This window comes from Falco rusticolus, chromosome 9, assembly GCF_015220075.1.
Source record: "Falco rusticolus isolate bFalRus1 chromosome 9, bFalRus1.pri, whole genome shotgun sequence".
Classification (NCBI taxonomy): Eukaryota; Metazoa; Chordata; class Aves; order Falconiformes; family Falconidae; genus Falco; species Falco rusticolus.
The window spans coordinates 31,260,007-31,404,185 of record NC_051195.1 but is presented as its reverse complement, the minus strand read 5'-3'; the positions used below and the strand labels follow the sequence as shown (position 1 = coordinate 31,404,185).

General features: G+C 43.5%; 3 protein-coding genes across 6 annotated transcripts; 1 reads left to right on the top strand and 2 right to left on the bottom strand.

Moving 5' to 3' along the window:
• Window positions 1-30,198: 30,198 nt before the first annotated feature.
• CFAP58 (cilia and flagella associated protein 58) lies at window positions 30,199-90,828 on the bottom strand. Its single transcript, XM_037400985.1, has 18 exons — window positions 90,759-90,828; window positions 88,699-88,980; window positions 83,571-83,719; window positions 81,605-81,761; window positions 79,375-79,569; window positions 77,032-77,169; window positions 74,732-74,891; window positions 72,913-72,995; window positions 71,542-71,733; window positions 66,787-66,948; window positions 64,079-64,225; window positions 60,457-60,597; window positions 59,923-60,146; window positions 57,820-57,931; window positions 55,371-55,475; window positions 37,792-37,911; window positions 36,136-36,296; window positions 30,199-30,476 (listed from the first exon to the last, which is right to left on the bottom strand). The coding sequence occupies exons 1-18, from the start codon at window positions 90,765-90,767 to the stop codon at window positions 30,353-30,355; spliced, it is 2,661 nt and encodes an 886-aa protein (XP_037256882.1). The 5' UTR covers window positions 90,768-90,828; the 3' UTR covers window positions 30,199-30,352.
• Window positions 90,829-98,731: 7,903 nt separating this feature from the next.
• Window positions 98,732-124,269, top strand: LOC119153197 (inositol 1,4,5-trisphosphate receptor interacting protein). Of its 4 annotated transcripts, none has more exons than XM_037399289.1 (3): window positions 98,732-98,904; window positions 103,659-103,765; window positions 118,107-124,269. In XM_037399289.1, the coding sequence occupies exon 3, from the start codon at window positions 118,120-118,122 to the stop codon at window positions 119,767-119,769; it is 1,650 nt and encodes a 549-aa protein (XP_037255186.1). In that variant the 5' UTR covers window positions 98,732-98,904; window positions 103,659-103,765; window positions 118,107-118,119; the 3' UTR covers window positions 119,770-124,269. The 4 variants fall into 4 exon arrangements, with proteins under 4 accessions (XP_037255186.1, XP_037255187.1, XP_037255188.1 ...); XM_037399290.1 differs by lacking the exon at window positions 98,732-98,904 and adding an exon at window positions 99,062-99,121; XM_037399291.1 differs by lacking the exon at window positions 98,732-98,904 and adding an exon at window positions 99,208-99,324.
• Window positions 124,270-134,230: 9,961 nt separating this feature from the next.
• Window positions 134,231-142,261, bottom strand: LOC119153198 (glutathione S-transferase omega-1-like). Its single transcript, XM_037399294.1, has 6 exons — window positions 142,130-142,261; window positions 141,905-142,013; window positions 140,033-140,255; window positions 138,641-138,742; window positions 136,410-136,516; window positions 134,231-134,775 (listed from the first exon to the last, which is right to left on the bottom strand). Exons 1-6 carry the CDS (start codon window positions 142,161-142,163, stop codon window positions 134,622-134,624), a joined length of 729 nt encoding a protein of 242 aa, XP_037255191.1. The 5' UTR covers window positions 142,164-142,261; the 3' UTR covers window positions 134,231-134,621.
• Window positions 142,262-144,179: the final 1,918 nt, after the last annotated feature.

Genomic DNA, 144,179 nt, shown 5'->3' with positions numbered 1-144,179 from the left:
ACTTTTACATGCTGCTGGGTGTCTTACGTGTGCAGCTGGTTTACCTAAACTTTCAACCCAAGCTTGTAGAGCGGTATGAACACAACCATGGCACTCACAACAACAATCCATTACAAAGAGGATGGAGTCAGTTTATGCAGGGAGGTAAGCTTCTTGCACAAGGAAGATACATGTCCACTCCCAAACCAGCAAGCCAGACAGTGAGGAATTAAGAGTTACTTTCACCATGTCTGGGCAAACCATCCCCCTGCTGCCTGCAGACTACTCAGCCTCACACGAGTTAAATATCTTACTTTCCACCCCCACTTTTTCTGTTGCAAATCAAGGGTATTAACCTCTATCTGTTTTCCTGAATTTTGTTCTAGGTTCTCATATAATTTTTTTTTGTTTTGAAGAGACATTAACCAGGTGGAAAGGAGAGGAAAACAGAGGGAGAACCGACAGTTTGCCTTTGATTTTTATGACTACAGAGTCTGCCCAGATAATCTGGGGCTTTAATACACAGATTCTTTCTTTTATGAAGGGTCTGAAAAGGTGGCACTTTTATCAATTACTGAAATATGTAATCTTCAGGTCTACTTTGCTACTGCAGAGTCTGTTTCATCTTCAGGCTCCTCTTTTAGGCAATTTAGCATTTCATCTGGGAATCTAGAAACCATTTGGAGCAATTTAAGTCAAACTTTCAAATATTTATTACAAGATAGGTTCAGTGGTAGGCACAAGAATGTAAAATACACATTCAGAGCCTCCTGTGTAACTCATCTCAGAACTGGAGGAAGGCGGGGGCGCAGGGAAGGAATCTGTATTTCTAATTTAATCAAAGGCAAGTACCTAAGCATTCACTATGGTCCTTTCCAGAAGTTCTCATTCTTTGGATGTTGCAGCTGTTTGTTTGCCAAGTGGTTTGAACAGCTTAATCATTGTTTAGTGTAAAAGGAAGTAATTGATTTTTGAAGTTACATTAACTGAGACATTGCACAGCATTGAGAAAATTGCTTAAATTTTCAAGAACATCTTTTTAAATACAGTTTGCCTTTTTCAGCAAAGTAGATCTGGGTCTCTGCCCACTTTCAGACAATGAAATTCTGGCTCTCAGCAAGCTTCTTTATATGCAAATGTGACTTGGTTTCAGCTTAGATATAGCTGGTGTTTTAAATCAAACTGATCCTGCACAAGAAAAGTTAGGTGACCCTCAAGGCCCCTTCCAGCTCTATTCTGTACAATTCTGGAATATATACTCGGGTTGTTTCTCCTCCCACCACCCCCTCCTCAAATACTACAGTCAATCTAGAGAGCTGCCAAGCAGCAGACAAGAATTTGGCATTTGGGACTCACAGCTCCATCAGATATGTGGCTTCACACCCTCAAGTCACACCAGGCTATGTGTACTGCTTTGAGCGTGCAGGCAAGCCACCAGAGGCTATGGGACAAGGGACAGGCTGGCATGCTTTATGGATTTGGGGCACTAAAGAGAAAAGGAGCAGCGAAAGTGATGCCAACTGGCAGGGATAAAGCTGAAGAGCTCCATTTCCCAGGCCACACAACTTCACTGCCTGAGCTGAGACTTTTTCTTTCAGCAGTCATGGACCGTACCATTTCCCTCCTGTGCCTCCTAAAATAGTGTCAGTGGTAGAATCAGCTGAGGCAGACAGAAAACAACCATTTCTCCCTGGCAGACTGCAAAACCCATCTAACTCCCAGGAGCAATGCCCAAGCTTCACACCTCTGTGGTCTCTTATGCTACAGAGCCAGCTCTGCTTTCCCAGCACAGAGCCCGTCTCCTGTTACACTCCTTTGCCACAGGTTTTGGGACTCTTACCACCCACCCCAACCCCTGACCCAAACCTCACAGGGAAGCACAATGATCAAAATGGCAAGAAAAGACTCACCCTCACTGCATTAACCATGCAGTGAACAAAAAAGTCCAACAAAGGAACAGTGGGAAAACCTCAGATAGCCTCAAAGTCCCCCTTGGAGAAGCCCACAGCACCCAGCTGTCCAGATGTGCTCACTTCTACAAATCCAGACATGTCGAGAGTAATTCCTGAAGTACCACTTCTCATGTCACACTTCAAATCTTCCACTTCAGGACCAGAAGATTAGAGCACATTAAAAAAATTATAAAAGACATCATGCTAATACCAAGCTCTTAAACGGTGCTTTTCAGCCATAGATCAAGGTACTTTACACAGAATAGCTCAAAGAAAGTTATAACAAGGTCCAGGGTTGTGTGAATAGTCAATGGAGAAATCTCAAAGTGCTGTGTAGAGATGCTTATGCTGTGGGATCAGCACTCACACTGGAAAATTTCAGTTCTCTTTCCCAGTTCACGATTCCCAACTTCCACATTGCGCATTCAAAAGCAGGTGGTGCAACATCCAACGGAAACTTTCTTTCCAGATGTTCACCCTCCTCACAATCTGCCCCACTGCCACATGTGGCTTTAATAGCCAAAAAACAAAAAGATGACATGAGTTGGCCATTGCCTGCTGGGTTGCCATCACAAAGTCCTCCTTTCTCATTAATCAGGCTTTTCCTCCGTGCCACCGCCAACCAGAGCAAAACCAGTACATTAAAGAGATGCAGAGTATGACTTTCTTCTCACAGAAGAGCTCGAACTAACAGGACTGCCTCATATCCCTCACAGCTGAGAAAACACGTATGGCAAGTCAGAGCAAGGTTTCCCTTCCGGCATCCTTTCAGCAGTGCCCTTACACTCTTCTCGGCCAAAACACGCCTCTTGGGTCCAGGGGAAAGGCTTTCCATGTATCCCAGCTCATAACATCCACTGGGGCTGGGGACATAAAGATACAAGGACAAATCACTGTACTGGTGAAATCGGGGTGTGCTTGCCTGTCCCCACACCCCACAGCTCTGCAAGGCCTTGGCAATGGGCATCCAGAAGTCCTGAGGTTTGTGTGCAGCCAAAGCCATTTGTCCACAGAGCCAAAAACAGAACAAGGAAAGAGAAAAGCATTTAAATGCATGGAAAGTGAACCGTGTACTTCAGCTCTCCCTGCTCAGGATCTGTTCAATCTGAGCCTCCAGACCTCCTTCACAGGTACAAAGGAGTCAGGTTCTCCTCTGGCCAACAGCAGCCAAAATCTCGTCTGGAGCTGAGCCTCAGCACAACATCCTTGGACCAGCCAGCGGCTGACACCATCACACAGCTCCATCCCAGAAGATAAGTCTGAGGTGGGAAACACCATTCACTTGTCTGCTTTAGTATTGTTGCCTTTTTATCCGCTGCCTTAGCTTTTGTCTGGGGCTGGGCTCCCCTCGCTCCACGCCTTGGTAACAGGGTTGCTTTTATGGCCAGACCTAAACGATTGCTGCGCATACAGCAACACCAAGGAGAGTTTGGTCAATCAACAACATTTACCTGATGCCATGCTCTCTTTTGGCATGAACGTGAGTTCAAAACAGTTTCCAGCTGCCAAGAAACCAGTTGTGGTGGTTATAGGAGATGCAGAGGGGAAAAATACAGGTACTCTCTACAGGCACATGCGCTGATTACAAAGATTTCCATCCCATGGCCATGTTGTTGCCTGCCAGCTCTCCTGCCTGTACAATACTTCCAGCAGGGAGATCTATGCGGTTTTCCTTAGTCCAATTGATGAAAAATCAGCCTGAGGAGTCTCAAGCTCATTTTGTGGCTGCATTTGCTCAGGCTGGCAGACTTTCTATGCAGCAGATAAGAGAGCGCTCAGGTGAGCCCTTCCATCAGCAGGGCAGAGGCAGCTGCATCCCTCTGAAGGACAGATAATGGGATGGGTAGCATCTACCACCCAGACTAGCAGATGTAACAAAGACATTTCCCTACCCAGAGGGCACTTTAAACTCTTTAAGCTTGAAAAATAGTGACTCAGGCCCTCCTCAGACCACTGGCTGCAATGAAACCCATCCACTCCCTGCTCCCTGTGCCACCAAGCCCCTCCACAGCCCCGTGCAGACCTACGTCAGCAACTTGCTTTCCCCACCAGCAACTACCACCTGAGGACACTTCTTATGCCATCTGGTGCCACATCCCAGCTTCTGATGACCATTTTGGGCCAGAGCAGGGTGGCTAACGTAGAATCACCAGGGTCTCCCCTTTGAGAACACTGGCTCTGTGGCTACCCCTTACCCCTCAGAGCACACCATTGCAGAGGCCAGACAAGCAGAACAGCCATTCTGCTTGCTCTCCTCAATGCCACCTGTAAGAGTCTCCCCTCTCCTACTCAGCTGTTATAGCACCACCTGGCCACCAGAAGAGCCATCTACAAAAGGTTCACACTACTGCTTCAGGTTTTTTCTGCTCCAGAAGCACAGAAAGATGCTGTGAGATGGTAGCTGCCTCGATACCGCACTGCAGCGCTGAACCCAAGTCTGCTGCAACAGCAAGTCAACATGGGTCAAATCACTTGAGTTCCCCATGTCTCATCCAACAATCTGTCAAATCAGGTTGATATCTCACTAGGTTACGGTGAGACTTAGTTAATTATTTTAATGCACTTTGAGATTTCCAGATATTTGTTAAATACACACACACAGGCAGAACTTCAGTAATTATGTGAGTGCCTTGACTGAGTATGTCAAGAAGTCTCTAGCAACAGGCAGGTGGCTATCAAGTAGGAAAGTACCAAACGCATCTGTGGGCAGATGGCAAAGCCCCCCATCCTCACAGGTACCTATCCTGTATTTGGGAAGTACCCTACCCATCCAGTCAGTGACTGTCTGGCCTACAAGCAAAAGCATCCCCTATCAATGCAGCAAGAGGATGCTCCAGCATAATCAAAATTAAGCAATTATGTTGTGCAACAGCTAATTCACTTTGATGTGCATATCTAAATAATTATTGCAGGTGTATGCAAAACAGGTTCTAGTTTAATGGGCTCCCTATTTTGTTTGGTTTTGGCCAGAATGATTGCCTATGAAGAAAAATCAGAGAGCTTTAGGCAGTTGTTATTGTTAAAAAACACAGTTTGCAGGGAGAAAGGAATTTGCAGTGGGGAAAAGAAGTCTCATTTGAATAACAAAACAATTTTTGTTGATTTTGTTGTTGTTTATGAGCTATTTAAGCCATGGGGTGGGTAGAAAAGGGGAAATAAGAAGAATTTATCTGTCAAACTTATTTTAAACAGATAGTACCAATGATAAAAATCCCATTTTAAGTTTGAGCAATGAGTAGCACATCATACAGTTTCTAGGAAGGAAATTAAAATAAAAGAGAACTTAATGAACCATGAAAATATTGTAAAAAGTGGTATGTATTTTTTAAAATAAACACAAGTAACATTTCATCTCCATTTAAGCACTCAAATCTCAATTTCTCAGCCAAACTCACCACCATTGCTGTTAGAAAGGTTTGGAAAACACAATGACATTTAGCTTCCTCTCTTCAAGTCACAGGGAGCCGTGTTTCCAATGCACAGCTTGAAGCACATGAGACCCCCCTCTGACCCCAGCAAACCTCATCCTCTCTTGCTCTGCTTAGTTTGTAGAGGCTGAGAGTTGTGCCAAAGACTCAGTCCTTGCTCCAACCGGCTCTGCAGCTCACAAATAGAATGAGAAATAGCAACCTGCTGTCGCAAGCAGCCAGGTTGGAGATGCACAGAGAAAAGGAGGCAGCATGAACCAGCGGTGGCCACAGAACAGCAGCTGCCCTCACAGCACAACAACTTGCAGAGCAGAGACCTCTGTGATTAGGACATTTGTAATGTAACTGAGATATCTGTGAACAAATAATGCTCAGACACTGTGCACATGACATCTCAGATCAGTTTTCAACTCTACCATGAATCTCTGTTGCTTGAAGTCTGTCTTGGTCCTTCACTTCAACCATTGCTTTCTGCTTCACCATAAGAGCTCATTTGTCATTTCTACTTACTGCACATAGAATAGTTTTGACACCAGCTCTATTTCCATCTTTTGGCTCCATATAAGAAAATCCACACTCTAACAGGCCAGCATTCATAGCAGGCAATGAGCTAGGCACCCAAAGGTCACAGGTATCACACCTGAGAAGCTCCTGTATTAAACCTGTTTCTCATAACCAAGCAAGGAAGAGACCAGAGTCACCTCCATCACTTGCACGTGCAGCCAGCCATGGAAGTCAACAGTAAAAAAGAATGAGGCAAAAACCCACAGATGTTGAGATATTTTCATGGAAACTTACATGCATGGAAACCTTCAGAATTCATAGAATCGTTTAGGTTGCAAAAGACCTCTGAGATCATCAAGTCCAAGGACTGCCAAGCCCACCACTACACCATGTCCCCAAGCAGCATATCTATGTGGGTTTTTACAACATTTTCACGAATAGTGATTCCACCACCTCCTTGGGCAGCCTGTTGCAGTGCTTGACCACCTTTTCCATGAAGAAATTTTTCCTGATATCTAATCTAAACCTCCCCTGGCATAACTTGAAGCTGCTTCCTCTTGTCCTGTCACTTGTTGCCTGGGAGAAGAGACCGACCCCCACCTGCCTGCAACCCCCTGTCAGGGAGCTGTGGAGAGCAGCAAGGTCCCCCCTGAGCCTCCTCCTGGCCAGGCTGAACAGCCCCAGTTCCCTCAGCCGCTCCTCATCAGCCTTGTGCTCCAGCCCCTTCCCCAGCTCCGTTGCCCGTCTCTGGACATGCTCCAGCACCTCTGTGTCCCCCTGGAAGTGAGGGGCCCAAAGCTGAACACGGTGTTCCAGGTGCGGCCTCACCAGTGCCCAGTACAGGGGGACGGGCACTGCCCTGGTCCTGCTGGCCACACTGTCTCTGATACAGGCCAGGATGCTGTTGGCCTTCTTGGCCACCTGGGCACTGCTGGCTCACATTCAGAAGTTTGTCACTGTTTCAGAAAAATAAGATGTCCCTTTTATACTCTGAGGAGTTAGTCATGCTTGCTTTTGCGTTTTGGGGTTTTGTGTGGTTCAATTCTATCAGTTTAAAGAAAACCACAAACAAGATTTATCACAGACTTTTCACAGGATACGTTCGCAACATTTAAATTACAAAGACCTATCATTCTTCATTCTTGACAGGCATCTTCAACAAGTTTTGATTTAGAAATTTAAAAGGATAATTCTTTATCTAAAATGGGAAAAATAGATTTCAGGTAACTGCTTTGCAAGTGGTAACATGTTATAAATGGATCAGTGTTTGCTTCCAAAGAAATACCCACAGATATTCCTAATTAGCAGTAAGCTAATTACTACAAAGCCTCCCGTGTTGAGCAGTGACATGCTAAATCACCCTCACTTACAATTTCTAGAGCTTCAGAACAGCCAGAACTGGGAAGAAGGAGCAGCAAGGGGAGTCACCGCCCGCTCACCTTGGAACGAGCTGCTGCTCCCACCTCACCAGGAGGCCAGTCCTGGTGGGCCCCTCGCACCCTCCATCCCCTGCCAGCCTTCCCTCCCAGCCACCTCCGTCCCCTCATTCTCACTGCTTGTGCTATCACAGATCTTTTCTCCCATTTACCCACTTCTGTTTTCACTGTCTCAGTTCGAGCTGCTATGAGCCTGGGTATTCCCAACAGCACAAGCTGGCCAGAGCCTTTCTTTAAAGGCTTTTCTAGACCGCCCATCAGTGAGCACAAGCTCCCCGCAATTAGACAAGGGTATTGTTTCTTGCACATAGGTGCGTGTTACAGCCAGGGAAAAAAGAAGAAACAGAGCATTTAGTGCGGAATATTTGAAAGTTTGCTGTTTTGCTTTTTTCTAAAGACTAACAGAAGCTCCCAAAGAAGCAATCAAGTGAACAAAAAATAAACCCATTTTGTTTCCATTTTCAAAAGCTGAGTTATTTCAGGATATCCCCATCAAACCCTATCCTAATCTTCACAACCTGGAAGAGCAAAAATGAGGTAAAGAAAAAGGCAAGAAATGAACCTGGAAAAGGTGGAAAAGTCAAATAGTTTTAATCTCAACATTTGCAATGCAATTTTGTTATTTAAATAGAAACAAATCGCTTTTGACTTTGTTAAAATATAGCAGGAAGTTTCGGTGGAGATGAGAACCGCATCATGACAGTTTCTCTTCCCTGCTCAAAATCAGGCTCAGCATTTCTCCCTCTTGCCATCGTTTGGCTCTTGAACCACTAAGCTCAGGGGAGCACCGACCATGCAGCTGGCTCTGCAGGAGTTTCCTGACTCATAACTGCTCCCGGATATAAAGCAGGATTATTAGGAGGTTGCCTAAATTGCAGATTTTCTGGGGAATCCCAGATTCCCCAAATCACCATCATATGACACAGACAATGGCAGAGGAGAGACCTTCCCCGCGGTGGGCAGGTGCCCCCCTTGGGCTGATCCAGCCCCATGGAGCTGGAGCACCCCAAGACCCCTGTTTCTCACAGCCATGTCTGGGCATCTATCTCTGGCCCAGCTGTAGCACTCGAGGCTGTTGTAGAGATGGGAACTGCAAAGTGAGCTGCCCAGGAGGCTGATTCAGAGAAAGAGCTTAATTTATCCTCTCTGAATCACCCTGCAGAGGAGATGGCTGCTCTCTGACTACAAAAAGAACTGGAAAGATTAGCAGAAAGTTTGCTTCTCTGAATCCCCATCCCCAGTGTCACACACAGTCTGCTTCAGGGCTTAATCCACATGGCTCAAGTCTTAAACTGTTGCCGCAAGCACTATCAAGCAAACAAAACAAAAATAGCTGGGACAGAGCAGAGAGCAGCAGGAACCACTTTTGCTACAGCACTATGCACTACCTGACTTAAAGCATCATTAAAAGCAGCTCTCAGTGCCTCCCAGGACTCATCTGCACTCCCAGGCCAGGGGAGCCCAGGGCTGCATTGGAAATTCAGGGACAAGCTCAGCGGTGGCATGGACACGCAGCAGCCACAAAGCTTTCAGAGACAGGGAGCAACCCAGCAGCCTACCAGTCACCTCTGTGTCCACTTAAAAACCCATAGAAAGTCAGGGCTCATTGGTTTTGCTGTTTTGTATAAAGGATCCTGAGGCGTTATTAAATCACAGAGAGAAACTTAGAGGCGGGGGGGGGGGGGGGAGGTTCCCAGACTCCAGCTCTCTGATGTGAGGTCAGCCTCTCACCTCCAGAACATTTTCTTGCCAAAGAAAAAAAAAAAAAAAGCTTGATAAGGGGGTTAATAGCTGGGACATGGACTCAGGAGAGCTCTCTGCGTTTCCATTTTTTTCTGGAAATCTACCAAGAGGTTTCCTCAGGTTAATAGGCTTCAGGAACGGGGTTTGCATGCTCACACTGTCTGTGGGTCAGTCTGCCTGCACTCCCCTTTCCTTTTATCCTCCTTCACAACCTTTTAAGCTTGACAGTCAGTTTTGAACAAAACTGATGAAGGAAGTCAGCTCTCTGTCCTCCCCAGAGCCGTGCAGTTATGACTGTGGCTGCCCGTGCCTCACAAAACCTGTGCGCTTCTACCGGAGGCACATCCAGAGAGAAAGGGACCTTGTTCCTTAGTGATGGGCTGGTCAGTCCTCTCAACCCCTATGCGTTTCTATGGGCCAAGAAACTGCCACAGGGATGCTCAGGGCTGATGTGGGGACCACAGCCCTCTCCTCTGCCCAGGGGCACAAGCATGAGCAAGGAGAAACCCAGGAGCTACTGTCAGCACCCTGTAGGGAGCCAGATTTCTCCACTCATAACAGCGTTTGCCCACACATAACACTGAGCGGTGGATCGGGGCTCTGCTGTGCAATGAAAGCACAAGGCAGTCTCTGAGGCTGCGTTGTCTCTGACTGGGTTAGCCCAGGGTTTTACTGATCTGAGCTGCACTTGTTGGGTCTGATCCACTGCTGCAACTCCAAACGTGGGAATTAATGTAACCCTGATTTCTTTTCAGAGAGCCCCCTCCACGCCTTCTGCCTGCGTGCGCTCCTGTAATGCTACACTGAGGCACGATGGGCAGCTGCTGCCATCACCATAACACCAGTGAACTAAAACTCCATTTAGAAGCTGCACCACATGCTCCACCTCATTACCTGAAAGAATCCTGTGCATCATCTTGTTTTTAACCAGCTTTGCTTCTTGCAAATGATTGGAAGTGTAAAGCAATCTGAAAAAGTGAATGTTTTGCAGATTATATACTGCTCATCACAGAATGTTACAGCTCCTAAATTATTAATAGTAAAAAATGAGGTGTCCCAGAGCTGTTCATTTCTGGGTAGGGAGAGTGGGAGGGGGATGAGAAGAAAGGATTGTGTTATTACAGGTTATTTTTATCTAATGTTCCTATGCTTCTGTCATTAGCTAATTGATGACACAGCCTGTTTAATATTATGTCTGCCTTTGGTATTTATAGCTCACCAATTACTGTAGTATCTAGGTGCTACTAACAAGCTGCTCTCAGATGAATTCGGATGCTCATGGCTGGACTCTTTGGTGCAAGGATGCACAACTCCCTTCAAGCCCGCTGTTTTACACTAGCTGAGAATTTGTCGTCTAGCCCACTTAATCATGTGTGGCGATGCTGGATCCCAGTTCCTCCAGTACTGGGATGCAGCAGCAGTAGGGACAATGCACCATTTGCACAGTGCAACAGCAGCTGCCCTCAGACACCTCCGATTTCTCCTGCACTTGCCACCAGGATCCAGGTCCTCTCAACCCAGGATCCAGGGCCAGGTCTGCAGTGGGACACCAAGTGTCATCACTGCCTTCAGTGGGGCTGGGAGCAACTCAAACCAAACTTTCAGATATGTGATGCAAGCACCAATTCCCTGAAAAGAAAGAGAGAAGAAGGGCCAATTTCCAGGCAACTGTCCAGTCAAATATCTCTCAAATACCAACGAACTCTGTAGCTGAGCACAGCACTGAGCAGCGATATCAGGAGTTGGCTGTGGTCTTGCACTCGTGGCAGGTGGCACTGACCTATGGGCAATGCTGCTCAGTGAGAGAAGAGCAACCCCTGAATGTCAAAACTGCTCTCAGCTGTGAGACAGACACCAAACAGCTCAGTTAGACCTTCGTCCAGAACTTCTCATTCCTACAGTACATTACCAGGACAAAAATATGCCTCAGTACATATTAATTTCTCTTTCCACCCCCTACCCTACAGCTTCCATCTGATGATGACAAATGCACAGATCCAAGGACACCGTGTTCACAAAGAGCTTGTTGTTTGAGACTCAGGTCCCTTGGGCTGCCAGCCATCAGCAGGTCCTGTCGGTCTGTGGGACTAAGCAGAGCTCAGCGCAGGGATTTAGCAATTCAAGACCCACCAGGAACAAGCCTCGGACAAGAGCTGGTCTGCTTCCAAGTGCTATAGGTGGCATGCGCAGGAGTGTTTAACTACAGTAAAGTGGCAATTTTCTGCTAATTGTAAACAACATTGGTGCCTGTGTATTTCATTCCTGCCTTTACTGAGTAAACCTGAGAAGTAATGAAACCTGGGGAGAACATTTGAACTTTTATTGTACAGGGTAAATGCTCTATAACATTAACAAATCAAAAAACATTACTTCCCGAATAGCAAAATGCCAGGCCATTTAGATTAGCCATGCTCAGATTCCCGCTGTGATCAGTGTGTAATTGTCCACCAGCAAAGAACAATCTCTCAAAATTAGTGCTTGTCACAGAGCTCCAGACTGCCTAGAGCTGCACTTAACGGGGCTTATAGCCAAAATGCACAGAAATCTGCTTTTAACACCAAAATCAAAGAATAGCCTTTCCGGTGGCATTCTCTCTGAAGCTGCCCCCTGCCTTCTTTTCGCTGTCCTTCACAAGGAAATCTAGTTTGGCCTTAAAAAGCATCTTTGTTTTATGAAAATTGGCACTTCGCAATGCAGCTGCGCATGACCCACTGATTGTTCCCACCACAAGACCCAGGGGGACTCCAGGAACAGATGTATCCTGCTTCAGCACTACATTACAATGGACACATGCAAAAGAGAAGTCATGAGACAGAACCAAGGGTCAATGACAGCTGAAGGGGACGTCCCTGTCCCACCACCAAGCGAGTTCCTCAAGGCACCCGCAGTTACAGTGGTTGGTCCAGCCAAAGCATCCTCCATTGGAAGCAAACACCCCAGCACCAGGGCATTATTAGCTGCCCAGCTCCTTCTCGTCCATTTCTATCCAGAAATTGTCACAGAGCTGAGAGCACCTTGCCATTGCAAGTTTTGCTAAAATAATTTTCAGTTTCAACAAGTCGGCATACTCTGCTATAAAGCATTTAGCTAGAAAACTCCCAGCCCGTCGTAATAGCATTCAACATTTTGATGAAATTTCTTTTTCATTCATAAAGACTGTCTGCATTTTTAAGTTAGAAGGTGACTGCGAAAAGTTTCTATGCCTCCAAGACTGCATTCTTCAGCAGCAGCTCCTCAACAGGAAAAACAATAGCCTTAATTTTAAAAAGAGAAGGGGAAGGGCTGCAGAAACATCAATGGGGAAGATTAGGTGGGCTGGGGAGAAAAACATCACAGTTAGCTCCCGTCTGCACCCAAAAGCTTTCTGCAGGCTCTTCCAGGTAAGCCAGTAATGAAGCAACACAGTCAGACTGCTTGGAGAAAACAGCTTTGTCCTTCTTCATACCCCAGCACACAGCTTAGTGGTGGAGCCTCATCTCCAGAGTTTGCCCATGTTTTCAGGTTACCCTGATTCACACTCCATTTTCCCTGGCTCCTGTTTTATTTCAAGCTTCCACAGTCTCTGAGTGCACAAACACCTGGAGGACTGTCCAGAAGCTTACAAGCCACCCACAAATACCCAGAATAAAGTCATCTCTAGCAATCAGATAGAGACATTTTGCTTTCTTCAGTCAGTTGCAGAGGGAAGCAGAGGAGTGGTTCTGCATTCTCTGCACAGAAACAACAGTTACCAGCCGAGGCATCTGCACAACAGATCAAAACAGTGGTTTGAACAGCTGAACGGCCTCTACCCAGACAGGTATTTCAGGTGAACGAAATCAAAGTAAAGAGCAAGGTCCTACAGAACTTATGAAATTCTCTGCTTTAGCAGCTCGGTCTTAATCTGCCAACAGCTCCCCTACAAGATACATAAGAGAATAAAGTTCGAAGATGATGGGAGCCCTCTCGAGTTTGCTCTCCTCACAGGCAGATAAAGAAGGGCTCAGCCCTCCATGCACTCAGGGCTGAGCATAGCACAAGTGAGCTCAGAGCACGTCCACTGTACTATGTGGCAACGGGGAGCAGCTCCCGAGCCAGACAGTGAAATGAAAAGCAGCTGCTGCACAGAGAGCAGCTATTTTCTTTCCCAGCACGTGGCCTTCCTCAGCCATTCCTTGCCTGCCATGCTCACAGCACCCAGGCTCCCTGTGATGAGTCCTGTCACATCTTTAACATCAAAAGCAGTACCGCAGGCTCCGATCCTGCTAGAGCAGCAGGATCAGCACCTGCCTTGAGCCTGGAGACAGGCAGATCTGCTGTGGCATCAGTCCCCTCTGTTCGTGCATGGTGTCACCGGCTGGAAAAAAAAAATGGAGCATCTGAGGACAGCACGAGTTGGGCCTGTCTGTCTCTTTTTTCTGCTGCAGTCCCAGGGCTCAGGCTCAGCAACCCTCCACGAGCCACCTGCACAGAAGGCACAGTGAGGGACTGAGCATCACCTGTGTCGCAGCCTTTCTGCCATGCTGGGCAAAGAGAGATCATGCCAGGGCTCCAGTAACCCGTTCACCCAGTGTGCACACAGCAGCTTCAGCATAAAGCTCGTGATCTCTCTGGGCTGAGGGTGCCTTGTTTAGAAAGCACTATTCATCACCTCTATCCAAGCCCTACTTCCAGGTGGACATACAGGGCAGGACACGAGACAGGACAGTCCAGCTGCACCAGGTCAGGAGGAGAGGGAAAAAGGACAGAACAGAGCACTGCAGGTTCTACTTCACTCTGACATGGGTTAAGCCAGTCCCTTGAGCTAAACAGGCATTCGGAAGGGCTGGACGGGGACATGCTGACACACCTTGGCACTGTTTGATAGAGGATGGAGAACAGCTCCCCCGTGGGCTGTACAAAAGCCGCTCCCCACCATTTGCCTTAGATTCTGGGCTTGGACTGACTCAGACACAACGCCCACCCCTGACACCACAACACCCTCATTCCCTGATCTTTGGCCACCATCCTCTGCTCTGGAGTTTATGCTGGTGCAAGTCAGCAGAGCTGCACTGACAGCAGTGCCGAGCATCCTGCCCTGTCTACATCCCAGGCAAACCAGTACAGTGACTGGAACCTGAGCTAGCTAAATGGCCAAGCTATTTCTCCAGATGAATAGTCTTTAAATATGTCACATTAGACTGCCACAGCCTCCATGGCTGGTGAGGTATTTGCTGTCTCACCTCATTGGAAGTCAGGAAAACGGAGCAGCTGTGTGAGGTGTCCCATTACTTACACAGTTTGTACTGAACCCGCAGTACCTCACAGGAAGGCAGCCAAGATGTCACCCTTCCGTTTCAACAGTCCTGCCCCTTATCATCATTTAAGAGTCTGAAGCATTAAAAAAGAAATCCTTTACAAAGACAGGAAAGTGTCCATTACTGCACTATGCAAATTCACTGTTTCCACTACAGGAGCCCTGAACACATACATAAAGTTTTAAAGGTGCCCTTTGGCTATAAAAGAGATTTTGCCCAGAGTTATGTCAGCAGCAGGAGACACGTCCAATTCCTTGCACAGATCTTCCATCCTGGGAATGCTTTGGGCTGGGGCAGAAGAGGTTAACTCCCTGTTAAATTCATTACACCACAGAAGCTGGAGGAGACAGGGCTGTAGCAGCCAAAGCTCAGAGGATATTCAGTGCAGTGGCTGGGCGTCCAGCGCAGGGAGACAAGTCTGGGTTATGGGACGGGAGGGCCAGCAAGGCTGCAGGAATGCAGCTCTGGAGAGGTCAGTCCCTTGCCCACACTGGGGCTCTCTGGGGATGCTGGGGCAGCAGGCACCTGGGGCTGGGAGATGCTAAGTGCAGTGACCCAAACCTTTCTAATTTACCTGGGTGCAGTTTGCCCCACTTTCAGCTGGTGAGCTTGGGAGGTAAGAGCAGGGCCAGAGAGAAGCCTGCGCTTGAGATTTCCAAAGATGTCTGATGCAAACTTCAAACATACACATCACCTGGTCTGCATTTCATCCACCAGGAGGGGAAAAAAATAAATAAATTCAAGAGGCTTTCAGAAACCTCACAAGAAACAGCTTCTGTAGGGACCAAATGACAGAGAAATGGCACAGGACTGCTGGTGATGGACGAAGGTGGACCCTAGGGCCAGGGCTGGTCTCCATCAGCAGGGCTGCAGCAGAGCCAGGTAGCATAACCAAGTCATGCCTTCACTGCAAATCAGAAAACTGTGGGGAGGCAGAGTAACTTGCGGCTACAAGGACTCAGGTCCTGCCTGATGCTGTTCACATAACACATGCTGGAGAGGAGCATGGCAAAAAGCCTCAACCCACCTCATACAGGAGCATCTCCTTCAGTCAGCTCCTCCTGCACCCTCAGACTCACACAGGCTTTGACACCTCCACATTTTACAGTGGCCCAGGCTGTCCAGCCCAGCAGTACCCCGTGCCCTGGCCAGCAGGAAAGCCGGGTTTGTAACCCATTGCATTTGCAAAGCACAGCATACACACAACTGCCTGGGGCTGCAAAAGGGCACAAGAGCCCTGGAGAAGGCTACGGAGGTGATTATCTGGCAACAAGCACCATGGGCAAGGGAATAAATCAGGTGGAAAGCCTCCTGACCCAAATCTCTGTTGACCAGCCAGGCCTGCCGCTTCATTTTGGACTTCAGGATTTGGTTTCTGAACACTTTTCACTGGGCTTCAAGCAAGCCTTCTTACTAGCTGTTGGGTTGTTCTCATCAGTTTTAAGGCAGAGATAAAGTCCCTCCTCCCTAAGCCAAATTCCAGTTACGTATCAGAAAAGGAATGTGCTGAGCTCCTGCTGCTAAAATTCATCACATTTGGTACAGGCACCTCGCAGAAAGCCTGGCACCAGGCAGCCACGGTCCTACACGTAGCCTGAGAACAGGTGGGGACCCCTCACTCATACAGCATCTCTGGGACATCCTTGCTGCATGGGAGATGGCACAGCAATGGGAAGCAAAGAAGAAGGAGGTGGGGGACCGTGCCCACAGCCCCTCTGTACACAGTCCATTACTGAGACAAGATACAAATATTTTGCCCATCTGCTTTAAACCCGGTGCTAGGCTGACCTTGGGTCAAGCACCCAAATCAAGGCTGGAAGACCACAACCCCTCCAGGCTGATGGTGTTACCAGCATACCCCACAAACACCAGGAAATCTTGACAGCAGAATAACACTAGCCTTGCTATCCTGCCTTTTAAATACGTGCTGTAAGCTACCCATACGTCCATCACCAACATTATTATCTTTTAAGCATTTGTGCCATTTGCTGCAGTCCTCCACAATAAATCAGGCTGCAGTATCACTGTCAAATCATAAGGGAAGATCGTTTTATACAGTAAAGCAGTGCTTTAAAACTGCTTATGGCTGCTGTATTAAAAAAATAAGAAAAACCTGCCCATAGTTCCAAAACAGTAATGACTTTGCCTTTAAAAATGAATTTGATATTAAACAAATTTTATAGCCCCAGAGGGGATAATTGCAAAAATGTAACAAAATAAAATAAAATTAGGAAGAAGAGTAGAAAATATACCTTCAGCTCTAATTCAGAGCAGCTTTCCCATACCGAACAAGCAGCAGCACTGAGCAGCAGCACATTGTCACAGCTGTGCTGTTTCCCTTGCGCTCTTAACACCAGTTTTGGTTAAATTAATAAATAGTGACATTTAAAGCAAGTGTGTTCTGTGCCCCTGCCCAAGCAGCTGGGGAGGAAGAGTCCTGTCAGCAGCAACATGGTGCAGTCATTTCTCATTTGAGTGTACAGTGGTCCTGGGTGCCTTGAAGTCCCCAGTTGTCATCGCTCACCCACACACAAGAACCAGGGAGATACACACCCCAGAGCTAGGGAGAAGCCTGCCCTGTCACAGCAGCTCTCATGCAGGGCAGTTTAGGACAACTCCTAATATCTCTCCAATGATAGACAGTGATGCTGTTTCCTTCAAGGATCAAGTTCTCTGTTATTTCCCATCCCATCCCATAATATCTGGTTACATGTAGGGCCTATCTTGAATGAAGGAGAGAGGACCCTCTAGGAGAGAATCCCAGTGTTTGCATATCAGTAATAAAGACAAGTGGTGCAAAAGAGCCAACTTGTTCCTACCTGCAGAGGCCTCCAAAGCAATGAATCTGCCCTGAGATAGCAGAGCAGATCCAGGAAGGTCCCATCACCCACACGACTCCTCTGCAGGACCAGAGGCCTCCTGGCACAGAGAGGGAACCAGGACACAGCGACAAAGGGCCATACAGGATGGAGGTATCTAGTGTCCATGGAAATCCTGAAAGTTGGAGCCCTCGGTCAGAGCCTGGTGCTCTTAGAGAGAAGATCTTAGAGATCCTCTTCTCATCCAACTCAAAAGGCTGAGTACTTGCAGCTCATCTGGATACTTCAGACTTGTTCGCGGCCACAGAAAGTCTGCCCTGGTGGCTCGGGCACTGCCCATGACCCTTTGTACGTTCCTTTTAGCCTGTGCTCTCCTGAGCATAATTTTAAAATTTTGAGACCATAAGGTCCTTGCCAAGTGAGGCTACCTCTTGGCTCTACATTTGGATGGTACATCGCAAATCAGATAAGGCTTTGCAGCCCCAGCACAAAAAGAAGATGCCCCCCTCTTTGCACTAGACCTGCTGCATACTTTTTTCCTCCCTTCTTCTTCTCCCCCAGCAGAGATCACAGATCATTTTTCCTGTGCAGATTACGATCATTACACTCACACATTGCACTATAAAAGAGGAGCCCAGTTTTGTACTGGAAATGCTCTTAACCAATTCCTCAGGGACTGGCAGCTTGCACCAAACCTTTAATAACAGCCCTGTAAGAGTTATTACAAGGCCTGTGGTTAGCAAAGATGGAAAGACTCTGGCATTACATGAGCAGGGCTGCAGGCTCTATGTTTGCAGGCATCAGCCCGGGACACTTGAGGTGGGACACCAGGAAAGGAGCAGCACAGGGTGGCTGCAAGAAGACCAGACCCCGCTTTTGAACAAAACTCAGCCCACAACAGGCATGTCACACCCTGAGCACGGGTACTCCTCCTGCCCAGGGGAGGACTTACAGGGCTACACCTGCCACCACTTGTTCTTATAGCACACCCCGGCCAATGCTGCTGTCAAATTCCGTTACCGCACAGGTACAGACATAGCTTTTCCTACCTAAGGGCAGTTTTACAAAGTGCAATAAGCCTGCGAATAATGCCGGAACAGTCATATGGCACCAGGTGCCTGTCCACCCAGAAATGGCAACAGCCTCCAGCAAACAAAGGTCAGTCCTCGCCCCTGTGGTTGCAGCTGAGCAGCTCAGGACCTGGTATAATGGTGACAGCATCCATCACACAGGCAGAACCCTGCCAAGGCCACCGCCAGTGGCTCCAGAGAGGAGCAGCAACTCTAGCAGCATCCCAGCAGACCCCAGCTTACACCAAGGCAATGCTAACACCATTGTCATGTCCAGGAGCCTGTCCTCCTGAGGCACACGTGGCGGGATAAACAGCTGGCACCGAGCTGTGTCACCGGCACAATCCTGCCTTTTCTCCAGTGGCCCTGGAGAAGCAGCAAGTGAGCAGAGCAACAGAACGCCTTACAGAAACACGATGGCGAGGCGCTATGGAAGTGCAAAGAGAGGCTGCAGGGGGCAGGGAGAGCAGAACATTATTACAGCAGTGTTCAGAGGAAGAGTTTGTGAAGTTGTCAGGAAGGAAACTTTGGGGATTTGGGACAAAGGAAGTTGTTAAGATTATGCAAATGTTCCTCATGGGTCGCCCAGGAGTCCCTGGCTTTGCATTCCAAATTCTTCTGGCTCTTCATTAGTCTATCTCTATCCCCTACCCACTGAGCAAGCCAAAATGTCATCCTCTTGTCAAAAGATACCACATATCACAGAGGAAACACGTTCCCTCTCCATGCTCACTCTCTGTGCCAGAAAAACTGACCACACCTGTCCTTCTTGTTCATTATTTTAATTTCCCCAATTGACACCATTTGGATTCAGGCTTTGGCTGTTTTTTTGTTGTTTTCCATTGTTGCTTCTGCACAGCCTGGCACCATGCACTCCCTCCACCCTCTCAACACCGGCAAACACAGTGGGCCATAAGAACACCTTCCTGCCAAAACCACACAGAAACTTCTCCCGTGTGGTGCTCCCCAGACAAGGCAACGGGCATAGCTTGAAGAACAAAACCCTGAACTCCCCCACAAAATAATTCAAAACCTTCAGTGGATTTCAGTACTGCAGGGCTTGGCCCTGGGCCAGCACAAAACCACAAGCTGAGTTATTAGTGCTTCTGTGGAGCGAGATGTGACCGACATGCACCCAAAGAGGGGGATCCGAGAGATCTTCCCATCCCATGGGGACCAGGGCAGCTTCACACCCACTGCGGCAAGTGAGGCCCTTTCCCGGCACCGCCAGTTTGCAGAGCTCTTTGGCCTGGAGGCAAAATGGGCACGGAGGAGAAGTCCTTTTGGAGGATGGGCAGCTTCTGCCAGCGCTGAACTCTGCAAGCAGAGCAGGGAAGCCCAGGAACCTGGGGGAAAAGGCACTTTGGCACCTGATCTGGACAGTACATTAAGTTTAAAGGAGGGAGATGGCATAAATGGGCTGTAAATGCCCCACAGTGATTACGTACAGCGCCAGCCCTGACCTGTGGTTACAACCCCGTGATCCAGCCAGCTGTGCTTAGCACCGCAGCTCTCGCTAAACTCTTGTCCAGTTCTGGGAGCAGTTTACCTGGAAAACAACTTGTGCTTCTCTGATCACCATGTCTTTCACTTTTACATTTCTTCTTTCTCTGCCTTTGTTTTTTTAACAAGCATCAAACTCTTTGGAAGTCCTAATGTTGGCTTAGGCTCCCAGCCCTTCCCACCCTCCATGCTGCCCTTCTCCTCAAGGGGCTTTCAGTCTGTCCTGTTCTAAAAATAATTCAAGAGAAATTACAGCAGAGTTATACTCCATCTGTCTCTGAAAATGGTCTTTGTGCTCATATTATTTGCCAGCAACACTCCATCACCACAATTACCACTGCTATTTTATCTCTCTCTGCCTGTAATGCTGACGAGGGAGCAGCAGACAGTGCTGGTGTTTAAGCTGAATAAGTCACTTAAATACATTTATACCCCCAGATCACTACATACAGCATAAATCTAACCATCTATCATGCACCAACTTGATACGAATACTCACCACAGTATCAGGCAAAGCAATCACAAGAAAAATGCAGGATGATTTGAGCTGCAGCTGCCTGTAAGTCTTTGACAAGGGTATTACATGAAAAAATTCAAAAAAGGGATGAAGCCATCTCACCTAGACATGGATTTTGCTGTGCTGACTCCACAGGGAAAGCAGCGACTTGAAAAACTTCTTGGTAGATTTGCAGCTATGCTTGTAATATCCTAATCCAGCAAGGAATTGCCCAAGGCTCAGAGTTGGAACTGGGTTCTTTTCATGAGCAAATCAAAGAGGAAAAATGCCTGAGGCCAGGATGCTTGGTATGGGGGACCTGGCTCAGGTCCTGGCTGCAAAGCACCTCCCAGCTGCCCTCCCCATCTCTGCTCCACTGCCCCATCTGTGTGCCAGGGCTGGAATGTCTGTCCCCATCACTGCTGTGCCAAGCAGCAGTTAAGAATTGGGAGGAGCTTGGAATCTGACACAAAGGTCCTGCACACCTTATACACTTCTCTGAGGGACTCCGCCATTGACTTGACTGGGAAGAAATCACCTTGTGCTTCCAGCTGCCTGAGACACTATGCAGGTATTTCTCTCAAGCAGCGTTGTTATAATGTGGTTGGCATTGGCCCTGTTCCCTGTAGTATTCATCTGGAACGTGCTAAGAGAAAGATGAAATACTGTTACAGACATCACCATGTCTGGAGCCAGATGTGTTCTGTGAAATCCACCACCTACCACACCACCACTGAACCAGAGGACAGCATGGTGGGCAAGTATCCCCAGGTACCCCGAGGGGCAGATAAGCTCAGCAGAGCTCAAGTACTTTGCAACGTCCAGGTGAACAACTTGGTGGCCACGTCACGGTTGTGATCCTAGGCAAGAGCCATTCTCCAAGCAGGCAATTAACCCGACACTTTTATCCCCGGTTCCTTTCTTCAGCCTCAGCATGTGCCCAGGGCCATGGTCTGGAAGCTTTACACGGTAACACGCTTTTGCCTTGCAGGTTCTTGGAGGGGAGACTGATGAAGGTACCACACACTCAAATTAGGGACAACAGCTTCTCATCCACCCCAAGGATTTCTGCTCCTAACACTTGCCTGCTCCCTGAGAAACATTTTGTCCACAGCACATAAATATATGGACTGTGCTTTAAGTGGCAGCATTCCCCACTGGAAACCATTCAGCAAACCCAGTCTTACCATTTTTCCGAGAGTCCAATAAAACCCATGGAAGGGTTGATTTTTCCCCGTAGGATTGCCAGCTCTCCCATCAGGCAGTGTCCTGAGGCCAGCCACCCTGCGTGACCCCAGCCCTGGGGGAACCCTTTCCCACTTGCACTTTGTGGCACGTTTAACTAAACCCCCCTGGCTGCTCAACACACCCAGCCTCTCCGGGGAGCTGGGGGAAGGAGGAGAGGGGTGCCCTGCAGTGAGGGCTGGCAGCCCTGCCCAGCTCACCTGGGAGGATGTGTCCATGCGTGTACCAGGCTGTGGGCAGAGGTGATGGGAGGGAATCAGGCAGGTCACAGCGTCAGGAGAGCAGGAGAAAGCTGTTTGGTCTGATGCCAGGAGGCAGGGCTGTAACACAAGCCCCAGTACTCCTCTGTGCTGTGCTCAGGTGAATTTAGCTCAAGATTTGGCACTAGAAGCCTTGGGTTCCCATCCTCAGCTCCAGAAAAAAGAAACCACACACACACACACACCCCTCCGTGACTTCTCTTGCCCTTGGTACCCATAGACCACCAAAGGCAGCACATGGCCACCAATTCCTGCTTCTCTTCTTTCCTCAGATTCAGCTTCAACCCAGGAGGTGCAGTTGCCTGGACAAAAGCAGAGGCCAGGCCCCGTGGTACAGCAGCGAGCATCGCCACTTTTCCCCCAGGTAGACCCCAGGCTCTTTGGGTGCATCAGCTTAAGGGCTGGAGGCAGCCAAGGGCAAAGCAGGTGCAGCCATAGAACACAGGATGGTGCTGAGGAAACCACAACTGCCAGCACGTAGAATAAAAGAGAATGAAGAAAGCAAGGGCCCAGCTGCAAAACTTTATCAAAGCCCAGCAGAAATCTGCACACTGTCACCAAAGGAAATAGGCAGGGGCAAAGCACCAAGCATCAGAGGGCTTGGGCAGTATGCCACCAACTTCCACTAAAGTAGATAAGAAAGAAGAAGAAAAAAAAAAATCAGTTATCCCTCAGCCTGAAGTAAATTACAAGATGCATCCCTCAAGAGCACAAGGTGAAGCTCCTGATCAGACAAGAGATCTTTGTGCGTAATTCCCCTTGATATCGCCCAATTTGAATTTTAGTCCTTGTGAAGGGTGCATGACTGACAGCTCTGGAAGCCACAGGCATGTATCCCCATGCAAGAGGAGCAGAACGCACAGCCCCAGGCACGAGCATCCCTGCACCAGCTCGGCTGCTGCCCAGAGCCACAGGGAGAAGTTGCACATCTGGGGAAAGAGGACAGAGCTCATCCCCTGCTCTGTCTAGCCCTCACGCACCCCAACAGAACTGGGCACATGGGGGGCAGCTGGTGCCTTGTGGGGACAGTCATCTGCCCCATTTTAGACAGGTGAAAATCAGGTTTGTCATCAGAAGTGTGAGATCTCTGAGGGCTGAGAATCACATCCTTCTGACAGCTCCCCGCACCACGAGAGCTGGGTGGGAACTGCAGAGGTGGGAGTGTGTATTCAAATATTGGCCCAGTACTAAAGAAGCAGTCTTGAATATCCGCCCTCCTTCAACACCCCTCCACTGCAGGACCCAGCATGGGTTCTACCAACAGCTAAACCCACCGGAAACCCCACCACCACCAGAGCACCCATACTTGTTAAACAGAAGCACCTCATTTCTGATTACAAACCCCAACTCGGAGCATTAGGCTGCACGTCCCATATTACTGACCATGGGACAGCAATTGGCCCAGGAATGGTTTGCGTGCCATCAACATTCAATATCACTGGTAAAAGTCAGAGGAAAAAAAAAATAACATCAAATTCAGATCCAGTAAGTACACATCATACTAAAAGAGGGAATTGTGCCTGATTAGATGCAAATGGAAATACGCTAAACCCTCAGCTAATGTACTCAAGCAGAGATCTGTTGACTTCTGTAACCAAAGTTCACTTAATTGCTCACTTCTTCCAGTTAATACACATAGCTCTAACCTGTCTGCTGTGCCACATACCAATTAAAGCAATCATTTCTGCAACAGTGACAACAGGATCCACTCGAAAACCAAACCACAATGAAGGTTGCTTTAAGGAATTTTGAGAGTAACTTTGGCAAGAAAAGCTGCCTGTTGAAGCTGCTCCACATTCCGGACTGGTGCAAGCATCAGGACTTAGCAAATAGCTCACCACTAAGCAAAAAAAGCAATGCAAGGCTGTTAAAGAAGGCTGGTCTGAGACATTTCAGGTCTGCCTGTCTTTTTCCTCTACAGCAGCTGAATCAAGCAAGGGACTTGGTAATTTTGGAAGACCTGTGTGCATTCAGTTAAAACAAAACTCCAGTGATGAGTTTTCCTAACCTGCCAAGAGGGAATACATCTGAACGATAACACAGAAATTGCAGGGGATGAGGTAGCTCAAACAGGGATTTGGAAGAGAGAACATTTATTACCCAGCCAGCCCCCAGAGTTCACCCTGCCCGTCAGCCACACGCCTCTGCATCCTTCAGCAAAGGGGGCTGCAAAGAGGCACAGCTTTTGCAGAGCAAAATCGAGCAGTTCTGGGGATGCTCACAAATTTGTGAGCTGCCACCCTTCAGGTGAGATACAGTAACTGAGCATGTATTTGCTCATAGTCTGCCCTGATTGCAGGGTAAAACAGGCTTATTTAAACTGCTGCTTCAGGCACCTTTTCATTGGAAGTGACAAAGAGGGTTTAGGCAAATGCATTTTACTCTGCAATTGGGGCCAGCTAAGAACGTACCTGTGGTCGATTCCTGCAGCTCAGCTGCTACAGGGTAGCTTCTGGCATGATCACTTGAGATCACATGAATGTCAAAGCAGTCCTAGAAAACTGTGCTTTCCCACAGGAACTGGGCACAGCACTTGAATTTCTTTTATTTTATTTTTTAAACATTATGTGTGTTTTATCCAGAAATACTCTGTGCTTCAAATAAAGTTTCAGGATGTTCCTGGGGAGGGGAATCAGAAGCACATGTTGACCAGTTTCTTTACATTTTCTGTTAATCACCTGCATTCCAGTGCTGATCCCAAACACACCACTCCCTTACTATTTTTGCTTTTAGCACCCTACAGCTCTCAATGGTGCTGAGCTGTCAGTGTGTTTTGCCACTCTACAAGCATACCTTTTTTTATGCAGGGACTCAGAAAATTAAGAGGGATCAACAGAAGTTGCAAATACATACTTCACTTGAAGTGCATTCAAACCCCATGTAGAGATTCTCATTTCAGATTAAAATGGCTTTAAATTGCTGCTTAGTCTTCTGCCAAGAAAGAGCCCTGAGAAATGGTTCTTGCTGTGAGGGACTGTGAAGTTTAAGTAGTCAAGACTGGCTGAAAGCATAGTTGTTATATCCACTTCACACCTGAGCAGATTAAAGTTCCCACCACCAGAAAGAAAGGCTCCTGGCCACCTTGGAGGGAAACTCAGATCTGCCAAGATCCAGCCTGTAAAAATAACATCCTCCAAAACAACCTTTGCACCCTTTTATCCTCTCTGGATATTAGGTAAGCTGAAGAGCTAAAAACCAAAAAAAAACCCCACCTGGGATTCACAGAAAGGGAGCAAGACTGCCATTAACGACAGCACAGAATGTGCAACCAGGAAATTCACAGTTAGGAGAAAGCTCTGCCCAGCCACAGCAAGGTCAGCCTGGCCAGCCTTTCATCATCCCTGAAGGATGCAGTACCTCCTTGTAAACCATGGGATCTCCTTGAAAGCACTCAGGATATAAGACAAGAAGGATCCCAAAGAGAAATAAACCATAAATACATCCTGGTTAAGAAACAGTTCTACAGTTTGCCCATGACTTACAAATTTGGGCTCATTGTTGCTCTCTCAGAGGAGCACTGCAGGAGAGATGAGCACTGTGCCAGGTAGCAAGGCAGCAGAGAAACCAGGAACCCCAGCAGCAACAACAGCAAGAGCTATCAGGTACACAAACACGCCGAGAACACCAATTCCTTTTGAAAACCAGGTTAAAACCATCCCTGTGGAAGCACCCCTCAACACCACCAAAGCTTTGGCCAACAGCAGCCAGCCTGCAGAAGGCCAACACTAATGGCGTGGACCCCAGCCCTGTGATTAGACGCAACAACCTAAGGAATTCAATTCCTCCTCTTCAATAACACCCCATTTACCCTAAAAACCAATGCCTCTGCCCCTCCTGGGCATCCTGCTTGTGACCACTCACTGCCCGGCTAGCGCACAGCAGGGACACCCACCTCCCGAGCTGCATCACCAGGCAGCCGCAGCGTTGTTCTTACCCTGGGCAGGGGGGGGCGGGGCTACATTACAACAGCTGCTGAGTATACGGAGACCCCCACTCAGCCTCTTCACATCGGGGTGCACTGAGGGCAAGGCTGCACCTTCACCTCCAGACTGCCTCATGCCTGCAGCTGCCTGCAAGGACCAGCTGGTGAAGGCAGAGCAGACCCCAGGAGAGAGCTCAGCACCCTGCACTCGCCAGCCGAGACACAGCAAAGGGCAGGGGAGGATCTCAGCAGTTTTGGAGCCTGTTCCAGCCCCAGAGCTGCATCCCACCACCCTACTCATACTGACTTGTCCGAGTGGCTCTGTACACCTGCGGCAAGGTATATAAACCCACTGAGGTCAGCAGAGGGATTAAAAAGTATATGGGTTCAATAAACCTACATAGGCCTCCATTCCAGGGGAGGAGGAAGCTGAAGGGTAAGGCCGAGCAGAGGAGCAGGCAGCTGCTTTGACCTCAGCCACCTGCAGCATGTCCTGCGGGTCCTGCCCTGCCTCCTCACACCCGTGTGAGGGTGACACGGGCAGAGCTTCACCTCCTCCGTGGAAAATGAGGCTCCTCAAGCAAAACCACAGGATAAGCTCCTGACATTTTACTGTACGCTGCACAGCGTTAAGTAGCTGATCTGTGTGAGGCTGCTTGAAAAGCACCCAAGTAGGGAACAGAAAGAGCATCAAAAACAAACTCCTGCTTTTAGAAACACACTAAAAATACACTCTGCTAGAGGAGATGGCACAACAGCAAAACCACCTGCTAGGAAAATAATGCTCAATTGCTGAAGTGCCTAAATTCAAATGTACATGATTTAGTTACTCTAATTTTGGTAAAGATAGTAAGGATGGGACAAATTTCAGGAAAAGTCATTAACACTTCAGTGATGGCAGGCACTGGTTTTGCTGCCCAGCCTCCTTCTGACTCTGCTGCTAACTTTACCCTCTAGTAACTTCACATGGGTGACAGAGAGTAAGTCGAGGAGCTATTTCTCTCCACTCTTCCTCGAAACTTCTTTAGGGCACAACAGTTTTACCCTAATGCAAGGATAGGAAAAAAGCAACCCGAGACCTGGCACTGTGGACTCACATGGTTACTGGCAACCCACCTGCAGGCAGTGCTCTGGGACCCCCAGCTGAACACCTCCTCTGCAGGATCTGGGTGGGGGGAAACCTTTCCTCTTGCTCGCCTGGGCTTTCAACACCCACAGCACTGTTTCCTGTGCAGTCCGTTCCTCTCCATCCCAAAGCAGCTTGCTCTGGGAACAGTACTGGGAAAGTGGTACTAAAGCTGTCCTGCTGTCAGGGTGCAGCAAGGGCCAGCTGCTCCCCAAAGGCCAGGAAGCTCCTCTGCAGGGCTGAGCTTGTTAAACGGTGCCCCTGAGCCCAGGTGGAGCTGATCAGCACCATTAAGGCCCATTAGTGCTCCAGGGCCCAGCACCACCTGCTTTGCTCGCAGCAAAGCTTCTGCTTTGTGGTGCTGCTGAAAGCCTGTGGGTGCCAAGCACCTGGGCTTTGCTTCTGCCTCCCTGGCCTGCCCTGGTGCCTGCAGCTCTCAACACAACCAAGCCTGAGCTGGGACCTGTTTTCCGCTGCTGTTGGCTCAAAGGGTGCAGCAGGACATGTTAATAGGAGTGTAGTGTGTGCTCCTGCTGCTCTGAATTCATGAAGTTAGTATGAATTTAGGGCTGGATTCCTGTGCCATGTCTTTGGTAGCTGACAGGTGATCTCAGAAGAGTTGCGCTCCTTCCTTTGAGCTTGGTAGTTTGGTGTATGGTGTTTTGTGTCATGCTTATACAATACGCTGCAAACAGACCTGCCAGACAAGATCAGAGCTTAAGTTAGATGTGAAGCTACTTAAAATGTTATCTGCATATTGCCAGTGCTCTGAAAATGACCAATATTACATCTTTTGCTTACTGAAAAAGACTCCAGGAGAGATTTACTGTGCAAGCTACTACAGCTCCAATCCAAACCAATTAAAGTGAAGAAGGATTTCCTCTAACTTAAGTGCCATGGATCATAGCCCTTCACCTCCATCTTTTCACATGTCTTTACAGGAACAAGAAGTTAAAGATATGCTTGCTACTTCTAGGCTTACATCTTGCACAGACTGGAATTCAATTAACATTTTTCTGCAACAAAACTTCGAGAAGCACTTCAGAGCTGCTGCTCACAATGCAGAAGCTACTGAACAAATGATACTCTCATTAACGCTCTGCCTTTCCCTGCTGTGCAAGCCAAATCCTTGAACACTAAAAGCACCTCAGCATCAGCTGGGTTCACAGACATCCAGAGCAATTTTTCAAGCTCCCTGACTTTTATAGACCAGGGGGAAGGGATTTGGTGTACTTTAATCCATTCTATTATGTGAACTCAGAAATGGTTTTCACTCTCTAGCACTATAAATTAAGCTGGCTGCAGTTATTCTATTCCTGATTATGCTGAAAGTTACTGGCAATAATTTGACAACTATATTTTCTTGCCCTTTTTTCTTTTCTTCTTTTCCCAATTAACCTGTGAATTTAGTTTCCATGGTAGTAAGTAAATAATGCAATAAAACTGGAGATAGTAGCCAACACATTCACATCTGGATGCCTGAAATTGTGGATGAACACAGTAAAAGCTCCTATATTTTGCAGGAGGAATTTACTGCGTTCACTTCCCAGCCCTTCAGACCGGAAGACCAAGTTGTATGAGAAAATCACATTTGTTTGCACTCCTCTGTTTTTTCAATCTAGAAGACTAATCACGTTTTAAATGTAAGTGAATTCACCTTTGCGAGTCATTAGACAAATACTATCCCACCCCTTTTAGAGACTGGAAAATTCAGGTCGGGAATCATTTAGGGATGGAGCTTCTTACCCTAAAAATAGTCCAATCTGTGCAATACGAGCTACTATTAAATACATCTAAATATGGAAAATAATCTGTTTTATTAGTGTATTCATAGAAATTTATGCCATTAGGAACAGATTCCATCCACTTGGCTCCCCTTCCTTTGCTCTGACCGTTGTGTCACCTTGTCTCCTAAACCCTGATACCAAACAGAGAGGAGGATGTACACAGACTTGGATTACCTCTGGATAAGTTAGGGGGACACTGTACAGCTCAGAGTGTCATAAATAAGTTGCTTCTCTACAGTGCGATGGTATTCTGGGAGTCTAACTATGCCTCTTATTCATGTGAATTAATAAATGTGACACTGATGATTTATTTCAGTACAAATTACTTCCCAGTATCAGTAAGCATAGCAGAGTCCTGCTCCAGGCTGGATACTGAGGATTTTAGCAAATACTGGCTTTTAAAAGCTTCAGTAAAACCTACCTGGGATCCCATCAAACTCAAGTGCCCATGTCAGTTTTCTCAATTATTCTAACGATAAGGACATGTCAGGTACACAAAAGACACAATTCAGACAGCATGACTGCTCTAAAATGATAACTTTAGCATAATGCACTTGACAGTGAAAAAGCAGTAATAGCTATTTTGGGAACAAAAGAAAAATACAATGGATCTGATGACTAAGTGTTCCGGTCCCCAATGTAAAAGCAAAGTAGATCCCTGTCGTATTTAACTTGATTCCTTTGAATTAAACACTTCCATTAAAAGTTTCCCACAGAAGCTTTAATATTTAATTATGTATTCCACCAAAGGAAAGAACAAAATCTTTGCAAAAGGTTTTTTTGTGCATGTGAAATATTTATCAGCATATCTCTTTGGACAAGTATTTTTATCCCCCAGGCTGGGAAAAAGCTTCCATGTACAAATCAGTTTCAAAACATTTTATTTTACAGCTTGAAAGTTTTCTATACTTCAGCACCTCATGCCGTGACTTTGTTATTTTACTTGTTAATGAATGGTAATTAAATCTCTTTTGGCTGAAAAGGTTGGAGGGCTCCTGCTGTATTACAAAAACAATTTCTGAAAGTTACAAAAATGCCCAAGTGTCTAGAAATTAAAGAGTAAAGTTTGCCATGTTTTGAGTCCAAGTTTGAATTGCTTGGAAGGATTTATGCGGGAGAACAGCATGTCCCAGTCAGTGTGTACAGTCTCCCCAGTTGAAGAGACATAATTATGTCACTTGTCGTCTACCAGAGTAAACAGAATTGCATTCTTAATAATGTACATCGTGGCCACAAACTTCCTTGATCTTACTAACAACTGCAGCAAACACTGCATAAACCCTATTAGACACTACCTGCACAAAGAACTGCTACATGTGTACATCTAAGTAAAGACTTGTTAATTTTGCATTTGCTCAGTAGGGCTTGAAACATCAGCCTATTAATTTTTCTTCTTTTCTGTTTTCCCATTTCTTTCAGGTGCTTTGAGTCAGAAGATAAGTGGAGCGAGTGCTTACAACAAAGGTAGATAAAGGGGAAATAACTACATCACATTAAGGCATTTTGTGGTGTTACAGTGCTAAATAAAGACACAGTGCTGAAGAAGAAATACCTGCATGGTCTTCACTATTCAGTTACACCAGGGCAGGCTTCTGCTGGAATCATATAGGCAGACTGGGTCCACAGCTCATAAACCAAAACTACATCAATTCTACTATAAAATCCCTTTATTTTCCAAAAGAAAGACAGTGATTACAGAGGGAAAGTTGATTCTAAATTTCTTTTAAACTTACAGTTTCTAAAACAACCCAGGACAGAGTTTAGTAATAAACTGGGAATGGGAATGTGAATGTGATGAGTCCATTCTTATGCTGTAATTTTGGGAAAGAGTCCTTTGAAAGGAAAGCCCTCTACACTGAAGAGACGAACATCAGACCGGTGGCGTGGAAACACAGGCTCCACAGCAGTCAGGAGTCGCTCCTCCTTCTCCCTTTAAATAGAAACAAAGAAAAGGAAAAAAAATATTTAATTCTGCAGTCCAATGATGTTTACAAAGTAAGGAAATCTGTGTCCTCCAAAGTTCTTTGATGCAACCATGTATCTAGAGACCATTGAAAAATTGTTGATTAAAGCCTGTTAGGCTAAACTGCCAAGACTAGGTGTCTGTTTGGATCTAATTACAAGCCTACTGATGGTTTTTTTTGAATTATTAAAAATTAGAAATAAATGAGTTCTCTTTGTGCTACTCCCCAAAATGGTCAGAGCATCTCATTAGAGCAAGTTTGTACATGAGTTCCATGACTTCAGATTCTAATCACCGTCCCATTCTAGCAAGTATATGCTTGTTTTCAAACAGCTACATTCATCAAAGGCACAATGGGGAGATATTTTTTCTTTGTCAAATTTCAATGAATAAATAGTGTTACCTGTCTTCACATTTTAACAAAGTTCTAGTGATAATTACCCTGCTTGTGATATTTGCAGAAAACTAACAGTGTGCTGTGGGTGCACTGATAGCCCCAGGAAGTTGCTCCATCTGAGGATCAAGGAAGGCTAAAATTTCATGGCCTTAAGAGAAGGGAACAAGGTTTAGCTGGTTCCACTCTTAGGAGGTTGGAGAGGTAAGCACAGCAGAACAAATATGAAGGGCAGTATTTCATACTCACTGTGATACACCTGGAGCTTTCAGAGAAAGTTCCCGAGATATTTAAAATTAAACCAGTAATTCATAAAGGTACACTTGGTTATCGTAACAGCATATGTCTCAAGCCTTTACAAAGAAGGTCACTGCCATTACTTTTATTTTACAGTCATTGAGACTGAGACACAAACATCAGTGCAACCATGCTTTTGCAAAATCTAGCCTTGCCATTTTAGAACCCTTTCTCAGTCCCCAGTAAGGAAAAAAGCCTCACTTCCTAGAATTAACGCTTTTCTCTCTGTCCCTTAATAACTGTGTCAGGAGAGGAGGTAGTTCAGAGAAACCCTGTAAGGTGACTAGTTATGCTTCCTCTTCCAAATTTAACCTGTATGGACATGGAAGAATAGGCAAAAGATGGCACAGATGAACTTAACCATAAAACCCACTTACACCTCTTCTCAATTGTATCAATGTAGCACTCATGGATGTGCCAGCTGACAGCACTAAAAACTAACATGCTATATTTAGATGGCTCATCCTATCTCAGTATTGGGCTTCCAACTCCGGAGAGAGAAAATGATGCAGAGTCCATGCTCATTCTTTCTTCATGCTCCCATGCAGACAGCCAACAGATGTACTCATCAGTATGGAAAATTCTATGCAGCTGAATACTGTAATATATTATGCAGAATTAATGTGCAAGCAGCCACGTGCAAAAGCTCCCAGTTACTACTGACATCCCTCAGCGCAGTTATTTACATATATAGGACTGCAGGATCAGGTCTCTGGTGTGGATTTAAGCTCCATCTTTCTCACTGATTCTTATCAAGATCAAACTGGAACCTGAGTGCTAGAAGCAACAAGAAAAAGTAGTGAAGCAGAAAGGGTGCAAGAAGCAGGAAAGAATGGGAAGAGTAAGAAAAAGAAAGCCTAAGATATCTGGGAAAGACAACATTCAGAATCAGAGAGCAGAAAAAGAGGATTTCAAATTCACAACCAAAATCTTAAACATTGGATTTTCAGCTTGAAACAAAACAAAGCTAAATTCTTGTTGTCACTCATTATATTCCTTCAGCATCCCATGGAAAGCTGCATTGGTTCAGTATCAAGACTTTAAATCACAAACCAGAACTGTCTTGTGCAAATCAATAAAAGCTTTAGATTATACCTTTGTGTGAGGTTGTCTGAGAGTATCAATTCTCTTTCATACCAGGGTAGTCAATAATACTATTAATGCTATTGTCCTAACAGGATCCTCTTTTTATTAGCAAAACCAGCCACATTTATTTCAGACATGATGTTAACATTAGCCAGCATGATAGAGATCAAGTCAGAGGTTTTGTGTCATCTGAGATTTAGAGCAACCTGAGATTGTACAAATCAAATGGGCCCTGGTTCTTTGGCTAGCATCTACACACCATCAGTGCCTGCCCAGCCCTGCCCAAGGCAGCAATGATGTGGAATGGCTGTATGTCAGGGGTGGAATCTCCTTGGGGAAGGATCTGGCTGCACAACACACTCACTCTGTTGCAGAAAGCAAGACATGTCATGCACAATTGGCAGTTTGGAGAAGGAAGGCTGCACAAGGTTGTTTCCTTCGCACCGCTGCTGGGCAACGCAAAGTACAGCCTAGAGATCACAGAAGCTGCAGTTATCCAGAACTGATATGCCCAGTTATGTCTTGGAGTGGGCATATCCTTCAAAGCAGGATGTAGTCTAACAGGTTTGACTGGGGAACAAAACAATGAGGGACAAAGGAGAGCAGAGCCCAGCAGGTGGCCACCGCTTGACTGCCACAAAGACAAGAGAAGTGCAAGTCAGGGCTGGCAGCACAGTGCTGGTAGAGTCTGAGCCTGAGGTGGGAGTAATGAGATGCTATCATCCTGCAGAAGCGCCGCTAGCAGCATCTGAACTTAGCTCCAAAACACAGATGTCACAAAGGTACGGTGCTCATCCAGCTACAGCCATGCCTGCCCACAACCACCACTTGACAAGCTGCACTAACAGCAGATACCCATCCCGAACCTATAAACAGTGTACTGAGTACAGCACTAATTGACCTGCAACACAAAATTCCATTCACCGTGTATGATTAACAAACCCAAGTTCAGTCACCATCCCTTTGCACAATATTCTCGTTAAAGCAGTTATGATGCTAGCAACTTGGATTTTTTCAACAGTTATGACAGGAATTAATTCTAGATCCAATATAACAACAAAACATGGGTGAATTTCTTCTCATCTGATGAAAAAAAAAGAAACATGATGCCAGGGTCTGAAATGGAAACATTAAAACTATTGTGAAGAGGATACTTAGCTGCTGGAAATGGATTATCAGGCATTATGGTAGCCTCACATATTGATCCTAAAGCTCCAGGAAGACCATTAGCACTGCACAATTGTTGCTAATTCCAAACATTAAGGTAACATTATGCAATTTCAGGTGGACAAAAGTCACTCTTTATCACTGACTGTTTTGCTAATTTAGTCATCAAAACTGTTCGCTGGCTGAAATACAATTAAGGAAGAAATAGATACAGGCAGCTTTGAATTATATACAGCAATGTAGCAAATCATTGGCTTTAGTGTGTGAGGAAGGGACAGGCTGAGGATGGAAAGGAGTCAAAAGACAAAAGGTATACACAGAAAAACTCAGGAACAGATTGTGTCATCTGACCACAGAAATCTAAAAATCTTCTCCTTAAAAGTAAAATTCAGTAACTCCATTTTCAGAAGTGACTCATAGTTTTGGTGTCCTAGTTTGGAGATCCATTATCAGAATAGTCTCATCTCTCAGACTCTGCAAATTAGGTCACGTTAACGGGCCAGAAATTGGGCAACTGAGATCCTAGTTGTTTTCTTTTAATCAAGAGGAGCAGCTGGATGCTCAGTTGTGGACTGAGAGTAGCAGGGAGATGCCATCAAACTGCTACGGGTTAAGGATAGACAACTACCTACAGGAAAGCTCTTAGGCTTCATCAAAAGATAAAGACATCTGACAAAGCCAGACTGAGCATTGCTCGCTTTCCTCCATCTGGATGTAGAAAGGGAACAAGAAGTGTATGGGGAATGCTCTTCCCTGCAATATCTGCCTCCAGAAGGTGACAGTCATCAGTCACAACTACCACATTTTGGAAACAACAATGGCATCATTCTTACACCAGGATTACATAGTTGCCACTTGCAGAAAGGTGGGGACAACAATGTCAGATGCTGTTTCACTGTAATTATAATTTGTAAAATGCATTGAGGTCCTCATAGTGTTGGAGGATCTCTCATAATATTTGAAAAGCCATGGCAGTCAGATGAAGTCCCTGGTGACTGGAATAAAGGAAAACATTGCACCCTTTCTTAAAAAGAGTACAAAGGAGGACCCTGGGAACTACCATCCTGTCAGCCTCTACCTCTGTGCCTGTGAAGATCATAGAACAGATCTTCCTAGAAGCTATGCTAAGGCACATGGAGGACAGGGAGGTGATTCAAGAAAGGCAGTATGGCTTCACCAAGGGCAAGTCTTGCCTGACCAATCTAGTGGCTTTCTATGATGGAGTGCCTACATCACTGAACAAGGAAAGAGCTACAGATGTCATCTCTCTGGACTTCCGTAAGGACTTTGACACAGTCCCCCGTAACATCCTTCTCTCTAAATTGGAGAGACAGGGACTGTTTGATGGATGGGTGCATCCAGAGGATAGTGGTCAACAGCTCAATGTTCAGATCAGTGATGAGTGGTGCTCCTCAGGGGTCCATATTGGGACCAGTACTGTTTAGTATCTTCATCAATGACACAGACAGCGGGATTGCGTGCACTCTCAGCAAGTTGCAGACAACACCAAGCTGAGCTGTGTGGTTGACATGCCTGAGGGATGGGATGCCATCCAGAGGGACCTAGACAAGCTCAAGAAGTGGGCCCACATGAACCTCATGAGGTTCAACAAGGCCAAGTGCAAGGTCCTGCACCTGGGTTGGGGCAATGCCCAGTACCAATAAAGGCTGGGGGATGAATGGACTGAAAGCAGCCCTGAGGAGAAGGACTTAGGGGTACTGGTGGTTGAAAAGCTGGACATGGCCCAGCAATGTGCACTCACAGCCCAGAAATCCAACCATATCCTGGGCTGCATCAAAAGAAGCGTGACCAGCAGGTTGGGGGAGGTGACTCTCCCCCTCTAGTCTGCTCTGGTGAGACCCCACCTGCACTACTCATCCAGCTCTGGAGTCCTCATCACAAGGACATGGACTTGTTGGAGCAGGTCCAGAGGAGGGCCACAAAAACAATGAGAGGGCTGGAACACCTCTCTTATGAAGAAGGACTGAGAAAGTTGGGGCTGTTCAGCCTGGAGAAGAGAAGGCTCTGGGGAGACCTTATTGCAGCCTTTCATTACCTAAAGGGGGCTTATAACAAAAGATGTGGACAAACATTTTAGCAGGGCTTGTTGTGACAGGACAGTAATGGTTTTAAACTAAAAGAGGGTAGATTTAGACTAGATAGAAGGAGGAAATTTTTTACAATCAGAGTGGTGAAACACTGGAAGAGGTTACCCGATCGGTGATAGATGCCCCATCCCTGGAAACATTCAAGGTTGGACGGGGCTCTGAGCAACCTGGTCTAGTGCAAGATGTTCCTGATTATTGCAGGGGGGGTGGAGTAGATGACCTTTACAGGTCCCTTCCAACCCAAACTATTCTGTGATTCTCTATGTGAATTTCGATGTGAGAGACCAAACACTAATCTGTGTCCTCTAGGCACCATCTCATTGGTATGAATAATTTAACTGGACTGCAGAAGATGTCAGCAATATCTCTGCTGGATGTTCTTGTCCTGGCATAGATCATGGTAAATCTAGACCAGACTGAAGTAATATGATGGATAACATCCAGGAAAATTAGGCAACAATACCCTATCACCTCTGTCAAATTTGGCCATGGCTGATCAGAAGTGTAAAGAAGAGTCTAAAAAAAATGTAGTTTATGCAGAAAGTTGTGTAAACAGACTGTTATTTTCCCATACTTGGCCTGAAGTACAACATCACCCTTTAGGTAATGTTGTTCCTTGTGTTTCTGAGCCAGATACTTCTTTTTCACATCCAGAAGTTCCTTGGCAAGTCTTTCAATTTCATGTTTGTATTCTTGGCTCTGTGATTGATACATATTCCGTTCTGAGGACAAAACCTAACAAACATAAGACAAAAAGGAGAAACAGGAGATGTTAGTTTCACTTACACGTGATTTAGTATTTTTACAAGCAATTTTTCCTTTACGTTTAACAATATAAGACATCGCCATTCTCCACCACATCTCATTTTCTGTCAGGATGTTTCATTTGATCACCTCTGCTTACCTAAGGACAATCTACAAAATTAAGACTATGCCATTTAACCACAATAAAACATGAAAAATATGCCCCAAGCATTATGGGAATGGTATTAATACATACATTGGCTCTTAATGTTCTGGGACACAAATCTGGGTGAAAACCCTAAATGAAGGTCTTAAAAAATAATAAAGCAGAGATTTATTTAATAATAATGAAGTTTATTCACAGGGATCCACTTTGTTACGTGAAGTAATTCAATCCACACTGGCAAAGTAGTAACAGGCAGTGTAAATATGAATACAATGCCACTTTCTTGTGAATCAGCAAACCTTAAAGAAAGTAGTAACACGCACAGTGTGTTCTTCTTCTTTAAGAAGAAGAATAGCTTGACCCGGCACCACAGAATGGCGCGCCTGCCAGTACACTACAGTATACTGTGCCTGAAATACACAGCAGCAACTGACTGCATTAAGGACAAATGGGAACCGTATGGAAAACTTCAAATCACATTCAGCTTAGCTAAACTTTGGCTTCTATTTTACATTTTCTACATTGTTTTTCTAAAAGCTAAGATTTGCATAACAGTCTCTTTGTTTCCTAAGGGCCCATCTGCTCCTGCATTTTTTTCCTCATGGTTAGTATAGACGTGACTATGATGCCGTGAACAGGAGATGATGACTTCAACAAAGAGAGGAGCTGCAGAAGCAGATGAACTCCTGAGGAGACTGATCTTTCGTGCAGGCAAGAACAAAAGAAGATCATCTTATTCTATCAAAGAATCACTTTTTAATATCATCCTTTTAAAGTTTCCTATAAGATTCCTTCAGAACCAGGAAATCCTCCCTTCTAGTGACAAGGGGTTAGGACAAGTTACTCCTGTCAACCATATAAAAGTTGAAAGTCTAATAGAGGTGAATGCATTGCAAGATAAGTAATAAGAATTTAAGACTGGATTCTCAATATAACCCCACTAGTTTGTTAAAAAGAAAACAAAATTGGTTTGATTAGCTTATTAAAGATCTTAACTTTAAGAAGTTAAAGATCAAGAAAAGGGAAGAAGAATAAGCTTAATGGAAAACCAATAGGTTCCCAGAATGCCCAAAAAGCATTTACAGCATTGTGCTGCACACTCATATTCTAATAACACTTTTCCTCTATTTTAATGAAACAAACTAGCATAATGTGGAAAAAAAGTTCTACATCTATTGGTTCCCCCTTGGAGAGATGCAGCATAAACCTTATTTTCCTGAACTAATATACTAAGGCACACACACTGTTCATCAAAAATCTTCCTGAAGTCAATCTGCAAGCCTGGCAGCCCCTCAGCCAGACACAGAGGACATCTCTTACTTTCAGCTGTTTAGTCTTCTCTCGGAGAGTGTGCTGGTAATGCTGCAACTGCTCTGCGACTTCAGGACCAGGCTGCCGGGCCAAGATGTGCTTCAGTTCCACATACAGTCTCTCCTTTTCCTAAGAAAAAGCCAAGAGGAAGAGCTCTTATAAAACTGCTATAGCAGCAGCACAACCTGTGATGAAATCAACCTCACTGAAAAATGCAACTCAGTCAGGAAGATATTTGCAGAAACAAATCTGCCTGTGCGTCAGTCTTTGCCCACTAGCCATAAGGTATTTAAAGTTGTTGTGATAGCAGTGGGAGAGCTCATTAAGAGAAACATCCAGCTACTTCCAACCACGAATGAAATACTCTTAAACACTGTCATCAGTGAGCACGCCTCACCACACAGAATATAAAAGTCACTGGAAGAGTATCCAGGGGTGGGAAATTAATTACTAGTAACTGTGCTTATTGCAGTCTTTCTTCTTATGAGCCACACTGCCTTACATTAAGGATCATAGCTTCACCCAACAGGATGTGAGCAGGCTACAGAGATGTCAGGGAAGGACTGTATGAAAGAATAACTTCTTTCAAAGAAAATCCTGCAAAACGCATCTACACACACACACACATTTCAGTTTAACTGCAGGGGTCCTGGGAAAGGGACAGAAAGTATAAATGGCAACAACTATGACGAGCACAATTACCACCAAGTAATTTCTCTTGGTCACGTGTCTTCTCTTCCTTCAAGTTGGAACAGTGTGCTTGTGAAAATCGGATATAACCATGGCCAAACAAAAACCACACCACGGACCCACTTACAGCTTTCTGTACCAAAATGCTGCTTTCAGTTGTGTTTTGAGGAGGTACTTGTTTTCAGTCTGAGGAATACAGCTTTGAACAAAACCACCTTCATAGCTTTGCATATTACAGTATTTTTAGTATCTACTCTGTCAGACTAAGATTATTATTATTATTTAACATTACTTAGGAAGATCCCACCCTTGTCTGGTACCTGGAGAGCTGGAATTAAAAAGGATGGTTATTTGACTGGAAGTCAAACTAGCAGACAAAAGATATAACTGAAAAGACAAAAATGCCAAGTAGGATGTAGGACAGGTGATTATTTACACTTGCTTTGAGAAAACCCCTTTGTGTTGTCTTTTTTATAAGCTCTGTCTGCAACTCTTACCACAGAAACCTTTTGTTGATGTGGGAAACAGTACCGTCACATCACCTACAATTGCTACATTTGGCCTTGCTCAGTGGTTGAGCCTGGATTTTCAAAAATGGGTTGTTATTTTGAGTATCTAAAATTCCAGGTGTCCAATCTTCAAGAGCATACAGAATCCAGAGTTTTTAGACCTCAGCATTTTCCAAAACCCGTGCACTATAATGGTCACAAGTTGGGACCCAAAAATGGAAGCCTCTCAAATCATAAATTACTTTTGCAAGCATTGCCCTTAAACTCGGAATATTACTGAGGAAGAGCTCCTTATAAATGGAGCTGTTCACAGTTTACCTCTGGAAAAATCAAAACCTCCCGAGACTCAGACTGAAGTTTGCATAGTGGCAAAAATTAAATTGAGAGTTTATTCTTAGTTAAGTCACTACAAGTGGTTTCCACTACCACCTTTTCTTTCTGAGGAAGCAAGATTTTATGCAAGTTAAAAACAACAGCAAAAGAAAAATCTGCCTTGTCAAAATCTGGCTGGTCAGTATTAACATTCCACCCCTGAATGTATCACAAATTTGTATTTTGGAAGAGTGTAATGGTAATTTGGATAAATATGGAGCAGTTGATAGATTGAAGGTCTTATGTGCAATTGTTTTCCAATTTATTTCTCTTCTAACCCTCTACACGGGCCAACCAAGCTCTCCAAACATTGTGCAATGGTGTGTATAATATCCTCATTTAGAGACAAAGCATGCAATTCTATTATAAGGAGAATCTATCTTATGCAACAGAGACTCGTTAGCTGTCCAATGTATATTGTCTCCATAATCCAACAGAGGCAGAACCAGCTGTCTTATAATGCATATCCTGTCCTTCCTTGCTAAGCGCTGTCCATCTCTTTTACATCTAGTCAATTAATTTGTCACTAGGTTAGAAGCACCATATGTCAGCGAAACATTAAAAGAAAAACCTGGATACTTCTTTCCTCATCAGTTTGAATTCACAGGTTGGTATTTCTCTAATTTTATACATTTCAACCCAGGATGAAGGAAAAAAAAAAAAAAAAGAAGAAAAAAGAAAATCAATTAATTTCAATTAATTTTAAAAAAGCAACTGCCAGAGTAAATCTAAGTCACTCACAAGGTATATGTGATACTAAAACCAAAAATGAATCGCTTACAGCAGGTACTTTTATCTCTTCATATAAGAAATCAGGAATGCCCAGGGGGAAAAAAACCCAGCACAAATTAATAAAGAAAAATTTTGGCTTCTACAATACCCTAGCTATATTCAAAGGACAGACAAGCTGGGCAATGAGTATTACATGCAGATATCTTATAAATAGCCAGCTATCAGATACAGCACAGAATGTGTAGAAAGACCTGTAGGGCTGTCTGATGCATGAGTTGTATTCAAAATAGCTTTCAGTTGTAGTGCATAAATTAATAGCCCCAGAAGATGATCTATGTTGCTTTTTTGTTTTGGAAACAAGTAAAATGCATGTGTATTCCTTAAAATGTCTGAGATCCCAATGGGGCCATACGGAGAGAAGGTATTCTGACACCAACAAGAAAATCCTAAGTCAGCAACACTGAACAGCAGTACAGCAGTAATTCAAAAACAAGAAGGTAAGATGATCTGTTTGGTGCCTATTGGAAGTCAGTTAACATTATTTTGACCAAAGCAGAAGTCAGTACACATATATTTCTGTTTCTGGCTGCGCAGATCATGTTGGAGAAAAAGCTACCCGAAATCCTACACCCATTGGGCGGGAATAAATCCACCGCAGATGTGTAAAATGGGTTTCTTCAGCTTATCCCAAACTGCCGCCCCTCACACTCCCCTCCATCCACGTGCCAGGCTGCAATCACAACATACATCTTGCTGGAGTTATGCGTTCTTGAGATGAAAAGAAATTAAAGTCAAAGACACTGTGAGGTACTACTGTTCTTGAGGAGGTGAAGGAAGATCCATCAGATCTCTCTGTAATTCCATGCTGTTAAGCCTTCACCAGCACGAGTAATGTACACGTCTTCATATCAGACCTAGGCCAGTACCAAAGATTTTTATGTGATCCTTCCCATGGCAAAATTCCCATAGAATTCAGCAAGTGTTTGACTGCAGGACTGAGCCCATAATATCAACCAGCTTCATTGGTTTATGACATACAAGTAAGTAAAGCTGATGGTGGAGAGATGAGGGCACATTCATTTTGTGTATGCAGGGCACCCTGGGAGACTCAAATTGAGGGTTACTGTCAAATTTCAGGAATTCCAAAGAGAATTTCAACACCTCTGTGAATACCTGCTGTAAAAATTGTGTAAATAAAACTCTGCACTATTTTTAGAAAAGCCCTTCCTGTCTTGGATTTGTTTGCCAGGGGAGCTCCAAGGAGCCCACAGATCTGCCTTTAGGCCTGACCATGACAATAAGTTTCTGCATCCTTAAGTCTCTCATCCATTAATTGGGGGGGTCAGGGAGGCGAGTGGTGCTTTCCCCTAAATTTACCTTGCTGCTGTCTCAGCCAGAATCCAGAGTTCTCCTGGCCTGCTTGTTCTACAGCGACTTGAGAAAAAAAACAACTTTCTTCTGCAGAGGACTGGCTGGTGTTTGGCAAATTTCAATTGATTCTTCAGGACCCAGTGGTCATGAGCTGGCTCAGTCTACAGCAAGAAGAATCACTTTTGCCAGCACAATCCTACCTCAAAAGAAACCTTCTGCTGACCAGCACAGCCCAATCTGCTCATTTTTCCCTGCCAGAGGGACCATCAGCACCATCAGAAACACTCCCAAACTGACACTAAGGCATTTCACTCCTTTGACAAGGAGTGGGAGGCAATTACCAATGGTGGGATAGAACAACTCGCTTAGTATTAGCTCTAAAGATGTGACTCCATTTTATGTCATCTCCCTCACCATGACACCAGGAAATTCCTGAAATGATCCGTCTTGTTAGTTAGCCCCGGCTACCATGCTGAACAAGAGACAATGGATGACTACATTTAATGAAGATCTATCCACAGCAAAAATAGGCCATGAAGTTCCAGCTTCCTCATTTTTACCAGCTTCTTTCTCAAAGCAGATAATTCAACAAATTTACCTGGCATAGCAGCACACCAACAGCTTTCTCCACCAGAACCATAAAAATCCTACTGCGCACCAAAAGCTTGCTATCACACAAATTATTAAATAAACCTACAAACAAAAAATCCCAAAGCCTTTGACTTAGAGTAAATTTCATGTATGTTAACTCCTGTCTGCAGCAACTGAGGTAAAGAAAAAACCCAACAGGATGAAGATGTAGAGCAAAAGTGCGCAACACAGCATATAGTGGCAAAACCCCAAAACTAGCTAAAAATCCTTATTTTAATTAGTAAGGTGGAGAAAGTAACACAGTAACTCTGTAAGCACACACTACAGTTCCTCATGGCTTTGGTGAGGAAAACAAGTCCGTTGATGTGTCACAGAGGGTTTTCTTGTTTATCAGCATTATGTCAGCACTATGCTCAACTCCAGAGCCATTCTGTTTACAATGCCATGCAGCAGCAGCAGAGCATCCTTAAGGGGCTGTGAACACTTTTCAGAAGTGTTAAACAGGACACTGAAATCTGGATTATATACATTCATAGACATACACATCCTGTATAGTCATTTTACCTGTATAAGCTGCAGGTTTATTTGTGTGTATGTGTACGCCTAACAGTAGCTGTTGGCTCAGGACAGCTATGATCATAAGTTTTATGAGGTGCAGAAAAAATTAGCATATGGTAACCTTCATGAATTTTACAACAATAGAAGTTGCCTCCAGCACTGAGAAATGTGCAGTGTAAACTTTCTCAATAAATACTTTCCAAAAGTCCCTACCCTTTCTTGTCTATCCCACGCCCATCAGCAAACACCTTTGCAAACATGCAGTTCTCTAGAACAGCTTGTGTTTTCATCATCATCTAGACCCTCCTTTAACCATCCAACGTGAGGGGATTTGGGGACTAAATTAATTCAGGTTTGAAACAGGGCACTGAAGCCCTTTCACAATGTGGCAACACTAACACTGTATGAGACACTTTGGATTTTCTTGTTAAAATGCTACCACCAACCTGAAGGAAGGCATGGGATAATCTCCCCACCCTTAGCGATATTTGCACCACTCTAGATGGAATTAAATTAAACCTGTCTTATGACATATCCCTCCAGCTGATGATAATGCTTCTCAAGAGCAAATCCATTTCCTTTGGCACAGAGCAAACTGCACCAAATTGACTGGCATTTTCAAAACAGCTTAATGAGAGAGGAAAAAACACCTTGGAGCATCTGCTAAGGTCTTCACCCTTGACTCTTTTTGTAACACAAAAAGCTGAACGTTGCTTTATTATCACCTTCCAGGAACAACAAAGTACAAGTATTTCCAGCTAAAGTGCAATTGCAACTTACTATCATTTTTATTATTATTGCTAGGTACTGGTACTACTGTATTTTCTTATGAAGTGTGTGGAAAAACAGTTTTGGGGTTTTTTTCCAATGGACAAACAAATAGGCTACATATCCTCCTTTCAAGTTCTGAACTCTGAGACACAAGGATAACAATCTATGAGAAGAAAATGGCATGGATGCCTCTTGCTGAAGTAACAGCTGCAATTCCCTTTTTACTATTGTCATTGCACAAGAGTTTATAAAATCATTAATCAGAGTAGCTCATTTAATCACAGTGTTTATACTTTACATTGCAGAAAGCAACCAATTAACTATCCCCTGTTCTTCTATATGAGTGAACAGAAATACACATGCACACATATACACACAAAAGAGAAGTGAGCTGTTCCTTGAAGGTGAGAATTACCCTTGACATGGCATGGATTGATGCAAATGTTCCAGATTATTTCCATGGTGCCTGCAGCTCAACAGTTGGGCTGAAGAGAGCTCTAAACAAACCTTTGTTTCACAGTCTACTAAGCAGCTTGTCTTAAAGTGTCCTGGAGGAGATTCAGAGGTTAATACAAATCTTATCAACAAGGAATCCAAATATTCTAAGTGAATACATCTACAAAGCAAACAACAGCAAACATTTTACTGGCTAATATTTACTACATAGAGGGTTTCAAGCCCCCCCCCCAAAAAAAGTCTCTTCTTCAAATAGACTATATGACTTAAAATCTCTGTATTTTAACATCAGTTTAACACTGTGTATTTTAACTATTCAATAGCCATTTAGATTTTTTAAATATGAGATGAATCAAAGGAGAATTATCACAGCTCTGCTGTTAATGATTAGCTGTTCCTGCAGGTGGATGCTTGGCATGGGGATTCCCAGCAGACCCAGCTTCTGCTCTCACTTGTGACTGACCTGACAGATGACCTCAAAGGGTTAGAGAAACTGCAGAGATGCTTCTAGAAATACCTATCTGTAAGTTAGGCACCTACATCTCTTTAATCACCTGCTTGACTTAGATCCTTAGATTTCCCTGAAAGATGAGAGCATTTAGCTTCAAGTCCTTTGGCGTTCCGGAATTGCTACCTCTGAACAGCTGTCTCAAAGTCAAACTTCCACTTAAACCTACAAATACCTGTCTAACAAGGCAGTAAAGCCTACATACTTCTTTCTGACAGGGTAGCAGAGTTTCCCTGCATATATCAAGTACCTCAGGGAAGAAAGACTGGCCTCTTGTTACACTCTGGAGCCTATGAAGAAATAGCAGTACATCTAAGAAACACACATGGCAATTCTGAAATCATGAATGTTTTAATATATGGCTTCCTTCAGACTCACTGTAATTACAGCTGACCCTCTGCTATCTTTTAATGAGTTCTGTTTCAGCTCCCCTTGCCTGCTTCTTAAAACTCAAAGAAACAGCAACAGCAGTAAAGGAAGGGGAATGACTGAATTTTAATGTTCATGTAAAGACAACTGCTGTGCCCAAGTGTGCCATCCCCTGTTTAAGATTACAGCTATATATACTAAGACAGGTATGGGAAGACTTAGAGCTCTGAGCCTAGAGGATGCGGAGCAACTGGCTGACTGATGTACCTGCTTGGCAGAAACTCTCCTTACATGGGGTTCATGGCTCTGGTGCACTCGGTAGCTCATGTATGGCTGTCTCAGAGTGAAGAATGGAGGAACAAGGTTCTTTCTACCCCTGTTTGTGCCCTTATGTGTCCAATTGTAAGCTATCTTTTTTTAAAAAAAACCACACACCACAGTGACTCTGCCTGCCTGCCCTGGACTGCCTCCAAACAGCCTTAGCCTGCTGCATCTTTCTGCATGTGTTTTCTCAACAACGCCACCATCCACACTCCTATAAGAATGAAAATAAGTGATCTGAAATAGATAAAATCTAGTCTGTCCCTGTGGAACGTCTCTTTTTATTGGGTTTTGTTGTTGTTGCAATTATCATACAAAATAATAATCCATCACTGAACGGGATGCTGTAGATTGTCCACATCTTGCTGATGAGGGAAAAGCAGAACACCCTCGCCTCAATGGAAGAAAGCCTGCCAAAGGGTACACCTGAATAATAAAGATTTGCAGCTGGCTCTGGGCCACACTATATAATATGGGCTTGTGAATGTATTGCTACACTGCTGTTGCACTCCTCCAGTATTTTAACTTCTCTAGCAGCTTCTGGATGGCTGACAGTCAGTAGCGGATTGCTAACAGCACTGCAAAGTTTGTGCATTCCAATGTATTCAGTTAGCGCAGCAAGTCATTTATTTTCCCTTAACAAGATAACTGGTTGATTAATATACTTTACCCTGGGGTGCGCAGCAGATTTATTTCCTTCCCAGATACATGCTGAATACAGGAATGAGGAGTAAACAAGTTTGTTTTCAGTTATTTGTTATTTACTGGAACAATTCCTGAACTTTTCACTCAAGCATTATTGTAGCAAACTATCATTGAAGCTAAGGACAGTTTTGACTAAGAACTTTAGGAATGGGTCATTTTACAAAATATTTTAAATCTAATGACACAAGGTATCCATGCTCAGGATTTCTCCGTTCAAACCAGATGTAACACATTTGAATAAAATACTTTGGTGATCACTGTTTCTGCTTTTCTGACTCAGATTACAGATAACAGTGATACATCTTGGGTACTCACATGGCCTCCTCCATTCAGTATCTGAATGCTGTTAAAACTTTAATGTCCTGTGGTGGGTTGACCTTGGCTGGATGCCAGGTGCCCACCAAGCCACTCTGTCACTGCCCTCCTCAGCAGAACAGTGGGGGAGAAAACAAGATGGAAGAAAAACTTGTGGGTCAAGATAAAGGCAGTTTAATGAAGCAATAGCTAAAGTCACGTGCGTGGAAGTGAAGGAAAACAAAAGATGTTATTCCCTACTTCCCATCAGCAGGCAATGTTCAGCCACTTCCCGGGAAGCAGGGCTTCAATACGCACAGCAGTTGCTCTGGAAGACAAAAGTTGTAAATAACGAATGCCTCCCCCTTCCTCCTCTTTTCTCTTAGCTTTTATATCTGAGCAGAGGTCATACGGTATGGAAGATCCTGTTGGTCACTTTGGGTCAGCTGTCCTGACTGTGTTACCTCTCAAGATCTTGCCCAAGGTTGGAGAGACAGCCCCAATGCTACGCCAGAACTACGCAGAGTAATCAAAACCCTGGTGTGTTCCCATCACCTTTCAAGCTACCAATAGAAGCAAAGCACTGTGAGGGCTGCTGTGGGGCTCAGCCAGACCCAATACATGTACTTATACTGAAGTACTGCTTTCACCCAGAGCAGCGATCCTCTTCTCATTCTACAAGAGGTCTGGACACAAAGAGTTGCTACGTGAATTGCCGAAGTTCACTAAAACTCCTCAAAGTTACACAGAAATTAAACTCAGCCCCCTCAAGCTCCCAGGACCACAACGCTGAGTAAACCAATACCTCTGCTCCTTGCTTTTTTTCAGAAACACCAGGGCTAGACTACAGCAGCAGGTTAAAAGCATGGGAGAAAAAGTAACAACCATAAACTACAGTATACTTCAAGCCAACAATCTCTTCATGCATGCTAAAATTCATGGACCAAGAGCACATGTATTAGAACACAGGAAACAAATTTGTACTTGACATTCATCTATTTTTGTAGATGGTATTTGTATAATTAAATCAATCTTGCATCAGATGGAGGGATGGCATCTGATGGCCCACTAGAGTTCTCTTTCAAGCTCAAACTCCAGTAAATGTATCAGTTCTCCTAGAAAACTTTAAAAACTCGTTACACATTCACGTACATGTACATGTACCTATATACTCTAAAGGATTTTTACTCCACCCACAACTTTCTCATCTTTGTAAATGGCAACAGAACATTTCTGACTAAAACACCATTAGAGCAGCTAAAAATGGTGCAGATCTCCAGAAAATACTTTGATCTGTTTTTTTTTCTAATTTCCCATATAAATTTACACCTTGCTTCTCTCCAAAACCATTTATCATGGGAAAACTGTTTTGTTTATGAAGGCAATGTAGTTCCACAAAGATTCAGAAAAAACTAAACTTTTCCATTAAGAAAATTTTTCACCAAAAGTGTTTTGTTTGATTGCTAAGTAATCTGCTTTGCTTCCTATTTCCCAGTGCCAGAAATATTTGCACTATTTTATTGGAAAATTATTTTCTTACTCTAAAGAGCAGCCAATTATCTTCACCTGCTAATATTAAAGTGATCAGCACTTTTCCTACTTGGTTTTTCATAACGCTGCTTAAACAAAACATACTCTAAACAAAAAAAAAATACAAACAAAAAAAGAAGGCTATTTTCCTGGGAAAACTATTCTCTTCCATTTGAACTACAACATATGTGGGAGGAGGGAAAGAATGTAAATGTCAGTGTGGTTTTAAGAGCAGTTTATCAAGCTGTAAGTTTCTATTGCCTAGAACATCTTCTAATTCTAAATGGACTGAGATTAGAAGGGCTAAAATAAACTAATGTACCAAGAAGCATATTCAAAATATACAGAAATAGAAATCAACTCCTTTCCAAGGAGGGCTAGGGCAAGAACTCCACATCTCTCAAATCCTTATTGAATTCTTACAGATTACACAAAACTTTCAGGCAGATATGTAGACCATCAATAGACCTTCACACAGGTGACTCATCTTTCCTGTTCATGAGATGTGATTACTTACTACATCATCACAGGTTTGCATACAAGTCCTGGTAAATTGCACTGAGAATTAACACAATTTGTTCAGTGTGAGTGGTTCTACACAACTCATAGAACCCTACTGGATACACAATCATTTTTTTTTAAAAAACAAATAATTAAATTAATTTGAAAAATAGTACCAGTGTCAGAACAAAGGGCACTAGAGAAATTCTAATTGTATGGAGAAATCATCATGCCAGGTTATTAAATCACTGAAAGACACTAATTCTTTAACTTCACACCAATACTAAAATACAAAACATTTCCACTTACAAAGGTAAAATCCCCAATCAGAGCCCTACTTCAGCAATGAGCATTTCAAGAACAACAAAGGGAAAATAAAAGGATGGCACAAGAAGGAAAGAACCTGAAAAAGTAGTACTGAAAGATAACTCAATGCATAAAGTACCTCCATATGTCACTTTGTACTGCATTGGAGACTCCAGTTCAAATCAGATTCAAGGCACTGGATTGACATTAATTTGATGGCACTGCCTCAGCAGACTGTTGTGCACCAAAATTTTGTGCTGATAATTAGATACTGCTTGTTCATCACTAGTTAGAACTGGGTTACAGCCAGAGTTCATGGAAATACATATTTTTTTTATTTGAAAAAAGAACATAGATTCTCTTCAGAGTCCAACTGTAAAATCATGGCAATTCTTACAGTGTGCCTCTGACACACTAGTGCCTAATTCTGCACAGCACTGGGGAAGTTACCATTTTCTTATGATTCATACCCAGCTGAAAGCCAAAAAGTAAATGTTAGGTCTGAGTCCTTACTGTATTTCTCACTTCTATATTCTGATATAAATCTGTTGAAATTCTGCCCACCAACTTAGAATTGGAATCATAAACTCAAAAACCCCACTCCACCAGGTACTGTTTTCTCTCTCCTCTTTCTTAAGATACGTAACAACCCTTAGGTTTTTGTAAGGACAAGAAAGCATTTTTCTGCTTTTTATTTTCCATGTCAAGAAGCATTTGATCAATGGTAAGAAGTTTTGCCAGCTTAGCTTTCTCAGTTAGTGATGCAATTTCTTTGTGCTGCCATGGCTATGGCAGCTACCAGTTATGCAATTATACTGGCAAGAAAATCTTCTGCCATTCAAGAGCTGGTATAAGCTAAATCAGAAAAGTTACTTTTTTGCCAGTGGGAACGGTACTTTTAAGTGTAGAAAAGGCCTAAAGCTCAATATACTCACCCCTTTAATTGAGGGCCGAGAGAACCACTAGCTTGAGCTGCAAGATAGGGTGTTAATCCAGTGTTTCCAGAGGAAGTCAAATCCTCCAGGAAATAGAGACAGAAAAGAGCCAAGTCCTACTAAAGTATAAAAAGCCAAAAAGAAAATTTCCCTTTTCATTTTCAGATGGCAAAATCCCTTCAAAAGGCTGACTTTATATATAAATGATAAAGGAGCAGTAAAGAAAGGACTGTATTTTGGCAGTGCATTTTGCAGTTCACCTGTAAGTTTCAGTGCATACAAAGCACTCTCCCAAACTACCTCTGTTAAAATCTCTCTAAAGGAAAGATGACAGAGAAACAATAATGGGCAGGTCAAAAGATACTCTCAGGGATTCTACAGTCGTTAGTTTCCTGGAGTGAATTGCAGTTATTATTATGAAAATAGAAAATTCTGCCAAAAAAAAAAAAGTATCTTCAACCCACACTATCTACCCTACATGTAACACGTAAGCAGGTTATACTCTCAAATCCAAGTCGAATCTATACTTGGCACTGAAAATATATAAAAGCCAAATTTGAGAAGGTAAAGTAAATCTCAGCCATTTTGAAGATGTACAGAAAATACCTAAAATAAAATTGAACTGAGCCTTAAGAACACTAAAATAAAGACAGGTAATAGGAGAGTATTCTCCTGTTTTCCCTAGCAGGCTGTCTGATGAGAAAATCTCTTACTCAGCATTTGAGCACACTTTTCTGTGTTACGTGCTGTATAATGAAAGCTACACGAGCACTGCAAGAGCAATGAAGAACCCAGCAGAAGCATGCTTCATGAAACTGCCAAGAAAGAAATTATATTCAGGACTAGGCTCTCATGGACTGGGCTGATGAAAATGATACAAGATTGGAAAAAATAGTATTTTAGGTAATAAATGGGCAGAAAAATTTTGTATAACAAATACATGGAAGCAAATCCCAAAGCTTCTCCGTTATTTGGGAGAAAGCTTTGATCTCAGTAGCTGCCAGCCTGCATAAACCCACAGGGTAACACACTGTTCTAAAGTAGATTTCTTTCTGAAACTATAGTACCAGCTATGAGAAATAACGATGGCTACGTATATGTTCAGATACTATAGCAACAAGCACCTCAAAATGGATAGAAACAGCTCTACTACCAAGTCAGCGCAAATGAAATAAAACATCTGCCTATTTTGAGTGTTTAGCTAGCTATTGTTACTACTGAATTGAGTCATGTCTCTAATATATTCATTCACACACCACTATAAAAGTAGAGGTGATTTATTCCCTTTTTACTTGATGCGAGGCATGCAAAAGCTAAGTAACCTGCACAAGGTCACAGAGCAAGTCTTTCACTCCTCCCTGCATCTCACAATACCTGAAACGAAACTCTGCTGATTTATGCTGCAGACAGCAGCATCCCCTCTACTCCTCCTACCCTCTGTCAGCGGGACCATCAGTTCTTTGAGGGGATTGAAACTTAGCTGAAAACTTGGCTCGATACAAGGACACGTGGGTGTTATCTGGCTGTAATCTCTGAGTCAGATATGAGTTAATCATGCCTTTTGCCCTTGCACTCTTTGAAACTATGAGCACAAGACATAACAGTCTGGAAGCATCACATCCCAACTGCCCAGTCCTGGTCTTTGTTGACAACTTAAAACAATAATGATTAAAAATACATATATACAGGGAAACAATACTTTCACTACTACATGCAAGGCTTAAATGAGACGCACTTGCCTTTGCCTCCCTCCAAAAATAATCGTGGTTGCACATCTCTGTTACATTTATGAACAACCTCCTGAGATAACTGACAACAGAGGTTACTGACACGTAATGTGAATCTTCCCGCTGCTATCCATTCCAAGACATGCAGCTGAATAAAATTCTGCTCAGTCAGACATAAAATCAAATTAGAGGAGCTCACTCTGAAGAGGAAGAACTAAATCTGAAACAAATAAAGCAGTGCATAATTCACTTTTAATGGGTTAAGTTCCTAAATCCACACTAATCATAATCCTAACAAGGTAATACACCACACTGCGAGCTGACCACATTGCTGTTCAGTATGCAGCAGAGCTTCAGTCACACGAGGGATGTGCCCCACATGCAAAGTGAGCAAGTATGTGGGGCGTTTTTTCAGTCAGGATTTGTTCAGCAGAGCACTTTGTTTATTAGCAATTATACCTTATGGCCATACAACACATTTAGTTCATACCACATGTGCTCAAAGACCTTCAGTCTTCATTTAAATCCCTTGGTTAACACACAATGTATTCCTCCAAAGCCGTGCAGTATTACTCCATGGTTTAGAAAATCAAAAACTGCTGCATCTTGACTGAACAAATTCAGAAGGAAGGTAATGACTCAAACATGGAAGTTGGCTAACCCTGAATAACATCTCCTATGTTTGGCAAAAATGCCACTGGATTTTTATTGGCCATAAGTATTCAAGACCTTGGGTTTGGATATGTTTTTTAAGACCGCGTGTTTCATCAGCACAGCAGCTCGCAACTGTGAGAATGCTTGAGTTAAAGGAGAAAGTATGACCACCTGCTTTGCGGTGACTTTTCAAAGTCTCAGGATGTCCACCCTTATTCAGTGTATGGGAGCTGACAGATTATAACCCAGGATGCTGTGGCTACAGGGCACAGATAAGTAAGAAACAAGGAAACAGTTTAATAATTTCTATAATATGGGACATCTTCCTACAGCTTTATTAAAGTATTCAACTCTGAAAAGTCATTCTAAAAAAACCAACATGCAACATGTTGCATATTCAATACCTCTCACTAAACATCTGATATAAAAAATGTGCCCTGCTGACAGGTTAAAAGATATTTTTGTACGGGATTCTGGAGTCAAGCTGGGTTCTTCCTGTGCTGTCAGCAATCGAAATTTTCTCACTGAAACGTAACAAATCATTCTTTTAATCACATAGCACGGAATGTAGCATGCTTTTACAGCTCCATCATTTTTAAAGAACTAACAGGTGAGAAATAATGGAAAAGTTAATAAAAAGGATATTATCAAACATACATCAGGGGCAAGTAGAGCAAGCAGATGCTATTCTACAGGAATCTATACATGGTGATTCTTTCTTAGCAAAAATATCCATTTGTATATCCAGCTCACTCTGAAACATTGTTCCCTGCATAAACCAGCTTTTATTTAAAAGACCATTTACAAATAAAAAGAAAAAAAGTAACAGTCAGGAGAACTACAGTGCACACAATACAAATAGAATTCTTTTTTCCTTATACAAACATTATGACTCTGCATGAGGATGCAGCAAGGTGAACACCCTACAAAACAAGCTGCAGGTTGCTGACACTGGGCTCAACCATTTCCAGACGTGGGTTATTTCTAAAATTCAAAGGTGGTTTTAATACTCAATACCCAGTCCGCGCAGTGTTTTTGCACTCAATTTTATTACTACACTTTGATGTGAGGGAATTTAAGTTACATAATATGCACACACTGAAATCACAGGCAGACACAAGCTTCACTTTTAACAAATATCCTATTTGCCAGCATGATGGCCACACACATGTAAAAACAGTGAGGTATGGCAAGCAAAAGATTAAGATTGTTATAAAGCAAATAAACACAAAGGCTATGCCCTTATGACAGGGCAAGATGTGGATGAAGACAACTGGGAGTGAGGAGGTGTGACTTATGCAAGCAAACACAGCACGAGGAAAGCAGTAGTTCTCTAACCTAACAAGTTTGTATACCTCAGCTCCTTCAGTCTCTGACTCCAGGTATGGGTGATGTTGCACAACTAGGCACAGGCCAAGTTGTCAGCAATTTTCCCCACTCCTGCAAATAAGCAGAGCCTGGACTGGACTGAGCTGACTTCCAGGAAAGACACATAAAATATGTCGAATACTTATCAGCATGAGGGGATTTACCAGGATTTTAAAAAAGAAAAAAAGGAATGATCAGACTTTATGGGCGAGCACTGCCTTATACACTGGCTCTTACATTGATCAGACAGCAAACTCACTAAGCAAGATGAATTACAGTGAGGGTACAAAAATTAAAAATTCCAGAAGTGGGAGCTAAATTTCTGCTTTTTTCCATATTTCTAAGTTTCAGTCAGGATCAAACCCTACACCTTCTGTTGAATAAGGCTACACTGCCCAGAAACGGGTCTGGTGAAGCAACCCTCCTGGTGCATGCAGCTCAACTCCCTCTGGAAAGTTAACATTACTGCTCTCTATTAATTACCTTCTGCTAGAGATGTTCCTCAGGCTCACTCTTTCACCAGAGGAGTCTGGAACATGACTGCATGAGTTTCATAAGTTATTAGTGAGCATTTTGGTTTAGTGAGTATCAGAGTATCACTTTACAAAACAGATATTATCATCACACTAAGGAAAACCAGCCCAAAGACTAATAAAATTACTTGTACAAGGTTATCCAGACACTTAGCAGAAGAAGGTCAGCTAGCGCAGTTAACTTGCAAGCCCTATACCAATGATCTATCCAGAAGGATACACAGCTCTTTGAAGATAGGAGGTAGGGGATGTCCTTCATCTCTGGTTACCTCTCCTTACCCACACCCTGCTATGAAAGATCCCTATTTCAGTCACTGTGGAGGACTCAAAAACACTGTGGCAAAACAGAAAATGGCTCAGAAATATTGACAGTAAAGCCCTGAACAGAACGTGGAGTATGGTATTCTGGGCCTTTTCTTTACCATCAGCCTCTCTGAGGGAGACCTTAATTTCGGTATTGTTGCACAGGATATTGGTGCCTGAATTAAGGACTCAAAGGATCTCATTAACAATTCTAGCTATAATAATTATATTTTTTTTATAGCCAAACTCTGGCTTAAATCTAGGAAAGCAATAAATTTAAAAATAAAAAAAAAAAGTAGAGCTGCCACAGAAGGACTACTGTATAGCCAGAAAGATTGTGCCAATGGCTAGTATAGTAACATAGGCTCAAATACCTATTATTTCAAAGAATTTCTTGGGAAGGCTACTTAATACCTCTGGATCTCAGTTCTTCACTTCTAAATAAGGATAACAGCTAAATGGGAGCACACTAAGGATAAGGCAAGATATGCAATAGAGACAGTGTAAAACTAACAGAATTGGGTTTGTGTATGGAGAAAGCAGAGTAAATTTTAAGCTATTTTTGCTACATTTCATTTAAGCTAACAAACTATTTCACTGACAGCATCTCAGTGCTATGTAACAAAGATTACGTTTTTCCAAGCAAAGGCATAATACACCATACATTACCTTCAAATGAAATTGCAGATCATTTTTTCCTACAAAAACAATAAAGGAGAGACAAACATTGCCTTGATTACACATGCTGAGCTTCTTCTCAAGACAGAATGAGATTCAGGTCATGTTCTGCTCTCCATTGAACAATACCCAACATAGGCAACAAAACAGAGTATTTAAGACCAAGATGTTAAAATCATACCTCAAGCTGGCAAACTGAAGGTAGCCTTACAGTCACCAGAGAGGAGACAAATTTCCCTGTTTTACACCTATGGTTGAAGCCCAAAGACAGCTTTTTTTTTATTACATTTATTGGCGATGTTTGTACTACAGGAATATGGTCTCTCCTTGGTTTTACAACATAAATCTCATTGATAATCATTGAGTTTAAAAAAATTCAAAAAGATAAACTATCACAAAAATTATTTTTCAGCAAAGTTCAGCACAAAGACCTTGAAGTCAAACATGGCCCAGAAAGCAGCATGTCTAAATCACACAAACCCTGTAGGATTCCTTCTGCCAAAAGCCAAGCAAAGCACAAATGGAATTAAACAAGGATTTTCTCTCATGTCCTGGTCATAACAGGCATGTTTAAAGGGACAAAAAGGCCTTTCCAAAAGTCTATAACCAGAATAGTAAAAATCAACTAATCAGATGCTATTTTTTCTCTTTCAGTGAGCCAGTGCTGCCACCTAAAGCTATCTAAAGGGCATGCAGAAGAACTTCAAAGGCATCTAAATATTCAGGAAGCACATCTGAGTAGGCAGAGAATGCAGAGTAAGTCAAATAGGTTAAGAAAATACCACAAAATAATGATGCTGCAGTACCTGAAGGAGCAGTTCTTTCTCTATCACTTCACCTGTCTTGCTGATAAGCTGCTTCTGTAGTCTCTGTATTTTCTGAATCATTTCATAGGTACTTGGGTCACTGGCCTAGACAAGAGCAAAACAGTCTCAAAAATTATACATTATAACAAGTTAGTGTTTCTTACTTGCAAATGAAAACCATAATTCTAAGTGTTCAAAAGTGACAAATATAAAATGGCATGCTGGGGTTTTTTAAATGGCACATATACAAGCAGTCCTGAAACTGGAATCTGCCTCTTGAAGATCAGTTGGAGCATGCTCATGTTTAACACTATCACCCCTCATGAATCCACCTCAAAACAACTAATAAAAACAGGAGTCCTTCAGAGCTTAACTCCCAAACCAACAGAGACTGGTAGAACCATGTGACAGGGAAGGAAAAGGAGGTTAGTATATCATTTTTAGCAGAAACTGAAACCGCCCACTAACAAATGAAGAGGACTGCAAGTACCTCCCACTATTTTAAGAACTTCAAACAGTGACAACTGAGTTTTAAGACCAGGAAAAATTTTCTCTTGAACAAACGAAAGAGTAACTGCAATGTAATCTTGAAACAGGTTGAAAAGAGGAACAAATTATGGGGTTACAGTAGTGAATTATTATGAGGTGTTAAAGTGCCCATATATGTGGAATCTCATTCTTCAATGGAATGAAGTGCTTAAAAAGAAAATGGAGTGTAGGCACTATACTGCTGCCCTCTGTCCACATCGAAGGTAAAGACCAGGAGCTAACAGATGTCTCTCTCTCCTTCCCTGTTCATTCTTTTGTCACAGCTTGCATGTGGAGGAGGCTTTTAAGGAGCAAAAAACAATTATGTGAGGAACAGCCAGCAAAGCTTACTTTCCCACAACTATTTATCTTCTTGTTTGATCCTTTAATGAAGGGCAAACAAACTCTGACTGAAGCTTTTCTCCACTCAGGGATTCACACCTCTCTCCCACGAGGTTTCTCCTCTCTTATGCAGTGTCTCATAAGAATTAAACTCACATTGCAGTAAAGGCTCCAATAAAGTCCTGCTCTCTGTATATTTGTTTGAGCTTATAAGAAACGTGGTATCTCGTGGCTCAATCTTTCGTCCGATTTTATCTAAATTGACTAATCAATTCAAGTGTAACTGGGACACTAACACAGATAGGCATGCAGTGCTCACAACACAACATCATTTCCTGAGAAATCAGGCTAAAAAGTAGTTCAGTCCTCATGACCCACTCAGTCCTTGATTTTTTTTATAGCGCTGCTCAAATGTGGTGCCAACTTGTGACAAGTGTAGTGATATGAGAGTGTGTGTTCATTAGGAATTGAACCAAAACCCCCACCAGGATTATTTCATATGGATCTTCCCATCTGCTGGCCTTCCTGTGTTCCAAATACAAACCAGTGACCTAGAATGGAATGATGTGATTTCCCATTATCAGTCTCTTCTTATATTCATTTGCCCAACACTGGATGTTTTGACTGGCCTGATTTTCCTTTGTTACAAGGTGCTGCTGGAGATTGTACCTAGATGTCTTTAACCTAGTTCACCATCCTGCATTTTATCTCCCTTCCATGAGAAAAGCTAAGCACACCATTCAGCTTTAAGCTCAGTACGGAAGGATCAGAAATTAACTGCTGTGCTAGTAAGCACAGCCAAAATCCTCAGCTCTGCTTCTGTAGGGACCAGCAATGTTACTACTCATTATTAGAGCAGCTAAACAACCCAGGCTGGCATCAGATCAGAGATCCATGTAACAGAGAAATCTCAGCTGGCTCTGACTTACTTCAAAAATATCCAGTGATACCAATTGATGTTCATGTATTTTGTTTGTCCTTGATGGATTTTTTTCCCCCCTTCATTTGGCAGATTCAATACTGTGAAAATTTAGATTTGCTGTTTACGTTAACAGTTGAACTCACATTACCTGGATTGGCTATCTTTGGGAAGCCAGCACTGTTTATGTGGAGGCCTCTTCCTTTTCTCACAGATGTAATTTACCTTCTGACTTCACATCTATCCATCCCCAAGTCTACCTGATCTATGACCCTTTCTAACTCTGGGCTTTCATCCCATCTACATCCCCTAACTGGTAAGGGTAGGATTGTGTCTTTCCCCTATCATCTTCTTTCTCATCATCCATGTTAAGGAATCACCCCTTCTAAATTCACCTGATGCATTCTTATTCCCTTTAGCATTTGACTGGCTCTTTACAAATCCCTCTGCAATTTTTCGTTGAGAAAGTGACACAAAAATAACACTGATTGCATTGTGCAAGGAAGCCATTCAGCAGTTAACCGTTCCACCGGTACTATGGAAATTTCAGTCTGCCTGCCCCTCCACATAATTTGCATAACAGTAAATGGAAATAGGCTTTGTGCTGTGTCACTGATTTGGTAGTATGGGCTTTGGGAACTTGAAATGCTGACACATCACCTCTAATTTTCTCCATCTGTGAACATTCAAGGGATTCTCCAGTTCTTTTTCCAAAACTTTGCACCGAGCCTGTTCCCTTAATAGTTCCTTCTGCATGTGATGAACTTTCTGTCTTTAAAAAGAAAAAAACCACACCAAAACCACATCAATATGACCAAGGCACTAATACAGACATTTAGAAAACATTCCCTCATCCACTACCACACTAGAAAAGTGACTCTTGTGATTAAGAGTGAAGACTGATACCACTAAACAGATGGAACCAGAAGATAACACAACTAGACCTCTTTGCTCACTTTAGTAAGAATGGCTCAAAAAAGGGACTTTTCATCAGCTCTGGAGTTCTGTGGGAATCTGCTCCACACAACCTACTGGATCTCACTGTCCATATCTCACATACATTAAGGCCAGAAGGACAGTTAATTCATCTCAAGTGACCTACAAATCAGTTATAGGGTCATATCCAATTACTGCTGTATTGAATCTAACAGCTTCTGTTTGAAAGGTTTTAAATCTACATGGCTCACACAATCCAGAAAGTAAAACGCACTCTAGAACCCAAGTTTCATTTCTTTTATTGTTATTACCTTTCCTCAGGAAATTTCAGGGGTGAATTGTTGCTGGATTTAAAATTTGCTGAGCACTCCCAGGGTGTTTTGACAACTAGGCTATTACAGTGGGGGTAGAGGATGAGGGGCAGGAAAAAAGGGCACATTTTGCAGTGGTCTGACCCTTACCGCTTTAGTGGGTGGATCCTGTAGCTTCTACAAGTTCAAAAGGGGGTGGAAGATCACCATGTGCCTATTCCACCACTGAATCTTTTCCCGCTAAGCTTAGAGTTACATTTAGTTCACTAGAGAGAAAAAGGCGTTTTTGGAACGGCGAGGTTGGACAAGGTTATGGAAGACAAAAAAATCCCACTTCTCCAATTGGCAAATCAAGAAAGCTAATTAGCAGCACAAATGATAAATGGGGTCTTTCGACAGGCAGTTTTCATGATGGTTTTGGACTTCATTAAAGTATGTGATTGCTTCTGCAGTTAGCAAGAATTGATCCACCCATCATGGCATGCATCGCACTATACTTCAATACCGTTACTGAGTTTCAATACAGTAACAGACTTTCAGCTGAATGCATTTGGGCAGCAAGTTCAAATCCTATTCCTGTCTGCAATCAGTCGATGAAAACTGCAATTGCTAATGTTTTATGCCCAGCTCTCTTTTCTCTTACATGAAATCAAACTGGCATAATTCCACTGAGGTCAACGGGACTGACCACAGACTGAAGATAATTTGCTCTGGTGAAAGCCACGGAATTAGACTGATACAGTAAAGCTAAAGATCTCACCCAAAACCTGCAGTATCTACATAGAATTACTATGATGGTTATCTGCAAAAAAAACATAGCCGCCTCTCCTTACAAACCAAGACAGATTCTATAGAAAATGACAATAGTTTCCTATCAGCAAAGAATACATCTCAAATATGGAAGCATTTAAAAAAAAAAAAAAAAAGGAAGCATTAAACCAGAGGAAAAAAATAAATTAGGCTGGGGCTATTAAACTTCTGTTTTAAAGAAACAAAACCTTCAATGAAAATTTAACTAAATCTTTCCCAGAGAGCAAGTCTGCATACAAATCTGGAAGGAAAGAGCACTGAAAATGTGCAGAGGTTTGTTATAAATATATCAAGTGTTCCTCTGTCCTCTGTGGATTGCTTCATAAAAAGCAGTTCCACTAATTTGGGCCTCGGGTACCACTAAGCAGTTCACTGAACTATGAACACCTTTTCTGCAGCTGTCTGTCAAGTTTATTCTGTAGGCAGTAACTGACAGTACAAGGGGAAACAGAGAAACTATTTCAGCTTTGGCCAAGATGCCTTTCTTCCTTCTTTCCTCCTTCCTATATTTTATTTTTTCTTAATTGCTGATAAATTGTTTTGTGAATTTAACCCAGTATGTGTTTGAGGTCAAAGCAAACAATCCCCTTTTCCAAGGTATAATGTTTGTTGATACAAATCTTCACCATGCATAAAACATTTTCCATCTCAAACACAGAATCAGGGATGCAGTCACTATGGAAATATATTTAATCAGCTTTTCTACCTGAGCTCCTCAACTTCAGACACACTCTTGCCAAGTACTCCCTTCTCACACCGAAGTCTTTTGATCTCCAGCTTGAGAAGTCGGATGTCTTCCATTCTCTGTCGGTACTGGATTTCACCCTTGTTTAAGATGGACTGCTGGATTTTTGTCTTTTCATAGAGCAAAGCCACTTTATCATTGCACCGAGCAAGCTGGGACCCTAGGATGTTTCTCTCGCTGATAACCTGAGCATGCAGGGCAAAGCAATAATCTCAGTTACAGTACACTCCCGAAGTATTTGCATCAGTCAAAATCATGTGTATTAAGAGGTTTCACTGTTATTAGTGAAAGAATTATGACAAGGGCTGAAGTTTCCCCTATAACGGTTCAGTCACACGAACAATATAAACTATGTATTCTGTTCACTGTAGCATCTGAACATTCGCGTTTCAATGGCACTATAAAGCTTTAGTAGTACCACATTTACAGTAGCTGATAACACTGAACAATGAGGGAACAGAACGCAGTGTGTTTGAAAAGCCAAGAGATTTCTACCTGGTCATATTCCTTCTTCTGCTTCAGCCTCTCAGCATCAGCTTCACCAATGATTTTTAGGAGGTTTTTCTCTTTTTCCTCCTGACTTTCTATAAATTGTTTGGTTTCCAAAGCCTGTTCTTTCATCTTAAGCAGTTCAGCCTATTGGGAATCAGAGAATACAGGTAAACTGCACTTGGTAACAACTTCCCATCACATAAACCTGGGATTAATAGTTAGGATTCTAATGAAGTATCATACTTTTTTGTTTGTTTCCTGAAATGTACACCTTTTCTTAGTTTTTGAGAACACACCACTAAGACAAGCAAGCATGAAGACCCATAAAGAAATGGTGTGGACAGTATTTTAGTATCATTGTGTTATACAAAATAGAAATTTGAATGAATTTTTATCTACAACAATGGTTGTAATTCAGAGACACCTCATTTAAAAACCATTTTTTTTAACTTAAATAGGTCACATTTGGAAAGCTTTTCAATTGAGTTGTTCAAAGTCAGTCTGGGATGTGAGAAGGGATAGTTCAGCCTTGCTGGAAAGGGTAACAAAATATCCTTTGTAATACAAATCAGCATCAACTTGGGACATCAAATATGGCTTCAGAATAACAGAATTGGTGGTGAAGATGGCAACCAGGCATGGAACAGTAAAATTAAAGAGCTTTAGCACTTTTTTTAGTAGATGTGTAGATGAGGAAGACTGGGAAAAGAGGGGCTGTCCTTAAGTACAGGAAAAGTAATACACTGTTACAGTGATTGCACACTACTAACGAACTAACGCTGGAATGTGCCGAATAATGCTACCCTCCTGTGATGAACTCTATAACTCAAGCCATGTATGTAGATAAAAACTAATAAGGTCTTCTTGGATTATTAGGTATTTCTATCACTGCTAAGCAATTAGTTAGAGCCAAAATAGAACTAGCTGACTACAGTCCATTTTCATAGATATGAAAACTTTCAAGCCTTGACTCAAAATTTGCCACAGCCCTGACCCTTATAAAGGATGGTGTTCAAGCTGCCTTTTGGGAAACAGCATCACACAATGCTGAAAGAATGAGGCTGCGATGAAGGCTGCACCTGAAGAAACATTGATTTAAGACAGAAACAGTTCCATCATCATAATAAAATAGCTTGTTCCATTCTTATTTTCTTTAATAAAATTCTCATTTTCCCATATGTGCAACACTCATATTGCTCTTACTCAGTGTTAGATGTTCATCAGAATCCATCAGCTGAATAAAAATGCAAGCCACTTCATATTGAAATGCAATCAACACTGTGCTAAAGCTGTCTACAAATGTAAAACTGCTCATGTGTTCAGCATTGCTGGATAATATTTTTTTAATATATCAAAATTCTATGTTCTCCTTTTGTCAGAAAAAATATGAGTTATAAACAAGAAGTGGCATTAGATGTTGACAGCAAACATTCATATAAACAAATCTCCTCACTGGAACACACTAAGTTAAAATAAATCTGAACCGCCTTGTACTGTATAGAACATAAATACTCTAAGCCACACAAAGGCCCCACAAGCTAACAGGACTTTGAATTAGATTAAATACACTAAAAACTACAGTATGAGGGCCTGTGTACATTAGAAAAGAGAAAAGGAAATTAATGAACACAGTCACTGTGCAAGCAGAAAAATGGTCAGGCCTGAAATTGCTGTAAATCAGCACAGCTTATCTGAAGTTGGTTCAGAGAGTTTGTAAGAACTGAAGAACAATCTGCAAGAATGAATAATTTATCTGGGACCTATGCTGATATCTTAAACATTCAAAACAGATTCTTGTTTAGATTTTGAAATATTAGCATAAGTGAGGAGGGGTGGTTTTTTTGACCTAGAGGTGGGAGCAAAATACAAATTTTATAAAAGGTATAACAGGCTAGACAGAATGCTGAAATAAGAAGTCAGAGGTTTTACATCCAGATTTCTAGAAAACACTACAAAAAAAAAAAAAAAAGGCATGCTTGAACATCTACAAAAAATATACAAAAGCACTTGACAGCACCTCAAACCTGGAGGGCCATAGTTCTTACAGCTTTCAGACATATTTTTCAACATCCAGATGCTTTGTTAAACCAGTCCGATCCACAAGCTTGTATGAAAGCCAACTGAAACCAAAAGATGGCATTGTACTGGCTGTTAATGAAGCCTGGATCAGGCATCCTCTATTTCATTTACCATGAGTACACATTTTTAAGACCTTTATGCCAGCTGAGGCAAGCATAAATCCAATGTCTGTATAATCTCGCTCCTATGAATCCCAGTCCTCCATGACTTAGCACGTTCTTTAAACTGAGTTCCCAGGAACAGCTTGCTTGTTTCCTTCACATCAGCACAAACAAGACAAACTGAACCCAGCTTGCTACACAAATAATTGGGTTCTTTTGTGCCTGTGTCAGTCAGTTCCCTCTCTGAATTCTATTCTGCTTTAGTATGCAGCAAAGACACTCAGGTGGAAGACCACAATGCCCTGAAGCTAGTCAGTAATGTGATGTCAGTGTATGGACATACTTGCTAGTGAATAATTGAGTGGATAAACCATGTAGCAATCATATGTTTCTCAAATGGATGGCGGACAGTTCTGAGGTGATGAGACAGAATTGGAGACTAGTTAAGGCAGAAAGCTGCACACAGGAAATGAGACACTGTTTGACTTCTCCATCACTGATAGGACAACTCTGAGACAGATCAGGTACAAGAACACCAATTCATCACCTTTCTACAAAGCTCTATTGACATCTTGTCATAACTGTAATGTGCTGAGAGAGGCTAAAAACTCAAGGAGTCATTGCAGCATAGCAATAAACTGACAGAAGAAAACATTGTGGGAAGTGGCAGGGGACTTCTGTTTTGGGGAGGTGTTGTTTGTTTCCTGGGTTTGTTTTTTTCTAGTGCTTAGCGAAGAGAAAAAATAAGCTGCTGTGGACACTAACGCCTTAAATCTTTCAAGAGTGCAGCAGACTAGTTTGAGGTATCACCACACATTAATAGCTTATCTAACGATGGGCTGTAGCCAGTGCTGAGAAGAAGCAGCAGAGCTTCAAGCTCAGATTTCCTTAGATTTAGAACAGATTCTTGCTGCTTTATACCACAATATTAAAATAACTTTCTGTGCAGAGGGACCTACTAAAAGGTACTGCTTAACTCCCAGAAGACTAATGCTTGCTAGTCACACAGAAATACAAGATTGTGAAGTGTAATATAATGGGGTTTGCGCTTATAAACAGCAGAAAGAAAAAAAGATTTTTAAAAGAAAAACTTGAATTATAAGGGTCTACATTTAAAAAGTTTGCTAGAATCAGGCTATCCCGAAAATCCACATTTCTGCAAGCAAAATGGAACTTTCTAGTACATATGTTCAGTCACCAGGAGATTTAAAGCTTCTAACAGACAATCCAGGACCTTTCGACTGTAATTACAGGCAAAATTTAGATTTGTCTTATACACAGAAGATTTGAGTAACTAATACCTCTAAAGCATACTGGCATATTGTGCTTCAATTACAGAATAGTTTACTAAAATACAGCAAAACCACCACAGACCAGGAACAATGCAGTTTGTGAAATTATGGAAACCTTCCTTTGTAAGAAGGCATACATGTAAAGGCTCTTACTTTCAATGATTCTTCCATCCTCTCTATTCGCTGATGTTCTAGACGTGCTCTCACAAGGGCTGCTTCTTTGTCTGCAATCGTCTCTTTCAGCTCATCCACCTGATGTGTCACAGTTTTCAGTTGCTTCTTCATTTCTGCCACCTCATCCTAATAGGACAGGAAGTGCAATCACAGAGAGGGAGCAAAAAAGAGCAGGTTTGTGATTCAGAGTTCAGACTCTTTTAATGTTGGAAAGATGTAGCCACAGTGCTCGAGAGGAGACCTGTTGTACATACCACAAGACACTACTTTTTAATCCAACAGAAAAAAACAGTTTCATTAAATGACATTTTTTTGTTTATGCCAGTATGACACTGTAGTAAAAAAGCCTTTGAAGCATTGACAAAAATAATGACCAGCAATTGTAAGTATAATAAGCCATCTAAAGTGCTAGACACACAACAAGAACTAGCAGTCAATGTAAATTAATAACATTCTGATCCTACCCATCTGTTTTCATGCTTCTAGTAATGTGTTTTTCAAAAAGGTTATATGCAGTTGGGCACAAATATTTGGAGAGAAGCTCGTTTTGTGCAAATGAACATATCCTTAGGTAAGATACCCATATGCCTGCAAAGGAGTATGGGAAATGCTCGTCTCCATTTTGCCTATGCACTAGCTTGCATACAGGTGCAAGGGGGGAAAAAGTATGCTCACAGATTGAGAAGTCCCTGGTATGAGAATATTTATCATACATTTTATGCTCAAAAAAGAGAACAAAAATCCAGGTAGCACTGCAGAGATCAGATCACTAGGAGTATTTCTACTCACAGCACAGAGATGCCTGCATGTACAAAATTAAAGAACTGTTTCAACTCATTGCAGTGACAGCACAGTTGCGACATGAAATGGAGGCTATTAAATTCAATGCTTAGACAGACGTGCTCTTCTGGATCTAATGAAAGTAGCTTTAGAAGCAATTATTATTCCTCTGCCAGAGGCTGCCACCTCACAGACATACCCAAATACATTCCTAATTCTTCATTTAATGAAGAACAGTAAGAACACATAATTTTTGCAAACAGCTCTCCTAATCAACTTGCTTAAACAAATGAGCTCATAACACTAAAAGAAACCCCAAGGATTAAATAATCAGATATTTATCTCATATTAACAGCCTGCCAGCATATCTTTTCCAAAAGATTTTACTGAGCTGAACACTATAGTACTCTGGAGACCACTAGCAAGGTGGGCAACAGGGTATCTTTTCACATTAAGCAATCCAAAAATACTTACAACTAGCTTTACCTAAACAACCTTGTGCAAATTTGGTTTACTTCCCCAAAGAAAAAAGAATTTACCATAATTTTTAACACAACCACATTTTCTTTTTCTTTCATGGCTGGCTGACATGTTACTGAACTTTGAATGGCTATTTTTTCACGGCTACACATAACCTTGGCCAAAAGATCTTTTGGGGTCAGCTACCTACTCACACAGGACTTGCTAAAAACATTTTATGGTAAGCCAAGCAAGCTATTAAAACCTAAACACCAGCCTCTAACAACTGGAACTGTAAGCAGCATTGTGTATACCACCACATAATATTCAAAACCTGAAAAGGCTGATAAGTTCATTGCCTCAATTTGTAAGTGCCATACATATGTCACACATAAGTGCCAGTTCTTTTTAAGTACACAAATTTATGTTGTACCTTTAAAAAAAAAAATAAAGTCATCAGTGTTGCAATTTTTCACCCTTATTTCTTTTGAGAGATTTTTTTTGAGCACCAAGAACCCAAACACCACATCCAATGATGACAGGCAAACAAAGGTCAAGTGAAGTGTCTCATATAAATGCCAAAATAGTTCATTCCTAATCAAGTTCAGCACACAGCTGGATATGAACTTAAGACAGTTAATTCCCATCTGCTTCTCAAATAAAACATCTACTTATTCAAACCAGAGTATGAATTTGTAATCTACTATGTATGTTTATGTTATAAATTTTTATTTTGAAATAACCCAAGGCTGGAAATCACAGCTATACAAGGTCCCAATCTCTGCCAATTACGATAGGATTTGTGTAGTATTCTAGATCTTTACATCACAATAACAGAATGTATCCTTAAGTGATCTGTCCTCTTCCTCCAGCATTGTGAGATCTCCAAAGAAGAAATATAAATGGAGAGAACCATTATCTGAGGAAAACTACACTCCCTGAAAGGAACAAGTGAGATGGAAGCATTAAGTTCCGTCAGAAAATCCCGCTTCAAATGGAAAAGTATTCCCTCTGCTTTCTAATTCATGATTCACAATAAAGTACAAACGTATTCAGGGCTAAGGAGGGAATCTTATTCCCCCTCTTCCCTCTTTCCCATACATGCAGACAAACCCTAAATGAATAAAACAGACTGGAGCCAAGATGGAAAGGAAAAAAATTTCTTCCATTATAGGGTTTTATGATTCTGTAGCTCCAGCGTACCATGATTTTATGCATGGTTTGAAGCACAGATATTGCCACGATGTCTGAGGACTCATGTTTCCAGTCCAAATAGAAACCTTCCAGATAAAATGTCAGAGACCTAAGATATTTATTTCCTCAAAACACACAGGAATTAAGAAACCACTTCTGCCATTTATACAATGAGTTTTCCTTTAAATAAATAAAAATTACATCAGAAAAAAAAATGAGCAGAGAGAGAAACACAAGGAAAAATGTATTACTACCTTAGCTTCAACCAGATTTTTACTGTATAGGTTCTTCTCTATTCTCACAGCTTCACAGCGGCTTTGTTCCTGTTTTAATTCAACCGCAGACTCTTCTATCTTCTTCTTACAGTCACGGATCTGCATTTCCCGTATTTCAATATCTTTCATGTGCTGCAGGATCTAAAGCAGAAAGAAGGAAGTGAACATGATTAAACCATCATCACAAGATTGTAAGGATGGGGCAGAGTTCATGATTTTCTAAGATAACAAGTTCAAATCCCTGTGATAAGAAGTTTTAACTACAGCTAAAAAAATCACTTCAGTCCCAGTACAAGTTTAACCCTTCTGGATTGCTTATGTGGGACAATATTTTATTTTAATCTGATACCTAGGTTTTATTCAAGGCTCAAATTTATAGATGTGCACATATTTAATTTAAGGAGCTATTGAAAATACTACAACTGAGCAGATTCAACAAGATCAACACAAATGGCTTTCATCAAGAATAGCCTTAGGTTATTTATAGAGCAAAGTCAGATTTTGTATGTTGTTTTGAATGTCAGCTGTATGATAAGATGAATAAAAACACATGTTTTCCCAAGCAGCCCTGCATGCACTTCTACATTCCAATAAGCCAACGTTTTTCTAACGAACACATGATCACAGTGTTGATATATAATTATAACAATAATAAAGTCAGTTAATGTAACTTACACTTGATCTAAATAAGTAGGTAATCACAATTAGCTGCTTCTAGGAAGGATTAGAAATAATGATGTGAAGATTACCTAAAGAGAATGGAGTATTGTACACTGTAGGACGATATGATCACATGCATTATCAATAAACAAAACTTTACAGACAACTTTATTGAACAATTACCACCAGAACAATACATAGGAATTACTATGTTAAAGGAACAATAATACAAATAGCTGTTAATCATTATGATGGGCTTCCTAATTATTTTTTTTAAATGCAAGAGCCCTCCTCCTGCTGTACAAACAAGCAGTATTCAAACAGAATCCAGCATTACAAAGAAGGAAGATTATAAGAAATAAAAAGAAAATTAAGGAGTACACACATCAAGAATATAATTTTTCCAGTTCACTGCCTGGGGGAGAAAATAATGCCACCCTTAAAGCTGGGAAAAAGACCAAGCCTTAAAGAAAAAGCTGAGGAATCACATGGACAAAATCCAGGAGAAAAGTCAATTCACAACTGCATTTCATACCCAGTTCTCCTGACTCTGTTTTTGAAGGTAGCAGTTTAAGCTAAGATTTATGTTCATATGTCTAAACAGAAGAATAAAAAATGTTTACATCAAACAGTCAATAACTGCAAAGTTTACAGTTGACAGTGTTGTCCCTTGCTTAGCTGTAAAGCCTTGAGGTTTCACTGTTTGGGCAGGAGCTTAATTAATTGATCATTCTACCTGGTACCTCCAACCAACTTTGAAGATAGGGAATGGCTAAATATAGAAAATTTTATTACAGCAGCAGGAATACTATTCCAGCACATTTGTAGCTGACTGCAGAGGATCCCAGGGACTGCTTACAGTGCAATACAAAAACACAGTCTCAAGTTTATAACCTGCTCCCACCTCTTCCTTTTCTGTTAAAACAACCTGCCAATACCAACAGCAGGGAGAAGAAATCAATAAGATATGTTTTCTACCCACACTACGGTGAGCATAGGCTGCAGTAAGATTTGAAAATAGGTCACTGCATTTGTAAGTCTTTTACTTGGTTTTGAAACAACATCAGTGCAATAAGCTTGTGGACCAAGTTGTCTGAGTTGTGCTCACAGGCTGGATGCTGACTCTGCTTTTTCAGGAATGATTAAACCCAAATAATTCTCCCTTATAAATACAGAAAGGATACATGCAATGTTTCCCAGCAGAGCCCTGTGGGAGGATGAGCATCCTCAATTCTGATTCAGTTGATAGCACACTACACCTCTCAGATTTAGCAATGAGGGTCCAAAGCTAAGCAGAAAGTATTAAGATATTCATAGTTTTCTTCTGTACCCTTCACAGGTTTTTTTAACTGTATACTTCACTATCATCTGCTGTTGGTTACCTGCTCAGATCAGCAAACCTACTCAAAATCTCAGTAATGGTGTGTCCTTATTTGCTTACTTTTATTTAGCCATTCCAGTAAGTGCTGTCATGGTCTTAATGATATGCCTGTTGAGCATTAAGTTTTCCAAAAAAGTATGCAAATGTATAAAAGAAATTCCCCCCCTGCCCCCAAATGTGTTGTTGAACTGTGAACTTTACATTGCAAATGGCTTTTTTTGAAAAAACAATGTATTAGAGACTGGTTTTGTGACCTCTCATAAGGTGCAATCAGGGAACACTTCAGGTGAGACTGGAGGGTAATACTTCACTGTTCCCTTTTCAGCAGCTTAAACTTTCCACAGGGAAACTAAAATTTCATAATCTAAGAATATAAATTCAAGAAATACATATTCTACAAAAATTATGACTGAGTAATACAGGCTACGCAACAAAGAGCCAGATTTTTTTTCTTATTTGCACTGGCTAACCTAGAAGTAAGACTATTCAACAAGTGACACCGGCTTAAAAATGGTAGAAATGAGCGGTCAACCATGCCAATAATTAGAAGAGCAAGTCTAGCACAAATTGTCACCACTGAAGTATTCTACTGTTGTGGATATAACTTTGCTGACTCTGTTCATCAGTTACTCAGTACTGAATGATGATTTTGAAAGAGGAATTCTGCTGCTCTATAGATTCTCTGCTGCTGTAAGTAACCAGATAGCTTTCAGAGCCAGCGTAGTTCTGTCTGCCTTGCAGGAGTTCCAAGAAGTCTTTGGACTTAGATGGATTTGGCTCTTTACCAGCTCTTACACAGTTCGGGGGTGTGCAGCAAGCTCCTTCAGAGCCAGCTAGATAGCAACAGAAGAGCATTGACTGGCCATATGATTACTGCCCATCAACAGCTCATTCCCCACCAGTTGTGAAATGGCTCCTGTGGTTTTGCCACAGCTTCTTGAGCCTGCACGGGTCAGACAGCTAACCCAAATATTACTTATTGGCTATAATAATCCTGATCTTATGTCCTCCTTCTACCCTGTGTTTTGCCCCATCTTATCCTTCCAAACAACATGTAATTTCACGTAGGGAACCTCTGCAGGGACAAGACTATTGTCTCACATACTCCTGTACTCAGAACTGCTCCGCCTGCTCCTCACCTGCAAGCTGAGTCAGGAATTGCCCCTTTAGTGAACTACAGAGGCACGCAAGTCCTTCAGAAACTTGTAATCACAACGTAGGTGTCATGATACAAACAGCTCAGGTGTCATAACCTGCAGGAGCGGGCTGGAAACTAGGACCATGCGCGGCAATCAGTTAGCTGAGGGGAATGTGCTCGAGCTTGTCTAGACTATTAACACGATGAGGCGTGTTTACAGAGCACAGGGGAGTGGGAGACGGATGGCGCCAAGGAAAGGTAACACCTTGCGGTTAATTGCTGGTAGTTAACCACCAATCAGGGATTGCCTAGTATGCAATGCTTAGCTTCAAGAACCAATCTGTTTAAAACGCGCAGCTTCTGAAAGTGTATAAAAACGCGTGCTTCTGTACAATAAATTGACATTTGCTTGCATCAAGCTGCGTCCTGTCTCTTCATTTGCCGCAATAACCCATTTACTCAGGCTCTGCCTTATAAGAAACGACAGAAAATTTGCACCCAAAGTGATGGGGGAGGGGGGGGAAGTCAACAAGCAAACATTTATCATTTTCACCCTCATAATATTGTGAGCAACCCTGATCAGAATTGAAAGCAAAAGCCTTGTAGTTCTGAGTGTTATGAATTACTCCCCGGCCCTAGTTTACAATGTTCTTAACTCATATTCATACCGTTAGAAATGCACTGTGAGGGAAAGATGCAAAATATGACTTTGCAACAAAGACAAATCTCACTTTTGTGGAATATTATTTCATGGAAATGACAAAAGGTATTCTAGACAAGGGAACATATACCATTTGAAAATGATTTAAAAAACCCTGGTCACATGAAGTTGGAAAGGATAATTTTAAAGTGAAAAGATAGCAAATAACTTGTGAGTTGAAATAGCTTGAAAGCTAATCCCAGTAAATCAATGAGCTTCTTGGAGGGCCCTTCAATGTGATCTTCAGCAATTAATGGAATATGTTACAACCATTATTCCTGACAGTATACTCAGGAATAAAGTTGTACATAGTAATGGGTAGTGGGCAACACAAATTTTATGCAGTGTTTCTCAGCAGCTGTTCCTGGAAAACTTCTGTTTTGCAGACTAGCCTGAACTTGTTCAGATGCTTTCACTTACTGGGACAAATCCTTCAAAATGCTGAGTCTCATACAAAGATGTCAAGCACTGTCAGCTCTCACTGGCCTCAATCTGAGGACAACACTAGTATGCAAGATAAGGTCCTTTGCAGGTAAGGCAGAACAATCAAAGAGTAATTTCTAGTTGCGTATCAGTTTCAATTGTGGAACTCGGATATAAGAAGTCAGAGGTCTTGGTCTGAACTCCAGCCCTAGTTCAATTTCCCAAATGACCACTGAATAAGAGAAATACATGGCTGTACTCCAAGTCTCTCACAGAATACACACCCATTGATGAGGTTCCCCCAGAGACCTTTGTAAACTGTGTGAAGACCACTGAGCCAAGCTTCCTCTCACTGGCACATTAGGAAATGAATATATCTCTACATTTTGAGTAAGACAGGAAAGAACCACTTGTACAAAGAACTGTTCCTACCTTCTCTTTGAGCTCACTGGTTTCATTGATGAAACTATCTCTGTCCTTCTCTAATTGGTAAATAATCTTCCGTTGTTTCTGAGCTTCACTCTTATATTTTTCAATTTCTTCTTCCAAGCTCTTCTTTGACTGCTCATGGATCTTCACCAAACTTATCTGTTTCTGAGTGGCACTGTTAGCCTTGACCAAGTGCTACAGGGAACATAAAATAATGACTCTTGAGCTGAAAAGGCAACACTGCCACCACTATGACAAAAACGTGCCATTGTCTAGGTGGATTATGGACTTCCCAGTGTTATTACTCCTTATCTAATTTGTTCAGTTGAAATACTTGAGCCTCACATCTGATTTAAAACAAAACTAAATCTCTAACAGAGTTGCTAAATAGTGTTTTTTTGTGATTTGAAGTTAAAATACTAGTATCTGCATTACAAAATAATGGATAGGATTGTTTACAAGTGGAATTAACCAAAAACTGGAAAAACCTTACCAGCTTTAAGGCATTTAGATTGTAAAGCATGCCAATAGCCAGTAAAATAAATAATAAAAACAAATAACCAAATATGCTTCCTTCTCATGTCCCAAATAGCAATTTCAAACTGGAAATCAACCAAGCTTCATTTAAAATTATGCATAAGATTAAAAAGAAAACAGCGAGGTATCATCTTTACAAAATCAGCTGCCTCATCCCACTTTGAACTTTCTTTCCCTGTACATAACAGGTATTTGTCACCTGCCAAATCTAAGCCTCTGCTGGAGTCAAGATATAGAACAGTGAATCTATACCAAGTAAAGCACCTCAGAAATCATCTTTTAGCATTGAATTTACTAGATTACACTTCAGGAATGCCCGTAAACATGAGCTGCTATCCTGCAGTACAAGAACCTTGGCCTGACAGAAAATGATTGGTATGAGAAATAGACCTAAAAGCAAGGATTACTATTAGCACAGCCTGCCACGCTGCTACATTGGTGCACCAACATTTTGGTTTGTTCTTTTACTAGCAACGACTCAGTTTGCTGATATTAGTATTAAACTTTGTATGCTAGAGAGTGTAAAAGTATAGATGTAACAAACTCTTTGGATATCAAGTAACAGGTCTGCAATAAAAGTAAACACCTGTAGTATTTTTTAACTCCCTGATGGTTTGTTTGTACATTAAAACTTAGAAACTTTCATGTGGCTATGGGTACTAATGCTATTTCAATACACAGAAAAGCAGCAGTGTGAGCATCTGCTTAAGGAAATCTGAATGCTTTACTTAACATTACTTATTCTACAACATTCCTGTGTTGCTGTGAGTGTTTAAACTAGACATTTCATTCCCAAGCTGTGAGATTCATTTTTCATTATTACTAATGCAAGCTCACCTGGTTTAGGAGATCCTTTTCCTTCACAAGAGCATCTATAGCTTTCTTGTCGATCTCCGCCTGCTTTTTGGCAGCCTCCAACTCTAGAGAAAAGGAGAAAAGTGAATAAATCCTTGATTCAAACTGTACAGCTATTAAAAATGCAGAAACAACTTAGTGGACTTCTTAAAAAGCCTTAACATTACGTGAACAGTTCAATCATCTGTGACCAGGTTTTGCAACCTCAGGTATCAGATAAAGATGTTAATACTTATTTTGGTACTCAGAAGAACTTAGAAGAACTCAGGCACGGTAATTAATGGTATGAGGGCTTATTATATTTGGATGTTCAAACCAAGATACCACAAAGAAGTTGTATTTTCAGAAATAGCTAAGCACAGTGAAACTCAGAGCCTGTGAAGAAGCTTGAACATGAGCATCAAAAATTGAGGCACTTTCAAAAACAGGGACTTCCACAATTACCCTAATTCCTCTATGTGAAATCCAGTTCTCCTTTGAAGCAGTGAGATTCTACTGGCTTCAGTGGAGTTAAAACTATTTTCTATGGGTCAAGATGAACACTGGACCCATACTGCTAAAAAGATATTAAAAATTGGAGACATGCATTTGCACTATATTTTAAAGTTAATTAAAACCTGCTACGCTAACTCTGCAACTCAGGAAATGCAGTACATTGGAGTGCTAAGATCTGTCAAATACTGCAAAAATACATGTTAGTAGTAGCCCTCCTCAGGCATTCCAGTACGGATCTGAATTGCTTAAGTTCCTCCCTTCTTTCTAGTACAGAGCATGACCTTAAGAAGTACTAGTAAAGCACCTGTGGGAAAGGTCCTCCACCCTCACAGAGCGAAAAGCAGACATGACTTCCCATAAATATAGTTACATGTAAGGATTCATATCTCATACATTCAGTCTCTTCAGGAGACAAGCTAGAAACAAGTGAGAGCAGGGAAAGGCATTTATACCAGCATATATCAATTTGACCTAGATGAAGTTTATAGTAAAGGGGTTTTTTTCTGCCTCAAAAAGTAAAGTCTCATAAACTCAAATATTTTGCCACCTTCATAGTATTATTTTAGGAGGGGAAAAAAATAATAAACATTTTTTTTTAAATGTGTCTATTTTTATTTCAAAACATATTTGACTTTTAAACCTATATGTATTTTAAAGTTAAAAACAGAAAGTAGTTTTAAATGCTCAAAAATACCCAAAAAGTTGTTTATTTAAAGGTAAACAAAATATTTCATTAGACCCAAGGCATTCTCTTCCAAAATTTCCATTTGGCAAAAATGTTGAAAGTTCATTCTTAGTTTTCCAGATCTGCTAGCAAGTCAAAGTCAATACTTGGACAGCTCTAGTATCCACACTGACCAACTGAAGTCCTAAACATATCAGAACTAAGTTTAGCAGTTTACTTGCACATATTCATTTCCAGGCTGTAACTATTCAGCAGAGACAATAATAAGAGCAGAAATAAAAGTGTGTCCTAACCATGTCTGATTTCAATAACCTCTGAGATTGCTTTTCTCACAGGTCAGTGCAGAAGCAATAAAAGTGGATTGAGGATGACTATGTGACATGGCACAAATTGGCACACCACAAACTTCAGTTATGCCTGTTGTATTTTCACCCCACATATACTACATTATGAAAATTCTGTAAGTCTACAAGGGATTTTAAAATCCTGCTGTAGAGTCCAACTGTCTTTTATACAGGCTTATACTACACACTAAAGGAGAATGATCCTAATAGGAAGATGTATACTGAATTAATAAATTATGAATCAGAAGACAGATCCACACATCAGTTAGGCACCTACCCCTCTCCAGTCCAATTATTTGATTTTTTAGGGTGTTTCTCTCATGTCCTGCATCAACTTTTTGTTTCTCTGCAAAACACAGCTTATCCTGGAGAACATCTCGTACTTTGCTCAGCTTTGAAATTTCAAGGTGCGCCTGAGTCACTTCATCACCTCTGGCCTACAGAAAAGCAACAGGAAAAGGGGAGAGAAAGTATCCACAGAAAGAAAATGCCTCTGTACTTAGTACATAGTTATTCCTTTAAGTTCAAGAAGCAAAGGTGTAAGTGCAGTGGGCCACCTGAGAGAAGATAATTAGCTAATTGAACAATATTAAAAACAATTTAAACAAAGCCAGTTAGGGCAAGGAAAATTATAATCAAATCTTATTCTTTAGGGCTGAAAAATCCCCAGCTGCAAACCTCACACAGCACTACCCAATTAGCCCCGCAGATTAAACACAGGCAGCTCTAATTTCCTTTGAAATATTAAGAACAGTGACTGTGATGAGAAAGATAGCTAGGGTCTGGTCTGATTGCATGTCCTTAATAGCAGGTATCTGTTACTCCCATCTCTTTTATAACCTATGGCTTTTAAAAAATAAAAATAAATGTAGAGTTCATCTCATTTGCTATACAATCAGATGATAGAATTATCAATCAAAACACTGTATAATTGGTTACCATGAAAACCAATTAATAATCACAACAGAAATTAGTCTCTTTCCTTTTAAGATGGAAATATAGCTTCCTCATATAATTCAGTACCACTGTTAGGTTTTACAGACTACAGCCTCAGATACTGATTCTGTGAGATGGTGAATCCTGCTATGTGAGTACCCTTTGCAAAGATGTGAATCTCCTCAGTTCTTACTGACAATAACCTTGAAGAAATTTATGAGTACTTCCATAGTTTGGGTTGCCCAACACCATAGTGGAGGCACTCAGCACAATGCAGGATGAAACTCTAAGTGCAGTGCCTACAAAAGGGGCATCTCAGATCATGACTGGGGATCTTAGAAACTTTAACAATTAGCTTAGTTACTAACTGAGCAGTAACTTCTATTTTTTTGTTCCCAGAAGTTTGTGTGCATGACTCCACAAGTTCCATCAACTCTTCTTGAAGTTAGAATAAGATCATAGAATCAAAATGCTACTTTTGACACTTCAGAACCCCAAATGTAAGTCACATTTGAATGCAGTGTTTGTAAAGCTTTAAACAATCATGGTATTACTAGAAGTAATGATACAACCAGATAACCTGGAAAAAGTCAGTAATTTGTTTTTCAAATAGGTAAGAAAAACATCCTCCAGACTGACTAACAAAATACAGCAGAAAACAAGCTCCTACCACATAGCCCGTTAAGGATCCATATCAGAATCATCTACTACGTAAGTTATGAACTGAGCTTTTAATCTGTCACTGGTTAACTTTTATCATTCCAACTAACAGTTCCCATTAAAAAAAAACCAACCTCTATTGGCAAGCAACCTTTTTATTTAGGTGGATTGGTTATACTTGACTAAACTTTGATAAGATAATGATTTTCTACCTGAATTTCATAACGTTTAGTGTTTAAACCCCAATGATGATACAAAATGCAAGACACCACAGACAGAGTAATAACATCTGTACTTTACCACAAATGCTCTCAAAGTATCCTAAAAAGCAATAGCAGGAATCATTTAATCCTTCCCCAAAAACTCACCTGCTTCTGAGTGGTACAAAACAGCTGTTAAGACAATGTAAAGTCAGGCAAGAAACCCATTTAGATCAGAAAGTAAACACCATCTTAGTTATTTATATTTAACTTCCCCAACTGATACTGGGAGGGGGAAATTTTAGTGTTGGAAGTAGCTCCCTTCAGTGGAAGCTATCCAGGACACTGTCATTATAACCTTAACATTTTTCAGTGGGTTTTGGCAACATTCAGATTATTTTAATCACAATAAGAAAGGAAGTCGTTGCTCTTACCTGAAGATCTCACAACCAAAAAAACCACCTTACACCTGTCAAAAGTACCTTTATGCATCCTTTATGAACACAATATGTTGAGCATTTTAGTTTGTGTCTTATGAAACACAGCTCATTCAGCACAACAGGTGCTACAACGTCAGGTGATAGGGTTGGAGACTGCACCATGGTACTGCCATTGAAAGAATGGCATCTAGTGACAGCCAGATCTTTTCCTAAAAAATCCTCAATTTCCTCCAAAACTACTTATAGGGAAGTATAAGAACTGAAGTCATCCCCATTCCACATAGTAAGGCTGCCATCAGAGTGATATGGCTGATAGGCTGCCTGCACCTCCTGGCACTTACTTTCAGTTCTGCTGTCTTCTGCTGGATGTCCTGCTTCACCTCTTCAAGCATCACACTTTGCTGCTTGCTCTCTTGCATGAGCTTATTATTTCTCATCTGAAATTGCTTAAGCTCCTTACTAGCTCTTTCATTCAAGATCTGTCAGATTAAAGAAAAATCCTATTAATTCTTTTTAATCTCATTACAATATCTACATATACATGAAGACAGAACCTTCCATCTCCCCAGGAGATAAAAGTTGCTACAGATTGTAGTCTGCTTAAAAACCACTCTTCATTGGTGATGAAATTACTAACATGAAATATGATACATGTTCATATTGACTAGGGGAAATGATAATTTCTAATGAATAACACAGCCAGTGTCATTTTTTTTCTGGGAGCTTAGCAGGTCTCTCTTGCAGGTGATAGATAAATATTTTACTCCTTGTTAGGCATTTGGCAAGCATCACGGTAACACAACTTGCTACATATCATTATGGAAAATGAGTATGAGATTCAAATTGCTTCAATCAGCAGAGGGCACGGGAGCTCTGTTTCTTAAAAAGCAAATCCTACATTAATACGCTGATAACATTTCTCTGTTACATGGCTGGCTGAAACCAGGACACAACCATTTTCTTCTCTAATTTGTCTTCAGTCAAAAGCCCAGAACAGCAGTTTCATGGTTTCTGTGGAGAACATAGACTTCAGTACTGCAGCTGCCAGTCTTTTCTTTCACTTGATGGGACTTCCCCTAACAAATACTACTCCATAAGTGAGGAAAGAACAACCATCATATTTTTCACTTGAAGCATTAATGTGTGATAAACCAATGAAGTCAATATGTACTATGCCCTTAACAAACATTAAAGGAAGAGAAGTGGAATCTCCCTCTTCTGAATGCATGCAGAAGCAAAGACAATGTGAAAACAAGAAATACTGATTCTTGTGTTGCAAATGTCAGGATAACATTGTGTTTAAGGTAACTCTTTATCGAGACTTTGACTTAAGGAGGATGCAGCCTATAGTAGCTGTATCAAACCATCAACACTGTCATGCAAGCAAGGATATTTTACTTGAAATTTCGGTAGCATAAGAGCAGGCATCACAGCCAACTACAATTCAGTTGAGAAACAATAACCCAATGATGCTGCAATGGCTGTGTCACCTTCTCTTGCGTATCTCCACCCTGACTCTTGCACAGTTGGACAGCCTGTGTTTTGGACAGAATTTTTGCAAAAGACAATACAGGGCATCCACAGACACCTTCACGACAGCGCAGGCAACACAGACAGTGCAGTAGTCTGGCTAATTGGTGTAGGCACAGCACTTTATGTGAACTACTGGTTTCCAGGACCATTTGGACAATTGAATATCCTTAAAGTCTGCACTTAGAAAGGTTGAAAGGGACTACAGATAGGAGAAGGAAGAATAGAACAGAACCAGGAATTGTAGATACCCTATTTAAAAACAATGTGACTGTCCTGGCAGATCACGGAGCTCCCCTCAAAAGCTGCATCAAATCAGTGATATTCAGAGAAATAATCAAGTCTTCCCTGTATCTCTTTATGTGAATGATTTTACTAAGACTCTATGTTGACAAAAAATTGTCACAGACCTCTACCTTCACAACTTCAGGGACCTGAAGGGAAGAAAATGACATCAAAATCATAAATTTACAAGACAACTCCCAAACAAGTTTCCTTTAAGGTAGGACTGTCTTACAGTGATGAGATCTTCCCTGCCATTTACTGAAATTGCTTCTCTGAGAGTTTCTCAAAGTCAGGGGAAATGAACTGAAAACCCGAAAATTCAAACACTTGCAGAATGCTACGTTAGGACACTTCCAGATAAAGTTTTTAGAAACAGAATGGGGAAAATCAATCAAAAAGGTTTACAAAGACAGTTCTCTTCCCTTTCACAGAAACTCTTCCACAAGCTTGAGAGGTAGATAAAAATTATTGTGACAGAAAAGAAAGAAAGGGTCGGGGGTAAAATGACTTTACCAATGCCACTACCGTCGATCAGTGGTAAAACTGGCAATATATGTCAGAAGTCCAACCTGGCAATCTCCTGTTACTACCACTAGATCATCCACGCTCTCCACAGACTTTGTCTCATTTGCTATGATCTTTCCAAGATGACCTCTAACAATATCATTGCAATCCACTAGATGAAACCTGCCAGCAAGCTTTACATATTTATTTATTAGTAAAGTAGTATTTATATAGAAATAAATATTTATTAACATTTAAAAATAATCTCCCTCCCCTCCCTCTCTCACCAGGAAAATCCATTTTCTTATTTTGATATCTGACCCTAATCTTAGACCTGATAAATGTAGTGTGCCATTGCATCCTACCTTCTGCTCTTTTAGATGCTGTTCCAATTTCAGTTGTTCCTCTTGGCTCCTCTGTATATATTCTTGTAAATTCTTGATCTCAGCTTGTTTGTTATCCGTTTCAACTAGAAGATTTTTCAGCTGCTTCTCCATTTCTTCCTTCTTTTGAGCTTCTTGTGATGCCTTATTCTGATGCAGCAGGATTTCTTGCTGAAGCTATAATAATAGAGAAGACAAAAGTTTTAAGATCTGCTGCCTTTTATTCAGGAAAACAAGGCCTCTTACCTCTCCTTCTACTATGCCTCATGCTGAAAACAGCAGCTTCTGTACTACCGGACCCACTACTACATGGATTATGCCAGATCTTCTCAGAAGTATGTTCTCAAGTGGTTGAACAAAAAATCCTGCATGAGGGAACTTATTTATTGATGACAAGAATTTCTTAAGCACCAGTCAGCTCACCCACACAGAGGGGTCTGATGCAGACATAAAAGCAGTGGCACAAATGTATTTTCAGTTTTAAGTTGTTTGTAAAGTGGTACTTTCTGAATGCAGCATTAAAACTAATTAGGGCTTGGTGTCGCATTGTGAGGATTTTCATTTTGTTTTTTCTCTCTCACCAGCAGAAACAATTATTGCACTGATATTAAAGGAAAAAGAGAGATGTCAGACCAGCATTCATTTTCACAACTGCTCTCAATCCTTCTGCTCTCGAAGCTCCTCTGTGAGAAAGCTGAAAGAGGTGCTTTCATATTTAATAGACTGTCTTGTGACTTTGGCTCTCTCCCTCCCCAAAAATGTGATGGAGCAGAATCTGCAGAGAGGAGACACAGGGGGTTGATCCACATGGAAATATTCAGTTCAGCCAGGGACCAGCAATTGAAAGATGTTCTTCACTTAAACATTCCTCTCCCTTTGAGCCCACAGATGAAAAGTTGCCAGAACTGTCAGGGTCTTCAACAGGCTTTTCAAAAAGCCATTTTCATTTAAACAGTCTGAAGTGGAGAATAATTTCGTACTGGGAGGACAGGAGGTGGTTACAAGTTCCAAATGCTGTAACAATCCCATAAATTTAAGGGCTGAGGAAGTTAGTATCAGAAGATTCAGTAAGTTTTGGCGGGAGTTTCAATCCTCTCTCTTTTCTCCCATGCCCACAATACTGTCAGAAAAGCAAGGATTTATATTCTCTTGTAATACATTCCCATCCATCTGCTTTAGAAACAGAAACAAGTTCTATGCATGAAACCCAGGCTGATCATTACTTTCCTATTCGTGATTAATAAAAAACTGTAAGCTAAATGCTACTTCTAGTTCTTTTCTGTTCTTTGTGTTCTTTTCTGCTTTTCCTTTCTCCTGTTATCCTGCTCCAGCCCCTATTTATATTTTGCTTTAAATTCTTTATTCCTCATTATTATGTTTTTAGATTTTGATGTATCAGAGTTCAGTATCCCATCTTCCATCCTGTTCTACTTTCTCTCCATTCAGTGGGTATCCTATCGATCCTCAGTCTTCTGTATCTCTAGCTGCCATACACATTTAAAGGAAGCTCTACATATTGATCAGTAAAGAAGAACTGTCTACTCAGATGGTCATAAAAGCAGAGAACCTAACTTAGGAGACAAAAAAAGTAAAGCTGGGATTGAATATGGCTGCTCTCTACAGACACTGGTGAGGTGAAAAATTATTTAAGCTGAAAAACAGTAGGCAGGAATCAGTGTGAAAAAGAAAGTCAGAGGTCTTTAGACATTAGAAAAGTGAGGTTCTGGAAAAGTTTCCCATAAGAGGTAGGGCAGAAAGTAGCCTAATTAGCTTTTAAGTCAGAATTTGATACATTCTTAAAAATGACGGTATGGCATCATATGACAACCAGTGCCAACAGCAAGGGACCTAGCATACGCATTCCAGGTCTATGTTCTAAGTGGTTCTTTGGAGGAATAAGGATGTACAATGCAGAAAAAACCCACACATCTCCAGTATGAAAGATAACTACTATTCAAGCAAAAGAACCTTGACTTCATTCAGGGTATGGGGAAGCTATGGAAGCAGCTGGTATGAGACAATACACTTTGCAAAGGACATAGCCTAGAAGTAGAGAAAAATCATTCACAACAGACTCCTTTCTGAGCACTCCCGAAAATGTTTGAGATGTGAAAGTACAGGTAGTAGCATACTAGTTAAAGGAGATAAATTGCAAGTGTGGAAAATGGTTCAGGACAAAACTTAAAATCACTACCTGGTGATCTGTACAGACCTGTGTAATGGATTGATCTGCCTCATTTTTTGCCTTCTCTGTATCCTGCAGCTGCTCTGTGACTTGAGCTAGACTTTGACGTAACTTCGCAACCTCTGACAACAGTTGGTCTCGCTCCTTTGTTACCCCTTCTTTACGTTTTAGCAAATCCCGGATACTGGAAGCAAGGAAATAATAGTCAAGCAGTGTCACAGGCCATTTCTGTTGTTCCTCCTATGCCAGAGCAAGATCTTTTGTGAGAAACAGGAGTTTAAAAGTCATTTGTTTCATTTTAAACTCCTCTTGGATTAAGGCTCTGCTGGGCAATTGAATTATATGCTCTATCTAGTATGACTGTAGTCTGCATCAACATAGGCAGCTTTAAAAGTTAACCTAGTCCAATAAATCACTCCTTCTTGTTATATCACATCCTCATGGGTCTCAAGAAGCCTTCAGTTTCCCCAAAAGGTAACAGTGAACAAAATTCCTTTTCTGTCCTGTAAAATTACTCGGGGACCAAAAATGTTACATTGTTGTAACCAGTCTCTCTGCAGCTTACCTGACTGGGCACCTAACCAGGTTATGTCATATAATCACCTAATGAAAGAATAAAGCAGAGTCCCTGTTTGGACACATTCACAATCTGAAAGAAAGTCCAAGCGGTGTGGATTCAAGGTCAACCTTAAAAACCAGCCTTATAGTTCTAAAAGACTGTCGGGTTTTCAGCCCCATAGGGCCGAAGGACAAAGGAGTTGTCTGGTCCCATTGCTTTGTCGCTGCACAGAGTATTTAAGCATGGAACTGGAGTGCAATACAGAAGGAACTTATGAAGAAATTGTAAGCAGGCAGGTCTCAGCAGTCTGGGCAGCATCTGGAAACACAGGAGTGAGGTCTTGGCAAAGTAATGGCTCCGGGCTCTTGCAGGAAAATGCAAAAAGCAGCCACCAGAGAGCTAGCTGCCTTCAGGGAGAGTTATACTAGGGAAAGGCTTAATGACCAAGCTTTTAGATCCAGGGAAACCTGTTAACAGGTCCAGAACATTTTAGGGACAAACAGTAGAATAGATTTCTCATGCATCCAGGTGGTTTATGTGCTGGCACATTCCATGGAGGAGAGACACTTGAGCACACTAAAGGCCTTGCTCACAGACCCAAGCCTCGTTTATGCAGCCCGGATATACAGTGCACAGGGAGACGAGCATTCCCCATACATATCCTGAATGCATAATATAAATAAATAACTTAAACAATGTGGAAATTTCAAGCCAGAACTAGCTGGGCCAACCATCGGCAATCTCGACAGAAAGTGCACAGGTCATAGGGTCAATATACTTAATCTCATCTTGGAGTTCACACTTAATATTACAGCATAAGCACAGCCAGAGGACCTGACACAATAAACACTTGCTTTTGGAGGCATTTTGAGCAACTCCTGAGGATCATTATTATTTGCACACTATAGCAGCTAGAGGCTCCATCTGAGACTGGGTCCCTCTATGCATAAGTGTTCAGTAAAAAAAACACACAGTCTTGAAAATGTATAAATATAAAATATAAACAAGAATACAGACAGTGATAATGCCTTATAACAAAGCTGCAAAGAGAAATGAAGTCTCCTGCTTCCTTGACTTATCTACTTGACCCTGCTCCCATCAGATGTAAAAGTGTTGACAGGATCCTATTCTCAGAGTACGTTGAAGTGCTAGTCAGATAAAACAATATGACAGATACTGAGAAAGTGCATAATATTGATTTTTATTTGATCTCTCAGCTTAATCCAATACTGAATGAACTTGCTCAGAGCCTGATTCTGTACTTGCTCACTGCATAAACACATAGACCAATAAATGTGTACTCATGAGAAAAGTAAAAGGCAGAAAAGACCTCTTTTTCTGTTTTCCAGTGGTTTTGTACTATCTAAATAGCTAAACAAGATGTAGAATGATAGATAACCAATCAGGCTTTCCCCCTCCCTGGGGAATACTTACTGGTACTCCTCTCTCAGAGATGGTCCAGATCCTTGTTTCACTAAATTATTTAGGCGCGCGGTTTCCTCTTGCAGTGAATTAATTGTTTCCTTCATTTTCTTTTCCTTTTCATAGGCTGCATCCACCATTTTCCAGGACTTTTCAATCTCCTAGGAACAAAATGGAAAACAATTACATAAATTAAATTGGGTTGAAAATTAACAACAAATTAAAAATCATCTTGCATTTTGGTTAATTAAGAAAATAGATTTTCATGCCTTTTCATGTTTACATTCACAAAAGTTTGTTGCGAATCTTCACCAATTGTCTTTTCTTTTGGACAAGAGCACAGCACACATTCTGAGCCATTCAGGCTATGTCAATTTACACCACAAAAGCTCTAATACATTTTCTTCTACACACAGATCTGAACGTTATCAAATCTCATTCTGTGAGGTTTTGGTTGTGTAAGTCGCACTAATATCTAAAAATTTACTGAAAAATCAGTGCCCACAAAGATACCGTCTACTTAAATATCTCACTTATGAACTTATTAGCTTATTACGACAATGAACATCCCATTTGATTTGGATGAGAAAAAAAGATGTTACTCTGGGCTTTTATCCTTCTTTGTTCATTTTCATCTGGGAGGATCTAGTGTATTTTGATTTTAACTATGTATTTAGAAGAGCCACAATTCTCAAGCCGAATTTCAACACATGGAACTACTTGTCTGCTTGACTCATGTGCCTCTCACAAACCCAGGGTTTGATATCCACAAACAAGATAGGGGAGGAGGGTTCACTTGTATTTTTAACTTCCTCTAGATCTCTCTCCATTGAATCAGATTATTAAGAAGCACACAGCAGGTTTATTCCTTGCCAGGTTCAAACCAAGCTTCTACCAATTCTGGAATCCTGTCCTAAAAAAAAATGCATAAATTCAGAAAGCGACTGGACTGGAAGGAAAGTTCCCCAAGATTCAGTAAATAACGAAGCACTTATTTTGACACTAGAAGTCCCTGGGCTGCAAATCACAGCATGATGTCCTCTCTCTCATGCTCTTTTCTCAGCTGGCTCCTGGTGGAGTACTGGACTTGATGGACTTGTACAAATTTAGACTCCAAGTGTGGCTGTGCAGCTCTGCATTAGTTCTAGGGTCTCCCCAAGCAGAGTCAGACAGAACCATCATTACTTCAAGCCATAATGTCCCTTTCAACTCCCACTTGCATCATATGAAAATGGGAGCATGGAAAAAACAATTAAAAATTGGTCCACAATGAAGAATATCAAATAAGTTATATCAAATTGTTTACAGCAGTTCTTTACTGAAATTAACATCTCTAGTTCTAAAGAAAATCTGTTTAACATTAAACTCAAAATTACACCTATATTATGGTATATTGTTAATATATTTATTGAACTCTTTAAAATCAAATAAATGTAGTACTCAAGCTGCTTACTGCCTAAATTAAAAAAATCAACCTATTGAATTAGCAGAAGTAACAGGCTACCAAAATTTACTAAAAAAATAACACAAAATATAACATCTGTAGCCTCTTGAAACTAGAGAGGGTATACATTTTCATTTTATTTATTCAACTAGTCCGCCTATCCAAATTTGAGAAACCATCTGGAACTTAAAGATCAGGAATGTTTGCTCTTCATTTTTTCCCCCAACTTATTAATAAAGACTTAAACAGTGGGCTTTACTTGTTCAGAAATTCTGAAAGAGATTATAATCAATTAAATTCACTACATACAAACACTATTTTCATTACTTAATAAACTACTTAGTTCAAAATTTAGTTTGAAATTGTGCTTTTCACTTATGTATAAAGCATATTTTAGACGTTTTAAATATTAAGTTAATTTTTACATTTTATATATTTTGAGTTTTAATTTCCATTCAAATGCAGCAATGATCACACATAAAGCATTAAGTATCATCTAGTAAATAATAAATTTTTCATTCATTATTGTCTTACATTAAAATGTTCAGTTATGAAATTTAAATAAGTGCACACTAGGCTGAAATGATGACATGAAGACAGTGTGTCACCTTGACTGGCAAAAAAAGCAAAAAATATAGCTGTAAATAAACATGTTTCAGATTTGCCAACCAGTAAGAGGCAACCAGCCTTTCTCTAGAAAAATGCAAATGGAAAATAAGATTAAAGCTGATTACTTAAAGCTTTCTGCTGGCTGATTAGACTGTGATTAAATTGGTGAATTGAATCATTATGATTGAAGTTCAGGGGGATGGAACTGGCGAATAAAATCAATATGCCCTCTGAGAGGTCTTACTGGCTTCAGCGAGTATTTTGTTCTGGTGAGTATTCGCAAAAGTGATCCCCTGAAGTCAATGAGGCCATTCAGATGAGCAGTGATTTCAGGTCACCCTAAGCTGTGCTTTTTGAACTTTATCTTGCGTTTGATGTGTAAAACCAGTTGTATTGAATTTGTATTGATAAAACTAATTTCTATCAACAAAGTTGGCAGGCACAGATGATGGCCCCATCAAGAAGCAAAATCTAAATAAGAATTTGCTACAGTCTTCAGCATCAGCAAAACTGGGCTTCGTTGCAGTTGTTTCTTGGTTGTGCCCTTTGAACAGCAGATCAACAGATTGCTTCCTTTAACTTCAAAAGTAAAGAGAATAAAATTCTTGATGGTGGAAGCCTTCACTGGAAAAATATGCACGTTATTATTCAGTGAGGAGGGGAACTGAAAAAATGCAGTCTGTCAGTATCACTGGGTAACTGCAGTGTGTGGTTAGGTAGGTAACATGCATTGCAGTCTGTTGTATAAAGACAGAGGTACACTAGATGTTTGCAGTTAGAATAATTAAAAAAAAATCTGGAATTCTGGAAATTGTGAAGCAGAATTCATAAAGTGTGACTGCCTTACTTTATTTTCATTAAATACCCCAGAAGATCACATCAGTTTCACTGCTCAGAAATGGAGAATTACTGAAATGCTTTCTTAGTATATTGCATTGATACCCCTAGAAACTGAAAACTTGTTAATTCCAAGCAGGGGAATACAAGTTCCTGTAAATTCCCCTTCTAGCATTCTTCCAGCGCAGCCTCGTGTATCAGTATCCCTATCAATGAAAAAAAGAATTGTATCCCCTTCATGTTCAGCTTGGGCCTTTGCTGCTTTGATAGGACTGTAAATAGCATACTATTACATACGGTTTATTAAAACTACAAAGCAGAGCACTGAACAACCACCAGACAGTTAACAGCTATTGATTATTATTGACCTGGGTTCTTGAACCACTCATCTGTGTAGTTAGCCTCTGCCCCTAAACAAATCCTACTGATTACAACCAAGCTTCACATGGAGGAAAATTTTTGCTTCTACAACTTTTATTTGTATATGAAACAATGACCTATAAGAGGAAAGCTGCACACTTGCTACCCTTATGACCCATTGAGTCACCAAGATTTATGGCCTTAATTTGAAGCAACCACACCGTTTTTACAGAACAGCCCCACCAGGATTCTCCTATCTTTTATAAATAATGAAACAGTGGAACAGATTATTTAATTTAGTGCTGAAGAATATAATCTTTGCTATTTTAGCACTTGAACTTTCCTCAACACTTGCCTAACACACTTCTTGAATGTTAGCAAAATCGTAGTGAAATACTACAGCTGTAATGGAACTTCCCTTCAGAAAGGAGGATAACATGAAATACGAAGCGTATACCGAACAAAACCCCAAAACATGACAGAAATATTTTAAACAATATTCAAATAATTCCTGAACATTTAAGGGAAAGACTAATTCTCAAAACCAAACTGAAAAAGTATCAGTGCTGTTTACCTGGCTCACAGAACACCACTAGAATTGAAATGTCACGTGTTGTGCATTGCATGTTATTTCCAATAGGGTCATTTTCTCAACCAGCTTTTTCACTACAAAATCTCTTAGCCGGTTCAACAGTAGGTGGTATTGCCAAGCCATATCTTGCCTTCAAATTAGTTGCTGAAATTGGAAAGACTCTTATTTTTCCTACTCTTCCACTCCTCAGTTTTATGACATTACTAAGACAATGTCTCCTCAGCTTGGGAACATCTTGAAAGATTGCCTCTGCTACTGTTTACCCTCCGAGTATTGCCGTGTAATAGCAGAAAATTATAAGGATCATCGCAGTTTGTGACACCCATCTAGCAGGTTTTGATTTGCAGCAGTGAAAAACAAGATTTTCTACACTTAAGAATGCTTTGAGCGGTAACATGAGCTTGCAAGCTGCAGCCATAGGATGACAGCACTGCTACTTAGGGTAATATTTCCTCTGAGTGTATTTTCTTCATAATTCTAAGGACAAGAAACTTCACGGCAAAGAATTTCTATTTCTGTAGTGCTCATGGATCACTCTGAATTATTACACTGAATTTATTTTACTGGGACAAAACACTATTGTAAGGCACGGAGGTTTCTCAACTAAATGCTGAACTAAAGCTTGTGTAGGTACCACAGCCTAAGTTTTTAAACCATCAGAAAGAAAAGAAGTTCAAAATACAGTCTTCTGATCATCTGGCACCTTCAGGTTTCTGGTAGTCAAACCTTGCTGTAAGGCTAAAAACATTGACTGTTTTTAGTGAGTCAAGCACTTTGATTTGACAGAGTTTAAATCAATAAGAACAAAGAACACATCAGAGTAAACTGGTAAAATCACATTGAAATGCTATATAGGACTCCCTTTCAAAAACACTGTGAAACATTTATTTGTATCAGTTGGTCTCAATCCATATTTCAGCAAGTAGATTTTTTTATGTTCTGGCAATACTTAACATCCAAGCAGCCCTTCAAAAATACTAACGAATCAAAAACCGTATTTTAAGTTGAAAACAGGTTATTCTACAGAAGGAAAACTGAAATAAAAACTATTAGTGAGTAGTTGAAAGCTGATGGAATTGGTTTAGTGCAATAAACACAGAATTTGACTAGGACCTGTAAAAATACCAGCCTGAGGAAACAAAGCGATTGGTAGCAAAGCCGGGGTTAAAGAACTGGAGATGCCAGCTCTATACTTAGTCCTCTGGCTAGCTGTCTACATAAAAGGAAGTGTTGTTGCAGATGCTCCTCTTATTACCATGTTTTTCATCAACAATTTCAGATCATACTCAACACTTTACCGTCTTCATTGATGCTATAGTTCCCTGATCCTCTTTAGAAAGCTCTGTGAGCACAGCTACTTTAGACGAATTCACCAGAAGCTCAGCATTCAGCTGCCTGCATTTCTCCATGAGACGCTTCTCATTTTCATGGGACTTCTTCATAACAGTATGGAGCTTCTCATATTCTATTCGATATTTTTCCAGAGTTTTATCAGCCTTAAGTAGATTGATGACATCTTGGAAGCCTTTTTCCAGTGCTTCAAATGCACTTTCTTCTAGATACAGTTTGCCATACTTTTCCTGAATGGAATGAGATACATAATCAACAAACAGGAGGAATTCAACATTTCACTCATGACCCCAGAATATAAAAAAAAAACAATATACTGAGTGTGTAAAAGCTGCTAAGAAATCATGACAAAGTTTTCTGAAATAACAGTTCTCTTGCTATCATATGATATGTACATTGCAGGCTATTTTTCAAACAGATCTCCCCCTATTTTACTGAAATAACTTGTGCTTTAACAGTCAGAATTCCTGTAATTGAGTACCACAACTACTTTAAAGATAGGTCTATAAAACATCACCATTGTGCTAGTGTTTAAAAAAGATATCAACTACTCAAGAAGCCCAGTATTTCAGTCTCAATTTTCCCCAGTTCTCTACACTATAAAGTCTGATTAGTTTATGCCTTCTATGCAGACAGTGCCAGCAAATCACATGCAGATAAGCGTGTCCAAAAGTTCCAGTAATGCCAAAGCAAGCCAATCCTTCTTCTGTAGGAAATGCATGCTACCGTTAAATCTTTAACGGGACATTTTTGATCTAGTGCAGTTCTGACACCAAATTTTGCCAGTTGGGTTGCTGGACACCAAAGTCCACCAATATTTTTCAAAAGGAGCTTAAAATAAGCCTCCATTACAGCCTCCAACAGAACACAATCACACCAAGAAGAGGCAGTATGGCTGCTTCTCAGGAGTTAGCTTCATCTGCTAAGCAGCAAGATAAATCAGCCCACAGGACACTTCCATACTGTCATGGATACATTGCTGCCATTACTCAAGCTTGCTCAAAACTGACTAGAACATCTTTACACTGCAATCTGAAGTCTAGGTATAGCCTCATAATCACATCTCAGAGGTGGACTCACTTGGACAGGAAAACAGCTCTCCTATTAGCACTGGCTGTGGCTGTATGGCAAGCCCCCCTCGCAGAGCAGAGGCGATGAGATGCACACTTCCCACAACCTTAAAAATCTGCCCTCGTATTTCCCCCCCAACGAACGGATTACTATTGCAAAAACGGTTCAGGCTCCTACGCACCGTTTGAACATAAACAGTTTAGAGGTGAGAATTTTCAAAATAATAACAATAATAAAAATATACCTGAGAGCAAAACAACACACTTGTTTCATTGGGTTGGTTGGTTTGTTAGGGGTTTTTTTTGGGGGGGGAGTGGGAAGTACATAAGTGCACCCTACCTGGAAAACCTGAAATTAAAAGGGTAAAAGTAAGCCCTGACGACTTGAAGGTCAGGCCATGCAACGCATGGAGGCAGAGGCACCGGCTCCAAGCCCCCTTCCTGCCAAGGCTCTGATCTGAGGGGTTTTTTTCTGTGTCACAAACTTTGATGGGAACACAGCGAAGGCAACGCTGAGGGCCAGCTCTGGTGGGCGGGCTGCTGCGGCTGGTCTTGGGGGGCTGCATGACGCCTTCGACCCCGCTCTGGCCTGGCCGCACAGCAACAGACCCGGGTCTCTCTGTATTTCACCCTCCTCCCGGGTACCAAACCTTCAGTTCCCATCTCGCTCACGTCTGGGCCCGGTACGGGCACACGGGGGATCACACCTGCGATCTCAAAGCAGCAGGTGCTCCCGACATTTCGGCGTGATGGCCGCCCACGGCCACGCTGCCCAACAGCTCCTACTTTCAACACAGGCTCCAGCGGAGCCCCGCTCACAAAAGTAACTCAACGCAGAAACACCGTCTGTAGGTACACGATGCTGTGGGGCTTATCCTGAGGCGCAGCGCTCGCCCTGCCCGAGCGCCGGGCGGGCCGGGCGGCGGCGGGGGGCTCACCTCAGCCATGCTGCCGACAACGACGCCGACGACGCTGCTGTGGCGACCCGGGCCGCGGCCGCGCGGGGCCCCCCGCTCCGTATCGTAGCAACGGCGCGGGGCGGGGGCGGGGCGGGCGCGCGGGGCGGGGCGGGGCCGTAGGGGCGGTTGGGGGCGGGGGCGGTTGGTGCTGCCGGCGCCGTGTGTCCCCGCTTAAGAGGGGGGGGCCGTGTGTCCTCTTGATCGGGCCAGGGGAGCTTGACCCGCACACCCGCGCCCGCCCCCCCGCTGCTCGGGCAGCCTGCTGTGTTCCTCCCAGGACACCTGGCCTTGCCTCCGCGCCCTGCAGCCTTCCTTTTGTGTTTAGCTTTGTCCAGGAGCTCCTTGCTCGTCCATGCAGGCCTCCTGGCATTTTTGCCTGACCTCCTCTTTGTTGGGATGTCATTTTCTTGGGCCCCTCGTCCCTCCAGGGCTTTGTCCCGTGGTAGGCTACCAAGAGATCCCTGAAGAGGCCAAAGCCCGCTCTCCTGAAGCCCAGGGCAGTGAGCCTGCTGTGCACCCCCCTCGCTGCCCTAAGGGCCTTGAACTCCACCATTTCATGGTCACTGGAGCCCAGGCTGCCCTTGAGCTTCACATTCCCCACGAGCCTCTCCTTGTTGGTGAGAGGCAGGTCCAGTATAGCACCTCGCCTTGTTGGCTCCTGTATCACTTGGAGAAGGAAGTTATCACCAATACAATCCAGGAACCTACTGGATTGCTTATGCCCTGCTGTGTTGTCCCTCCAAGAGATGTTGGGGTAGATGAAGTCTCCCACAAGGACCAGGGCCTTTGAGTGTGAAGGTTCTCCTGTCTGTCTATAGAGGGCCTCACCTGCCCAGCCTTCCTGCTTGGGCAGCCTGTAGCAGACCCCACTACAACAGCACTGGTCCCTGCCCTCCCTTTAACTCTGACCCATAAGCTCTCAGTCAGCTCCTCGTCTGTCCCCAGGCAGAGCTCCATGGGTCTCCAGCCAGTCACTGACACAGAGAGCAACATCCCCTCCTTGCCTCCTCTACAAGTGCTTCCCAATGTGCTTCCCAATGAGCCTGTACCCTTCTATTCCATCACTCTAGTCGTAGGAGCCATCCCACCACGCCTCCATGATGCAAATAAGATCACAGCCCTGCAGGGGCTATTTATGCAGTTTTGAGGCACAAACTACATTTGGAGCCTGGCTGCTGCCGTTGCATTGCACCTGATTATTCACTCTAGCTTGTCTGTGCCTGTGAATGAACCCGTACAAACCATGCTGCAGAACAAGGGAACGCGGGACCGTGGCTCTGCCCTTTCAGAGCTGTGCCAAGCAGCACTTGCTGCTGTGTACTCCACTCCCAGCCACCCCTTGAAACAGTTGTTTTTATCTGCATGAGGTCACAAATTGTTTCATCTGATAGCTTTTTAGGGCAGGGAATGGATTGTACAATGTATACACTCCCTAGCAGAATGGATGTTGGTTATGACCTTAAAGTACCACTTGAAACTAATAATTACGATGGAAAACGTCTCTTCCTGGTTTAATGAAGCCTGAATTGTAGCACTTCGTTTTACTGATTACGTGGCAAAATAGGCAATTTCAAATGGATGCTTTCAAATGGTCTGATTTTACTATTAGAACTGGAAAATATACATTTTATAATGTATTTTCTATATATATGACTTAATTTGCAAATTATCTCACACACTGAAACATAGTTTCAATAATTTCAAAGCACACTTTAATAAAAAAATCAATAAAGTTCCTTCTCTAAGTTTTGCACTCTTCTTTTTCCTCGTTTTCTTTTGTACTGATGTTTCTTACAGAGTAAAATTACCAGGAAAAGGTAAACCCCTTGATTCTAGGATTTCAGATTCTCAAGAGGACCAAACTTTTAGATCCTTAAAAGAAAACAGCTGTATGTGTAAAGAAACAAAACAAGGTCGGATTTTAATTTTGTTAGCACAATACTGCTGGAGGAAGGGGATATGGTCTAGAATGTAAAAAAAAAAATATGATAAAAAAACCTTAACATTTACATCTTAAATATATAACCTTGATATTTATTATACTCTTTCTTATGGCTTTAACAAATATAACCTTGATATTTATTATACTCTTTCTTATGGCTTTAACAACAAATCAGGAGTGGAAACTTACAAAGGGAGGTAGTTACCTTTGTGCTTTTGGTTCATGCTTGCACTTGTGGGTAACAGCATAAAATGTGTCCTCAAATGACAGCCGTTTATTGAGGCATTCCCAGGAACTTTCTGATCCACTTGAAGATCCCCCCGTTCATTGCAGGGGGTGGGGTGAACTAGATGAGCTTTAAAGGTCCAACCCAGACAATTCTATGATTCTGTTCTATGTTTTTCAAACTTCTGGTGATTTGAGTCTTGTGAGACCCTCTAAGGATGACTGTATAGGCTGGTCTTCATAACAAGTGCCATTTGAGTGAAATTCATTCAAATTTGACAAGTTCACCATCACGGTAGCTGCACCACTAACTGCAGCGCAAGCATCGTAGGGTGACTGCGTTAGGAGCCCGTGATAACTCATTCTGAGGTGTATTCTTGATAAGCTAGCCACCATGCCTTAAAACGTCACAACTCATAGCACACAGTTTTAAGTGCGACCACAACACACATCTGTGACAAGATTCAAACACTTACTTTGAAATAATTCTGCAGCAAGCCTACAGAATGCCTCAACAGGTTCGTGACCAAGGAGCTGGTGCAACACTCAATAGGACATCTGTGTTTCCAACCTTAGCAAGAATTTCCTGTAGCTTGGGACCACCCACTTAAAATTTCCTCTACTTTATATTCATCAGTAAAGCAGAAATAACCATATCTGCCATCCTGCAATAGTGTTGTGCTGTCACGGCTGTAAACGATGCACTCATATCATAGAGTGAACCTCTAGACAAGGTGGAGCTCTTGAAGTGGGATCACTTTATAACACTCCCTTTTAAGCTGAGCCAATGTTTCCAGCTCTGGGAAAACCTTTCTGCTAGTAAGAGCAAAAATCTCCCACAGCCACAGAAGAAGAAGAAAAAAATCACCTTAAATAAAAATAAATAAATCCGGCACAAACCAGACCCAGAATGTTTCAGTTCATTGAAAAGATTGTTACTTATTTCGCTGAATATCTGACTTTGTTCAGGAGACACCTGTACTATATGGTAAATAAGCAGAATCACCTGTTTCACCAGCTGCATGAAAGAGAGTTTTGCATCAGTGGGGTGTGTTTGTGTGGGTACAGAAAGGGTTACTAGGGAAGAAGTGCTTGCTCACTGATTTATTTGAGGTCACAACCCTCAGGCAGTTAATTTAATGCATGTTTTAAAGTGTAGTGGCACGAAAATGGTAAGCCATCGCTTCCTGAGTGTAAGGACTGATGGGCTACCGCAGAGATACAAATAAATGGAATAAAATCTCATCCTGACATCAGCCAGGAGAACGTAAGCAATTTGGGGCAGGGACCATGACATTACATGTCTATTGAAAAGTGGAAAATGAACCTGTAGACACTGGAAAGTAACGATAAAAATTGATAAAGCAGAGCCAAAGGGAGGGGGTGGGGTAGGTGTGAAGTACGTTGCCAGCCCCAGCACGCTGCGCAGGGACGACCCTCGCTAGGTGGCACTGCGCCACCACAGCCGTTCGGTACACTGCCCCCCGCGCGCCAGCCACCTCCGACCCTGACAAGCTTTTCTGGCTTAGACGCGTGTTACAAATACTAATTAACACATGGAGACATAATGGTGGGGTGAACACGTGTTCATGGATGAGGTCCTGTATCTGCATACCATTTTGCTCAATTGACTGAGATAATATCATCAATGGGAGACTGCCACTAAGGAAAGCAAAACTTGTCTAACGATTTACTCATGTTAAAATATTGTTTTATACACGTTACAAACACGTTACATAAATATTATTTATGTAACTGCAAGACTTGTAATTACCCCAGCGATATGGAAATCCATCACAACCTCGTGTCCTCAAACACTAGTGACACTACAGACGCTGTCAGGGGGCTGACATCCTGGGATGTCATACCCTGGAAACCAGTTTGCCTTTCAGAGTTACATCAGGTTTGCACTATTAAAAGGAACAAGAGCTTACTAAAAAAACTTATTTTACTCCAGTGACAAGGAAACGCTATGCGGTCCTCAATTGCTTAATTATCTAACTGATATTTTTACTATATTCCCTTTGAATGTCCTCTCCTCCTGTTATTTTCAAGCTAAATGATAGTCTTACAATGTGAACAGTTGTTCAGTTTAAATTGGATTGAGGTTTTCTACTTTGTTCATAAAGATCACGCAGCAGATCTCAAATAGCAGTAACCTTTGATCATGTTTGGCACTGGAGTTGAGCCAATGATCTCAAGAGGAGGAAACATTACCATTTTCATGAAAAGTTAAATCATGGAGATGTTTTGATTAATAGAAACACTCAAAAAAGGAGCTCATTTAGTTCTGAGACAGAAGCTAAAGCTGACAAGCAGTCTGGGTATAATGTACAATTACATGCTCTACATAAAAACTAAAGTAGATTACAATTATGGAAAGCAATTAAAATTAAGTCAATAATCCCAGAACTAAGATGAACTTGCCATTCCCCAGCATGGTTTGAAACTGCAAAACAGTTTTCTGTCTCAGTTTTTTCTCCCAGTTCTGCAACTAGGATTATGTTGGCCTGCCACGCTTTAGAAAGTTCCTCTCTTCTACCCTTCTCCAAGCCAGAAGGGGATTCTCCAAGATTGCTGGAGGAAAGCAATGCTTTGTGAATCCCCATCACCGCCCACTGCAGGCTCTGAGCACCACCAATATTACGGTTTATGCTACCAAACTGACCTACAGCTTTGGCGAGTGACATGGCAGGAACTCTTCCTCCTACATATTTGGAGGAACAGTCTGGTAGAAGTGACCTCCTTCCATCCTGGCTGCCAAGCACCATCATCTCCAGAGAGGCTATGAAGAAAATCCTACAAGGTAACACAAACACACTTGGCCCTGCACAGCACTCAGGTTTCCATCACCTGCTTACCAGTTCTGACCCATGGCTTTTTAAAAAAAAAAAAAATAAATAAAAAATTCAAGCATGAACCTTTGAGCGTATTTAAAAATTAGTTTCAAATACGTCCAGAGTTATCATGTGTTCATTAGCAGCAACAACTTCCCCCCGTGCCTTCCAACAGCCTTTCAGTTCCAGCAGCAGAATCCAGGCCCTAATCTCTGATTCCTGCTCCCCTCATATTTTATTCTTCAGCCTTTTAATTCTCAACCACCAAATCTTTCCCTAGCTGAAAATCTGTCTGGCATTTTTCACTACTTGATGCTTGAGTCCTCTGGGAGGAAGAAGCTATTAAAAGACATCTTAATACCCTGGAAAGGCCACCGAAATCACAGAGATTTAAGACGTTTATAATCAGGGGTAAGAGGGTAGATGAGGACACCATACGGTGAGCTGCGAGGAGGTGACCCCATCTCCCTGCGCATTTCCTTGCAGGGTAGCTAAAGGTGTGAAATATTCCTGGCTGGAACTGAGTCTGCCTTTCCCTTCTCCCGGTGGTCTGCTCCTGCTCTGCTGGGTCACATTGAGCTGTGCCTGTTCCAATACTGTCCTGCCGCAGTCTCCTTTAGGCTTACGCACACACTTGCAGTATGAAAGGCAGGGCTCCAGCAAGGCCTGGCTGGAACAAGATTATCATTCCCGCTTTCTCTGAGTTAAGTGTTAACGTGATCCCTCTGTGTGCTCCAGCTTGGCAGCTCCCTCCTGAGTTCCTTGTGAAGGTGACAGCTGGAAGCTGTGTGCAAACCTGTTTCACTGCTGCATACCCATGGCTTCTCTATTGTATCCCTGTTCTCTCTTTGTAGATCTTGCAAGATGATGGGTTTTGGTTTGTTTTGTCTTGTTTTTCATTTACTGCTTGTAATAGTTTAAGAAAATACTGTTATTTTTGTAATGGATTAGGGATACTAGTGGAAAGAATAAAATAATTCCTCTGCCTCCTAACATGTCCAAAAGCAGCTGAGAAAGATACCTAGAATTTAACTCTCAGCACAAATCTTGCTCTTGCCCTGCTCCTGCTGCTGGGATCTCAAAAGTCCATTTTAGAAATAATATTATTATATCCAATTCCTGCTGCGGTAGCAGCCATGTCACAGAGCCACAGGTTCTGTCTCTGTGTGAGGAACTGTGGCATGGTTACTCCACTGATCACAGCTTCAGGTCCTGCCCAACATCTGAGTAAGGATAGCGGAGCTTGGCTCATTATCAAATAAATTACTACCTTTAGCAAGATAATGATCTTAAGCCATCTGCAGTGCAGTAATACTCAAACAATGAATCATGTGCCGGTGTTGTCAGGATATGTGCTTCTAATTTTCCCTCCTCCTCTTTCAAACTGCTGAAATGCATCAAAAACCCTTGTACAAATCAAATAAATGTGTCTTGGTTTGACTTTTCCATTTACATGTATTGTATTGTTATCATAATTTTATACCATCTGAGTTAGCACAGAAAGTAGATCCTGAATGGGATAGTAGATATGTAATATAATCTGTTGGGACGTAAGCCTTCCTTTGGAAAATGTTCAGGCCTTTTCCCTGTATCCCAGGGAAAATTTGCAGATGAATGTAAATTATAGTCACTGTAACTTACAGTGATTTGTACTTTCCAGCGTGTATATATACATATATATATATATATATACACACACACGGTCAGAATCAGTAATTACTACCTTGCCAGGCTTTATGCAGGTGATATTTAGTAGACATTTTCCTTTGGCTTAGGTGATGAATAGCTGTGATCTTGGAGAAGGAACTGTTTTCTCTCCTCCTGCTGCTGTGAAGTTCCCAAGGGAAATAAATAATGCAGCAAGACAGGCCGAGTCCTGCAGCGCAGAAGCGGGGAGATTCCAGTACTGCTCTTGCTAGAGATGATTTTCATAGATTATGGCATAATGAGAAAGGAATGCACTAACTACACCCAGGTTGCCAATAAACCTGAATAAACTCGATTCAGGCACCAGGGATATAATACCCATGCAGACGCATTTATGAACGCAAACCCTCTGAATAACATTAAAACTGCTAATTCAATAAGCATTACAGGAAATCCAAAGAACGGGCTGACTTAACAGTCCCAGTTACCACTGGGCCACTTCGGTGCAAAGCTGTGCCGCCACGTTTGCCTGGTCCCCTCTTGATATTGCAAAGCCTTAGCGCTGCATAACGTGCAAGTTGTCTCCCACTGCAGCACGTGTTCACCACCTGAGCTTAAAACAAACAAACAAAAAAAAATCAAAGCAGCAGTGGTGGAGAACATGCAACATGCCACACCAGTGGTAACGTAAGCCAGTTGTTGCAATGCTGTGGAAAGAGGAAGGGTGTAATAAAGGGATCTGTAGTTCCCCTAAATCAGAGGGATGTTACTATCCTATTGCTCAGATCTGGTGCCCTTAAGCATCTTTGTGGAAGTGAGTTGTTGAGCAAACTTATTTCTTTGCTAGCTCTGTAAGATGCCCTTTGTAGAATGAGAGGAGCGTTGGAGAACACTTTTTTAAATCCCTTACTGTGGCCTTTATTATTGAGTTAACCCTGCAGTGCCTCGCCCTCCCTACCCCTACGAGGAAAACGGTGCCACTTCTCTGAGCTATAGCCCCCAGCACAGCAAAGCATGACTGTGGGTTGGGCACCCATGATCAATCCAGTGAATCTGATTGTTCATAAAGCATCATAGAAGTAAACAAAATCATCAAAACATCAGTCATCTCCCTGTTTTAAACTACTTTGCAGGGCAAGAAGATACCCGGTTTTCAGCCAGCGATGCCATTTCCGAGAAGATACTGTTCCTTCAGCCTCTCTGTTTGACAGCCAATACTCTGCTGAAACTTTGGGCGCCAACTTACAGCAGTTTTCAATATATGTTGAATACTTCAGAGCATTCATGAAATTCACCAGTTTCTCCTTGTGCCAGCCCCGAGCAGGACAACGGATCAGCCTCCCCGGGATCTGCCCTGGTGAGAACTGCAGGGGAGGTGACGCGTTTCAGCTGCTTCCCTGACTCTCAGGCACGACCACCAGGAGGTCAGAATACATCCGAGGAGCAAAATGAGCGCATTTCCTCTGCGCCCTCGGTACAAAACCGTCGGGGAGGCTAACGGGGGAGCCGGGAGGGTGGCCCGGCTCCGAGGGCTGGCCCGGGAGCTTTGGAGGCGGAGGGAAACAAAGCGCAGGGGAGCCCGCCGCGGCCGGGCTGGGTGGACCGCCCGCACCCCGCCGAGCGCAGCCGCCGCCCCGACCCGCCGCCCCGCGCCGCCCTCCGGCGGGCAGCGGCGACCCCGGCCCGGCCCAGTAAGTCTCGTCCGGGGCGGGGGGGCCTGGGCGCACGGTGGGGGCGGCCCGCCGCCCCGGGGAGGCTCCGCCGCGGCGCTGTGGGAGCGGAGCCGCGGGGCCGGGTGCGGCGGGGCCGGTGTCTGCCCGCAACAGGTCACGGCGGTGCGACTTCTGCCGGGCTTCCGTTACGGAGAACTCCGGCACCGCCGTGCGCGCCGCGCGTAAGTGACTCGTCTCGGTGGGCCTGCGGGCGGCGGGCCGGACCGGGCCCCTGAACCGAAGTTCCGGCGGGTCCCTCGGCTTTGCTCCGCCCGCAGCCGGGCCGGGGGCAGGGGGCAGCCGGCGCTCAGGGCCCGTCAGCTGCCGGGGGGCGGCCGCAGCCCCCATCAGTGGGGAACCCCGGCGGGACCGAGCCCTGCGGGGCGCAGAGCCCCTGGCCGCCCCTTCTGCGGGGGCGGTGATGGGCTGCGGCACGTACAGCTCCTGCGAAACAGCACCGAGCTTTGCTGCTTGTGTTCGGTGTGAAGGGGCTTGGGCTTAGCTTATTGCAAAAGTTCTTTGCCTTTCTTCTGAGAGACAGTATGTCTCTGATGGGTACAGAGAGGAGGAGTGATGACGTTTTTAGTAGAGCTGCTGTCCATGTCTGTGAGCATCTTTTTGAAGATGGCCGGTAGGTATTTGTATCTCAAACCGGAGTGAATCGGGATGGGGATGCTGGAAGTTCTGGGCTATAAAACTGACACACGGAACTGGAGCCTGACTGGCCTTGGCATCTTCAACTTGGCCATTTGAAGCAGTTCTCTGGGGAACTGCCATGTAAAAAGCCTTCAGGAAAATAGGACATGTTGCTGTTGGTGGCTGTTATGTGGTCAGACAGGATGAGCGCCAGCAGCATCTCTCAGAAAACTTTACTATTAACATGGTTTTAATGAGTGCTATGAGCCTAAACCATGCCCAGCACATCTCCAGGCGTGTTCGGTGTGAGCTGCCAGGCAAGCAGTGCATGGACAGGACAGCAGCAGCAGCATAGTGTGGCTTCTTTTGTGAGGTTTTTGGGTTAGGTTTGGTGGTGATGATAACGTTCTTCTGCAGCTCTGGCTACAGTGATTCTGTCTACCCTTAAAGGCAACTACTTTTTAAAACCAGTTTTTCCTTAATGTACATGAAAGGGGTTTCTTCAGTCTTTGAGGAAAATAGAACATGTAAGTTAGGAATGGAAACTGGAAGTCTTCTCTTCAATCTTCTTTTCAGCACAGTAGATGCTTCGCACTGCTCCCACATGGGAAATGCACGTACTAAATGTGATTGCCACAGATGCAGAGGGAGGTGAACTGATTTGCCAAAAGTCGGAGCACCAGTGTCAGTACTGGGATCAGCCCTGAGGGCTTCTTGACTCCCAGCTTGTAGATGACACTTTTTTTTTTTTTTTTTTTTTTTCGGGGGGGGGGGCGGGTGGTATGGCTTGGGTGTGGAGAACAGCGTGATCTGTATTTGCACCAGCAGCATCTGTAAGGAAGAAGTGACTTGTGCAGGCCAAAGACATTGTACCTGTTTATCAAGACCTATGGTGGTGGCCCCTCCCCACCTAACTGTCTTCCTGTTTTTGTTGCTTAGAGCATTACAGTACACTAAGAACAGCCTTTCTGGTTTTTCTTCTCCCCCCCCCCTCACTTTTTCTGCCCTTCCCTCCCTGCCAGGTCAGACTAAATAGCCCTTACTGGGGGATCAGCTTTTCCTGAGTAATTGTTTTGCGCCTCTGACTGCTAGGGCCATGAAAGCTGCATGTCCTGCATGCCCCCCCGCCCCGTGTTTTGTGGGTGCTCTTCTGGCAGTAAAGGCTCCTGTGTGCCTCTGCTGCACCGAGGTCTCGGAGGGATGCCAGTGCTTGTGATCCTTCTTATGTGGCAATGACTAACAGGGGAAGGGAATCTGAGCCACAGAAACCTAACACTGGTATTCCACGAGCTGATCTAACTAATCTCAGAGTTTGCTTTTTAAGCAAAAAGTGTATGTTTTTTGAAAGCACAATTCTAGACTGGCTTTTGTGACTGTTTACCTGTTGACTGTTTCAGTATCTGGGAGCATGCCTGCAAATAAATTAACGCAGATAATGTGGTATCAGGAGTCATGCTTAGTGGGTTGTATTCTGGTGTACTTTTTTTTTTTTTCTTCTTTTTTTTCCCAATGGCTTAAATTAGTTCCCCGAGTGCAGTGGGTACACAGCTAAAAAGGCAGTTTATTTCTCTGGTTGTGGTGTTTTCTCTTAACGCATCTGCATCCCCTCTAAAACAACTGTCCTGGCAAAATTTAAGTGGAATTCAGCCTCTGTCAAGGTGAACATTAAGAAGCAGTTGTGCTGTGGAGCACTGATAAAGTATGTGAACTCCATGAAGAGTCTGCACTAGTCTCCCTGCTGTCCGGTACTGTCCTGTCCTGCACGCTCCGGTCTGCGGAACTGCAGTCTATAGCAATGGTGCAATGGAATAGAGCGCTGAGAAAAAGCTACTGAGTTGTTCCCTTAGATCCCTTTTAAAATGGGCTGTTGGGTGGCCCAACTTTTTCTCTCCAAGTGTTATTACAATTCATTTATAGTGGGGGGGGGAAAGCAGGTTTGCTGCCAGGCAGCATACTTTCCATCAGCACATGTAATTGCTGGGTGGTGGAGAGAGGTAGAGACTCTGGTTTTCAGGCTGGAGGGAGGGAGCATGGCCAGGGTGTGCACTGGGCGGCATCATCCTGTGCCTGACCGTGAATTCCAGATTTTGCAGGGATGTGGGCTCAGCTGTGTAAGCAAAACCTGCCCATTCACCCCTCAGTGTGGGCAATAGGAAGGGAGTTCGGTAGCCAAGCTTCAAGCAGCTTGAGGGACAGAGGGCTGGCTCAGGGGTGCAGCTGCCACAGGCCAGGGGGGGTTGTTGGTGAGGGTTTTTTTTAAGCTTGTTTTGACTTCCTTGCACACGTGGGCCATGCAAAGTTGGCTGAGACTGGCAGTTCAGCAAAATAAATGGGTTTTACTGCCGTGACCTGAAGGCCAGACTAGGTGCTGAGCTTCACTGGAGCAGGGCCGGGTTTGACTTCTGGCGCAGAGAGGAGGCTCTCACATAGGGCTGACCCCCAGCAAGCACCGTGCTGTGTTGCTCGCGCTGCCTCCGAGGGAGGGAGGGGAGGTTTATGCCAGCATGTGAGGATGCAGGGCAGACATACCCACTGCTGAGAGGGACCTTCCCATAGTGACCTTAGACCGTCCCCTGAGGTTCAGTCAAGGTCTGTCCAGCATCTATACACATGTAGTAGAGGGAGACCTTGACTTACATGCTGTCAGTCATTAAAATAATTTTTAAATCTCAAAAGAGAGTTTAAGTCCCATACAGCAGTTCCTGCGTGGCACATCATACCTTCTCTCCTCCAGGCACCTGCTGTACCTGACTGGCCCTGAGCCATCATGGGTCCAGTACCGAGGGCTAACAAACATCCACTGGGATATTACAGTGTGGATCTAGCACTTTTAGGATTGGAGTGTCTTGCTCCTGTGCTTGGCAGTCTGTGCCGCTCTTGGTAGCGTCATGGTGCTGGCTGAGCAGGGGCATGAGCAGCCCCGCAGGCTGCAAGGTGCTGGGAGGTCAGAGCAGAGCCCGTTTGGCCTCACAGTTGAAGACTGAAATGGAGAAGTGAAACGGTACACACTGTCTGGGCGGAGCAGGTACGTGGGAGGACAGAGGGCTGGCTGATCCATCTCCTCCCCAGCAGCTGCCAAAGTGAAGGGGTTCAGGAAAGCAATGATGCATCAGCCTGATGCTGAGCCTTAAAGGATCCAGCTCCAAAGCTCAGCTCAGCCCACATTATTTGTAATTTTATCAGGCTTTGGACCAAGACAGTTGGAAGGTTTGAAGTGGTGATAGCAGCTGGTAAGGAGGGTGGTGGATTCCTGCTCCCCAGACCATTTGCATGCAGCTGGGTAACATCTCCCTTCGTGTGCCAGCAGCCAGCTTGTCGGGCCCACGCTCTCCTGGTTGGAAGGCTTTGCTTTGTTTCCTGTTTCATCTTAAACTTCTTAACTTCTCTCTCCTAAAATATGGTAGTTTATCTTTTTGCGGTTCAGTGTTTCACATCTTCCTGTGTGCTGGAGACTTACTTCCTGCCTCTTCTGTGTTTTCTGTTTCTCACATTAGCTCTCTAAACCCAGCTCTCCAAGCAAGTATTTCTACCTTGCAAGCTGCTTACAGCAGCTGGATGCCTTTTCTGAAAGAAACCAACCCCAGACAAAACTGTCCCAGCCCTTGCATTTATGCAGCTGCTAATTTGACCCTAATCCATTTTAAAAGGAGAGGGCTGGTGGGTGAGGATGGAGTCAGAGCAGGGAGGCCCTCTCTTGCCGGCATGCCTACAGTGCCGACAGATCCGCTTTCCCATGGGAGAATTTTAACTCTCCCCTGATGGCTTCAAAGCTGATTATTTCTGGTTAATCTCTCTTTTAATCAATCCCTAATTTAGATACCTGCATTATGTACCCGTCTTCTGCCTGAACTTCCTCATTTGTTCTCTTTGTGTTTTGCAGGCTTCCTGGTTGTGCTTCAGCGGTGGGTGACTGAACATCGTCTTCGCTGCGTCACTGTGATAGCAGTAATGTGAAGTTTAATGAGCACTTGCAAAGTCGTATAGCAGGTAAGTGCTCCAGGGGTCATTCTTCTTTCCAGATTTGATGTGATTTAAAAAAGCTTCTTGATGGGCTTTCACTAGGAGATCTCAAGCCTTGCAGCAGAAATGCTGGAAGGAAGGTGGTGTGGCTCATATTTTAGTAAACATGCCCAGCAGCAAGAGTCAGACAGCACTTGTAAAGCGAAAGTAGCAGAAGGTTTAGTTTGGAAATGGCTTCGGTTTAGAAGATCAGCGTTAAAAGCCTCACTCCTGGTGTTCGGTATAAAATTGCTTTTATCTGACTCCTTGGTACTGTTGGGGTGTAGTCAGGGAGCGATGGCAGAAGGGAGCCAACAGGTTAAAGTTGCACTGACAGCAGCTACTGCTGCATTTGCTGCTGTGCAGGAAAACTTGCCAGAGATACTTTACCCAGACTGGGAAAGCACTAGATCCCCACCCCTCTTCCAGGTGTTAGAGGAAGAGCAAAGGCCTGGAAGTGCCTGAACAGCCTCCTGATGATCAGGAGTGAACAGCAGAGGCGGCTGGATTGAAGGGAAATAGTGGCTTCTACAAGCCAGCGAAGTGTAGAGCCCTCATGTTTGTGTGAAACCCCCTGGAAAACCCGCTGAAAGCAGAACTGCCAGGTGAAACCCAGATGTCTGGCAGTGCTGCTCTGCGAGCGTGTGACAGGAGGCTCTGTGGGTAGCAATGGTGGGAAGAGAACTGGAGCTGATGGTGGCGGGAGCCACCGGGACAGCAGTCCTGGCTGCCACAACGTGATGCTACAACTCGCAGTACCTGTTACTTCATGCACTCCATGTGATTGTTTTTCTTCTTTAGTTTGGGTCTGTGTTGGCTGGTGTCTGTCCTCTTCTTCCCATCCCAGGCAGTTCAAACGGCTGCTCTGCTCTAGCAAAGCTCAGCTCACAGTTCCCCGGCATGCTTCTCCAGCCAGCCCCATCAAAGCTGTTAGAGCTGGCCTGTTGCCATCCTCCTGTGTGTAAATGAAGCTTTCTCTTTTTCCTTTCTTCCCACCATCTTTGATTATTATCCCTCTTCCAGAGGCAGGTTTTTCTGGCTGATCTAGCATGTTATTTATATCGGTGACATTTGCCTCAAGGCAGAAACGCTTTTTCAGCATATATAGGGAAAACATCTGATGCACCCTATTGCCATGCATGTGGCTTGGAAAAACCAAGCATGGTATTGGCAAGCATGAGGACCATTGAGGCCAACTGCTGCAGAATCTAAGCCGTGTTAGGCACAGTCTCCGACTCATATGGTTATTTCAGTTGCTTGGCAAAGGGAAACATGCTGTTCCTTCACTTTCAAAACCATGGGGAAGAGCACGTAGAGAAGGTTCTCGCGCCTGAGCAGAAAACTGACATTGGCTGTAAGGTGTCACCTAAGACACCTGTGTAACCAGCTCCATCTTTCTCTGGGTTGTCTCAAGGGGTGCCTTAGTTGAAAAGGTAAGAGTTTGTGGCCAAACCCAAATGAAAACAATGAAAATCTGCTTCAGAGTGCCTTGCTTTCAGTCCTTCCAAATTGCAGAGCATTTGGTGATGCCTGGGGAGCACCTGATGGCGTGGGAGCAAGCAGTTCCCACCTGCCTGCCAGGAGGGAAGTAGTTCCCCAAGACAGGATGCTGCCTGCATGTGCCAGAATCCCAGGAGGGCTTACAGCTTGTTTTGGAGAAGGCCAATGCAGCGATAAGGAGACTTTCCTGCAGGTACAGGTAGTTAAGCAGCAGTCTAGACAGCCTTGGGAGGCAGAGCTGGAGATGTGCTGGAAGCTTTTCAGAACATAGTAGGGAAAGACTTGCCAGAAACTATCCAGGCGCAGTGTAGGCCATGTGTGTAGGCAGAAGGGGGAGACTGTATTGCTTTTTCAGACCTCTTTTTTGCCCTATTTTTTAAGCTGTTGTGGAATGTTAATACATATCAGAGATTGAGAACATCTCCTTGGCTCCAGCTTCAGCTGTGACACTTGATGTTCACAGTATAGTGCTTCTCAGAGGGGCTTGTGTTTGTGTATCTGCACCCAAAATGGTTACATCCTAAGCTGTGCCTCCTGCATGGTCAGGTACCTGACTGCCACTGATTTCAGACGAGAGTTTGATTTCTAAAGGCTTCTGGAGACTTAGCAACCAAATACCTTGGGACTGCTGGAAGTGTGAGAGAAGACACTTGGATTTTCTGCAGCACAGCCACTTCTGCGCTACAGATTTCAATTATCATGAATGGGTTGCAGACTCTTACCGTTTTTTTTTCTAGGGTAGGAGAGGCAAGGATGAGATGGGTGTCTCTATTTTGGGTAGTTGGGATCCATTGGCTGACCCTCCCCTACTGTGATATAAATGATCTGGCATACTCGGTGCCTTAGGGACATAGAGCTGTACTGTGGTCCTACCTAGCGAGCTGGCTGTGCTCGGTCTAAGTATCATGACCATGCTCTTCTGCAGCCAAAGTCAAAATTCTGAAGGTGCTTGGCTGATGTCCATCCCACCTCTCTGTTGAGCCTTAGCTGCTTCGTGCTCTTGGAACGACTGCAGGGTTGTGATCTCAAGCTCTGAAGGGGTTACAGGAAGAAATGTGGACTGCAAGGGACGTGCTTGCGCTATAAGTCATCCGCAGCATGTGCTCTCAGCTCAGCCTTGCGTTTGCTGCTGGTCCTGGGCGCTTTCAGTCTCCCGTGCGGAGCTGGAAGCTGTCTGTGCTCACTGCTAAGCTGGGCTCCTTACCTGCTGCAGCAGCGGGGATTTTTGTGCCTGTGAGCAGGGGCCCCACAGCTATGACTCACAGTTCCCATTACGTTGTAACTTAAGTCTTTTAAGTGTGCAGAGAGGCTGTCCCTTGGCTTTCAAACAAAGCCTGCCTTTGTTGTGCTTATGTTATAAAGGAAGCAAGTGTATGTGTTCACCCCACACATCCCAAATGAAAACCACGTGTCTTCACAGCCTTAACATGTGTGTTTGGTGCTTTTGTTACAGCCGTGCATGTTACATTGGTGTTATCCCTTTGAATCTTTTCAGCATTTTTCTTCCCAGCATTCAGTTTACAGACTCTTCAGGGAAAGAAAGAGCTTAAACATGTTTTCTTTTGTTGGTAAGCAGAGGGGACTGAGCAAAGAGCACATGAAGATTGTTAAATATGGGTGCATGTGGCAGTAGGCTGGTCTCTGAGTCATTCCCTTGGGTGGAAATGGCTCTGAGTTAGTTGGTGGCCACGGGTGCTGAAAGGATGAGCTTCATGGAAATATTGTACAGAAGGGGGGAAGTTTGTTTTCTTTTATGGCTTTTTTTTATTCAAACTAATTTTGAAAAGCAGGGTTAGCCAGCAGTATGCCGCAGCCAGCATACTTGTATGTGTACGTGTCTTGGCAGTTTTTAGGTTTATGACTAGCGAGCCAAGACTGGGCTTACTGCTTCCCAAGCATTTGTGGCGTTTCTCCTGCTCTTTTTCTAGAGCCACCAGGTAATGAATTAGGAAGGCCTGATTCTTCCCACAGATGCTGGTATGCAATGCGGAGTGCCTGTACTTAGATCAAGGAGTCATCCTAGTGAGAGTCAAGGAAACGGGGCATTGCAGTAAAAGTGCTCTTTCTTGCTCTCTCCTTCCACACCCGTCCCTGCAGGGGCTTTCACAATATTTTTGGGGGGTTGGTTGGGGGTTTTTGTTTGGTTTTTTGTTGTTGTTGTGTTTATTGGTTTTTTGTTTGGTTTTTTTTTACTTTAGGAACTATATTGTGTGTTATAAAAAAATCTGGGATTTCAGGCAATGGAATAAAGCATTGCTTTTCATTTCTGTGGTGACATTTTGCCTGTAATAGCCAGCTTTTAAATACTGTTCCTCCCCAACTGTTTGAATACAACCAGCTGTAACTAGTTAGCAAAACAATAGTCCAATCATACAAACCTCCAATCCCATCCAGTGTTTTTGAGTTCTGTTTAAGCAGATACATGGGTCTGCAGGTCTCCTGATACAGGTGTGTGTCTTTGTCACTGAGTCAAGACTGTGATGGAGCAGAAGATCTCAGATCAACCAAATTCCCAGCCTGCAATGACAATTTATTTTTGTTGTGTTATTGTTCAGCATCTCAGTGTGGAAGGGTCTGGCAACTACTGTGCTTTCTACTGTCTGTAATACATAAGTGCTCATTGTTACATGACTGAAACAGGACTTCATAGTTCCACATGTAAAACATAATCATGATCATACATTGTTGTTGACACTATCAGGCTCCGGGCAAAGCAGCAGGGGGTTAGTGTCCATCTGTGCTGATGAAAGATTGTGCAAGGGAATGACCAGCTATTGCCCAAAACAATCTGCAAGCCACGTCTGAGCTGTGCCAATATCCACATGTGCTCTTCTTTAGACGGGCTGGAGTAGTGTATCCTTGCTGGGAAATCAACTTTCTAATAATGTTTCCACCAGCCTTTTGAAAACCAAAGCATTCATTTCAATGAATGTACAATATACAGTGAAGTTGGATGTGTTGTGATGTAGGGCATAAGCTTACCTTAGGATGAGGAGGGTCAGAGTAACCACTGCCTGATTTAACAACACTGGTGTGATTTTTCCCCACCTTGTTGAGAATTAAGTGGGGAAAAGGGGGGCAGATTTAAACAAACATTTTGGTAATTGAACCCTTTCTGTATTCTCACCACCTTCCCTGAGGTGACTGCCACATTGGATCAATGAGCCGTGGCTGCCTGCATGTGCAGAGAGGTTGTATGGCTGAGGGTGGTAGCCAGAGTGGGTCCCAGCGTGAGCACCAAGCGGAGGCCAGAGAGCGTCTGTGCACTGATGTTGCTTCATACGTTGTGGTTGACACTCTCAGGCTCCTGGCAAAGCAGCAAGGGGTTAGTGGACATCTGTGCTGATGAAATATTGTGCAAGGGAATGACCAGCTATTGCCCAGGTTCCCATCACGTTGGATTTGTAGGGGAGGGAGCTGGTGAGGTTGGCAAGCCAACCTTTCAACTTTTTTTTTTTTTTCTTCCCTTGCTGTGTGTTTGTTTATTTTTTTTAAGGAGGAGAAAACACAACTCAAAAAAAAAAAATCCATACCACAAAAGTTCGGTCTACCTCAATTGTTTTCTCACAATTAACAGACAAAATTTATTTGGCTTAAAAAGCGAAGCTGTTCCTGGCTGGGATCCTACCACAACAGCTCAGTACGTGGGTGGGAGCCACATGCACACTTCCTACCTTTCCCCTCACTACCTCCCCTGCAGCCAGACACTGTGTTCCAATTTGTGAAACCCCTTCTTGGCTGTAGCAGGGGGAACCCAAGGCACCGCATAGGCTGCCCACGTGCTGCTTGCCGACAAAAGCAGAGCTGGCTTGCACAGTCAAAAAGCAAAAAACCCACATTCAGGCAGTGGGCAGGGTGCTGAGTAACGCACTGCTCCTATGGTTAGCATTGTCTCTTGGTCTCCATGGGTATGCTGTCTTGGGTCCATCCTTACAGTGAGTCCTTTGGGAGCGTGATGTGGTTCTGTGTTGATTTAGTAGTTATTATAGCTGCCTTTGGCGGTGGCTGCTGACTCCTAGGGCAGAAGCGGGGGCCAGAATCACCTTCTGGTTAATGGTGTGGTACCTGTATGCACTGAGAAATAGTGACTCAGAAATAACCAGGTAAATCCCCCACTTCCTGATGAAACTGAGTATCTAACAGGTGCTACGTCTCCTTTGGCTTTTGGAAAAGAGCCCTAGAAGGCAAATACCTAATTTTGAGCCAGAAAGAAGGCTTTGTACTGTCTAGGCTTTGGGGGAACGGGGGCCGTGGGATTTTATGGCAACATCTTACAAATGCTTCTATGTACTGTGAAAGGTGAGGCAGAAGGGCAGGGCCTCTGAACATCTTGAGTGCTACTGCAAGAAGGAAAAAAAGAATCTGTCCTACTTTTACCCACGGTGGTCACTGGAAAGTTAGGGGTTCAAACTGCAGCAAGGGAGTTAGAAGCATGAGAAAAAGCTTCCTGATGGCAAAGATAGGGAATGACTGGAAGACATGAGAGACACTCCCTGTCCTTCCCAGGGCAAGTCAAGCAATCCTCTGCTTGGAGAGATGCGAAATCACTCCTTGCTTGGGTCTGGGGCTGCACAGTAGCATCTGCCTCTGTCTGAGCAACGTCAGTGCTGCTCACATGCTTATCCACCCTGAATCTGCCTGTCCGTGGGAAGGGAGGGCTGCCTGGTCCTGTACACAGGATGAGCATCAGCATTTCCTTGGAAATACCTGATCTGGTGACCCCAGGAGGAAAATATTGCTTCCGACAGTCCGCAGCAGACCTGTTGGGCAGGATGTCCGACTCGGGCTGTGCGACTGACCCCGTTGGCACTGCAGCAGGACTGGGACAGGATGTCCACGGATGTTACAAAAGGCTAGCATGTTCTCAATCACACAGCAAAACAATAGTTATCAGGCGAGTGGCCTTGTCCAACTGCTGTCCTGTGGCCAAGCAGCTGATCTGGGGTGGAGCTTCCAGTCATGTTCTGAAAGGCGGTTGCCCTGCCGTACCTGTCTTTTGTAGTCCGAACAGGCCAGCTGGCTTGTTCTGGGTTTAAAGATGGTTGTGGTACCAGCCTCAACATCCAGACCTCTGCACCTCGTGTGTTGGTGCGTTTGCTCCTTTCCACTGGTGGCTTTGGTAGAGAGCCAGAGCCAAAGCCCGATCCCGCCAGTCTGTGCTGAACCAACTGTGACTGTGCTGGCAACTGGAATTTGGTACTTTGTCTGTAGCCCTAATTTAATGCTCAAAAGACAAGTCAGAGCATGAATTGTAGCTGCTGTGGCTGGCACTGTTCTGCCCTAGTCAGTAGCTCATCACACCAGCATCCTGTAGGCAAGCTTATTTCATAGAGGGTGAAAGAACAGCACAAGTTGGTGCCGCTCAGGCTCTGTGCAGCGTTTTTGTGGCTGCTAATTTTCCTGGCTGGGCTGTGTGTGCTACAGCTGGCTCTGTGCTCAGGGGATGGGAGAGCAGGAGCCTCTCCTGGCTGCCCCATGCTGTGTGATCTCTAGGTGGGCTGTGCTGGATGCTGGCATAGCTGACGGTGGAGCAGAAAGTGAGAGGGTTTTGTGGCTCTGTACAGGTCTGGGGACATGTGCTCACTGCAGCAGTGGGGGCTTAGTCCTGGAAGGTAAAAAACAGCGGGGGATCCTCATCTGAGTGTCTGGGCTCTTGCTGCCTGTGCGAGGTGAAAGCTGGGCAGGGCCACATGCACAAACGCGTACGTAGTGGAGAGGGAAGGGTAGACTGGCGCGATAAACCCTTAGTCACCCTGGGGTGTGTTTCAGTACATGGGCCCGGAGCATTGACCTCGGCTGTACGGGCCCTCCAGCCCTGCCGAGGGTCCAGGGCCTCGCCAGCCCCACCTTGCAGACTCAGGTGAACATGGAAGCTCATGCTTGGAGATGCAGTGCTTGAGCATGATGTCTCCTAGGAGCTGGCAGCATCCATCACACCAGGGTCCTGGATAACCTGCAGGCTCCAACAAATGTGGTGCTGACCTGGGAGGAAAACTCACTTGTTTCTGGTCTGAAATTCTTCACCAAAACAGGACTTCTCCCCTGTGCCCACCCCAGGAAATAATTCTTCAGTAAAAATGGTCTCAAGAACAAAACAGGTTTGAGTGAACCAGTTCCTCATGTCCTGTGAAAGCCCAGGTCAAACCTGAAGAGCAGAGAATTGACCTGAAAGCAGCCAAGCGATGAGGGCAGCAACCTCTGGGGCTGGGAGGGAGACCAAAGCTTACAGTACTGTTACTCCCTCCCAGATTCGGAGGAGAGCCTTCAACAGAAGTTTCTGTCATCCTAACTAAGAGATCAGACTGTAAAGGCATAGACGTGTGCTCTGGTTTTTAAATATGTGCATATAAAATTAAAACCTGAAGTTTTTATCATTCTTCTCAGTGCAAGAGGCAAAATTTAAACAACGAATCCCCAGCAACTAATGGCAGATACCAGTCTGATATCTTCACCAGGGTATTGCTCTCTGGTGAACATCCATCCAGCATATGTCTACTCCTGAGACTTTAAATGTAGCACCTGGAAGGAAAACTGCCATCAACATCTGTCCTGAGCCAGAAAAGGTCTTTCAGCTGTTCTGTAATTGTTGCTGAGGAGATGGTGGAAAAACAGCACCATGGTATGCAGTTGACTAAAGTGCATCTTTCCAAGTTTTTGGCAGGAACAATAATACTGACGGGCATCTCTGCAGTCCCCATTTCTCTTTCATTATGTCTGTTTCTTACAATTCAGATCTTGTAGTCCCCATCAAGAGGTAACATAATTTCTTTCTGCTGCGGCCAGGCATACCTCTCAATACCTGCAGAGGTGGCAATGGTATTTGCAAATTGGAGAAGGACATAGTGCATTACAAAGGGCTTTCAGCAAACTTTTTGTCTTGCCTAGATCTTCATAAATTCAGCAGAAGCATTTTCAGACTATATACTCCAGGGCCCGTAGGCAGTTTGTTTTCTGTTACAGCAAGGGGACGCTCCCAGAAGCTCAGCCATGAGGGAGTACAGCTGGGCTGGGCCTGAAACCCCTGGGCTTGACACTCACAACTTCCCAGTAAGAAAGTCCCAAGTGCAGGTTAGTGGCTCTTTTGGGCCATTAATCCCTCTGGTCAAAACATGCAGCAGAGTCCCTTCCAGACCTCCTTAGCAAAAAGTCTCAGAAGTCGTATATGTTCCTATGAAAATTCTAGTTTCAAAAACTTGGCAGCTTTCAATGAAAATAGCTCTCAGACAGCTGTAGTTTCTATCATCTCTTCAGATTGCCTCTTTTCTTGCAGCCTACCAAAGCAAAACACAATGGGGCAGCCACCTATTCACTGCCTTCTGTATCAGCCAAATTGCAGGAAGCAATCGAGTGTGTTGTAAATGATGTCTTGGCGTGTTCCAGTGCATTACTGAACCACATTCAGTGACTTGACTTGGGGTTTTCTAATTTAAGAATCAAAGCTTCAGCTCACTTCTATCTGGTTTATTGCTGAACACCAGCCAGAGCATATTTTGCTTCCCACGATTCAAAATTTGAGGGAGTAAAAAGGTGGAAAAAATACAGCTGTATGAGGAACTCTTGAGGGAAGAAAGGGACCATTAATGAAAGGGAAATGTCTTCAAAGAAGATGGAGAGTTATCTGGGCTTAGACTAAGCACATGAGCAGCCTACAGAGGCAAGTTGCAAGCTGCCATTTAAATCTCTTCCTCTTCCAGATTCAGCAGGAGACAAAAGGGTCTGAAGCTGCTGTGGAAAAGGGTGTGAGAGAGGCTTGGGGACATCAGAAGCTGAGCGCATTTTAGCTGGAAAGGATGGGACATTGTTTCGGCTCTGAGCATCATCGGCTCTGTGAGGGACTTGGCTGCTTATGCACTGGTGGCTGGTAGGAAGCGGGAGGTGACACACTGCCAAAGGGCAGCGGCTGTCGCAGGTCAGCCAGCATGAACACCACATGGGCTCTGTGATGCTCCCAGGTGAGGCGGTCATCAAGGCAGAAGCTGAAGGTAGAGCCAAGCTCTATCCCCACGCCACATGAAACATCACTAAGTAAATCTGCTTGCAGTAGCATGCACTGCATTCATCTTCACAGCTGACTATGTTCAGGAAACAGTACAATGGCTATTTTCATATTTTCTTGCAATTGTCTCTGCAAATGATTTACTTCAAGGCCACTTGTGCAGCAACCCAGGTGGCACAGGTGACGTTGAGACAGTTACTGCAGAGATGCAGGCACAGCAGATGCTGGCTTGAAGAACTCAACACCAGTTTTGTGGCTTAGGGGGCTGCCTTTGTGCTGGTGAGGAGCTGCAGCTCTGCCTTTGCACCAGTGCCAAGGGTCTGCATATGGGTGATGGGTCAGGTCACACTTGATGGGCCATTTTCAGAGATCCAGCCCTTTTCCTCTGCAGCCTTTGGCATGGCTGGCACTGCCCAAATGTGGCAGAGGAGAAGAGTCTTTTCCAGCGGCAGTTTTGGGGCAAGCCTCTCTGGGCATACTCACCCCTTGATTTTTATGATGTCTATGCAGGGGGATTTCAGCCAGCTCTCAAAGTCCCCGTGCTTCCCCTTCCTTGCAACACTCTACCTGTAACCGTGCTCCAGGCAAGCAGGTGAATCCAACATTACTGAATTGTGCAGCAAAGAGATTTCACATCAGCTAGTGTGACAGCTGGACGACTCCTGCATGTGGCTTCGTGGCACCAACCTGAGCTGCGTGATAACAGTGTCATCTTTCCCCCTCCCCTCTTGGGGCTCTCCACCTCATCCAGGACCTGCTGTGGGGCTGATCAGGATCCTTCAGGCTTGAAAGAATGACCTAACCCACCTGGGAACTGAGGGTGGAGGGCTGCAGGTACTTTGAACAATACCAAGCCTTTGAACAATACCAAATGTTGCAGCATGAGCTGATTGTTGTTTCTGATCGGGCAGCAGAGCAGTCAGCTGCTTTTATCTCTCGGAGCCCTTGTTCCCCAGCTGGAGAGTGGGATGGTGCCTGCCCCCTCACTTCCCAGGGTCGTTCAGAGTGGTTGTTAACCTTACAATCGGTGCAGCACACAGTCACCAAAGCAGTAAGCGCCACACAAGAGCCCAGAAGGAAACTAATTCTGGTGCCAGAGGCAGGTTTGAACAAGCAGCATCCCATGCTGGGCAGAGGCAGAGCTTTACATTGCAGTAGTGGGGCTCCATGTAGTGTCTGGCCCTGGCCCTCCTCCCCTCCCCAAGCAGCTTTCCTCAGTGTCACTGTTCCTTTCCCTCCTTTGTGCCCATGGGAGCACAAGAGGTGGGGTGTCTGCTGTCTCACCCGTGGAACAGGGAGGTGACCTGCCCGTGATGTGGTGAGGACCCCATTGGCATCCTCCCTCAGGGGGGCCTTTGGAGCCCTGGGACTGCTGCAAGAGGGTCTGCAGAAGGTGGTTAGATGTAAGCCTGTTACCAAGTGTGGATGTTGTCTGTACTTCAAATGGCCAAAACTGGCAGGGCCATACATTTTGAAAAGGTTGAAGACCTGCTGTTTAAAAACTCGTGAATGCTTTTTTCCCCCCCATACTTGAAATGCTGCTAAATTTGATGTGTGGATGAAACAATGATGTTTCGCTTTGTCTGCAGCTTGGAAACATTTGGACTCTCTCCTTCTCCACACAAAAGCTGTCTCAGCCGGAGCAGGTGTAAATATTTTTATCAGGCTTAAGTTGCTTGGGCTGAAGTTAAAAGCAAGGGAAAAGAGCAGCCTTTGTTATGGAAAGCTGGACTGCTGTAGCAGGCAGTGCTGCTGGTTTCACCTGTATTATTTAGTCTTCCCATATTAGCCAGGAAAGTTGTGGCCGATGAGATGTGGGAACACTCAGCCTGTGTCACCCCTGCTGCTGTCAAGGCCAGGCTCCACTGACCTTGGTCACTGAGCACCATTAACCTTAATCCTTAACTGAGGTTAACGTTTGGCTTAATTTTCTGGTGTGAACAGCTACAGTAGCAAAAGGGCAGTTTTGACCAGGAGAACTTCCTCTTTTCAGGCTGAAAACAGACATGCGTCTTGAGAATTGATGTGACCTGAAGATGCCACTTCCAGTTTTCATCCTGATTCTCCCAGAGGTTGATGCCTGTATGGTTTGCTGGGGGAAGAGGTTGTGTGCGTGCTTCCTAACCTACTCCTGCAAAATCAGGGGTAGCCTAGACTGCCAGAGTGACCCGGAATGAATTCAGCTGAGCCACCCGGTGATGAACTTGGGGATGTCTGGCCTAACCCCTTCTGCTAGCAAAGCTTTGGGGCAGGTAGCCTCTGGCAGTGGTGTGCCCATGGGCAGCTGGGCAAGAGAGTGTCTTGAAGGGTACAAGGAGATCCTAAGGAAGCTGACTTCTTTCAGCCTTATGCATCTAAGAAGTAATCTATTAACAGTAAAACATTTCGTCCACAGGGATAGAGGTCTAGCAGGGCAGAGCAGCGGTGTCGTCCTGGTCAAGACTGCAAGAGGAGGCACCTGGCCCCTGGCCATGTTATTTTTAAGCGTGGAAAGCACACGTGGTCTGCAAGAGCGTAGCACTAAGGAAAGGAACTTGCCGGTGCTTCCTGCCCTGCCCCGGCAAACTGATAAAGCCCTTTGCAATGCAGGGCGACCCCAGTTTATTTTTAAATGTAGCCAGGCATGGACCTCACAGAATAACTGAGACACCCAGTTTTGGGCATTAATTCAGCTTTAATTCATTGCCTAATGAATTAAAGAGTTAATGTAAATGTGAAAAGGACAAGAAAGGCTCGCAAACCATCTCCAGAGCAATGTCTGCGTAAGGGCATTCATCAATGCATGTACATGGGATCTAAAATGGGTAGTTGGTAAAAGTTACACAGGGAGGGGCATGTAGCATTATCCCGAGTCCTGTGCTGCTCGGACAGCGCATCTCAATCCTGTTCCCTTCTCTTGTTATTCCAGTCCCAGCCCTCTAGTCAGCAGAATTAACTGCATGCCGAAGGATATAGTTCCCATGTACAGTAAGTGCTCACACTGAGGAAATCTAAGTTCTTGCAATTGAAAACCAGCAGTTCGTTGTGCAGTAATGATAACAAGGCCCACTGGGATGGATCTGTTTTTATTGCATGCCCTGTGGAGGCATAAATGAGATTGCCAGAGATGTCCTTCTTCTTGCCCAGATGCTGGGACAGCAGGATTGCCGTGGCACCAAAACACGCTGTGTTCAGGCCAGGAAGGAGCTGTTGCAGGGGAGGGAATTACAGCCCTCAGCTCCTGGTGCACACATGGTGCCTCACCATCTCTTGGCTTTCTGTAAAACAGTCTCATTCCCACAGCAGGATGAATTGGTTTGTTAGGAATGAGATTAGTATTCTGGTCTGACTGATTAGGTATTTTATTGATGGGCTTTATTCCTGTAACAGAAACCCTTCTTTCTGAAACACACTCTTGAGGCATTAAAGCGGCTGCATTGAAATGTCCCAGCTGGAAGAATACATACCCCTGCTTCTCCATCTTGTCCTTCTGGTCTCTCTGTCAGAGGACTGAGGGGCAGGTGGGGAAAGAGGGACTGGTGAGCTTGCTGTCACAGCAGTGGGTGACAACGTCATTGTCTTGCCCTGAGCAGGCGCTTGGGATCTTGATAGCAATGCCAGCCCCCCCGAAACAGAAATGCCACCTGGGAGGAAACATCCCAGGTTTTAGCCTGAGCTCCCTCTGGCCAAGCCCACTGGGAGGACTTGTGAAAGCCAAGCAGATGCCCCACTAATGGGACTGTGTCCTGGAAAGCTGGGAATTAAATTCTTTCATCATGAGCCCCATGGCATGGAAGGCTTCCTTATGTGCGAGGTCCGAGCAGCAGAGCAATAACCACAGGAAGCAACTCCAAAACACCATAGCAGTCTTGGTGATGCCACGGGCCTGTGCAAGGGGTGACATGTGGGACTCAAGCACCGTGACACCAAGGCCTGGGGTGTTTCTCAGCCACGTTGAGGTCACTTCAAATAGGAGTGAGCTAGCTGCAAGCACAGCTGCTGGAGGTGTTTGGGGCACAAGTTAGATCAAAGCTATAGTGTTTACTAATGTCTTCCACAGATTAATAGTGAAGTAAGCACCAAAAATAAACAACCTGATGCTTTTAAAACCAGTGGGCTAAATGAAACCCTTTCCAGTTTAGCAATCTTCCTGTCTCTGCCCTTTTTCCAGGGATTGCAGTCATGAGGCATCCCGGAGGCCAGGAAGGTTTGCCACAGCCTGATCCTGATGGTGCTGAAAGGCAGGAAGAGCTTTGCCTGTAATGCCTGGTTAGAAGCAGAAAACCGTGCAGGCTTGTTCCCACCTAGGTGCACATAACCAGCACTGGCAGTGAGGATCCAAGCAGGCTGTGTGGGTCCCCAGACATGCTTAACAGGGAAGGTGGCCAGGACAGCCCTGCCTATGCCATTGCCACATCTGCAACATTAGCCTTTACGTTGAGAGAAAGTAGTGCTCATTCCCAGTCCTACTTTTTTATGCCTGGGGAGGTCCTGCCTGCTTCTTTCCCTTTCTGTCCTGAGAACTTTAAAGGAGGGAGGAAGGATGTGCCCTCCCACACTGCCCCAACAGCATCACAGTGGGTTAACAGTAGCAAGTGCCTTCACGGTTCTGTTCTTCAAAGTTAATTTGCTAAGAGGACTCTTTTATCCTCACCATCTGCTGATAAAAGTCTCTTTGGGAAGCTTGGTTGATAACTTGCAGAAACAGGCATGCGCTTAGAAGCTTCAAGTCTCAAACAGTTTTTTCAGGGCTGGAAGGGATGCCAAAACTTTTATTCAAGTGGAGAGTTTCTTTATCTTCTTGAGGGAGTATGCTCTGCATTGTGGGTCATTCTACCTCTCTTTCTCTTCCAGGGAAGGAACTGCCATGCCCATGGGAATCTTCCGGGTGTGCCTAGTGGTGATTACAGCTATCGTCAACCACCCGCTCCTCTTCCCTAAAGAGAATGGCACCATCCCTGAGAATGCAGAAGAAATCATCCAGAAGATGAAGGAGCGGGAGGAGAGCCTTCGGCTGGAGAAGTTGCGCTTAGAGCGGGAAATTGCAGAGCAGGAAGCCACACATAAGGCTCTGGAAAAGGCTGAAGAGATAGTAGAGGAAAGCAAAGAGGGAAAAGTCCAATGGGATATGTGGACTGCCCTTTCCATGGTCATCTTCCTGCTGATTGAGCTCTGGAGGCAGGATTTCCAGGAAGGGAATTGGCAGGACACAGGAGGAGAAGAGGATGACATGGCTGTCCTGGGGAAAGCATTTAAAGGAGTGGCCTTCCCTGACAAGGCCATCTTGGCCAGCTTCTATGAGAAGCGCATCTTGGGTACCACTGGAGACATGGCCAGGATGCGGGAGATGGTGGAAGGCTTTGCAGATGACTTGCTGGAGGCCTTGAGGAGTGTTTGCAACCGAGATGCTGACATGGAAGTGGAGGACTGCATGGGTGTGGGGAGCATGTATGAAAATTGGAGGGTGCGTAAACCTTTTGTCTGTGATCTGATAGTGCCTTTTGCCCCGCCAGAGCCATACTGTTTTCAGTCCCAGACCTGGTGCTCTGGTGATTCTTTTCCCCCCGATGAGCAAGGTTATGGCACTATCAAGGTATGCAGGGCAGATGAGGATGTGACAGGTTGCATCTGTGACAAGACTAAACTAGGGGAAGATATGCTGTGCCTCCTCCATAGCCAAGCCAATACTACCAGGCTCAGCAGTGAGATGGAAGACCTCTTGTGTTTCAAAAATACACAATATCTGGATGCTGACCAAGTCATGAAGTGGTTCCAGATTGCAGTCACCAAGGCCTGGAACAGAATCTCCCACAAGTATGAATTTGACCTTTCTTTCAGCCTCCTGGACTCACCAGGAGCCCTGAAGATAAAATTTAGATCAGGGAAATCGATTGCCTTCAATCTCACCCCTGTGGTGCAGTATGAGAACTCTGATGTTTACTTCATCTCTCATTTCCCTCGAAGTGGCCTGGCAACAGACCTCTCCTCCAGCACTCACTGGTTTCTCACCTTCGCAGTGTATGAGAGGAGGTTCATCCAGCTGGTCTCCAAAACACTGCCTGTCAACGCCTGCCATGTCAGCTGCCTGCAGATCCTCTCCTTCCTCCATGGGAAGCAGTGCAGCCTCACAGGTCCAAGCGGGCTTACCAACTACCACCTGAAGACAGTGATGCTGCATCTCCTGCAGGCACGTCCCAGTCAGGACTGGGTCCCAGAGAAGCTGGAGGCCCGTCTACAGGACATGCTGAAATTCCTGGAGAAATGTTTGCATGAAAAGAAGCTCTATCACTTCTTCATTGGCAATGGGAAGGTACCAGCAGAGCTGGGCTTCCCCATCATATTCCAGAGGGCTGAGCCTCTCAACCTTTTCCGTCCCTTTGTGCTACACAGGGACATTTACAGGAAGACAGTGGACACGTTCCACGAGATGCTCAGGAACACGTCTGCACTGATAAATGAGTACACGATGCACATTCCCCTTGCACAAACCAATGGAATCCATAAGGAATCCCTTTAACCAAAGCCAGCAGGAAAACACTTGTTCCTCTAAGCACAAGTACAGACGGCAGCTTTCCAAAGCCTCCTGGAGAGAACTGACTTTGCCAGTACCAGCTTCTTGTCTGCAGCTGAACCAGCCCTGGGCCATGGTTTCTGCAGCAAAGGAGAGGGGATGGGGGGAAGATAGGGAAAAACTGGAAGACATGGTATAAAAGTTTCTGCCCCACTGGTGTGCTGCCTGGATTTTACACAGCTAAGAATATATTTTTCTATTGTGCATCAGTCATGCTACAGTGGTGGTAAGCAACAGATGTGAGTAATTCATTCAGCTGCCTGCAGTGGAAGTGGTGGTGGTAGCCAAATACTTCATTTCCTTTGGAAGGGGGAGATAAGAAAAGGGTGGAGGAATCGGAGACAGGATCCTGCGTGCTTGCAGGGGCTCTGCCACCAGTGGGAAGTGTGGCATAAGACTGGACGCTGATGTGAGGAGGAGGAGGACCATGCGCAAGATCTGGACTAGATGGAGATCCTAAATCAACCACAGCTCTTTAATCAAAAGGGAACTGTGGTTATTTAAAAAAACCTTCTTAATAGGACTTGGAGCTTGTCCTGTCCTTCAGAAACACCCCTGCACATTTTTCCCTGGGGAGGATGTAGCAGAGCAGGCAGCAGGGTCTCTGTCTTCAGACCATTTCATTTGAGTCTTCTGTTTTCTTCATGGTAACACGGCTAGCAGGTTATATTCCTGGCCATTTTCCATGGATAAATGGACAGGAAACTTTTTTTACCTTAGATAAAAGAGAGAAACACCATTATTCTGGCGTTTTGGTTTATTTGTTTGTTTTCTTTACCTCAGGGCAGCAAGGCTGTGAACAGCCAAGAGAGAAAGAACTGCTGCAGGTTTTGCTTTCATAGAAGAAGCAGTTCTCCAAAATTATCCTGTAATAAATTCAATCTCAGCACTCTGGTAGCAGGAGGGAACAATCACCCTCCAAATGAGAGTGTGACTCTCCCAGCATGTTTTTAATGAGGCCAAGGCCAGCAGGATGGCTCTGAATTCAGGGGAGGGAATGAAAGTGGTGCACATGCAGCAGAGCTTGGCAGCACTGGCTCTGCAGCTGCCTTGTAGTTTGTGTCACATCCTTTCTGCCCCCAGATACCCAGGCAAAAGCTACCTGTTTGCCTCCATATAGGGTCTCCTCAATCCTGTTAAAGACCGCTGCTCTGATGAGGCTCTGATGCGCTGCTGCTAGCAGACTGTCATTTGCTGAGCCAGGAATGCCATGGGGAAATGACCGCTTCTGCAGGCTTTCAAGCCAGGAGAGAATCTCAAGGCATGTGCTAAAAAACCCGGTGCAGAAAGGGAGATGCCTGAACTCCCTCAGGAAGCAGCATGTCAGTGCTGTGCCAGTGGGCTGCCCAGCCCTGGCGAGGTGGCTTTGCTGGAGGAAAAGGCTCAGTAGCTCCTCACCCTCTTTCATGTGCTTCATGCAGGATCCAAACCAGGGCCTCAGTGCAGATCTGCTTTGTGCTGGTCCTGGAATCCTGGCTTTCAGTGCTAAGGGGCCTTAAGTCTTACCATATTCTTACACTAGGGTTTCCTGCTGTGTTTTACACTAGGGCTTCTCTGAATTCTGTTTACAAGAGGGTAAACAGTTCTGGGTGGTAAGACCCATCAGGGATGTTACCGTCACTCCACAGGTCCCTTTTTATCAGTCCTCTCTATCACACGCATCAGAGAGAAGATTTAATTCTGTATCACTACTGGGGACACATAGAGCATGAGGCTTATAATCGAGCTTGTTGATAAGCAAACTTCCCACAGACGTGTCCTTTCCTCCCTTTTCCTGGTAAAAACCATTTCACTACCTCCTTGATGCCTGCTCTTGTCTGTTCCTTCACCAGCGAGGGATGTTCCATGCACAAAGGCAGAGAAAGCTGTAACTCCGTTTCCCGTGTTCTGTAAGAAAGCAGAGGTGAGGACAGGGAACTCCCTGCTCAAATTGCTGTTCTCCTTGGCTTTTATTATCAATACTGTAGGGTGGTTAAGTAATATATCTGAGCAGAATGTAAGGGGTAGGAAGCAAAATGGGAGAGAAGAGGCTGGTGGGTAATGCCAGTAGCAACGACTCTCGGATCACCAGTGCTTGCTTCAGCACCCTTGGCGATGAGCCCCTGGGAGACTGCCAGGGCTGGCAGAACAACAGGGCAGGACTAATTGCTAACGCTAACAACACTAACCTGTAAGCCCTTGGCTTTCATTAGTCCAACCAAGCCAGCCTTCCCCAGCAGGAAAGAACAGGAGCAATCTCAGGGGACACAACAAGCAGGTAGTGACAAGCAGAGGTACAGGGAGAGTGGGTGAATACTGGAGCCTGGAGGCTACATTGGAAGCTGTGGAAGCTGTTAGCAAACCCAAGCAATCTACCATTTTTACCTGCCCAGGTTCACTGTACGGTGCCTGTGGCAGATCCAGCTTTGCATGGGCTGGTGGCAGGCAGGTCATGCTGAAGCAGTTGTGGTTGGAGTTTCTTCTAAACGTGTTCCCAGCCCAGCCAGAAAGAAATAAAGATTTCTCTGCCATTTCCTGTCAGGAGTCTAAATTTAGACTGTCCAAAGAACAGAAACGAATTTGTGACCCAGGTCGCTCAGGAAATGACATTCAGGGTTGAAAAATAACTTCTATATAAGGTTGAACAGCGGGAGGATGAGAAGAAAGGGCTGTTGAGCAAAATAAGGTAACTCCCCTGTTAAAATGTCAGAACAAAGCTTTGTAACGCCAGTCCTACGGGCTTGTAAACATGCCTAAACTCGTCTTCACACAGCTCCAAGCACTGCTGCTCAGACTCAAAGGGAACCTAAACTGATAAGTGGATTAAATCTTTTTTTCTTCATTTTCTGTATCTGTGCCTGTTTTCTCTTAAGCCCAAACTGACCCTGAAGTGTTCCCATGGGGTTTAGTTGAACCCAAGTTGGAGCTGAACCAAGGAATTTATGGATTTGATTTCCCTGAAAGCAAATCGCTTGGTTCAGTTTTCCTGCATGCAATATGCTCATTTTGCCCTGAGCACCTTTTAAGAGGTCTGTTCTGTGCATTTAGGCTGTGAGGGAACCCCCTCGTACCTGTCTCGGGGGGAGAAGTGCTCTGTGATTGTAAGCTGTGCTCCAGTAAGCCTCAAGGCAGAGATCTTTGTAAGCCATATACCAGTATATATACCAGAGGTATATACGTGTCCCATCAGAGGAGATGTGGGTACACTGCATTTCTCTGGATCAGACCTCCACAGTGGTACTAGGAGGCCATGATGTGAAGCACGTCATTCCTTGGACTGTGTTGTCTCTCTGTATTGAATCTTTGCCCACCGAGTACTAGACCTAGCAGTAAAAGGCCACACTCATATTTCATTAAAAAGGTTTATAAAACGGTTCAGCTCCATCAGCTGTCAGCCAGTAAAAATGTCCTAAGACTTTCTAGTGCCACCCACATTTAGTTGTGCCTTGATTGAAGTCTGGCTGGGCATTCACGGGAAGCAGCTTTAAAGCGTGGGGGTGGAAGTGGGATTTTGTGGTTCTTTTAATAGAATAATGTTCTTTTAAAACCAAACAGCATATGATACGTGAGTAACAAACAGCATCTCTTTGGTAATGTCTGTATGTCCATGAGAGATCCTAGGGAAGAGTAAATAGCCTGTCCTGGACCTCTTTCTTGTGTCTCAGTGCTTTTCTTGCTATTTGCTAACTAACAGATGAACTCCTGTTGCCTTTTGCTGGTTTCCAACCACTCCCTCCACCTTCCATTTGTGGTTTTAATGTTTCATTATAGGCTCTGTCACAGCAATAAAATTAGTGATGGCTTGATAGCAGCCACTGATCTACAGCATAGCCTCACGAGCCGTTTGCCTTTAGGAAAAGTCTTGATCTAAGCTTATTATTGCTGTTCAGGAGCTGAATGTCTTCTAAGGGGAGCTGTTGGGAGTTTACGCTTTAGTATGTGGCAGCCACAGAATATGGCTTCTTCCCCTCTGAGTTGCTCTGTATACAGGTCTTATGTGGATATAAAGATGTATTTTAGCAAAAGGATCCAAAACTTGTATCCAATATTCAAGCAGCAAGGTTTGGTGCTTGTTCACCAGATGTTTTTAATGCAAAGCCTTTGCAATGTTTTCTTTGTGGTGAAGAAATGAGACTTTACCCACCTGTAACAGCTTAGCTGCTGGTATTGAGGGGTTAGCTCTCATAGGATCCTACATAGTAAATAGCTTTATTTATTACTTGTTATTTTTTAGGATTGGGGGTGTGTGTGTGTGTGGTGTGTTAGCTCAGTAGCAAAACTGTAGTATGAAGATCAGTCTTGGCAATGAAGCTGAGATGGGCAGTAACACCAAAACCCTCCAGACGTAAGGTCTTCCTTGATTAACAATACTGTACTCAAACCGCTGCTTTTATAGCAGGACACTGTTGAATTTATATAAATCTTCTCATGCTGTTTTATTTATAATAAAAGAAGCCTTGTACAAAATCTAAAGAAGCGTGAAGTCTGTTTTGTTTCTAGTTCCCCCCAAGATGTTTCTGAGCAGAAGGATGTAGTGGGGGTATGCCCAGTGCAATCCTAGTGCAGCAAGCAAGAATCCCTACGATTTCTGCCTGCCTGTTGAAATGGCTCCAGAATAAGACGCAAAGTGAACATAAAGTAGAGTAGCTGTTCCAGAATAATGCCATGGATATAGGTCTTCCTGAGAATATGAATCCACAGGAATTCAAAGTAATTATTCTGGATACCTCTGCTCAATAAACGCCCTTTTGTGGCAAGCCCTAAATATCGCTGGTTGCCCTTATTGGCTGAACCAGAAATCTGAATGTCTAGTTCAGCTATTACCTGCTTGTTTTATAGGTATCCACAGTTCCAGCCACCACCCACCACCACTTAACTTAACCCCTTTCCCTGATTTGAGGGAGTGGCACCTCCTTGTTAACATTCTAATATGCTCTGGCTCTGGAAGGAAATCCAAAGCTAGTTATGAATTCATATAATAAAACCACCACTGTGGTGACATGTCTTCCAGCCCCACAGAATGCTCTGCACACCTTTAATTAATAACTCTGCCTTCCAGTGATCACTGGGGCTTGAATCAGTATTGAACAGGTCTGAGAAGCAGCTGGCTTAAGAGTTGCAGCACAAGTCTACCTAGCCAGGAGTTAGAATTTCCCTAGGATCAGCCACACACTGTGGTAAAGCGAGTTCCATAGCCCAAGTTCATCAGCAGTTCTGGCTGCTTTAGTGCAACTTCGTTATTTAAAGCAAAACACACACACAAAAAAAAAAAAAAGCCCACCATGCTTTAAAGCTGTCTGGCAAGCTCAGCAACATTTTCTCCATAGAGCTGCTGATCTCCTGGAGCATTTTTTTTTTTCTTTTCCTCATTTACTCCTTCTGTATTGCTAGGTAACAGAAGGGGGAATGTCAATATAAAAGACTTTTTCAGAAGGGCAATTGGCAGGTTTTTGGTCCATGCTATGCCCATTACTACAGTATTATCTGGCACAGGGCAGACAGATGCAGAGACAGGCCAACCCCAGCCACTAGAGATTGGTTTTGGCCTCCTCGTAGTAAAACAGTTTTCCTCTAGGCTCTGATCTAGATTCTTTCTTCAAAGATACAAATTTTTGTGTTTTCCTTGTTTTCAGGCCTTTTTAAAGCCCTGATTCCAACGTGCTAGCTTTCATCAAGCCTAGCAGCCTAGAGTTTTGGCATACAATTACGGCAACGCTGCAGTACATAAATGTGCCTTCTGCACCTGTAGACAATATTCCTAGAGATGGACAAAAGCTCCTGAGGTAACAACCACTCTGCAGCGCAAACCTTAAATGTGCGCTTTATGGCTGGAGATTTAGCTAGTGCACTTGGACACAGCTATCTGTTTATGCTTGGTTGGTGTGTAAAGTCACTGTCCTGGGAAGTCCTTCACTCCTCCAGCAAAGGGACAGATCACTCCAAGCTTGGCTAATGAGCATGTGAACTTGAACTGAAAGTAAACCTCTTGGGCTTGTCCTCTCAGTCTCATCAATATACAATTGCCTTTCACTTGCTGCTGTATTTATAAAAAGGAGCTGCCTTTTATTAACGACTGTACTCCACCAGCACAGTATAGGGTTTGCGGACTGAAAGCCCTCTGTTGTGGACCTGGAAACTGGATGCATACCAGCCATTCCCCTGCTGCTGCTGCATGGTTAACTGCCCTACATCATATTCCAGGTCTCTCTCTCTTAAATACTTAATCTCTTCTAAAATCAAAACTCCCAGGAGAAACTTCACCAAAAAAAGATTTAGGAAGCAGCACTCTATTCCAGCTAGAGACATCTCTAATCTCAGTTTTTATTACCACTTTAAAATGATCCCTGAGAAGAGAGATGATTTGGTAGTGGTGTACTTTTGACATTTTTTCAGCATGTGGAGAATAAACAGCTGAATATGAGGAAGCTACACAAAGCAAATCAAGTCTATCACATGCCAGAAAAACTCGAGTAGCTCCTGGCTTCTGATGCTGTCAGGCCTATGTGGGAGGGTGAGCGCAAGATTAAAACAGCTAACACATAGCAGAGTGAGTATCTCTGCTGCCCTAGTTTAGTAGATAAACAGACTAAAGACCTGGGCATTTTTGCTTCCAATACCCATATGTTGTTTAAATGTTTCAGATGGCAGAAGCTCACTCAACAATTATGGGGAGAGGTTTTAGGCTATTACAACTTCTCTTTTGTGGCAAGAATGCAAGTAACATTTACCTCCTGCTCCCTTATTGTCCAATAAAACTCCTCGTCTGGTCATTAAAAGCTTCCTATAAAGTCTCCTTGTAACACTTTAAAATAAAGACTTTGCCGGTTTACATCTGTGTCTCTAAGCTATAAACTCACAAGTCACAGTAACTGTCTATTATTCTGTGGCCCTGTAAAGTTGCTGTGACATTGGGCATTGACTGCTGCTTCATCTGAAAACTTCAAACCAGCATTTCAAATGCTGGAAATTTGGAAATAGATCAAATAAAAGAACATGAGACTGGCAGGTTAACTGTGAAACTTTTTATTTTAATGAAGGTTTTCAAACACAGTTCAGCGTTTTTTCAGTTTCCAAAAATTCCTAAAACATCTGAGTTCACTGAAGGTCATCATTAACCCTCTCGAAACCCACTGAGGGGTAGAAACCTCTCTCAGATTAGTTCTTTCAGACTGGGGGTGTTTCAGCTGCTTGCTATCTACTAGGAGCTCTCTGGCAGACTGTCCGGCCAACAGGCCCAAGCTGAGTCATGTCAGCGTTTAGATGAATGTACTAGCACAGATCTCTGTAGCACATCTCTCCAGCGTGATGAGCTACTGTACTTGCTACAGCCTGGTCCTCCTCTTTCTACACAGGTTTCCCCATGGCATTTAAGATTTAAATGAAGTTACCTCTGTGCGATACCCGATTCTGGGAAAACTCAGAAAGGTCACGGAAAGCTCATGAATGCAGGTCATCTGCATCCCTGGTCCCCCAGCATGGTAACAGACCTCAGTGGACAGGTAACACTTGCAAATGCAATAAGCAGCCTTTTCCACAAGCGTAAGAAAAAGACCTCCTTTTATGCGCTGACTGGATATGTAACTGATATATTGGGCAGGTCTTACAGATTTGATATGAAACACCTCTGTATCTCACACCCTTCATGGTAATCAGATACATAATTCTGATGTGTGGCTAATACTAAAGATCTGCAGACCTTCGAAAAAATTGTTCATTCCACACAGGAATGCATTTGTGTTTCCCAACTCAGCACAATGTTGTTTTGCTACTATGCAAATCAGGGTGATATTTGCGTTGATACAAATTAGCACTTTTCAAGCATTAAGTCATCCAGAGAGACAGGCAGGACAGTAAAGGCAGCAGAGTAATCTGCAGCTAATAATTTATCTGATGACTTTATACCACTCAAGGAATATCCACCAGCAAGGGCAGAATCTCCTTTATTTCAAGTAGGCAGAAATGTCTGTTATCAAAAAAGCAAGAGCAACCTCAGAGGACATGGTAAACCAACAGGAATGCTAACATTAATTTGGTCAGGTACCACTAGCAGTCAAGCTGGGAGCATGGGTCTCAATGTGATACTGCTCAGGATTTGCCCACTATCTGAGCAGGTTTCATTGTCTCTGCTCAACTGCGTTATGGTTCTTCACTTGCAGATCTAAAAGCTAACTCAAGTCTGTCACCAAGTGCCACTAGCACAGTATCAGATATGTGTCTTGTATTTATCTGGGATGTGTTTGTTTGGAAAGAGGATTCTCAGGGTATTGGTTCAGCAGCTCCAACCAAACATTTGAGCTGTTGTACCCCTTCCAGGTAAATTTTGAAGCAGTCCTGCCTTTTTCTAAAAGGCATTCACATTGCGGCAACAAACTAGGTTATTTTTAGCCAGCTTCCTATGCAGTCAGTGTGTTCATGCATATGGGGGGGAGGAAGAGGAGGGTCTATCCCTGCATCTCCTGCCAAGTAACTTTTGAATCCATACAACTTTAACTAAATTTGACAGATCTGTAGAGACCTCAGAGACACTCAGCTCCAACAAATTTTAGGCAAGCAGATGGATAAAGAGCAGAAACTCTAGTAACACTGAGAAAGCACACAGATCTTTTCAGGTGTCCTCAGTGTAGTAAAAGGGAGTTGATACTTACGCATTCCTAGACCTGAAGAAATAGGTGGTGAGGAAACAGGGTTATGTTATTTCTGCAACTCTCAAAATGATCCACACAACTTTGTAGAGGAGCCTTGAGAGAAGATGAAGGCAGCAAACAAACAGATATTCCTATCATATCTATTGGACAAGTCTTCTCCCAAACCAGAAATCTGAACAAGCCCACGCTGTGGATCAACTAATGTTACAGTGCTCTTTCAAAGAAACTTCACTTTCTAGTTACGTTATATTTAGGAGTGTCATCTTGGACTCCTCAGCTGCTAGAAGCAAAATCTCTGGCTGCAAAAGCTTGAGGGACTCTATAGAGCAAAGCTTTTCAGTCATTGTTTGCAGAGGTACTGCTTTTGAATAAAAGCATTGAGTTTTTAAGAGATTATGAATGTCTAGCTAAATCCAGAGCTTATCTGAAGTGTTAGAGAAGAAAAAAAAACAAAAACAGAGTCAGCAATTTCTGTCTTGAAGGTAGATCTTCAGCTTTACTGATTATTTATATAAAATCTCAGCTTTATTGATCTGCTCCGAGGTGGACATGCAGGAGGTACTGAAGTGAAAATACAGCTTAACTGGTTAGGCATTTGAGCACTTTTTAAATGTCTGACTGTGGCACCATTTTAAAAACTGTGCAAAAAGAATGAAGATTAAAACCTCAATGAAGTTCTTAAGTGTCCTAGGTGCTTTGCAGGGAAACGAGCCAATTTCAGATGTGAAACCATCTTCAAACCCACCAGCAGACTCACAGCCATTAATAGTCTCAACTTAGCAAAGATTCTACCATGTGTAAGGAGCCAAGATTAAATTTGTCTGTATTGTGCTGCTTTCCAGAAGTGCCACAACAGCATCATTGGAATCTCAGTTGGGCACCTTTCTGCAAACAATCTAACATTCAGGATCCAACACAGTATAATACAGGCCCAGCAGGCAGAGCTAGGCAGAACCGGGATCAGTAAACTACATTGTTCACAGCCTGACTCATCAGTTTCACCTCCCCAGGTGCATCAAGGCAGAAATCCATTATATTGCTCCTAAACTTCAGTCTTGCTCTCTAGCCCTCTGCTGGGAATCAAACAGCACAGAGGGATTTCCCAAATCCACAGGGAGACAGTACATAATTTGCTAACATGTTCCAGGTCTCACGCCTGCCAGCTCACACCAGGCAGGGCAGAGCAGCCCTGGACGGTTCCCATGACTGTAAGCACAAGTGATGCATAGTGGCTCTGCCTGGCCTCCGTCACACAAGTGTTCCCATGGAACAGAGGTGTTCTGCACTGTCAGCACGATATTCCTGCCAGTTCAGTTCACCTTCAGGGTTATGACATCATGTCAGTATTATGAATCTCCTGCACGCAAAACTAGAGAAAAGCAAGACTTGTCCACATACAGGTTTCTAACAATGGCCCCACAACAACTCTCTCCTGCCAGAGCCACACCTAGCATAGCTTTGGAGGTGAAAAGTTTGATCCAGAGCAGATACACCAGCACAACACAGCCCAGCTACATAAAGCATACAAACAGAAACTGAGGCACCAAGCCTGTGGGTTAAGACATTGGTTATATCCAAGCTATCTTCCCACAAGGAGAAACAGCCTGTTTTCCCACAGGAGAATCACCATGCCTTAGCTATTACAAGTAAGAGGAGACAGACTCTGCTTCCAAGCCTAAACAAGCACAGAAGAGAGCTGTGTGATAAATGTAGAGGAGAAAAAAAAAAACCAAGAAACACAGCCACACTCCAACCTGTGGATTGGCCCAGAGTGCATTCTTGTTTAGAGCTCCCTTCTGAGGATGGTTTTAGTGACAGGAGGAAAGGCACAACAAAACCATCCTTTGGGGAAATGGGAATGTATGCAGAACTGTGGGAGGGGCAGCATCAAGCCCTAACGTCTCACTGTTGGTCCTCATTTGATTCATCAGGAATGCTGAAGTTGACAGGTTTTTCCTCCCTTTCCCCCAGCCCTGCTATGCCTTTGTTGTGCAGCCACATAGGTGACTTGTGTAAACTGCAGCTTACAGGAAACACTGCCTGAGCCCTGCTCAGCTTGTGGCTGTTCCGTGCCCTTTTTCTTAGCTCCATTTCCCCTGGAGAGATGGCTTTTTCCATCAGGTTTGCCAAGAGCAGTGGTTCCAAGATGCAAACCTGCAGCACATGCTCTAGTTCTCACAGAGTGCCTCCCGTGCATCAGATGGCTGTGAAAGGCACGGAACAGGCTTGGTACATTGGTCCATTAACAGGAGCTGCATTCTACCTACCTCATGGACTCAGATACGCTGTGACTGCACACTGCTGAACAGCTGTCACCCTCCACCTTAGACACAGCTGTATCTCACAGATAAGTTTTAAAAGTCCTGTTTTAACAAATTTTAGGAGGGAAAAACCGTAACATCACATGGCATTACTAATTTGCTCTGATACATCAGCAACTGCCATCCCTGTTGGCTTTGGACCAACAGTGGAAAAGACTGCTTCCGTTTTATAGAAATTGGGGACGATTTAGTAAAATTGCATTCAAACTCATGACCATAGAGAGACTATATTTTTTATCAACAATTCCCAAGTGAAATCAGTGTCCAAGGAACAGTGGTGAAATAATTGGGCTACTAGCAGAGAAAGGAGGGAGAACAAGAAACATCCAGTTCTTAAAACCTTGATAATGCAAGTGAACATTATAGATACCAGGACACTGAAAAACTGGGGAGACTGGGGCCAGGAGATGTAACACTGTGCCAACAACACGTGCCTAGCACATGCAGTCACACACAGCCAGGCACCTCTGACGAGCAGGACAGACGGCTGTTAAATGAAGTATGGCAAGAAGCTGAGACTAATTGAAACACAGCAAGAAGCCAAGATTTCCTGTTCCTTTTTAATTGATTAGAAAAAGCAACAAAGCCACAGGCATCTGTATGGAGCTCACACAAGTGTTTCAGGTGTCCCTAGTATGTGACATTTGAGACTTTTTCAAACCAGTATCTCCAGTTACTACTACTTCCACCACAAGAACCACAGACCCTTCTAACACATCCCTGAACACTTCCCTCAATTTCTAAAGCAAGAACCTTCTATCATAGCCACAGTCCCATTCACCCAAGTTCCCACTCAACTTATCCAAAACTCATTAAACCTCCCCAGATATGATAGCCTGGGATCCCCATCCCTCCTTCCATCTTGTCTCCCTTCTACCTTGCTCTTAAGTTTCAATATAAGGGGTCCTATAATGACTATGAAGAACAAGAGGCTGGACCACATCTTGCATTATGGCACGTAACAACCATCTCAAGACATCAGTAAAAGTATAGGGCCATGCTACAAATGCAGGGCAGAAGGAGGCACAATGCCTTCCTAATCTGAAGTATCTACCCATCATGTTCCTAAACTCACTATTTTTACAAGACATACTCTGTCCTTTTTTGCTTAACACTTTTTTCTTTTTTAACCTATGCTGAGAGCAGTTATATTTCATGGTACAATGACAGGGCACAAAAAAAAATAATCAACATTGTTCGTAAAAGCAATTAGCACCACCAACAACTTTCAAGGGCAAAATATGGAGTAGAAGGTAAGTAAATACAGTACATGCTGTACAATCTGATCCACAGGTTTTAAGGAGAGCTCTGACCAAAGGGTTAAGCTTTTTATCTGCTTGATCTTTTTATTATTGACTTACATTTTTTCCTCTGTTGACCAAAACTGAAGATAGTAGTTTTCTTTTCTTGGCCTCCTTAATAGGATGTATCCTTCACAGGCATCCCTCCTGAAAGGAGAAAGCCACTCAATTCCACCTAACTTTTCCTTTCCTTTGAAGGCTGGGCCAAAGTGTTGCATATTCACTGCCACATTAAAAACACTTTGCCTGAGGCCTGCATTTCTTGGTGTGCTGTAATGAGTTCAGGACCCCAGCTGTCTGCCTTGCGATTTAGAACACTGATATTTAATAGTAAATTATAAGGCAGAATATTGCATTTTACTTTTTTGCTGAAGTAGCATGTTTATAGTAGTACACCCTACAGCCACTAAAGATAGGGAGAGCATATCTTTCTGTTCAGTCTCTGGGTTACCACGGCCTGGCCCTAACCAGTTCGGGTTTTGGATGCCAGCCTCTGCTCTTAACACATTATTGGATCTCCCTAATGTCACATCTTCCACTAGTGTCCAATAATACCTGATGCAAACTGCGACATATTCCCAGCATGTTTGTGGAAGCCAACTATACTAACAGCTTTAACAAGCCCTACAGAAAGCAGAGCAGCTAATAAAACCAAAATCTTCTGCAGTTAATCCTTGGAAGTTTGCCACTGAGATCCCAGCAACACCATTTCAGGGACAGTAGTTTCATAAAGCTCAAACCCTGGTTTCGACTAATGAAACAGCCTAGATGCACATTTGACAACACACCTCACAGCTTTATGCTTCCTCTGGGTTCTCTATGAAACATGTATAAGCATCACATTGGGATTGGAAAGATTTTTAAAGAACATCAGCATTCTGGAAGGAACAGCAAAGTAATTAGTATTTCTTTAAGTAGTGCCAGATGTGTTTAAAAGCCACAAAGATAAACAGGAGGGGAAAAGCTGCATAGTTTGAATTAAAACTAGTAAGAGCATAAACAATCCCTTCTAATAGCCACAAGCTGACAGACCAAGCTCCTGCTAATTCTTTTTCCTCATCAAATCCATCTTTCATACCTGCTTTCCTACTTGACATTACACAAGCATGCACCTCCTCAGGGTTAGCGTGCTGGGGTAGAACATGTTAAAAGTAGTAGTATTAGTCCAGTTTTCCTCCAGAACAGCTCCAAAACACTCGGTGCCTCAATTACCAGGAAAACCATGAACCACCACCTTCTTCTATACTACCTTACCTCACTGCAGTGGGAGACGGATAAGAACAGCCTTGTGCATCTCATGAAAACTGCCTCAGCACCACAGGAACCACAGTCCTGTCCCTGAACATGCTGCTTTGCCTTATTTCTTTCTGCATGCTTATTCCCTGGAATTATGGCTAGTTTGTGTTGTTAGTGGTCTGCGAGAGAAAGACATATACAGCTAAGCAACATCAGAATGGGGCATAATTCTTTAGATCCTCTATGCAGAGAGAACAAAACGAAAAAAGAAAAAAAAAAAGAGAGAGGAAGAAGTCTTTCCTGTGTCTACTTTTAATTCAAATAATCTTGTCCCTACTCTGCTATATTAGCATAAGGATAGCTTCAAAAGATGTCCAACTGCAATGCTCTGATCCTGCCATTTACCTGCTGGAACAGAACATTTTCATTCCTTCACCAGCAGCAAGACACCACCAGTACATAATGCTCTGACTGAACTCCTCCTACTTCAGTTCTCCGATTTCACCTACATCTTGACATGTATACCAATGCTTTGAGTTCTGGAGCGGAACAGAAAATAAATGTGCTTCTGCTGGGTTTACTCCCTAATCCATCTTAGGACCTAGAATAAACACAACCCTATTTCAGAAGGGCAGAGAAGGATTATAACCACACACTCCCCCTTAGCATATCTAGCTCAAACTGGACGCCATTACTAGATGGTCCCTACAAACATGATTTCAGCAGGGATAAGGGGGTAGGTTGCAAGTTCAGTGGTTTAGCAATAGCACTGTTTAAAGAGGAGGACAGTTTAGACTAGGTTACCACATCTTAATTTCAGAGACCACACTATCTGTTTTAGCCTTCACAATGCCTCATTCCTCTCTGCACAACCAGTCCAGCGACTAACAGCTGCCTGGAAAGACAAAAGAAAAACTACATTTAAAGACAACAGTGTCTGCTTTTTATTTATTTTCAGGACACCAGTATCACAATTTTTAAACCAAGTAACAGAGTTAGCTCAGGAAGTGCCCACCACAATGCCTGCAAAAAGGCCAGAGATAACAGACCATCACCTCTGAGTAAAGCCAACATTTTTCCTTCATGCAATATACATGGCCAACAATGACTTTCTATCTCCTGCCTGAAGCCAGCACATCCTCCTCCTGACAGGAAGGAATGGAGTTCACAGGCAGCTTCTTAGCCTTTCCAGCATAGATTTATTCCCCGTTATGAAACGCAAACACAGAAGAACCCATACCAAATTACACTACATCCCCACAGCTCACACTGAAAAGAAGCACTGGCACTTCAGCAAGCATGTGCCTACTGGCACCTCAGAGCCCATAATCACATGCCTCAGGGTTGTTCTTCAGATAGAGCTCAAGGTAATCCTTGAATATCTGTGGGTCAGTCATTGTAGCCTTGACAGCAGGGTCCTCCTTCATGGCCTCCATCCAGCGTTGGAGCTTGGGGGTGTGACTCAAAGAGCTATGGGAAAAGGAAAGAGACTGAGTAATGCAAACGGGAAATGTGGAGGGCATCAAGGAAACAAACCCACTTGTGTGGTTCTATTTTACTGCTTGTTTTGCTTTCTCCCTCCCAGAATAATGTTCAGCTCAGAGCACGTGATGGAAATACGTATCAGATCACAGAAGACAGACTACCATTTGCAAAGTGAAAGAGTTCTTACAGAGCTTGTGCACTGCAAAGCTGAGTAAAAACACAAACAAGCACTTACTGTGCCAGATACCAGCATGTTTTTACTTACATTACCCCTGCTGCAAGACACGGCTCTTAATTATCATCTGCTCTGAGTTGAGGCAGAGGCTTGTGCACCACTGCTTCCCTCCGGAATGCCTTGTTAATGGCAATTCTTGAAGCAAATGCTGTGTGCAGCGGTTGAGTTCTGCACAACCCACCAACTTCTCTCTCTTGCATACCAAGACAAGCTGTGCCGTTTGTCACTACCCTGCAACCCAGCAGCTGAAAATGCACACAGCCTATTGAGGAAACCGAGGATTTGACTAACAGACTAAATCCACAAACCCACACAGACACATTTGAAAAAAAAAAAAATCACCAAGACCACTGCGTGGCAAACAAAGTTTAAAAGTTTAAATTGTTATTTTCATTCTCTTCTAGCAGACTGACCAAAGTACTTTGCATTACAGTTTCCAACTCCCAAGTTGATGCATAGCTTGCCAGGTAACTCCTAACCCTTACCCACAAAGCATCTTAACATACAATGGCTCAGATCCTCAGTCATTCAGATACCTTAATGACTCTGGACTTATGCTCCTATATTGCTTGTAATATTTCCCCTTCCAGGAGACAAAGTAGGTCAGCCATCCATCAGTATCGTTCTCATTTTACAGCATCCCAGAGTTTCAATGGTAAAAATTCCATGTGTCTTTCTTGTTCTTCAAGAATGGTTCAGGCACCAGGGTAATACTAACTGTTCTATACTCATCTTATGCTTTTATTACCCACCTCCTCATACAAGCTGACTCTTTAGTCCAGTTCTAAGCCAGCTATAAAATAGTTCTCCTTTGATACCATTTCCCTACATATTAATGCAATACCATGGTAACTGGATCTGTTTAAGGATATAACAGACCAATACATTTGTTTATATATTAAAAAAATGCTATTACAAGAGGGACAAATCTATTAGCTACAGCAAGATAGGGTAACAGTTCACCCATTTCAAAACAACATCACTCTCCTTTGTCAACTAGGATTTCCAAAAAGAAGCAGAAGACTGCATTTCAACTCTTAAGTTTTGGACCAAGAACTTTGAATCTAGGCCTCCACAACTCCATCCCCTTCAAACAAAGATCATTTTCATTTATGATGTTAGGAATGGGAAGTCCTGTACTTTGACCACTTCTTCCAGATCTGTCAAAACTATTTCACAGGAAAACAGGCCTGGTGAAAGAAAGTTTGTTTACAGAAGATCCCTGAACAACTCATCTCTTTGAGAAGATGCTTCCCCCAAACTGTTACACAATACAAACTTTCTTCAGCAGCTCCCAAGAGTGGCCCACTGCTGCAAAGTGTATGCAAAGAATATTTATGTTGAGGCACTTCAGTACACACTAGAAGCTAGGCAAGGTACTCACTCCTTCAGCTGGAATGGTTCCAGACGTTCAAACCATGGCCAGATCATGTAGTCAAGCATGGAGATTGAGTCCCCACCGTAAAACACAGTGTTGCGTTTGGACAGAATCTGTGAGAGATGATAATTGCCCTCAGAAGGAAAATTACCACAACAGAACACTAACAAAAAGCTGTAATGGAATGCAGGCATACTGAAGGGATCAGACAGCAAATAATGGAGATACAGCACATTTCTCCTGTGCATGCAATATCTGGGGAGTCAGAGCTAGTCAGTAAACCAGCTGCAGTATCAACCTTAACTATTTCATACACTGTCAGTTCAGCTCTTCTCCAGAGGTTCAAAAACTGTCAAAAAATATTAATCACTAGTGAGGCTGCAGTCTTTGCACAAACAAAAAGGAATTTAGCTCTCACAATCTGTCAGTTCATGATTTCTTACCTGTCAAAAAGCATTAACAGCACAGACTAATCAAACGTAACAATACACATGCATTTCTTGAGCAATAAATCTAGCTAAATTTAACATCCAGGTAAATTAGAACTCCATTTTAGCAGGGACTTTTCCCATGGCACTCGAGGCCAAGTGGTATCAGGAAAGCATTTCTAACATTACAGCTAGAGCTGGCTTTGATTCCAGGAGCACAGGGAACAGAAAGCAAGAATAACACACACATACACCAAAATGAGTTCCCCACAGCTCAGCATAGAAAGCAGGGCCACAAAGAATGCAGCAAGTTCTCCTGTCACATTTATGTTTCTGATACATTTCAAGTGCCGTGGTCATTCAAATTTAACATCCTTCAAGGATCCTCCAGAGCCTGGTCTCTTCTGTCATAAAACTAGCTCCTCTGTTTTCAGGCACTTTGGCATTTTAGAGGTAGAAGTTGAGAGACCTTACAAATCTGTCTTTTTGGACACACAACACTATACTCCTATGGCATTTACACCCTGTCCCCTAATCCCCACGATCTAGCAGAAATTTTAAAGCAGTCCTTCAGGAAGCATCAAGCTCTTTGAATTCCCAGGCCTCTGGCAGAATGTAACCCAGCAGTTGCACAGTTGCAGAGATGGGAACACAGCTCCCTCTGCCGTATAGCAGCAAACTAAACAAACGCGTTTGAAAACACCTCCCTTCTTGAGTATCTCTCGCAGTAGGCTGAGTGAAGTTTGAATGGCTCTGTTCCTTCCTCCCATCCTCAGCCGACCTTCAGCTGATGCTGCAAAGCCCTTCAGGGTATAGCAAAATAGACACTGACACTGAAGGAGCAGCAAGTACTTCACAGCATTAATAAAGCAGGAAGAAGGTTAATTCTTCCTTAATGTTTGTTAGATCTGTATTTCACTGATGTGAAACACACATAGCTTCCCCCAACAACTCATTTGTCATCTGCACTACTCTAGCATCAGCCTGATCAGACAGACAAGACTACCCTGAAAACAATTTTACTTTGGCAACTCGAGGGGCTGAGAAAGCAGAATGCACAGGGCTGTTGGGAGAACTAGGAAAAGTACTAAAAAGCTACTGGTAGCTTTGCACCAGAAAAGAAACACTCTGGAGGAATGCTTCTTGATCAAGACAGACAAGCATTAGTCATGGCTACTAAAGACACAGAAGAAATGGGTTCATGATAAAGGCAAGTCCAACAGCTGTTCAGATTAGCTGAGAACAACTGCTGACACAGATTGTTACTAGTATGGCATCAAAGCCACCCGACACTTTCTGGAGCTCTGCTAAAGTTGCATTACACCACCAGCAGCAGAACATGGCCCAGGGCTGCATTTTTGCAAGTGACAGATTACATTCTGCTTCCCCCTACCCCAACAAAAACAAGCTCTGGAAGGAAAAAGATTTTATATCATCACCAGGGTACCTGCACTCATTTCAGCAGAGCTACAGCACAGATGCTCTACAGCAGCTCCAACTCCTCAGCTCTTGCTCTTAGAACATGCTGCAAGGTCTCCTTGCATTTAAAGCAGAATATCTAAAACAACAGTCAGCTAGAATTAAAAAGAACTTCACAAGGACACACAGCCTTCATCACAGATGAAGTTTAGTTTAGCTACTTGGAATTTATGCTAATGGTGCTGTTGTGTATCCTAGGCTGGGGGGTGTAAATTGAAAGATTGTTCCTTGCTGTAATGAGAAAAGATGCAGTCCAAAGGACAAAGCACGAAAGAAAACAGGGATCATACAAAGACAGGCAACCTGCTCATTATCATGAAATACTCTTACCTCTTCAAGTTTGCCAAACTTTTCAGCAATCTCTGCTTTCAGTGCCGTGGCATCCTGACCATCTTTGACTGCCACAAAATACTTGAAAACTATGGGCGTTATCTATTCAAATGGAAGTATAAAGTTTTTAATGTTCCTATTACAGTAATACAAGCAAGTCAGTCAGAGCTTAAAATGTTAAGTTAGATGTTAAGATACCAGAAGCAAGTTAAATCTTAAAAGCTTTAACTTTATAGAGTTAAAGAAAGTCTACTAATAAAAACCTTTTATACTTCAGAAAAGGTAAGAAAAGGCTTAAAGGAAGAATGAATGCAAATACTAATGGATTTTAGTCTTGTAGTAAAGAGAACAATGAAAAGAACATGTTTCCCATTTGTACACGCTTACCAAAAAAGTAGCAAAAAAAGGTAGCAAGGCGCAGAGTGGTACTCTTTTCCCAGTTACACATTTCTGAAACCCAAATGCACTTTAACTATCAACACTTAAGGTACTTTAAGAAAGAGACAGGCAGCCCAGGATATGCAAGCTTCTACAAACCTGTGCATTTTCTGATTTGGTAACTGCCAGAGAAATTATCATACAGCACCAGAAAGTTGTGCAATGGCCAAACTTAACACATGTTCACAGACAAACGTTTTTCTAAGATGTCATTCATACAACCAACACTCAGTGCATGTTTGGGTTCTTGCAACGTGCTTCCCTGTAACCCTCTTCTCATCATGCTTATTCAGAAAGACCTATCGTAAATATATACTCCTTTCTACCCCCTTTTTTGTCCACATCTCTTTGCATCTTCCATTGCTTCCTTATATCTAAGCTGACTTCTTTCACTTCCTATACCCTTCAAAGCACATGCTTGTACAGAGGTTACTTCCAGTCAGCCACAGCTGCCCACCTCCAACCCCTCCGGAAGGCCAAAACCAGTCTTCTTATATACGTCCCATGTCTATAGCCACCTGACATCTCTCACCCATGGTTGTAGGCTCTCTCAGGCACTCTTCACATTCCACATTCACAATGCACTTCCTACAGAAAGACTTGGATTAAAATACAGCAGTTGTCACTACCTAGGTCTCAAGCAGTCAGCTGGTTTGGTCTACTAACCTTTGCCCTATTGTAGGATGCTCAAAATCCTGCCTCAGTCACATACTTTCACTAGTTTGGCTGTTCTCCTGCATCCATCCCCACACATAAACGCAGGGAGCAATTCAGACACACCATGGTTTGTAGGTGCTCACAGCAAGAGACCGCAAATAACCCCTCCAGTTATCTGAATGCTTTTCCCAGACGTAAGACCTGCCTTAAAGCATAAAAGCAGCATTGGCAACAGAGCTGCAGTTCTTGATGCTATGGTAAGGTAAGAAACTGAATCCCACAATGATCATGCAGTACCTTTGAGAAATGTTCCAAGAGCATCTTCTGAAAGGCTCGCTCATACGGGTCCGAAGGCATCAGCTTCTTCCCTGGAAATGCTTCATCCAAATATTCGCAAGTGATTGGCGACTCATAAATCAGCTGGCCCTTGCTGGTCTCCAGAACAGGAACCAGCCCAAAGGGATTCTTCTCAAAGAACCAGTCAGGTTTGTTCTTCAGATTGATGTTGATTACTTCATAGCTAAAAAAGGAAAAGAAACAAGACCTAAACAGGCTCAGTCATTACACCTCGATAGCTACAATACTTGAGAGGCTGAATCCTTGCTCCCCTGCTCCCCCTTGTCTTCACTGAAGTCCTTTGCAGGACCAGCCATTTGAGAGGTAGAATTACTGCCGGGGGCACTTCTGTTTTCTGGAGAAAATCCGCACTGAGTTACAATGAGATGTTTGTTAAACTAATAAAAGACGTATGGACAGTCTGCAAGCACAAGATAGGCAGCCTTTATAATCATGCTGAAAACAAAGGTCAAGCTCAGAATGCAGCACTTATCACATGCACGTTCTTCTAAGAAAGAAGCATTTGACTGCAAATAAGCTACCCTCTAATTAAGAAATGCAGCTAAACTTTAACCCGACATTACACCACAGAGCAAATCAGGAGAGCATCCTACCTACCTATCTCCCCCACCTATGGCCTCACACAGAACAAGTGTTTAGGGAAAGGCAAATAGAGTTGATAAAAAAAATACATGGGACATATGCCTACGTTAAATTAACAAACCATAAGTTACATGCTGCGTTATATGCATGACCCCAGAAAATTCCTAGTAAGCCCAAAGGTCTCCTAAATACAGCTGAACCTTCAAAACAACTAAAAGTTACCAGAAAGTGACTGCCACATTTAGATAGCCATAAAACCCCTCCAAAATCACTATGCTAAAACAAATGTCCCAGCTCCAACAATCAGTTCAAAGACACTAAATAAAGACAGAATTAAACTGAGCTAGTTTCCATGCACCTACTCCTTTGAAAGAAGACCCAAGAAGAAACAAAACAACACTCATCTTGCTGTCAGCAGAACTGAGTGGTAAGCATTCACTGCGCTAACATGAACTCGCAGCCCTGTGCTGGTAAACAAACTGTTGGCAGGCCTGGGACTGGGTGGGAACCAGAAAAAGGTGGAAAAACCTGTTACTCTAAAGCTGTAAACTGAAGGAAGCATTAGTACCCATCGAAAAACACTGAAATGATATGGCTATCTTGAAAATGAAACAGACACAAGTACTTAATGCCATTAACTTACTACAGCACAAGAATGAGAAAACATCACATTGTATAATTTTATACATGTTATATATATACACAGTATGTTCCTCAAATTTTTAAGGTGCTGCTTGCTCACTGTTGTGTGCTAGTATGCAACAGTATAACAGAAACACTGCATATTCAAATCTCCCAGGATTTTCACTGCATCTTACATCAAAACTAACAACAACATCCATTAAAGCACCAGTCACATTTACCCAGGACAAGTTCAAATGCCGTTATTGTAAACATTCCGGATGTCAGGTGAGAAAAAAAAACCATCAGCTTGGAGTTTTTCCCTACAGATTTACATTGGGCCTTTACATAATGTATTTCATACACAGCCTGCCTACTTCCCACTTCAGCAAGGCCCCTCTCCAAAAATAAAGTCTGAAGAAGATCGAGCTTTACAGCAAACTCAACACAGACACCTCTTTTCTGCCAGCTCTTTCAGGGATGTTTTGTTAAAAACCATTTTGGAGGCCCAAGGAAGAAGAGAGGCTTGAGCCGCCCCCCCGGTCCCGTGGAGCCCCCAGGCCCTGAGGGGAGCAAGGGGCGCCGCGCCGGCCCGCCGGGAGGCCTCACCTGATGCCCTTGGCACGGAGGACGAGACGCGCCCTCTGGGCGAAGGGGCAGAACCGCATGCTGTACAGCCGGATCACCCCCTCGGGCACCGGCCCCGGGGCCGCGCTACCTGAGGGGAGAGGAGACCGTTACAGCCCTTACTCGCCTGGCGCACAGCCCCGCGCCCCCTGCGCAGGCCGCCCGCCCCCGCTGAGGCGATGCGGCTGCCTGCCCGGCGGGGCTTACCCTTGCCCAGGCTGCGAGAGTGCTCGCCCGCCATGGCGATACGCTACGGCGATGTGCCGCGCCGTGCCCCGCCGCACCCCCGCCGGCACCGCCCACAGGGCGGGACCCTCCGCCCCTCAGCGCAGCGCGGGCCGGCGAGCGCGGGCCGGCGGCGCTGTGGCGGGGCTGTGCGGAGCCATGCCCGCCCCCCAGGTGGCACTGCCGCCGGTGGGTGGCCCTCGGGGGGGGGAAGCTCGGGTTGCCCGGGAAGGAGCATGGTGCACGCCGGTGGTCCCTCTCTGAGCTGCCCACCCTCCCCGGCGGACATGCTGACCTGCTCGCTGGGGCAGGCACTGTTACGCTGCTCTGAATACTCTCCTTTATAACCTCAGCATAACCCACCCCAGCTGGCACTCCCATTTAAATAGGAAACCTATGGCAAAACACCCCATATGCCTGGTTTTTGCTTTTTTTTTTCCAAGTGGTGCCTCCAGCAGCTGGTGAGGCACCAGGCCTGCCTCTGCTTCCCTTCCCACCTGGACAGGGTCTTCTCCGGCTCCAGCAGCACTGCATCACCTGTTGCCCTTCAAAATCCAATCAGTCCTACCCTGAGGGTAACAGGGAGAGTTTCTCTTTCCTACAGCTATACTGTTTCACAATGAAAACCCAAAAGGAGGCAACAGATAACCTAACGGGCAAGGGGGCACACCAAAAGTTAGATTTAATTTAATTACTACCTTGCAGCCATGGAGGGATTCATGCTTGCTTCTGCAAACATGATCTCTGTGAGCATCAGTATGTGCATAGAGGAAAAAACCTGAAGCACAGACTGAAGTTCTCTCCATCCCTTTTCCTCCCTCTTCAGCAGAGATAAGGGCACCAGGGCCTTCCTTGTACCAGCTTTTCCCAGACTATAATAGCGGAAATTGAGGAGCTTTCCTCTTAATGCATTTATTTCACTATGTCCAAGTTGATCTATGGTCCCAGAATTAAATTGTTTCCCTTCATGGGCCTCCACATACTTCCACGCAGCCTCCAGGCCAAAGCTGTATGTTATTAGGAAACAGTACATTTGTAGGCATCAGAGGGCTGGGGCAGCCGAAGGGAAGGAAACTCCTGGCCTTCCTAGCAAAGGACACCTCTCTGCCAAACCCCCAAGGCTAATTAGAAGAACTGGAGCATCTCCAGTCTCATCACTGGATCTGTGCTTGCCCAGTGAGGAAATTTTGCCTGTTGCTGACTTTTGGTTTGGTTTTGTCACTGGAGTTGGGCCTCAGGCATTATGTCACAGACACCAGTGTTTTCTGTGGTGATCTCTCCTGCAGGCAAACACTGAGAAGGCTGCTAGTCAAGTGACCATGAACCTAACACCATTATCCATTTGAATGGACGAATAACGTGATTTTTTGTTAAGTCATTGCTGTTTGATTATGTAATTAATAAGCAGCTCAAGCAGTGAAAGGGAGTGGTAATTGACTGCACAAGCCTGCCATGCCCCCGGGCAAACAGAAGCTATACATAAGATGTCCTTTGCCAACAAAATAAATTTCTCCTCCTATCAAAAAAAAAATGTTAGAGGACTAGAGGACTTATTTCTCATTCCTCTGAGTGCCTGCCCTTAGGAAAGATTCAGCAACATTTTGGGTCATGAAAAAAAGAAAATTCATTTGAAGTTTCTTTCAGCAATTAAGAACAACACAGGCAACCTGCTAACTCACAGCCTAGAGACAGGCACGCAGGAGCCCAAAACAGCATCACAAGACCTGCCTGCTGCAGTAGCTCCTCAAAGGCACCATGGAAAAATAAGTCTATTTCCTCACCCCATCTTAGTTTCGCATGGCATACAGAACACCTGCAGAGACAAGAGATAAGGTACAGGGTTTGTCCTGCTGCCTCTGGACAGGAGTGCCACCCTCCATCATGCTGTATAGCACTGAGTGCACAGTAGTGTCACAACACTGCACACTGTCACCACATAGATAAGTAATAATGAGCCAACATAAGCAAAACACTAAGTAACATTTCTCCCTTTGGGACAGGGAAAAGGAAGTGTTACTACTAATTCTGCTTT

Bases quoted from the DNA above. Each gene is read 5' to 3' on its own strand.
- LOC119153197 (XM_037399289.1), top strand. From the start codon at position 118,120: ATGCCCATGGGAATCTTCCGGGTGTGCCTAGTGGTGATTACAGCTATC.
- LOC119153198 (XM_037399294.1), bottom strand. From the start codon at position 142,163: ATGGCGGGCGAGCACTCTCGCAGCCTGGGCAAGG. The intron at 142,014-142,129 runs GTAAGCCCCGCC...CTCTCCCCTCAG, and splicing joins CTCTCGCAGCCTGGGCAAGG to GTAGCGCGGCCCCGGGGCCG. The intron at 136,517-138,640 runs GTAAGAGTATTT...CATCTCTCACAG, and splicing joins AGTTTGGCAAACTTGAAGAG to ATTCTGTCCAAACGCAACAC.
- CFAP58 (XM_037400985.1), bottom strand. The intron at 83,720-88,698 runs GTAAAGTGTTGA...TTTTGTTCCTAG, and splicing joins CTATAGCATCAATGAAGACG to GAGATTGAAAAGTCCTGGAA. The intron at 72,996-74,731 runs GTAGGTGCCTAA...CCTTTTCTCTAG, and splicing joins AATAATTGGACTGGAGAGGG to AGTTGGAGGCTGCCAAAAAG.